The sequence below is a fragment of the Podarcis vaucheri genome, assembly GCF_965113315.1.
Source record: "Podarcis vaucheri genome assembly, chromosome: 8".
Taxonomy (NCBI): Eukaryota; Metazoa; Chordata; class Lepidosauria; order Squamata; family Lacertidae; genus Podarcis; species Podarcis vaucheri.
In genome coordinates, this window is record NC_138766.1 from 38,456,793 (window position 1) to 38,566,200 (window position 109,408).

General features: G+C 42.2%; 1 long non-coding RNA gene across 1 annotated transcript; it reads left to right on the top strand.

Moving 5' to 3' along the window:
• The first annotated feature begins 11,147 nt into the window (after positions 1 to 11,147).
• LOC309539187 lies at positions 11,148 to 75,355 on the top strand. The gene is made up of 3 exons (XR_014222755.1): positions 11,148 to 11,286; positions 20,331 to 20,429; positions 74,786 to 75,355. It is a non-coding gene; the product is annotated as an uncharacterized lncRNA (long non-coding RNA).
• The last annotated feature ends 34,053 nt before the right edge of the window (positions 75,356 to 109,408 follow it).

Genomic DNA, 109,408 nt, shown 5'->3' on the forward strand with positions numbered 1-109,408 from the left:
GGAAAGGGAAGTGGTAGGGCTCCCAGAGACTGGGAGAGAGTCAACAGCTAAAGCAGGGACCAGTAGGGGGAGCGCGGGGTCTCTGGAGGAGGATCTCAGTAATGCTGAGAGAGACGCAGCAGCTCAGGCAGGAAGCAGAAGGGGAGAGAAAGGGGTGAGAGACACTTCGAGCGAAAATAGCGGGGAGGTGTCAGAAGCAACTGCAGGGAGACCTATGCTTCGCCGGAAGCTGTCACGTCGTGAGTCCAGGAGACGCGTTTCCGTTAAGGAACTTCTTTGCTGGAAGCGCTTCCGCAGACAGCCACTGTCGGACTCTACAAGTGACTAGAGCAGACATGTCTGAGGAGCTCTGTCACACACAGAGGTTTGTGGGGTCGCACAAACTCTGAAGGGGCACTATTTTAAGCACAAGCAGCTAATCATCCCCTTGACAGCAGTCCGACAGTCTCTGTACGCTGCCTGTGCAGGAGAAGGCATCATGAGCGACCCAGCAGGAGCCGGAGCCGCAGGGGGTGGAGCTGGTCCAAGCTTGGAAGACAGATACCGAGCATTGGAGGTCCAACTTGCGCTGCAGACGGCGAGGCTCGAGGAGAGGAGGGCTCAAGATGCAGACAAGAAGGGGAGAACCACTCAGTTCCCCAGAAAGGTACCAGGATTAGTGCAGAAGTTTGGGGGGGACCCCAAGGATTACCATGCCTTTAGGACTGAAATGCAATATGCCCTGAATGTGCAGTTTGATGAGTTCCCTGATGAGGAATCCCGAGTTGCTTTCGTAATTGGGCATCTTGAGAAGGGGGCGCGGGACTGGGTTCGACCCCTGATGGCAACGCACAACGATATCCTGAAGGACGCTATGAAATTCTTTCGTGCAATGGATATCATGTTCTCCAGCGATATTGAGGAGGGGGGAGTGCGCAGACAGCTAATGGCTTGCAAGCAGGGAAGCAGATCTGTCCGTGAGTACTGGACTGAATTTACCATGCTGATTCACAGATTGGGGTGGGATTTATCGGCAGCACCCATTCAGATGCTATTTGAAGAAGGTCTTTCTTCAGCTGTGAAAGACGAGCTGGCCAGGAGCCCCAGGGCGGTGTCTATGGATCAGCTGACCAAATCTGCGCTGACCATTGGAGCGCGCCAGGAGGCAAGAGCCTTGGAGAGGCGGGAAGGGAGAGGGGAACGTTGGAAGGAGTTACGCATTCCAGACATTCCTGAGCCAGCTTTCCCGCCGGCAGAGCCGATGGAAATCGGAACAGCCCGCGCGCGCGCAGTTTCAAAGCCCAGTGAGGGGGCGAAGAAGGAGGGAAAGGGACCCCGGAAATGCTATCTCTGCCAACAGCCAGGCCACTTTGCCAGAGTCTGCCCCCAGAGGAAGGAATGGCAAGGGATGGTGGGAACTGTTGAGGGGGAAGAGCAGGGAGAAACGGAGCAGGTAAAAGCCAACGCCTGGTTGCCAGCAGGGCACTGCAGCCAGGCCAAAGAGCAGTGAAAGTGCCCCTTTCCCAAGTGCCAGTGCCAGAAGCTCCTCGACCTGCTCTAGTGATTGAAGTGTCGCTAGAGTTGCAAAATGGACACCCCCTAAAAATAAAGGCGCTGTTGGACTCAGGCAGCTCCTGCAATTTCATGAGCAAGGAGTTTGCGGCTGAACACCAGATACAGACTATCCCCTTAAGCAACCCCCTGCAGGTGACCACGATCGATGGCAGAGAACTGTTGGGAGGAGGCGTCAGCTTGCAGACCATCCCAATGATAATGAGGGTGGCAAGGCACACAGAACTGATAGCGTTTAATGTGGCCACCTTGGGAGGCGCTCCCATTATTTTGGGAATGAGCTGGCTAGCCCTACATGATCCGCTGGTGGGCTGGCATCAAAGAGTGGTTTCCTTCGGTTCCGCACATTGCTTAGAACACTGCAGGGGGGAAAAGGGGTCAGCAGGGGCCCAAGCCACCCTAGCAGGGACGGAAGTGATGGAGAAGGGGAAGGTGCCATCACAGTATGCTGATCTCAGCGACGTGTTCAGCGAGAAGGAAGCTGACCAACTACCCCCGCATAGGCCCTTTGATTGCCAGATCAATTTACTCCCTGGAGCACAGCTTCCTGTAGGCAGGTTGTATGCCATGTCAGACAGGGAGATGCAGGAGTTGCGAGCGTTCATTGACAAGAACCTGAAGAGAGGCTTCATCAGAGAGTCCAAGGCAGCGGGGGGTAGCCCAGTGTTTTTTGTGGATAAAAAGAACACGGACAAGCCGAGACTGGTATGTGACTTTCGGGCCCTAAATGCGGTGACAGAGCCGGTGGCTTTTCCTATGCCCAGGATTGATGATATTTTGACCAGGGTGCGAAAAGGAAAGATTTTTACAAAGCTGGACCTAAGGGGGGCGTACAACCTGATACGTATAAGGAAAGGGGATGAATGGAAGACCACCATGTTCACCCCTTTGGGGGCATTTGAATATCTCGTTATGCCTTTTGGATTACAAGCAGGCTCCGCGTGTTTTCAAGCCTTTATGAACCATGTACTGGGGCCTTTGCTCTACAAGAATTGCGTGGCCTTCTTAGATGACGTGTTGGTGTATTCGGAGAATGAGGAGCAACATGTGAGAGACGTCAGAGAAGTGTTGAGCAGGCTGCATGCCAACAGACTGTGGGTGAAACTGGAGAAGTGTCAGTTTCATACCAAGGAGGTGGAATTCCTGGGGTACCGCTTGTCAGACAAGGGGTTGGCCATGGACCCCGGCAAGGTTCAGGCGGTGCTGGAATGGAAAACCCCCAAGACTAAGAAGGATGTGCAGAGGTTCCTAGGGTTTGGAAACTTTTATCGTAAGTTCATCCGAAACTTCGCTCACCTGACGGCGCCCATCACGGACTGTCTCAGCAGCAAAAAGAAGTTTGTTTGGACGGGGGAGGTGGAGCGAGCGTTTGAGGAACTGAAAAAGGCCTTCGCCTCTGACGAACAACTTCTACATGTGGATTTACAAAAAAAGCTGAGGGTCGAAACAGACGCTTCTGACAGAGCCATAGGGGCGGTGCTTCTTCTGCAGCCAGGGAAGGAGGGGTCCGAGTGGCGACCGTGTGCCTTCTTTTCGCGAAAGCTGAACAAATCGGAGAGAAACTACACGGTGTATGACCGGGAACTTCTTGCGATTTATGAGGCCTTCCGGAGATGGAGGCACCTACTAATTGGTGCACAACAGAAGGTGCAAGTACGCACGGACCATAAGAATCTAGAGTATTGGAGAACTGCGCGAGTGCTCAACCAACGGCAGTTGAGATGGGCCCAGGAGTTCTCCAAATTTAACTTTGAGATTTGTTACGTACCAGGCCAGGAGAACGTTAGGGCGGACGCTCTATCACGCAAACCTGAATATTTGGAGGGAGAGGGTGCACCCGAAGAGACCCATGTCATTCCCGAGGATCGCTGGGTGTGTGGGGCGGCACTGGTGGGGCTAAGGGAACTGATAGAGGGAACGGTGCAGGATGAATATGCCCAGGACAAACTCAGGGGTCTCAGGAGGGAGGGAGACAAACCCGGGGGTTTTGAGGAGAGAAACGGGGCGTTGTACTACAAGGGAGCGTTATACGTACCTGAAGGAGAATTGAGGGAAAAGGTACTCAAGCAACTGCACGATAGCCCCACAGCAGGGCATTTTGGGCAACACAAAACCATGTGGCTGGTCACCAGGGAATTCTGGTGGCCCAAGGTCAGGGAAGATGTGCGGGAGTATGTGAGAGGGTGTGACCGATGTCAACGAGCCAAGGGGGAGAGGCGGGCACCGGCAGGTTTATTAGAACCACTACCCACGCCGGAAAGACCATGGGAGGCAGTGGCAATAGATTTTATGACTGATCTGCCCAGGTCCAAAGGGAAGACAGCCATTATGGTTGTGGTAGACCTGTTAACCAAGATGGCCCACTTTATAGCCTGCTCACATGCGGTCACAGCAGAAGAAACCGCTAAATTGTTTGTGGAAAATGTGTTTAGATTGCATGGTGCCCCCTTGAGGGTGGTTTCGGACCGAGGGAAACAATTTACTTCCAGGTTCTGGAGGAAGCTCATGAGCTTATTGCATGTAGAGGTGAATTTCTCAACTGCCCGTCATCCAGAAACCAACGGGCAGGCGGAAAGAGCTAATGGTGTCCTCCAGCAATATTTGAGGTGTTATGTGAATGACAGAGAGAATGATTGGGTGGAGAAGCTGGCGTTGGCAGAATTTGCCTATAACAATGCGGAGAACGTGTCCACGGGAATGAGCCCTTTTTTGGCCAATCACGGGTGTCATCCCCGAGCCTTCCCAGGGGGGGAGGGGGAGAACTGGAGCGTTCCAGCCGCAGAACAGTTCGTTGAAGAAATGGAAGCGATCCATCGCCAGCTCCAACTTAATTTAAACAGGGCGAAGGAGGAATATAAGAGGCAGGCAGACAAAACCAGAAGGGAAGGAGAAAGCATTAGGGTGGGGGATCAGGTGTGGTTGTCCACCCAAGGGTTACCATTTAAAGGAGGTTGTAAGAAGTTAAGACCCAAAAGACTGGGCCCATTTGAAGTCACGCAACAGGTCAACCCAGTGGCTTTCAGACTCCGGTTACCTAACCACATGAAGTTGCACCCAGTGTTCCACAGATCATTGCTGTCACCGTATATAGGGGACAGAGAGGGGAGGGTCAATAGGGGACCAGCTATGGAGGAAAAAGAACACAGCTACCATGTAGCGGAGATTCTCGATTCCAGGTGGAGGGGAGAGCAAGTAGAGTATTTGGTAATGTGGGAAGGGGAGCCGGAGTCGGAAAACACCTGGGTCAGGGCAGAGGATGTAGATGACGAGGTTTTGATTGAAACTTTTCATCAGAGATTCCCTCGGAAACCCCAGCCAGTGGCGAGGTTCCGGAGGGAATACTTCGCCACCACCGACGAAGAAGAAGAGTTGGAGGGGTTCGCTGATTCCGAGGTGGAGGAGGATTCAGCGAGTCGGAACGAAGACCGATGGAGGGAAATGTTCGAGACGTCGGAAGATGAGGAGGATTCTTTTAGGGGTTTCAGCTCCTCACCGCCCAGAGGAGAGAGTAGGGGCGGGGGAGAGGGGGGCCCTGGAGGGGAGGTGGATGTCAGGGAACTGACATCGGAGGAAAGGGAAGTGGTAGGGCTCCCAGAGACTGGGAGAGAGTCAACAGCTAAAGCAGGGACCAGTAGGGGGAGCGCGGGGTCTCTGGAGGAGGATCTCAGTAATGCTGAGAGAGACGCAGCAGCTCAGGCAGGAAGCAGAAGGGGAGAGAAAGGGGTGAGAGACACTTCGAGCGAAAATAGCGGGGAGGTGTCAGAAGCAACTGCAGGGAGACCTATGCTTCGCCGGAAGCTGTCACGTCGTGAGTCCAGGAGACGCGTTTCCGTTAAGGAACTTCTTTGCTGGAAGCGCTTCCGCAGACAGCCACTGTCGGACTCTACAAGTGACTAGAGCAGACATGTCTGAGGAGCTCTGTCACACACAGAGGTTTGTGGGGTCGCACAAACTCTGAAGGGGCACTATTTTAAGCACAAGCAGCTAATCATCCCCTTGACACTAGCTTAATAGGAACATTGATTTAGCACGTTTAATATTGTTTCTTTATTTTATGGGGAATAAACTATCTCCATAGCAAACAACCACACATATATATGCATTTGAAACTCCGCAATTCCATTATGGATATACTTGATAACGGCATAAGTTTCTAGGCTTGACAAGTTAGATTCACATGAGCCAGAAACTGCCTTAGAAACCAAAGTGGTTCTTTTGATTTTGCTATTATTATTTTTTAAAAAAATACTTTATACAAAAATATTCTCCAACCAGAATTATAGCTGAGTGTTCTTTTATTTGTTTTTCCCCCTCTTAAGGATATGAACAATTGTTCAATGACAATTACAAATAATTTTTAAAATGATTTGCTTGATAACTTAATAGCTGATTCACACATTAGAAAAGGGGAGGAAGCATTTGCCTTTGACATGCTGGCAGGCCTTGATATTTGTCCAATTATTTTTCCATTTTTTCCAATAATAAATTGTATATAAATTTAATTGTATATAGAAGAAGAAGAAGAAGAAGAAGAAGAAGAAGAAGAAGAAGCAGCAGCAGCAGCAGCTTTTTTCAGGGAGGACTCACAGGAACTCAGTTCTGGCACCTCTGAGATGGGCACTAATGCCATTCTAAGACAACAAAGGAGGTGTTCATGTTGAGTTCTGGCTCTTCTTTTTCTGGATAAATAACACTGTGCGCTGCCATCAGACTGAGTTGCCCCAGCCACTATGGGTGGCTCCCCTCCCCCCCAAAAAATTAAAACACAATAAAACACCAACCATTAAAAAATTTCCTGAACGGCGCTGCTTTCAGATGTCTTTAGAAAACAATCATTTTATTATATTAATAAAATATAATAAATTTTATAATAATAAGTAATTTCTCCCATGTGTTCTGAGGTGCCACACTGTCTTGAGAGGACTGTGCCACACAGTCTTTCTTCCACCCCTCTACACCAGATAACTGACTCTTTGTCTGTTTTAAGTAATCATAAGAAGCATCCATTTTATGAGCTACACTCCACATGAGTTTCAAAAATCCCAGCGGCAGTAACATTCATCATCTCCAAGCCTCAGACTCTTGAGATCATGAAAATGGCAGCAGATGAGATCTATAAAATACTAGCTCACCTACTATTTTTCTGTGATTGGGGCTGGACTGTTTGAAACTGGGATTTGAACTGTTAAATTCAGGATGATTTGTATGACTGAATATCATTAGTGGTCATATTTTTGACAAATCTGGCAATCACATTTGAGGTCCCCATACCACTGCATCAGAGAAGTAGATAGATATTTGTTCTAGGAGTGGCATAAGAAGAGCATGCTAGATCTAGCCAATAACCCACCACTCCAGCATTGTATTTTCACAGTGCCAACCAGATGGCTATGGGAAACCCTGAAGTAAAGAAGCAAAGATAGCCTTTTTGCAAGCATTGAATTGTAGAATGAGAAAATGGATAATAGGTCAATACTACAACATAGAGCTGTGCAAAAAATATATATATAAAAAATGGTATCACATTTTGTGGCATGTGGACTAGAGCTGCAAATAAGTGTAGAAGGTCGGAGTTCCTGACAAAGAGCAATTTATGCCAGTGAAATTTGCAGAGAATACTGCATTCTCTACAGTGGTACCTTGGTTTACAACCATAATCTGTTACGGAGGTCCGTTTGTAAACCAAAACAGGTTGTAAGCCAAGGTGTGCTTTCGCCAATGGCGCCTCCCAAAAAAATTTGTTTGTAATCCAAAAAAATAAAATAAAAATGGGTTGTAATCCAAAAAAAAAGGTTGCAAACCAGGACACGCACTTCTGGGTTTGACGTGTTTGTAATCCAAAACATATGCAAACCAAGACATATGCAAACCAAGGTACCACTGTATTGATAATATGCTGTATTGATAACAGCTTTTTGATAACTTGCAAAGAGCTTGTGCTTGAGAATGGGAAAAACTGAGCTTGGTTCTCCTGTTTTCTCTGAACATTTGAGGGTAGTTGTGGCATTTCCAGTTTGTGACTTCACATCAACAAATTCCACAACCCACAAATGTCTGGCATGTTTTGGATGTCATGACAGACACAGTCTCTTTGCCCATCATTCAGAGTGTCTCATCAACAAACATGGGAATGTTGGTTGGACTCTGGCTTGGATGTTCCAGGGAGCTGTTTGGGACTGTGCTTGTGCAGGATTGACCCCGAGGTGCCCTGCCCCCTGGATCAGCTGCAGAGGTGGGAACCTGGTCTGACTGGACTTTGGACTCTGGGCCTGTTTATGTGCCAGACTGCACATAGCATCTGCTATGGGATTGTTCCCTCCAGCGGGATTTACTGCCAGGTACCCTGTGGTTCAGGATATATGGTAAGATGAGAGTATGGGGTTTGGGTGGGTGTGTTTTTTACCACATCATATCTTACTTTTTGGAGAATTCCTGGTGCTAAAGTACTAAAGAGGAGAGCTGGAGAAATTTTCTTGTAGACATTTCCTCAGTAGCTTGCAGAAACTGAATTTCAAGTGTCAAGGGAAAGCTTTCTTTCATTTGGACCACAAACTACATGCATTCCGATGAATCCGTGGAGTTTTCTGATAATCTTTTGCAGGTGGCTAGATTAAAAAAAACAATAACATGTAATGGTACACTAAACAGGAAGACAAATATTTCCTCTGTTTGTATCTTATGCACTTGCTCATTTACCAAAGTAATATATCTTTTTTAAAATGTCACTTTTAAAGCAAAGCCCTTGAGTACAGATAAAATAAAATGCTTGACATGTAAATTTCCAAAATCCCTACTCTATAAGCCAATGGATCAGGGCCAGTTAGTGAAAATCAGCTCTTTATGACTCTAGCATGTGGTTATTCCTATACACAAAGGTATTCTGGGTCAATGCAGATTCAAAGCAATGTAATAGGATGTGGAATGAGTGCACCGAAAACTTGACTCTAGATTGATCTGGATAGGTTTTCAGGGTGATGGCCACAGTGATACATTTCCTCTAAAGCTCTTCATTTGAAAAATAAACCCTAGCCAGCTGGGGGAAAGGGAAGGAGAGGATGGTGTTACAGTTTTGTGACTGACAGCTCTACCTTCCAACTTGGATTTACAAGGTTTCTTCAACCACAGTCCTTTTGGGAGGGATATTGAAATGACATATCAGAAGTTGTTGCATGTTTTCAGAGCTCTTGGGGAACAGCGACACTAAAAGAGTTGTGGAGTATTTGGTGGCCGAGTTGATCTTATGTGATCTTTTTCTTGTAAGCCAGACCAATCCTTTCCTAAAATGTATTATGCCTCCCACCAATATAGGTAATGATCTGACATGATCTCTGCTATGGGAAATATATATATCCCAGAGCCCAGTGAATAATAATATTCTCTTGGAAAACATTATGAATAAAATAAATAATAATATTGTTGTTTGCTGCCACAGGTTATATGCTGGATCAAGTCGTGGGAATGTAGTTGTGGCTATAGTAGAATTATATTTGATTCAAAGCATCTCATTGGAAATGAAATAAAAAAAATCAGTGATGAAAATAACTTATGCCACATAATTTAATTTGAGTCATCCTGGCTCTTTTTACAACACTGAAATAAAGACAAAAGTAATTTTATATTTTCAGCTCAAACTAATAAGAAAATGATTTATTAGATTTTAAAGTATTTTAGGGTGGTTTGACATTTAGATAATATTGTTTTCTCTATCTATATACTTGCTTGCCGAAAGAACTTGTAGGTCATAAACCTTTGCATTAAGCCTTTCATATTGGTAGAACTGATGTTCTGAATGGGTGATGTTCAAATGTATAGTCAAATCTGAGAATGTGAGGGAGATTGTACCCCCCACCCCACCCCACTCCACCATGTGACAAGACACTTCTGAAGTTCTGGGGGTACGTGTTCCTTTTGTGACCGTGGAGAATATCAAACTCCATTGTTATTATTGGATATTTTATCGGAATATTGCCAGATATTGTTGGACTCTAAGTCCCATCAGCCAGGGCCAGCATGTCCCAGTGATAATAGATGATGGGAGTTGTAGTCTAACAATATCTGGAGTACCACAGTGGGTACTGAGAACCAATGTACATTTTATGCACTATGTGTGTAAGAAAAGCCCAGTGCCTTTTTCATTGCTAAAAAGCAGCATTAGGAAGGTATAATTTCCATCAATGAAGAATCAGAGATGATGGTGGAAGCTGGTTCTTCTTGCCCGTAGGTAGGCAAACTAAGGCCCGGGGGTCAGATCTGGCCCAATCGCCTTCTAAATCCGGCCCGCAGATGGTCCCGGAATCAACGTGTTTTTACATGAGTAGAATGTGCCCTTTTATATAAAATGCATCGTTGGGTTATTTGTGGGGCCTGCCTGGTGTTTTTACATGAGTAGAATGTGTGCTTTTATTTAAAATTCATCTTTGGGTTATTCGTGGGGCATAGGTATTCCTTCATATTTTTTTTCAAAATATAGTCTAGTCCTCCACAAGGTCTGAGGGACAGTGGACCAGTTCCCTGCTGTTCTTGCCTATCACTTTCCCGCTGCAGACTAGCATCCCACATCACCCCTAAATCTGATCTGGAGGGAACAGACTGAGAGGAGAGAGTTTGTAGGAGGGAAAAGGGGAAGAATGTTCTGTTGCTCTGAAAAAAAATCGTCGCACCGGCAGAACATTTTCCTTGCTGCTGTGTTGAATAATACCCAGTGTATTTTTACTTATGATTTAAAATACAGTGGTACCTCGAGTTAAGAACTTAATTTGTTATGGAGGTCTGTTCTTAACCTGAAACTATTCTTAACCTGAGGTACCACTTTAGCTAATGCGGCCTCCCGCTGGCGCTGTGTCGCCGCTGTGCGATTTCTGTTCTCATCCTGAAGCAAAGTTCTTAACCCGAGGTACTATTTCTGGGTTAGCGGAGTCTGTAACCTGAAGCATCTGTAACCTGAAGCGTCTGTAACCCAAGGTACGACTGTATGCTGTAAACTGATGGAGACCTTTTTGTTTTAACAAGCCACGAACAAGTTCAATAAATACCAATATTTTATTTATTGAATTTATATATCGCTCTTTACCCTGAGGCTTCAGGGCAGTTCACAGAATAACTGCAATAAGTGAGCTTGGGAAGGGGCCAGAACTGAGGGGCAAAGCACATTGAATTGCATGCAGAAGGCCTCAGGTTCAATCCCTGGCATCTCCAAGATGGTCTAGCCAATCTGAAACCCTGAAGAGTTGTTGCCAGGCAACGTGGTTATATGGAGCTAGCTGGACCACTGGTCTGACTCAGCAGCTTCCTATGTTCCTAAGAGAATAATAATGTGTGAAGTGTGCAGCCATAAACATCTAAATAAAGTAGGATTCTCTGTTGAATGTTTTGTTATACAAAACACCGTGGTGAGGCACATTTATAGTTACCATAACTTATATTTGCAGAGCAGGTAGGATTGTACAAGCTGTGCTCGACTTGTCATTATGATGGTTGTTTTTGTTTTTATTTTTGCATTACCTTATTTTTGTTCTTGGTGGTTTGCTTACTGTAAAACTAGAAAGGGGGGGGTTTAAGCTGGCAGTTTAGAATGTCAGACTGAGGGGCTTGGCTGAGCCATGAGGTTCAAAGAGATTAACCTGAACTCAGCTGTTTGCCTTACTGATCTCATACCAGCTGAATGTGTGACATTAAGATGTCAATAGCATAACAGAATTTATCTAACAGTTTCACCATTGACATCATCCTTTGAAGGTATGGGCAATTGCTTCTCTTGACACATCAAGATGTATTTCTTTATTGTAAATGGTCATAGGATGTAGAAAGAGTGGTTTGAACTTAAAATGAATCAGATAGTGTGTGTGTATTTAAAAATTATGGTTATATAGATATATTTCTACTTTGGGTTTTAATTTCAGTTCTGAGTCCCGTCCCATCCGCCTTCCCATACATTATTATCTAACTATTATTTATTATCTAACTATTATCTAAAATTTGCACCATTCAACAAGAGCGTAAGTATTCTCTTCAGGGCACGAGGCAGGTATACATCAGTCTGAAAACCAGCAAACTAGATAATTTACTCATTTATTTAATTCCAGTTATTAATTGCTTCCTCTGAAATTTCTTCAAGTGATTGCTAAATTCTCTTTCATTGTCCACAAAACATATCTTAATTCAATCTATAACATGAATATTCAGGCCCCTAGTTTATGTATATTTATCTACTTTCTGTGGAAGGCTTAAAAATATTTGATAAATAACAACAGACTCTTCATTCATCCAATGTGTGCCTGGAAGGAGATGTACAGGAAAGGGGAACAAAAAATTATCCTGTCATTAGCATTTGAGGTTCCACCAGAACAATTTCTGCATAACGTCATAAACGGCAATATTTGTCAAATTAAAATAGATAAATTTTATTCAGGAAACAAGTAACTCATGCCAATATTTTCCTTTGTGTCTTGTGGGTGTCATGATCCAGGAAGGGTTGTGACACAGTAACCACTACATATCACTGCTGTAGAAATCCAGCTCTGAATTTTCATTTTAGAGTTTCCAGACGTGATTTTTGCAGTGACAGTGTCATGCCCACACTGGAGGAATTCTCTTCCAAGGAGGATCTGGAGCTCCCCAAAGCTAAGATTGAGGAGGTGCAGCCCACATCAAGGGACTGTGAGGCAGAGCAAGGGGATCTGGGGTCTTCAGGGGTCATGGCTATCCAACTTGCTTCTCCTCCAGTGTGGTGTAGTGGTTAAGAATGGTGGATTTGTAATCTGGTGAACTGGGTTTGCTTCCCCGCTCCTCCACGTGCAGCTGCTGGGTGACCTTGGGCCAGTCACACTTCTCTGAAGTCTCTCAGCCTTACTCACCCTACAGAGTGTTTGTTGTGGGAGAGGAAGGGAAAGGAGATTGTTAGCCACTTTGAGACTCCTTAAGGGGAGTGAAAGGCAGGATATCAAGTCCAAACTACTCCTCCTCCTCTTCTCAAGGCACAAATAGCTCCACAGAATCAGGTGGAAGTTGAGAAGCCACCAGACACCAGAGCCTGCCAGACACCAGAGTGCCCACTTGAGGAACAAGGACTCCTCCGGGGTAAAGGGATATCCATGAGCAAGTTGGCAAAGGCATCTCAGGTCTGCAGCTGTTCTCAAGGCAGAGCTCTGACAACTCAGGCTTAAAAGTCTTTAGCTCCCGGTACAGAGTACTAGAACAATGCCTTTACAGGAGCTCTGTGGCCTGTCTTCCTTGTTAACTAGCTAGTCCCTGGACCCAACTTCTTGTTCTGTCCCTGCTTCTGGTTCTGCCCCTGTATTTGGGTTTCTGGAAGACTATGATTCCGGGACTGCCCCTATTCACTCTCAGGTGTTCTGCTATGTGCCACTTGGGACAGGGCAGACAGGCATTATTACAGGACTGAATTTCTCCACCACCAGCAAATGCCAGATTCCTTTGGAAGGGATGTAATTGGGTGGCAGAGCACATGATTGACACACCGAAAGTTGCTGTTCAATCCCTGAGGTCTTTTGATGGGGCAGGGACAGCTCCCTCTCTGAAACATTAGAGAGCTGCTTGCCTGTATGTTTAGACCAAGCACTAGGGAGTCTGTGGTCTCCTGAAGTTGTTGTAACTCAACTCCCATCAGCACCAGCTAGCAGATTCCATGGCCTGGGATGGTGGGAACGGCAGTCCAACAACATAGGAAGTGTCACAGACTCACAGACTCACCATCCCTGCAAAAAGGGAATCTTTATCTATACATATAGCTAATTGTATAACATTACTACCTGAAAGTGTATATTATCTGCAGGCCACAAATCAGTATTTTTATGACATGGTAGTTATTTAATAGATTTATTTCTCCCTTGGTCTGGGAACTCAAGGAGGCGTCCATTGTTCTCTTCTCTCCTCCCCCCCCCCCCGATTTTGTCACAACAATGTTGTAGCCTAAAATATAGTGACCCATCCAGGGCACTTAATGACTGTGTGGAGAGTAGAACTTGGCTCTTCTTGGCTGCAGTTTGTTTGTTTGTTTGTATTAGATTTATATACTGTCTTTCATCATAAGATTTCAGGGCGGTTCACAGAAATAAAGGATAAAAACAAGTAAAACAAAACAGCAAAACAATACCCCCCCTTTCCACAGACACATTTAAAAGGTTATACAATACAGTGGTACCTTGAGTTACACACACCTCAGGTTACAAATGCTTCAGGTTACAAATTCTGTTAACCTGGAAGAGTTACCTCGAGTTAAGAACTTTGCCCCATTAGCGAAAGCACGCCTCTAGTTAAGAACAGTTTCAGGTTAAGAATGGACCTGCAGAATGAATTAAGTTTGTAACTAGAGGTACCACTGTATTAATCAGCCAAATGCCCGGTTCTTGTCTTGTGCCTAAAATTATATAATGAAGGCACCAGCCAAGCCTCCCTGGGGAGAGCATTACACAAATGGGGAGCCACCACAGAGAAGGCTCATTCTCGTGTTACAGCCCTCTGGACCTCACATGGAGGAGGCACACAAAGAAGGGCCTCAAATGATGGACGCATTGTCCGGGACAGTTTATATGGGAGTGGCAGTCCTTCAGGTATTGTGGTCCTGAGCTGTTTAAGGCTTTATATAGATCAAAACCAGCACTTTGAATTGGGCCCAGAAATTAGATACAAATTAGTTTGCACCTCTAACTAGTACAAACAGTTCTGGAGCCTATTAAATAACTGGAGGGTTCAAGGCTGTCCCAAGAGGATTTCTGAAGCCAGCTTTGAGCCAGCTTTGAGCAGAGGTGGCAATGTCTCTTGCAAGGACAGCCAAGTAGAAATACCATAGTTGGGGTTTCTGATCTCTTTGGTATGACACTGGTATGAACATTCATCTGCCAAAGCAAATGAGGATTTAGAGTGGTAAATAACAGGGCAGAACTTGGATGTTAAACTGCCTCAGTTTAAAGCAAAGCAAAACACCAAACCCTAACTTAAGCATCCTCTTAAAAGCCCTTCTTCCCCTCACCACTTTGAAAGGCACCTCGGCACAATCCGTGAGTTCAGCACGTATTGTCCCTTAATGGCAGGCATTACGTTTGCACAATGCCATAAATCACAACTAAAGGCTGGTTTTAAATAGGACACAGATACATGCAGGCACCACAGCTTTCTTAAGTGATACTTAGAGAGAGAGAGAGAGAGAGAGAGAGAGAGAGAGAGAGTCAGAGAGAGAGAGAGAGAGAGTCAGAGAGAGAGAGAGAGTCAGAGAAAGAAAGAAAGAAAGAAAGAAAGAAAGAAAGAAAGAAAGAAAGGGCAGTGGGAGAGAGAGAGAGTAAATATCCTGGCCCATAGTCTCCAAATATACTAGACCTACCAGAGAATGTCCCATTTCAGTACTCACTGAGCTTGACTGAAGGATACTTTTATGAATACTTTTTTTTAAAAGAAAATGCTTGCGGACTGCAGCCCCTAGCCAGTTTAATTAGGATTTAAATACCTTGTGGATTCCTCCCTCCCTCCCTCCCCCACCCACCTCATGCCATTGTGAAAATCTGGGTGCACATCATATCATCTCTATCCCCTCACCATTGCCTACATAGGCACCCTTTCTTTCCTGTTATTTATTTAGGGTTGTTTAAAAAAACCAACCCACCCCCCCTGCACAAAAAACCCTTATTGGTGCATAAGCAGAAAGACAAGCAGGCTTACATGCAAAGACCTGCAATTACTGTCCCTGATTTCACTGTGAAAACTTTACAACGGGTCACACTGAAAAATCTTCCTCTACCCCTCCCACTCCTTCTAAGAGAACAAAAAAAAATCCATCAAATTAACACATCAATGAGTTGATTGTAATCTCCAGGGTTCAGTGTAGCACTTTCTAGCCTCTCAGACAGGAGGCCAGCATGATTTATCAATGCAAACCTAATAGCATCAATATGAATCTAACTAAAAATCAATATTTCATTACCAAATTGTTAGTGAGAATGAAGAAAAATTGCCAGAGTCAAAGCATTCTCTAGGGTAGGAGCATCTGGAGTTCAATGTGACAAGATGAGTGATGCATGACTCGGGGCCTGGGGAAGGACACTGGGAGGACAGGCCACTACGTAAGGCCGGAGACTCATGAAGAAAGCTCGCTTCCTCACTTTTTTTTATTTTTAAAAAACGCTTTCTCTAAGAGGCAAAGAAAATGTCTGGGAGAGGGAAATGGAAGATGCTAAGGTTATTTACTGAAACGAATGCAAAACAACAGATGCAATTAAATCCAGAGTGCTGAATAAAACGGAGTCTGCTTTCACGGTGTCATATACACACCCAACTTTCTTGCAGTCAGGGTGGTGCAAACACGAAGGGCAGCCATGGCAAAAAGCCATCAAGCTCTGGAACCAGATTCTGAATTTTAACTACCGTACAGCCCGATCTCATGAGTTGCTGGGCTGAGGATCATGTGACGAATCTTCAGCTGCAAGATATTGTCACGGCACGATGCTACAACTGATAAAGTGTTGTGCCGTTGACATGAACAATCGGGGGGATATGAGGCTGCTTTCCACCATTGGCCAAGCTAGCTCAGCACCTACTCTGATTAGCAGTGGCTCTGAAAGGTTTTGGAGAGGAGCCTTTCCCAGCCAGGGATTGAACCAAGAGCTTTCTTAATGCAAAACATGTGTTCTCCATGTGCTGCATGTGATCCTCTGATTAAATGTTCATGCAATACTCAAACACTTGGGCATCCAAATACTTGGGCAACCATGGTGCTACACCGGCCACAGGAAGACTCTCTCTTTCATGGTCTGGTAGCAAATAAGCAGCCACTGCAGATCTTTTAGGGCTGGTGAAATATGAACCCCATAGGGACGCAGGTGGTGCTGTGGGTTAAACCACAGAGCCTAGGGCTTGCCGATCAGAAGGTCGGTGGTTCGAATCCCCATGACAGGGTGAGCTCCCATTGCTCGGTCCCTACTCCTGCCCACCTAGCAGTTCAAAAGCACATCAAAGTGCAAGTAGATAAATAGGTACCGCTCTGGCGGGAAGGTAAATGGCGTTTCCGTGCGCTGCTCTGGTTCGCCAGAAGCGGCTTAGTCATGCTGGCCACATGACTCGGAAGCTGTACGCCGGCTCCCTTGGCCAATAAAGCGAGATGAGTGCCGTAACCCCAGAGTCGGTCACGACTGGACCTAATGGTCAGGGGTCCCTTTACCTTAATATGAACCCCATTTGATTGTCCCGCTCCCCACGCACGGCCACATTTTGCACAAGCTTTTGGGTCATCTTGACAAGGAGCTCTACATAGTGCAGTAATCCAAATAAGAGGATACTAGACAGTTAAGTATTATGCCTCTCTACCTTGGCCCAATAAAGGCCACAGATGATGAACCAGCTGAAGCTGGAAATAGGCATCCTTTGCCATTAAGCTAGTTGGGTCTCCAGTTACAGTATAGAATTAAGGAGTGTCCCCCGAATAGGGGTGGGGAAATCTGTCCATTCTGGTTTTCTAGGTTTGTCATTTTCCCAATCCTTAATTTGGTTCTCCACATGTCTGTGGTAATTCACTTAAAAAAAAATAATTCATGAAAATTCGTGAGCATTTTAATGCAAGCTTGTTTATAAGCAAGTTTTTTGATCCAGTTTTAACAAATATCTGTAAGCACTTCCCCCTAATTTAATGGAGTTTCTTATTTTGTTTTCATAAATATAAACACTTTTAATGTGCATTTCCCCCTAGTATATGCACTTGCTACACACTGTTTGGTTGGAGAACAGCACCACTAAATTCAGTAAAGTACAAATTTCAAAAGACAACTGTGTTTTGGTTTGCTTGTTGGTTCATGAAGTACGGGTTAGTTTCTCATTAAAATGAAAACAAAATCAAATTTCTCCTCCACTGCTACTTGCAAGCTACGCATCTGCTCCTTTGAAGAGTGAAACTCCATTCACAGCAGTTGAACATCCCGATCCTTTAGCCTCTCTCTTAGTGCTACTGAGGCAGAAATCTCACCACCAAACACAGAAACACAAGTGAGATGCCTGCTTCCTATAAGTGACTTATAACAACCATGTCTCAACAAAATCTTGAATCCTTGAGTTTAGAATAATTATAGCAGTTGGCAGTAATTTGCCCTTGCTTTCAGTCAGCAAGCTTGGAAACTTTGTGGACTGAATCCTGCTCACCAAACGCAGAAGGAGTGTGTATCTTCCTGCTGTGCTGAGCCTACAGCAGTGCAACAGGCCAGGACATGACAATTCATGCTTTTCTAATCCTCCATTAGAAAAGGTCCGTATAGTTAAAGCTATGGTTTTCCCAGTAGTGATGTACGGAAGTGAGAGCTGGACCATAAAGAAGGCTGATCGCCGAAGAATTGATGCTTTTGAATTCTGGTGCTGGAGGAGACCCTTGAGAGTCCCATGGACTGCAAGAAGATCAAACCTCTCCATTCTTAAGGAAATCAGCCCTGAGTGCTCACTGGAAGGACAGATCGTGAAGCTGAGACTCCAATACTTTGGCCACCTCATGAGAAGAGAAGACTCCCTGAAAAAGACCCTGATGTTGGGAAAGATTGAGGGCACAAGGAAAAGGGGACGACAGAGGACGAGATGGTTGGATAGTGTTCTCGAAGTTACCAGCATGAGTTTGACCAAACTGTGGGAGGCAGTGGAAGACAGGAGTGCCTGGCATGCTCCATGACTAAACGACTGAACAACAACAACAATCCTCCATTTGTTTGAGACATCCGGCATCCTGAGCCCAGCATATACAAAATGCTCATTCTTATGCCATAGATAACCGCAGGGGTCAGCAAACTTTTTCAGCAGGGGTCCGGTCCACTGTGCCTCAGACCTTGTGGGGGGCCGGACTATATTTTGGAGAGAAAAAAATGAACAAATTCCTATGCCCCACAAACAACCCAGAGATGCATTTTAAATAAAACCACACATTCTACTCATGTAAAAACAACGCTGATCCCGGACCGCCCACAGGCTGGATTTAGAAGGTGATTGGGCCGCATCCAGCCCCCGGGCCTTAGTTTGCCTACCCATGGATAAGAGTGTGGGCTTTTCACTTCCTTCTGAGGGTAGCAGAAGCCATGAAGCAAAGAGAAGAAGAAGAAGAAGAGTTTGGATTTGATATCCCGCTTTATCACTACCCTACGGAGTCTCAAAGCGGCCAACAATCTCTTTTCCCTTCCTCCCCCACAACAAGCACTCTGTGAGGTGAGTGGGGCTGAGAGACTTCAAAGAAGTGTGACTGGCCCAAGGTCACCCAGCAGCTGCATGTGGAGGAGCGGAGACGCGAACCCGGTTCCCCAGATTACAAGTCTACCACTCTTAACCACTGCACCAGAAGGGCAGTTCAGTCGATTCTTCCCTTCCCCTATCTCTGCTTGCTTCTCAGAAACTGCAGCCTGACTCTGAGGTCTCCCTCCACAAATGGGCTATTGTTATGGAGTAGCAAGCAAGACCAAGGAGTGGGCAGGAGTGGCTTGACTCATTCCCTTGCTTGCAATCTGCTCCTTATGCTACCATAACACCTGGCCTCTGTATGCAGAAAGCAGGATTTCACCCTTTCTTTTCAAATGCAAGATTATTTTTCCATTGTATTTCCAACCGGGGCTTTAAGAATACATTTCATGTCAAAATGTGTGACCAAATGGAGAGAATGACTAAACCTAGTTTGACTTAATGCTTAGGGAAAAATATCCTCCAGGTGCCTGTTTTCCAATTCTGGCAGGAAGTAACCCTTATTCTATAAAATTCCCATTTTATTAGTAGCTCTCTCGTTATTTAGTGTTCCTGCTCATGCAGAATGCCAGTTTTAGAATTGTAATCTTTTCATTACTTCAGTGTTTTTGTTGCCTTATGAGTTTGCTCCAATCTGTGGTGGAATTTTCCCTTCTCTTGAGGCCCATGCACTTTCTTTTAATTTTTTAAAAAGTTAAAATCCGAGAGTTCTTCCTTTTTATGAGGTATTTATAGTGTCCAGGCTTAAATGTGTCAGTTGAAATATATATATTTCTCTCTAGAGTTTTTCCTGGGGTTTGAGGGTAGAATGAATAAATGATTTTTTTTTACAGATTACATGGAGACTTTGGGATGCAAAGGATATATTCAATAAACTCCAGATAAACTGTAAAAAATAATCTAGAGCCAATGTGCTTATAAGTCCAACATATGGTAATTATAATTAAAAGGACATTTCCTCAAACTACAGCCTAATTGGTTTTTTAAAAAGCCAAAACAAGCTCCCCACCAGCAGAGGGAACATAAGAAATATTTCTTATACCTATGGGATTTCAAATTATTTACTAAACTTTAACTTCTATATCTCATTCCCTTCTAAGCCATTGCTTACTACTGCCTTACAGTTTAAGCATTACTTTTCTATTTTGAAGTTAAGTGCTCCACAGAATACTGCAAGATTCTTAATGTCTGTAAATTTTGATTTACAGACTTTAAATTTTGATTTACATCTGGGGGGAAAAACTGGCCTATAAGCTTAGGCCCAATGAACCAAGTGGGGTGCGTGCATGTGACAAAATATCTGTGATATGACTGCATATTTTCAGCAAAACTAGAGATAAATGGGAAATCAGGAAAAGTAAAAGGGGAATGCAAACAAAACTCTGTGCTGAATAGCTTTATTCGGCCCAGGAGGAAAACAAGATACTTGCATCTCTTGTGACAGGATTATTCTGTAGTGCAGGACTGGGGAAACTGGAAGTAAATGTGGCCATCCGGGTCTCTTTGTCTGATGCATGGGAATCTCTGCATTACACCCACCTCTATCACCAGCCTTGTTCTGTGCCCATTCTCAGGTGCTTTGTGTGGCTTGAATGTGACCTTGCCTTGCGGAAATGTTGCTTTCCTACATTGAGACAAATGCATCTGACTGGAATGTAGCCTACTATACAAAGGTATGAATTGCCACTGTTGCCCTGCCCACTTTTACCCCCGACCCTGCCTACCAACGACATGCAGCCCTGGAAGGTGGTCCATGGGGGAATGTGGCTGAAAAAGCTTCCTCACACCTGCTGCAGTGTAAGCTTTTGAGAGCCAGGTTTGTGAGCCCACGCGCTAAACCCTGACCCCACCACCCTGAAATGAGACATGACAACAATGTATGGGTTTAAAATTAGGCCACAACTTTATTGAATTCAGGTGTAGGAACCTTGGCTTAGGCCTTGGAAGGTATCCCTGTCATACCCAACAGGGGCTGAGGATGCACAGGGCAGTCAGGTGTTGTGGAAGGGGACTGTAAAGCGTGAACTTACACAGCGTGCCCTCCCACTTCACCAAAGCCGGGAGTTTGACCTATATGCCACCACTCTAGGGACAGTGACTCCTGCAATCAACCCTTTAACGGGCCCTGCAAAGGCCACCACATGGGGGTGCATCAATATGCCGCCCATAACTCACAGATAGACTATAGAATACTGACCAAGGCCTAAAACTACCAAAGTTGTGACGAATCACTACGGGGAAGGCGAAACCTGCCAATGCAGGGAAATTCCTTCCTGGTTCTGAATACAGCAACCATCATACGACCATAGCAGCACCCGCTGACCTAGGAAGCAAGAGGTTAACCTGCAAAAGAAGACCTTGTTATATTTTAGGGAGGGTTGGGTGGATGAACCTGGAAAGAAAACCAAGTGAGCCTGGGCCAAAGAGCATCGACTGAAGAGGGCCTTTTCTGGCCCTCACCCCACCCCCAGCTGGCAGCCCATTGGCTTGCTGAGATAGGGGCAGGACAACGGCCACCCTGTAGCAAGGTGGGTGGCACCTGGCCAGGTAAGCCTGCTCAGTGTCGCATACCCTGCCCACCTCTTGGAGGGGGTGAGCGGAAATCTATGTCAGTGTCGCCTCATATCCAAAGCAAACCATCTTGTCAGGGAGTTCCATTGCCACAAGATTTCCCCAGTTCTCCTTCCCCTGGGCACACTGCACATCCTCCCCAGGTCTGCTCTGGAGGGTTGGGGGAACTCTCAGAATAGATTTGGTGGGGCAACCAGGAGGGGGGTGAGGAGAAATGTTCCATTGCACAAGTGGACAAGCTTGCCTTGATGGGACCAACACTGCACTTGAAACAAGCCTTGGGATTTAAGCAGAGGTTGGAGAGCTATCTATCCAACAGGCGTGATGTGGTTGCTGTTAAGTTTAATTGTTTAGTTGCCCAAAGTGAAATGGAGAAATGCCTGTATTTATATTGCTAAGGGTTTAACACTGGAAAATTCCATTGGAATACTAAAGCTAGAAAGAGTTCTCTGAGCTTCATTTAGTTAATAACTAATTGTTGATATCCTCTGCTAGCATTCACGTGAGTAACCTTGATGTTTCTGTACCTGTTTTTAAGAAGTTCTGGTTAGTAAAGTTTTGAATCTCATTTATGGGTCTGGACAATTTTTATTCCAAAAGGAGTCCATTTTTATGCATCCGATTGCTTCATGCTGCAAAGTATTAATATCTACAATATTAAAATGCTGCAGCCCATTTTTCAGATCCAGGGAGTTAGACTAGATGTCTTCCAAGGTCTCTCCCACCGCTACAATTCTATTTTTTGTTTCAGTTGGACAAAACAAAATAATTCAAGAGTAGTGCTATTAAACACTCTGCTCCTTGATTCTCCTTTGTATTTGCATACAGAACTTTTGTTCAGATTCTTATCAGCAGATAGCATGGCCTTGGCTTGTAAGTAGAAGCCATCTCCTTTCCCATTGCTGTAACAAAGGCTGAAGAAATTGTGGGATGCACTTATGCAGAAATTAACCTATCAACTTTGTACAGACGGCGGCTTGGATACCTCTCATTCCTTTCATGCTATTTGTTTTTTTTGTTCCTTGGTTTGAAGATACAAAAAGCAAGTGCCTCCTGTGAACAATAAGTATATTTCTTTGTATTAATTTAGATTTTCTATCTCCAGTGTTCTAATCTTTTCCTTTCTTGTTTGATTGATGAGACTCAAGTTTAGGAGGTTTAAGCAGCTGCTGTAACAACCTTACAAACTTTGTTATTTAACTTCACTCTTTTTCTTTGTTTTGTTTGATCCATTCTTTTTACATGGTTGTGTTGATCACAACGGATGTGTTTTCATTCCTGCTGTAACTTTTATGTACAGCATGCATGTCATTTGGTTTTCAGTTTCTAGGTAAAATTTGATGTTTAAAAAGGTAAAGAGACATTTCAGTTCACTTCGATGATGATCACCAGTCAGGACATACAATGATGTCTAATGTTGTTTTACCTTTGCTTTGAATTTTTTGTGCTCGAATGAAGATGTGTAGTTCAAAAGCTTGCATACAATAGCAATGTAATCTTTTGAAGTAAAATGCACTATAGGATGACAAAATGCAAAGACGGATAGACCTCCAGTTTCTTTAAAAATCACACTGAACAGGAAATTTCAGGTGGTTTGGTGTGAATTTTCGCCTAGATTTAAAATGAAATAGAATTGCAAGTTATTGCATAGGCAGGACAGAATAAATTTATGGCTGAGCGAATGTAAAAATTATGCAGATCAGAAAGAGCACCCCATTTCTGAATCTTACTTTTAACTCCCTGTTACTGTCTATTTAAAAGTCACCCCTTTTGAGCTCAGTGGGACATTCTTTGATGAATAGGATTGCAGCCTAAAGAAAGTTTAAGATTTCAACAGTGTAGAGTACATCTGAAAAAGAGGCTATCTAGAAAATCATAATCTGCATGTATGGACCTAGATTATGGCTAATATTTTTTTACTGATTAGTTTGTAAGAATAAAATATCTATTTTGTTCCAAGCTTCCATTTTCTGTTTTCTTTTTACCTTCTTTCTCTCAGATTATGTTATATACTTGATTCCATTTTCTCTCTCTCTCTGTAACTAGCTGTTGATGGCTTATCCTATTGCTGACAGTAATGCAAACACCTAAAGTATTAGCCATAACTTTATTTTAAAATCCATATTTCATTCTGAACGTGTATATGATTTAAGGCCAATTTTCTTTCAAAACTATGGAGATAGCAAGAGGCATATTAAAAGTAACTGGTGTGTGTGTGTTTTATTTTAAAAAATCACGAAAGGCAATGTATTATGTGCACTTGGCATTATTTATTTATTTATATATTTGCCATTAAAATAGACATCTGTTAAAATGTGGCTGATGATATAAATGGATATTTTTTTCACAGATTTGCATTTTACAACTAGATAATCTTTTATGAATTTACCCCATTTTACATACTTCTGTGTAAATTGTTTCACACTAAATCTGCTTAACTTTATTTATGGAAAATGACAGGTGCATTTTTATGACACCTTATACTTTGGGTCTTTATTTTGACAAATGTTGTTTTATCCTACTCGTTTGTACTTGAAAGTTTGCAATATCTATTACGTTCTAAAGGAACTTTTGGCAAAGGCCATGAATGGTTGTAGTATCTCACTTTGAAAAACCACGAAAGGAAAGAATATAAAAACAAAATCTTTGAAAGTTGCAATACACAGCACAAGCTGGAAGTGTGGAAATAAACAAATGATGCTACTATTTGACCCTCAAGATGTAAAGTGGGCATTCAGCAGTATCACAGAGCACACATATTTCCCCAGTGGGGGAAGAATTAAACCTAACTTTGGAAGAACATGAAGCCCTCTCTTTGATGCTAACTTTGGTTTGGGCGACAACGAATTTTTTAACACGGTGAGAATGAATACTTCAAAGTGAACCAGGAAATCCCTTCAAAGTGAGACAAGTGATGACCCATTTCCAATGGCTGAATCTTGAGGACAAAATGAAATCACATGCACTCACACACTAGGAAAGTGCAAATAACAGCTTCAGAATTAACGAGGAAGATCCTTCTGAATTGTCCGGTTCATTTTCAAGACTGTTCTTCTTGTTCCCCGATGTGTGTGACTCTTGTATTTATCTGTAGTACTTGTCAATCACAGCTGTTTCCTCAAGGAAAACACCAAAATGTGGGAGCAGGCTCATTTCTCTCATGCCAATAAGTTAGAATGGTTTGCTTTGTGTACCTTGTTCAAGAAGAGCTAAAGACCACCTGGTTTGCGACTGGTACAGCAATACCCCATGCAGCCTGTCTAGGATAAGTAGTTGGTTAATTCATATACATGAATAAAATTGACACATTAGGTTGTATCTCTGGCTGAGCCAAGGTTAAGGGAGTTAACGCAGTGCAGCCCTGCCGCACCAGGCACCTCCCAGCACCCGGAGATCTGCTGGATCCTAATCTCATCCCAGTTTAGGCTTGCTCCTTAAAACAAATCATTCATAAAGGTATAACATCCTTTTGGTATCTGATGGAATATTCTGAAGCAAGACATAACATATGCGTAATCATGGCTTATTTTTGTAAATGCGTAACAAAAATGTGAATTAAGTCCCCCACCCCAATAATTGCATAATTATATTTTAGCTCAATTGCTAACTTATATTTAAAAAAGCATAATTAAAAATAATTGGAGAAATGCTTTAGCACAAAAATGGCATGAGGCTGGGCATATTTTCTAAACAGCACATTTTCACATGGATATATTGCAAAAAAATATGTCTCTCCTAATTATACTGAGACACCCAAAAGCTACTGCAAAAGGAACTTAATTCACATTCAGTTCACTCAGAAATTAAGGGAATTACTTTTGGGTGTGATGCAGATTAATTAATATATATATATATATATATATATATCCGTGAATTAGTTAATTTGAATTAGTTAATTCCAAGCCTTCCCCACCCATTTTTCTTATGGTGACTGGTAGGCAGCAACAATAAATGCATCTTCTCTTCCATGTAATTCCCATAGTAGCTTTAATTTCTTTAAATTATGAGTTATAATTCTTATTAATTCATAAAGACAGTATTTCCCCCCCCCAAGCTGTTTTGGCTAGTATTTAAAAAAGTCTGTAGCTGTAGCTGGTCATAGGTAAAGGTAAAGGTACCCCTGCCCGTACGGGCCAGTCGTGTCCGACTCTAGGGTTGTGCGCTCATCTCGCTCAAGAGGCCGGGAGCCGGCGCCGTCCAGAGACACTTCCGGGTCACGTGGCCAGCGTGACGAAGCTGCAACTGGCGAGCCAGCACCAGTTCCACACATGGAAACGCCGTTTACCTTCCCGCTATAAAGCGGTACCTATTTATCTACTTGCACTTAGGGGTGCTTTCGAACTGCTAGGTGGGCAGGAGCAGGGACTGAACGACGGGAGCTCACTCTGCCGCGGGGATTCGAACCGCCGACCTTACGATCAGCAAGTCCTAGGCACTGAAGTTTTACCCACAGCGCCACCCACGTGGATGAAATATATATATATCCATGTGAAAATAGCTGGTCATAATTACCATTTAAAAGAGCTTCCCATAGCTATATGGAAAGATCTTTTAAAAGGTAATTAGTTTCTTTATTTTCTTTATTTTCTAGATGATAACTTTTTGTAGAAGGAGTTTGTTTCCTTTTTACAATGACTGTCTGAAGAATGAGAGAGCTGTGAAGAATAGCATTCAGCCTCTGGGTGAAGAAGAAGAAGAGTTTGGATTTGATATCCCGCCTTTCACTCCCCTTCAGGAGTCTCAAAGCGGCTAACATTCTCCTTTCCCTTCCTCCCCCACAACAAACACTCTGTGAGGTGAGTGGGGCTGAGAGACTTCAAAGAAGTGTGACTGGCCCAAGGTCACCCAGCAGCTGCATGTGGAGGAGTGGAGACGCGAACCCGGTTACCCAGATTACGTGACTACCGCTCTTAACCACTACACCACACTGGCCAGCTTGGTGGGCTGAATGTCAAAAATGAAACATCTACTCTTCTTAGAGACCCTTAGTCAAATCTCATAAAGGTTGGCTCTAATTCTCCATTCATTGAAGTAAAGAGAGTTGTGTCACAGGGAAATCCTAACCCCCATCAAAGGCTGTGGGGGGCCAGGTTTAGGATGGGAGAGAAGTTTCCCAGTGGAAATCTGGTCTATTAGAGTGAATGAGGCACAACGCAACCAACCTCACTCTACCCTCAACCTGCCCCTACTTCCTGGCCTTCTTACTTACTTACTTACAACCTGTTAACAGGTACTCCACCTGTCATTGGCTCTGGAACCACCTATTGCTAGTCTCCCTGCCTTCCACCCCTCCAGTCCCACTTTTGGAATGTCCCATGCCTTTTGGAAAAGAACCAGAGGTCTAGGGTACTCCCATAGAAAGGCCTACAGACATATATCTACCACTGGTGATGTTACCACATCCTGTGCCAGGTGTTTCCCATCCCATGAGTGTCAACGGGAGGGGAAGCTGAGAGAAAGAGAGAGTCACTGGGTGGTTGGGAGTAAAAGTTGGTAGCCCAGCTCCTGTCATTGCCAGAGTGAGCCAGAAGAGTTGGTTCCACTCCAGGTCACTCCCCGCCCCCTTCCAACGCACATACACACTTACAATTGGAAGTGACTGTGTGTATTATGGAAACATGCAGTAAATGTAGCAAATGACACTCAACCCAATTGTTGGTTTGACTGGTCTGCGGCATGTCAAGAACTCAGTTATTGCCAACTATGTGTATGTTAGGATTAATTGGGTTGAATGAAAGATGTGGATGCGCATCGGTTATCTTGCACATTCTCACGCAGACAGAAGTGTTGCCCATACAATAGGTATAGTGTGCAGACAATGTTGGAGAATGTCAATGTATCTGAGGTATTTTGAATATTGCCTGGTCAATATGCACCTGCTTGGTCTGATATCTTCCAAGGTATTATTTTTGAAAACATAGCCTTATTTTTACTTAGTAGTACTACTACTAGTAGTAGTTAGTTTTTGTATATAATTTTAATGCACCGTTTTCTATTATCTTTGTATGTGGATTCTTTTAAAGTATTTGTTGTAATTCAGATTGTAGGTGAAATATTGTATGTGATAAGTGTTTTTTCTTATGAGGTGGAAATTCTTCCCCCTCCTTCTTTCCCCCCTGTATGTTTTAAAACTAATAAAAGTTTTAAAAGTAAAACAGACAATGGATAACACTTCCTGCTTATGATCTTTGCCATTTTGCACATTTCCTGTGTCATCAGGAAAATGTGTATTTTTGCCGGTGGTTATGCTCATCCAACTTACATTAGTGTTCAACTTCCGTTAACCACAACATATAAAAAAACTCCCTAAATGAATGAAAGCTGCTCTTAAATTTAGCTTGCAATCACTGTCTTTAAGTATGAACTGCACACAATATGTTTCTTTGTAGTATATAGGTTGCCATGAACCCAACGACATCATTACATATTGTAGCTAAGATGAGCAGCAATATTGGTCATTGCCATATGTATCACAAATGACAATCCACTTTCTTTCAACCTGCATTAAGCAATATCTGAGTCCACCCTGTTTTACACTTAAAAGATCAAACTGGTTCAATTTGGAACTGGGGATAAGTCAAATTCTTTATTAAGGTGACCTGCACTCTTCCAACACTGCAAGCCATATTTCGGATAAGGGGATGTTTACTCCTCTTGTCCTTGTGCTGTTCTGCTTTCTATTAGTTGCAAGGCTTTTGGAGCAGAATTAGCAAAAGGGGGAGAAAAGACATTAACCAAAGCAACAGAGATAATTAATCTTTGTTCACAGTTGATGTTTCCGTCTCTCTGCCCTGTCTTAGGCCCATGCCGCAGAGCTCTGAGAGAGGCTAGCTGGCTCGCTTTGCCTGGGAAGATAGGCAACCCATTTCTCTACTTGCCCCAATTCCATGAGCTGTCACTTGGACTTTTAGTGGCATAGACACAGTTGTCCTAGCTATGCTAATCTTGGCAGTCAGCTGAAGCCATCAAATTAACCATGTGCAGCTGTGCAGTGAGCGTAGAAAGATGTTGTACTTTTTTCGCTTCCCCCACTTTCATTTTTTACACTCTCTCCCCTCCCCCTCCCTGTTGTTTGTGTACGGCCTGCAATGTTACACCGGGGCAGATGTCCACACACACACACACACACACACACACACACACACGTCTCCCTCCTCCTCCTCCTCCTCCTCCTCCATTGTATTTGATGCTCTTTTCTTCCACTGAATGTTTCCTCCCCCACCCTCCCCATATCTAGCAAGAGCTCCGCTTAATTAGATATTTAAATGATTGGAGCAATGCTATTTCTTTAACTTCCCACCAACCACAAACACATACGAAACATACTGTTGGCGGCATTTAATCAACAGCAGTCAATTTATCATTTTCACAGTTTTAGTGAGTGGTTATGAATCACTAAAATCACAGGTATTGTAGACGCAAGCGTTGTGGCACTATCATTAACCAATACGCAGTGCACAGAGGGATGACTTGGTAATTGAGTGGGACTAATAAGAATACATCATTTAGCTGTGTGTGACAAACTGTGCCTCAAAACACAAGCATGGAAAATTCACATTTTGCTTAATAAATAAATTACACAGCCGATGTATTATACATAATTTGTGTCCTCGTGGATTTGAGTGATATATATAATGCATGGTCCAAGTCATTTATTTATTAAGACTAACTATATATATTGTAGGTTGGGAATTTTAAACTCCAGAGCAAGACCTGCCAAGGTAACTATTACAACTACTGAGTTTGATTGGGCAGCAAATGAGGCTGTGCGTTTGGGGACTTGCAAACACACCAAGTGTTTCTAATGTTACAAGCTCCAGTGTGTTTATAAACTTCAGTTCCCTACATTTATTTAGGAGCCAAAGAGGAGAAACTCCAAAGCCTTTCTGGGAAGGTGGGTATCGGGAGATATTTTTCGGGAAAGAAAATGCGGCAGCTCTCCGTTTATTCAAAATACAAAGCGGAGGGGGGGTGGAACACATAGTGAAAATAACACGCATAATAGATGTTTCTGCGGTCTAGTTCTCACTGCCGTCATTAACCTGTGTCTCTGTTCTTGGCTTCACAGCAGGGCGAGCATGACTGAATGCCCCGCCAAACAAAAGTAGTCCCTGCACATAGAAAAGCAGCACATCAGGGATGTGGCAGAACTTTTCTATCTCGATTCATTTTATTTTATGTGGAAGAATTCCCCACACCCTCAGTTAGGAGCAGCATTCATCTCATCTCATCTGCCGCCTTCCATCTGAAGTGCACTAGTCCATGTAACTGCCCAGAAGATATGGCTGTCAGTTGGTCCAACTATCCACTCTTTTCACAGGGTTAGTTATTAAAATAGCAATAGCTGCATGACTGCAGAAAAAAAATAGCATTGCTTAATAAGCATCTTAACAAGCATACCGAATGGTAGCTTTGAACATGGTCCTAAGGTAAAGGACCCAGCTACACAGCTGCAAATCAAATGTTCTAAATGTGTTGTAAAATGCAATATACAAATGTGACACTAGATGGCGACAGTGAGCTATGCCAAATTCAATGTATTTTTCTAAACTTTTTAAAAGCATTTTCACAGTGTTTTTTAAAAAATATGTGTGTAGATTCCACCAAAGCCTGAGGGCACATAAGGCAGCCATCTTGTTGAAGCTGAACAGTTCAGGGCCTGAATGGGAGGTGCTCTGAAGCCCCTGTACTTGTTAGAAATGTGGGCTATAATAAATGTACTAATTAAATGAAATAATAGAGACATGAAGCACAATCCTGGCCCAATGTGGCTTTCCCCCTGTGGACATAGGGGCTGTTGAAAACCGACAAGGGTGTGGGAAAAGAGTATAAGGGAGCTAAATGAGGCCTGCTAAGCAAACACACACAGGCTATGATAATATATTAATTGCTACACACCTTCTTTTCTTTTAATTTGTATAACAAATGAATGAGCACTAAGGAGTTTTTTGTATACTCTTGGGGATGAGGGGGGACACACACACACAAGATTTATGAATGCTGTGCTGCCATAAACATGTCCTTGCTATAATTTAAGTCATTTCCCTCAGCTATTCCCTCTTAAACCTGCAATATCTGCAATAGTTCAAGGATTTCTGTGCCCTTCCCTGCCTCAGTCTGTCACTCCTGATCTCCAAGCATTCAACTTAGGCTAACAGGAAGGTAAGGGTTTGTTTTTTTTTTAAAAAAAGAGCAGACGATGGGATGCATAAACCCCTTCAGTGCCTGAGATAAATTAAATACCGCATATTGGCCTCAGGGTCTCTGTGTAGAATATTCTGCCTGCTTAGGTGACCCAGGGATTTTAAAACTCATTTTCGAGTCTGTATCTAGTCAGTGTGAAAAGTGTTAATGTTCCTGTATCACAGTACACTGATTACACATCTTTTTTTACACCCAATAACCACACACAATGATTATATTATTCATAAGATATTTTACCTGAAGTAATAAAGCAAGCAGCTTTAGTTATTATTTCCTAATCTTTTTTTTTTAAAAAAAACCCCTCTTTTGCTAGCCCTAGGGATTACCCTGCTCTCCCTCCCTGTATATTCTTTAAACAGATATAATAGCATAAGCAGTGGACAGTGGATGCTGATTTGTGTACATTTAGATTTACTCTGGAAGATGGGGGCTGCAGAGGAGAGTGACATCCAGATGTGTCTAGAGTTGTTATCAATATGCTGATGACAACCAGTTCCTTGGTTTTGTGTCACCAGTCACCTGGGACCTGATACCTCCGAGGAAGTGCTCAGGTGGAATGAGGGCAAACAGGTTGAAACTGACTGAACCAGTGCTAGTCAGAATTAGGGTGACTATGTGTCCTACTGTACAGAGGGTCTCCTCTGTTTTGAAGGACTGACAGAGGACAGTCTTCCATTCGATGGCGCCCTCTGTTTGAGGGCTGCCCAGTCTAGGTCTGGTTTAAAGATGATGTCAGGGGCTGGACTGAGGAGGAGTGGTGGGAGCCGCCCCCCCTTCTCCTGAACCGTCCCGAGAAGAGGAGGGCAGTATAGATTTAGAACAGTGGTTTGCAGAAGGACATAGTTCAGAGACTGCAGAGGAGGAAAAGCTGGGAAATATCGGGAGAGGAAGAGCAGGAAGAAGAAACACCAGGGGGAGAGACAACTGACAGACTCAGTGTCTTTGGAGAGCATTCCTGAGTCCTCCTCTCTCAGGACTAGGCGTGCATTGAGAGTAGTAAAACAGAGAGCTCAGAGGCAGAAAGCCCAGATCAGCTACCACTGTACTATGGTGAGATGTATTATGTGCTCTCTTTCTAATATGTGCCTATGCATACAAAGTACCATATACAAATTTTATGCAAAATAGGATCCTCTTTTATCCTTGTTATTATTCATGCACATCTTTCTTTAAGCAATGTGTAGCTGGCCACCATCATTAGAGGGAATGCTTGTGGGCTGCCCTCATGTCTTGAAAGGGGTTGGAATGCCCGTGTTTCACCCTTACGATACCCTTGAGGTAGATTAGGCTGAGAGATAGTGATGGGCCAAAGGTCGGTCACTGAGCTTCATGGTTAAGTGAGGATTGAAACCTTGTCTCCCTAGTCCCATACTCTTTCTGGCCAGTGCTCTTTTGGACAAAAAATATTGAGTAAATTCTCCATTGCTGAAAAGTCTTGAGTAAATGCTCTTGAAGTAACTGGCATTCTTCCTTTATGGAGAACTTTCCATAGTGTTCAATTTCCAAGCAAGTGTGAGGCACACCAGATATGCTGTCAGCACCAGAGCTGAAAGGTAATATCATGTCCATTTGTTTCAGTAACCTGATCATATAAAACAGGGAATATTATTTTATTACTAAAAAAAAAAAAATCAATGCAATTTTCCAATGATGCTCATCAAAGACAAAAAGGCCTTGGCCTCATCTTCTGCAAGCTTAGCCCTGTGTGAGGTATTGTAGTTCTTCCCTTCTTTCACTTCTTCCCAGAGTTATAAATTAATATCTCAACCCTGACCATAATATGCCCTCTAACAGTGTTTATTATTACTGCATATTTTAGACAGGTGGTAAGTATTGGCACTTTTTATTATGCTGATAAACAGTGTTGGACTGCCAGGTAAAATGCGTTGTCAGGGGTGATTTCTCACTTTTTTCTCGCTTCCTCTGGATTTTATTTAGGCACATGCAGGATAAATCCCAATTGCTGAAGCATTTTGGCAGAGCTTCCTTTCCGTAATTGACAGTGTTGGGCCATAGGCAGTTGAGAATGTGTCTCAGCAGGTTTGGAGCTGAAATCTAACAATGCAGGCAAGTGAGGTGGTAGAATTACGTGGTAGCAGAAAGCAAAGTTCTAGTTGTGACTGCGAGGGGAGGTTTTTCTTAAATGCCACCTCCATTGAAAAGTTCAGTGCATTAGACAACAGCACACTGAGAGAGGAGTGGGAACACTCATAAATGGTATGTGTAGTGGAGCAAAGTGCACAGAGGGAGGCCTACTGAGAACCTCCTGGGAATCTGTGTAGAGGTTAGTGTTGGTCTAGGAGTAGAGAGAACCAGGTTCAAGTCCCCACCTAGCTATGAAGCTCATTGGCAGATTTTGGATCATTTGTTCTGTCTCTCTTAGCCTATCTTACCTCACAGAGTTGCTGTGAGGAGAAAGCCCCATTGAATTCAGCAGGACTTCAAGTAAACATGGTTGGGGTTGCAGAGTGGGTCAAAATTCAGTCTTACTTCAGGGAGCCTGGAAAAGGTTTGCAAGACAACAAGAAGCAGAGAAGTAAGCAGGTGGTCAAGGAAGGTATAAGAGGGAGAGAGAAATGGGCAGGTGGAGAGACCGGACCACAGGAACACAAGCCTGAGAGGCCACATAGTCGAGACCCTATTCTGGCTATCACCCAAGCAGACACCTGGTCCAGCTTGGAACTTTTACAGCCAGACCAAATTAATAAGAACAAAAGTCTCCACTGGGGCTCAAATCATGCTGGAGTCTAGGAAGACAGTACTGCCATTTTCCTCTCAGTCCTGTAGTCCTGTGTGTTCATCACAACAAGGGACATCTGTGACAACAAGGCTGTCTAAGTACCTTCTGATTTTTTTAATAATTAAAGTGCAGTGTTTTTAAACAATTCCTGTTATCCTTTCTGTTACTCGTCTATCCATATCCCTTGGAAAATCAGCAATGGTGTGTATGTTTGTGCACATGCAGGTGGATCACAAGGGTTTGAAGTAGGAGTAAGAACAAGGTAATGCAAGAGGCCCCTTCATGGATCACTGCCTTGCCGTGGCGAAGGGGCTTGAAGAACTCAGAGAAGCTATGAACTACGCCGAGCAGGGCACCCAAGATGAACAGGTCATAGTGGAGAGTTTTGACCAAACGTGATCCACCTGGAGTAGGAACCGGCAAGCCACTCCAGTATCCCTGCCAAGAAAACTCCATGGACAAAGACAACAGGCATATAAAAGTTATGACGCTGGAAGATGAGCCCCTCAGGTCGGAAGGTGTCCAACATGCTACTGGGGAAGAGCGGAGGACAAGTACAAGTAGATCCAGAGCTGATGAAGCGGCTGGGCCAAAGCCGAAAGGACGCTCAGTTGTGGATATGCATGGAAGCGAAAGGAAAGTCCAATGCTGTAAAGAAAAATATTGCATAGGAACCTGGAATGTAAGAACCATGAACCTGGGTAAGTTGGATGTGGTCAAAAATGAAATGGCAAGAATAAATATTGACATCCTGGGCATCAGTGAGCTAAAATGGACGGGAATGGGCGAATTCAGTTCGGATGACTATCATATCTACTACTGTGGGCAAGAAGCCCATAAGAGAAATGGAGTGGCCCTCATAGTCAACAAAAGAGTGGCGAAAGCTGTACTGGGATGCAGTCTCAAAAATGATAGAATGATCTCGATACGAATCCAAGGCAGACCTTTTAACATCACAGTAATCCAAGTTTATGCACCAACTACTGGTGCTGAAGAAACTGAAATTGACCAATTCTATGAAGACTTACAAGACCTTATAGAAGTGACACCAAAGAAGGATGTTCTGCTCATTATAGGGGATTGGAATGCTAAAGTAGGGAATCAAGAGATAAAAGGAACAACTGGCAAGTTTTGCCTTGGAGATCAAAACGAAGCAGGGCAAAGGCTAATAGAGTTCTGTCAAGAGAACAAGCTGGTCATCACAAACACGCTTTTCCAACAACACAAGAGACGACTCTACACATGGACATCCCCAGATGGGCAACATCGAAATCAGATTGATTATATTCTCTGCAGCCAAAGATGGAGAAGCTCTATACAGTCAGCAAAAACAAGACCTGGAGCTGACTGTGGCTCAGATCATCAGCTCCTTATAGCAAAATTCAAGCTTAAACTGAAGAAAGTAGGAAAAACCACTGGACAGGTAAGATACAATCTAAACCAAATCCCTTATGAATACACAGTGGAAGTGAGGAACAGGTTTAAGGATTTAGATTTGCTGGACAGAGTGCCTGAAGAACTATGGGTGGAGGCTCACAACATTATACAGGAGGCAGCAACTAAAACCATCCCAATGAAAAAGAAATGCAAGAAAGCAAAGTGGCTGTCCAACGAGGCCTTACAAATAGCGGGGGAGAGAAGGCAAGCAAAATGCGAGGGAGATGGTGAAAGATACAGGAAATTGAATGCAGATTTCCAAAGAATAGCAAGGAGAGACAAGAAGGCCTTCTTAAACGAGCAATGCAAAGAAATAGAGGAAAGCAACAGAATGGGAAGAACCAGAGATCTGTTCAAGAAAATCGGAAATATGAAAGGAACATTTCGTACAAAGATTACCATAATAAAGGACAAAAGTGGTAAAGATCTAACTGAAGCAGAAGACATCAAGAAGAGGTGGCAAGAATACACAGAGGAATTATACCAGAAAGATATGGATGTCTCATACACCCCAGGTAGTGTGGTTGCTGACCTTGAGCCAGACATCCTGGAGAGTGAAGTCAAATGGGCCTTAGAAAGCACTGCAAATAATAAGGCCAGTGGAAGTGATGGTATTCCAGCTGAACTGTTTAAAATTTTAAAAGATGATGCTGTTAAGGTGCTACACTCAATATGCCAGCAAGTTTGGAAAACTCAGCAGTGGCCAGAGGATTGGAGAAGATCAGTCTACATCCCAATCCCAAAGAAAGGCAGTGCCAAAGAATGCTCCAACTACCGCACAATTTCACTCATTTCACATGCTAGCAAGGTTATGCTTAAAATTCTACAAGGAAGGCTCAAGCAGTATGTGGACCGAGAACTCCCAGAAGTGCAAGCTGGATTTAGAAGAGGCAGAGGAACCAGAGACCAAATTGCAAACATGCGCTGGATTATGGAGAAAGCTAGAGAGTTCCAGAAAGACATCTACTTCTGCTTCATTGACTATGCAAAAGCCTTTGACTGTGTTGACCACAGCAAACTATGGCAAGTTCTTAAAGAAATGGGAGTGCCTGATCACCTCATCTGCCTCCTGCGAAATCTCTATGTGGGACAAGAAGCTACAGTTAGAACTGGATATGGAACAACTGATTGGTTCCAAATTGGGAAAGGAGTACGGCAAGGCTGTATATTGTCTCCCTGCTTATTTAACTTATATGCAGAATTCATCATGCGAAAGGCTGGGCTGGATGAATCCCAAACCGGAATTAAGATTGCCGGGAGAAACATCAACAACCTCAGATATGCAGATGACACAACCTTGATGGCAGAAAGTGAAGAGGAATTAAAGAACCTTTTAATGAGGGTGAAAGAGGAGAGCGCAAAATATGGTCTGAAGCTCAACATCAAAAAAACGAAGATCATGGCCACTGGGCCCATCACCTCCTGGCAAATAGACGGGGAAGAAATGGAGGCAGTGAGAGATTTTACTTTCTTGGGCTCCATGATCAGTGCAGATGGTGACAGCAGTCACGAAATTAAAAGACGCCTGCTCCTTGGGAGAAAGGCGATGGCAAACCTAGACAACATCTTAAAAAGCAGAAACATCACCTTGCCAACAAAGGTCCGTATAGTAAAAGCCATGGTTTTCCCAGTAGTGATGTATGGAAGTGAGAGCTGGACCATAAAGAAGGCTGATCGCCGAAGAATTGATGCTTTTGAATTCTGGTGCTGGAGGAGACTCTTGAGAGTCCCATGGACTGCAAGAAGATCAAACCTCTCCATTCTGAAGGAAATCAGCCCTGAGCGCTCACTGGAAGGACAGATCGTGAAGCTGAGGCTCCAATACTTTGGTCACCTCATGAGAAGAGAAGACTCCCTGGAAAAGACCCTGATGTTGGGAAAGATGGAGGGCACAAGGAGAAGGGGACGACAGAGAATGAGATGGTTGGATGGTGTTCTTGAAGCTACTAGTATGAGTTTGATCAAACTGCGGGAGGCAGTGGAGGACAGAAGTGCCTGGCGTGCTCTGGTCCATGGGGTCACGAAGAGTCGGACATGACTAAACGACTAAACAACAACAATGCAAGAGGGGCCGTGGACATTTGAGGGTTAAGAAGTTTAAATATATGTCCCTGAGACATACATTTAATTCTTAATACCCCATATTTCAAACAATTCATGTTTAGCCAGTATTTATCCAGGATGCACATGACTTAATTTCCACCTCAAACCGTTTTTAAAGAATTGACATTCAAAACTGAAAGGCAGCATGCAATGAGAAACCTTAAATATTAGCAGTCTCTCACTTAGTTCTAAACTAGGAGCTGCCAGATGGAGATGAGGGGGTGTGTGTGTTTGTATGTATCAGTAGCATGGAACTTGCTTGCCTCACACTTGCAATCCGTGCAGGAGGGCTGTGCTGATCTTCCCTCACCCTGATCCTTGCCAGTGCCAGTGGATTAGCAGGACTGGCAGAGGTGGCATATCAACTGTGGTGCAGAAGTGGCACCAACTCTCTGAGCCAGTTGGTAACTACACCTTCCATGAGCTTCTTTGCTCTCCTGTGCTATTCGATTCCAGCCCTCTGCCTCAAGGTTATGGCTCAGTGGTAAAGCACCTGCTTTGCATGCAGAAAGTTCCAAGTTCAATCCCTGGCATGGTCAGGAAGGGATGGAAGAGACTCCAGTGCAAAACCCTGGACCAATGTCTGCTGCTGCTGCTGTGGAAGCCCCTGTTGCAGCCACAGAAATCACAATGGAGGCAAAGCTACTACTTGACAAAGAATGAGAGCAGAACGGAGCATGACTGACCATGGCTTGTATCCAATACAATGCCACATAACCACCAGGGCAAGGATTATATTTGGGTGTAGGGTTTTCCCTTCTTCTACCCTGTGCAACCCTCCGGAGCAGATTTGGAGAGGGCCATGTGAGAGGGAAAGAGGGAGAAAATTCCCATTGCAGAAATCCTTGCACCGACAGGGCGGTTCCTTAGCACTGCATTGGGCACAAGCCTTTATCGTATGTCATAGCTGACATATTCAGTTTTGCTATATGAAAACAATTATTGCTATACCTGTCCACTCAGACATAAGCACCATCAGAATCAGGTAACGGGACATTATATTGCAGTCTGTGGTACAGGTATATCTGACATCTTCCACCCTGATGGAAATAATTGGTTAGGCTTCTCTTCAGATTCCTTCTAGGGCTCTCTAACTAATTTTAAGCCTGTGGTGTTATTGGCTTTTATTGCATATTTCAAATACAGTGGTACCTCAGTTTTCAAATGTAATCAATTCCGGAAGACCGTTCGAATTCTGAAACATTCGAAAACTGGAAAGTCAACAGCCAACAGCCAGGCCTCAGGATCTTCCACTCATTAGAAGCCACGTGGCACTTTCCACTTCTGAGGCGTGTTTGAAAACAGAAGCATTTACTTCCGGGTTCACAGTGCTCGTAAACCGAAATGTTTGTCAACGGACACATTTGAAAACCGAGGTACCACTGTAACAAAAAAAGGACCCATGGAGAGGGCACCAGTACAGTGGTGCCTCGCAAGATGGAATTAATCCGTTCCGCGGGTCTCTTCGTCTTGCGGTTTTTTCATCTTGCGAAGCACGGCTATTAGCGGCTTAGCGGCTATTAACGGCTATTAACGGCTTAGCGGCTTAGCGGCTATTAATGGCTTAGCGGCTTTAAGAAAAAGGAAACAAACTCGCAAGAACTCGCAAGACGTTTCATCTTGCGAAGCAAGCCCATAGGGAAATTCGTCTTGCGGAACGACTAAAAAAACGGAAAACTCTTTCATCTTGCGCGTTTTTCGTCTTGCGAGGCATTCGTCCTGCGAGGTACCACTGTATCAGCAGGTGCAACATTGAGGCTGCAACACACACACACACACACACAATACCTGCCAACCAAGAACCAAAATAAGGCATTCCTTTCTTTAAAAAATACTTTATTTAAGATTCAACAATAACAAAAAATCCACAATAACGACTACATCAATTAACCATCTTTAACAATAGTTGAAAAATTACAGAACATCACTTTAACTTACTCAAATTTTCATATTTAACTTTTATCTCTATTGTAATAATAAACATTGCCTGGCAAAACTAGAATGATTCTTGTAAAATAAGAAATATAATGTTTTTGGTATCTGATTAAAACAAACAAAGTAATATAGTAATCTGGAACTGTGTGTGAAAAAATAATAGAAATAATAATACAATGAGTCTAATTGGAAGTCAAATGTGTTTATTCTATTTTGTTTTTTCTTTCTCTCTTTTTCCTCCTTTTCTTTCTACCTTCTTTTTTTGGTCCTTTCCTTTTACTTTTTGATTTGCTAAGAAAGAGATAAAGAGCCAAAATAAGGCATTCCAAGGAGGGGGGCGTCTCGCTGTGAAGAGTAAGTCTGCAATCTGCTGTATCCTCAGTGGCCCTCACAACCAGGGCGGACTGGTATCGGGACCAATCCCTGTACCAGCCTGGAGCTCATGCAGTAATCAGCCCAATCTGCCTGTCTCCCCACTGCCACTTTCCACTGCTGGCTACCATGAGTGGCCAGGCTGCAGATGTGGCAGTGTCTCTACTTGTTTGCTCCGCTAGTTCTGCACTCTAACTCGGGTGCTGAACCGCTGCAAGGCAGCAACATACACTGATTGTTTAAACTCACTTTACTATTAAGATCAGGTCAGAGTGCCTAGAGCCAAAGAAGAACAGGGAGTTTATATGTTTTAACAGTTATGCAGAAGGGAGGGGGGGTGGATTTTAGCAGCTACCTAACTAACCCATAGTTTTCGATTAAGGTTTCATAAGCAACCAATTCTGAAAGATATGCAAAAGAATAAAGGGGTATGTTCACACCATTTTAGCTTGCCTGCTTCCATAATGAATGAGCCTAAACTATTATTTGTGACATGCTGAAATACTGTTTTAGGAAAGAAAATAATGACTCAAGAGAAGGACCTTGAGATAGTTAGATAGGAAGAAGGAGGGCTTTTGATTCAGCCAAAAGAGAACAATTTGAAGCATGTTTAACTAAAGTGTTACTGAGTGCAATGAGGCTCTCTCATTGGCAATATGCATGTGCATAGGAACGTAGGCGAAAACGGTTTAATCAATATATGTCTGAGAGTGTAATTATAACATTGTGAAACATATGGATCCAAAAGAAGTATAAAACAAAAATGCATTTTTGTACATATGACTTCCCCCCTTAATATACACAGAAGAAAATTATTTATTTTTTATCCTCTGCTAATCTGATGGAGTACAATTTTTGTTCACAGGACATTTTTACTGATTTATTTTGCCTTAGAGAAAGGAACAAGGCAATACTGCAGAATCAAATCCACCATATGTCGGTTGGGTAATCCCATGTACATGCAACCCCTGTGTGCTTCCATTTATTGGAACATCTGATTATCTGAATGTTTTGGATGCCCTCCAGTCCAATTGGATAAATGGGTTTGTACTGTATTACAGTGATGATTAATACAGATATTTTGCTAGGTCAGCATGCTAAAAAAGAACTGTGCTCCACAAACCACTTAATGCCCCAATTTACCTCAACTGTCTGGTTGGTGCCAGCACTGATATTCTGCATCTCAGGGAATCAAAAGGAAGAAGTGAAATAGAGGAACCAGGAACTTTGCATTGAAATCTTCCCAGTGTCATTGAGTCTGCTTCTTTTTAGATCAGTGATTTAGATCAGGGTTCCAGATCACATGGAATCCACTGGCTAGCCCTGAGTCTCATAGTTGCTGGGCCTGAGTTGCCCTGCCCTTGCATGAAGTCTTGGGTTTACAATTTTGGGAGAGGGGAGACTGCGGCACTGGGGAGTGGGCAGGCTGGCGAGGCCCCCTAGATTTAGAGGCCCTAGGCTTCAGCCTACTTAGTCCTGCTTCTCACTCCTTCTGAACAGGGCTACCAAAAGAAAGGAAGGGATTATTGATCTGTGTGATCTGGTTCCCTTGACTCATCTGTGTGGCATATGTGTGTCAACTGCAGATGTTAGCTTGAAAGGGTCAGACAACAGTCTAAGCCGACATTATTTCTTCAGAGAGTTTAAAAACGCTTGTTTTTGCTGAGCCAATAGATGTATCAGAATTTAATTCCAGTTATTACTCACTCTTTAGCTGTGAATCACATAATTAATGTCTACCATTTTTAGATATGCAATTTAGGTAGCAGCTTTTTCGCATTGTCACTTTTCACAGGTTTCAGTTTAGCAAGTGGGATCTGCAACAAAATGTGGATATTGCTGAATGTCCTGTTCAGTGTCTTAGCCAGCCAGTCCTCTCTTACTCTAAGATATTCCATTTTATTCCCTCTCCCTCCTGTTTTCTCCTCCCAAGAGTCAGTACTCAAAAGCTCATTCTGCAGTTTGTCTTTTTTGTCCTCCCCCCACTTTGGTTTCTTTCTGAATAGTTTTTTACTTATTAAAAACCAAGGTTCCCCCAGGCCCACCTGCACTTGTACTCATATCCTGTTTTTGGGATCCCACAGATCTCTCACATAGCCAGTGTGAGAACAGGAAGTTGCACTTAGATGGACCACTGGCCTGATCCAGTAGGCTCTCCTTATGTTTGGAAAGGTGGCTTTGCAAGTTTGCCAGAGTCAGGAGAAGCCAGTTACAGTGGCTGCTGGTGGTGGCAAAATATCAGATTAAAGGAAAACAGCATTCCAGGGCAGCTGTGCCCTTTTGCCTAGATCCTGAAAGAACTGTGATAAGGACAGAGATTATGACATTTCAAATAGCCAGAAAGGTGTTGGTGGGCATTCAGATGGGTGTCCAAAACGATGCAAGAATCCTGCAATCTTGAAAACTTTCCAGATAGGTATTGCAGTTCAGAGACAATTTACAATCAAGACTGTGACATATAATCAAAAGACTGAGTTGAAAGTATAAGAACTGTAGAGACCAGCCATCTTTGGGAGAAACCTTTGCAGCACCCCAAGGTGCTGTGACATATAATCAAAAGACTGAGTTGAAAGTATAAGAACTGTAGAGACCAGCCATCTTTGGGAGAAACCTTTGCAGCACCCCAAGGAACAGAGTGAAGCTTCATCATTGTCTTGCTTCATATATGGTGGGGACCACTTAAGCAGAGCAACAATCTTGGGTAACTATTCCTGCAGGACAGGTGTGCATGTGTTCTATGACTGAGATCTTTTGAGGAAGTGGAATGAATAAGCTTTTGAAAACTGGTAGCACTGCCTTGGTCTCTCCACCCCATCACCAAACCCAAGTTGCATTCATGACAGTACTGCTTCACCCATTTACACACACACACACACACACACACACACACACACACAGCCCACCCCAATCTGAGATGAAACTCCTCATTGGTAAAACCAGGGAATGTTGTGGCTGAATGCATAATGGATCAGTTGGCTCAGATGCACAGCATTCTTGCCCCATGAGAAATCTTGGAAATGGTGCATGTCTACAGCAACCTGGCCAGCTGTGAAATGATGAATACATTTGTGAACCAGATTGGTACACAAAACTAGTACTTGCTGACCTCTGCTGCTTGATAACAGCTTTCAGTCTGGTTTGAAGAAGCATCCATCTGAGAATGAACTTCTAAAGAAGCAAGAAGTTTGACCATATATGCAAGAATAAAAAGAAATCTTTTAGAAGCTTCTCTTTATAGGAATGATCTGGGTGAGTCAGCAATTTTGCCTTCCACCTTTTCCTTAGAAAGTTAAGTAACTCTGGCTTTGCTCAGTCTTGCATTAACACAATAAAGGATGGATTAGGAAGCAAAGGCGTAGCAAATCAAACAGGTAGATAGGAGTAATCTATTAAGCTGGAAAACTTTCTGTTAGCTATCATGCCTCATGCTGTTGTGTATAATTATTAGCTGCAAAATAGCACAGCTTGAACCTTATTATTGCACATTAAAGAACATTCCACTTATAATTATGGAACAAAAAAAAGAAGTGCTTACAAATCATCTGCCAAGAACTAACTTTGCGCACACAAGAATCTGAAATGTGCATCCTTTGTTAACTACTTAATAAATATGCAGCTTTCTTCCCAAACTTTTTTCTCACTATATATTGAATATATGTAACCTTTAAAATTAATGCCCTCCCTCCAAAAGAGAAAAAAAGGAGTAAAACTCATTTCCATGTTTATTATTTAAAATGTTTCTAAACTGCTCTTCATCAAATATTTCAGGGTAGTGTGTAAAAGTGTGATTTTAATTCATTTTTCACAACTTGTAAATGCAATTTAAAATTGTATTTTAAAAAGCAATACACAAGTACAGTGAAGTACAAGAAGACAAAAATAATAAAAACTGAACAGAAAATTCAAAAATAGGAGCTGATGTTTTCTGTAAGGAAGGCATACGCTGAGAACCACAGCTGATCTCAGAAGGCTCACTTGTGGTAGTAGTACTTTATTAATTTTAATTGATTAGTTCCAGAGCTTGGAAAATATGTTCCTGTTTCCAGATCATCCCTTTTTCTTTTCTTGTGTTCTGTCTATTATGCCAGGAACCTGGGACTATGTTGTTTTCTTCGGCTGTGTATGTACCATGCATTTAAAGCTCAAGACTGCCCAAAAGAATCTTGGGAACTGTAATTTGTCAAGGCGCCGAGAATTGTATTTCTGGTAGGCTACAGTTCCCAAGTTTATTGCAGGTATGCCATGTGCTTTAATTGTATGGTGTGTACAGCCTTAATTTTTATTTCAGTGCCTCTCACAGCATTAGGTGCTTTATAACAAATTAGTAACACATTCATTTTTCTACTGTAAAAGACACTTCTCATTGTTCTTCCAGACCTCCCTCTTTGTGCTTTATATACCGTATTTTTCCATGTATAACATGCCCCCATGTATAAGATGACCCCTATTTTTTTGGACCGCAACATAATGGGGGGGGGTGTTCAGCTTGGGGGGAGGGAGATTGCCCATAGTTGTCTGCACACTTGCCGCCAAAAGACCACCTGCACACTTGGCACAACCGCAGCCGATTGCACGCATGCCTTGCCGCTGCAGTAAATAGCCACCCAGTTGCCTCAGCTGCAGCCAATAGTCAGCAGGGCTTGCCGCTGCAACCAATCACATGCCCAATCACCGCTGCCAATCTCCTGCTGCCACCAATCGCCTATCTCCTCTGCTATCTGTGTATAAGACGACCCACAATTTTTGCCTATTATTTCTAAGGAAAATATATTGTTGAATACACAGAAAAATACAGTATTCTCTCTCTCTCTCTCTCTCTCTCTCTCTCTCTCTCTCTCTCTCTCCTTTACGTTAAGGTGCATTTCACCCTGTGATTTCACCATACTTGGTCCCCACTCACTTTTTTGGGGAGAAGTGTAACCACAGGGCTTGTGGGAAATGAAACAGCGGAAGGCCAGAGTATTCTGGTGCTGTGCTGAAACTGGTCCTTCTATTTCTCCAAAGTTTCATTCCCCTGTGAAAGAGACCTCCATACTTCTGCCACATTCTCAGGATATTTTAGAATTTCAGTACAGTCATACCTTGGTTCTGGAGCGCCTTGCGACTCAAACATTTTGGCTCCCAGATGCTGCAAACCCGGAAGTAAGTGTTCCTGTTTGCGAACGTTTTTTAGAACATCTGACGCAGCTTCCGCAGCTTCCGATTGAGTGCAGGAAGCTCCTGCAGCCAATCGGAAGCCATACCTTGGTTTCCAAATGTTTTCGGAAGTCGAACAGACTTCTGGAATGGATTCCGTTCGAGAACCAAGGTATGACTGTACATACATCTGTATATCTGATGGGGAGCTAGCTACAACATACTCTCCAATATTAGTCTGATAAAAAAGGGACATCTTATTCAATTATTATTATTATTATTATTATTATTATTATTATTATTATTATTGTTGTTGTTGTTGTTGTTGTTTTATTTATAACCACACCCATCTGACTGGGTTGTTGCAGCCACTTTGGGCGGCTTTCAACATACATAAAAACATAATAAAACATTAAACATTTCCCTATACAGGGCAGACTTCAGGTGTCCTTGAAAGGTTGTATAGTTACTTATCTCTTTGTCTTGGGTATCGCATAACTCCACACCCACTAACATTTATCTGATGAAAATAGAGACATCCTTAGGAGAAGTGGGAAATTCCAGGATCAGATCAGAAACCGGGACAGCTTCTGTAAATCTGGGGCTGTCCCTGGAAAATAGGAATACTTGGAAAGACTGCAAAATGTGCCTGAAATGGGTGCGTTCTCTTTTGTTTTTAATGGCAAGTTCTTTGACCTTAAAACAACAAAAGAAAAACCTCCTTTCCCCACTCATTTCTTTAAAACTAAAAAGACTTCACTTTAAAAAAAATAAAAATGACAAGGAACAGCTGTCAGGCACCCACCAGGCTGCCTTCCCACCTTCCTGTGCTTAGAGGGAAGTCCAGCCAAGGATGTCACAGGATTTTTGAGAAGGCTGCAGAGTACAGAACTCTGGAGAGATGATTTGTGGAACGAAAACAAGGACGTTCACAAACACCTCTCAGATACCCCAAAAGTGCAGCTAAAGCCTGTACCTCAGCCATGAAATTTTCCTGGGAAGAGAGAAAAATCTCCATAAAATAAAATCTAAATACAGTTTCTTTTCCCATTTATTAATGGGGAAAGGGTTGGGGGGAAATGGGAGAAATTCTTGGCCCAGCACTCATAAATTTACCACAAATATGGTGAACATCACAGTGACTGTTTTTATGTTGATGTACTTAAATACTTTTTAAAAACCCACCTTTAAGGTGCCAAAGTCAACACGACTAGGCAGCCTACCCTCTAGAAATGGATTGCTAGGGTTTGTGATTTCTTAAAACTCCTAAACGGGTCCGGAGATTTATCAGTGACTAAGGCCATGACTTGATTCAGTAAGTTTAGCAATCATTCCTCAGCTTTTCACATCTACCTGTTAGGCTGCAGCCACTGACCTGGTGTAAACCGGCTGCAAATCATTTTAGGAGCAATTCTGCAGGTGCCAGTAAAGTTATGTTTAACAAACAAGCGTTACTGAACATGTAGAGCATTTTCCAAATTGGTCAGCTGGCAAACAGCTTAGTTCAATTTGAAAACTGCAAACCTGCTAATGTTTGTAGGAAAATGAGCAGGACTAAGCAAGTAATCATGTTGATGAACCTGAGCCAAGGCGACTTGATGAAGGCCGCTCGCTTACATTTGAGCTCTAAACTACTTGGCCTTGCTTCATTTTCTGTGCAGAAAATATACGCTCCCAAGAATGGAGCCATGGATATTAAAGTTATTCCACCTGGCTTACATTTGGGGGGAGGGGGTGGGACTCTTGCCTTTCCAGGGCAATTAAATGTATTATTTATATGATGTTCTAATCCTGGAGGCTATTAGATGCTGCAGAAGAAGCCTGAGACTCACAGCTTGCCCAGCTATAGCAGCCACAGATATTGTCTGAAAAAAGGATTGTTAATGGTCTAAGATTTGAATGATACTCCACTGACAGAATCTGGGGTGAATAAAAGGGGTATTAGCACTCAGACTTTATTGATAGGCAAGATATTCTTTAAAAAAAGCATTGTATAATGAAGACATCTCCTCAAACTTCCTATTCATGTAATTGATTGTTTTTCCATAGGAAACCAAAAGTACAGTGGTACCTCGCAAGACGAATGCATCACAAGACAAAAAACTCACTAGACAAAAGGGATTTTTGGTTTTTTGAGCTGCTTCGCAAGATGATTTTCCCTATGGGCTTGCTTCGCAAGACGGAAACGTCTTGCAAGTTTGTTTCCTTTTTCTTAACACCGTTAATACAGTTGCGACTTGACTTCGAGGAGCAACTCATAGAACGCGGTGTGGTAGACTTTTTTGAGGTTTTTAAAGACTTTGGTGATTTTTGAAGCTTTTCCAAAACTTTCCCGACACCGTGCTTCGCAAGACGAAAAAAATCGCAAGACGACAAAACTCGCGGAACGAATTAATTTCGTCTTGCGAGGCGCCACTGTAGACAAATTTTACTAATATCATTATCATCAATAAGTATTTATATAGGGGTGTATTCATCAAGGTTCTATCAATGCAAAAATAATAATGATAATAAAATCCTTGTACAATGGAACATCTATCTTCCCTCACCCATTTTTCCTCGTCCTGGAAACAAAAATGTTTGCAAGGTGCCTTTACTCTCTGAGCAAAACAAAGCCTAGTTCATGCTTAGTCAGAAGTGAGCACTACCAATTTTTGACAGTTCTTAAAATGAACTAAGTGTATGTATGAGTTTTATGTTCCAGAAAACTATGTGTGATCCTGCTATGGCAGCTTTGAACAAACATTGCATTGTGCTGCATTTTGTTCCTCATGCATAGACTGTGCATTGCCAATACATGTGTCATTGGCACATTTCTTTTAATCTGCATCAGAGTGAAAAAAATCTCAGCAATTAATTTTTAGACTGTTTAATGAGTAAACATATTATAAGAAATTTTAAATTATTTACTTCAACACATTTATGTTGATTTGCTGTGGAAGGCTTTGAGAGCACACAATTTGAGCACTGTAACCTATGAGTTGTGCAGAAACCTTCACCATTTTTATGCACTGGATTAAAAAGTGGATCTCAAACTCCTGCTACACACTTCCTATATTAGCAAGGCTTGCACACTATGAACAAAGAAGAACTTCTGAGTAAACAAGCAACAGGGTAGAGAAGACAATTGATGTGCATTTGCTGAAATCAAGCACAAATTTAGTAGATTTCTGAATAATAATAAATTGCCTAGGGTGGTTTTTTTTTGTCTGAAAACTGGAAAGGAAGCCTTTTGATAAAATGTCCACTCTGTGTTCTGTAGCAAAAACAGATGTTCATTAATAAACAGACTGGCCATAAAACATTGGAACTGCCATCTGGTTGGGATGTTTCAAAGGAGATGTTTTGTCTCTAATATTTCCTTTGGTAAAGTTCTGGTGGGAATCAAGTGCTTTCTTTATGACTAGACAGAAATATGATTCCCACCATTACTACCTCCTCCAAATACATGGATACTGTAATAAAATAATTAGAAACTTCATTGTGTACCCAATACATTTATTTAAAATGACCTAACCGGCAAATGTAGCAAAATAGTAGCTTTCTGTTTTATAATATTGCTGGATATTCTGAAGATATGTGAGTATGGGGATAGAATTGGGCATGGGTTCAGGGATAAAATCCATGTGGGCTTTTAAGAGCAAATCTTTCTGTATCCTTAAAAATCTGCATAGAAGGAGGGGAAACCCACAAAGCTCTTAAAGGTAAAGATACCCCTGCCCGTACGGGCCAGTCTTGACAGACTCTAGGGTTGTGCGCCCATCTCACTCAAGAGGCCAGGGGCCAGCGCTGTCCGGAGACACTTCCGGGTCACATGGCCAGCGTGACATCGCTGCTCTGGCGAGCCAGAGCCGCACACGGAAACGCCGTTTACCTTCCCGCTAGTAAGCGGTACCTATTTATCTACTTGCACCCGAGGGTGCTTTCGAACTGCTAGGTTGGCAGGCGGTGGGACCGAACAACGGGAGCGCGCCCCGCCGCGGGGATTCGAACCGCCGACCTTTCGATTGGCAAGCCCTAGGCGCTGAGGCTTTTACCCACAGCGCCACCCGCGTCCCACAAAGCTCTTACTTGTAAGCAATTAGTTGTAAGTGCTTATGAGGTAGTCTGAGGGCTACCTGCCTGTCTCCCTTTGTTGTCTGGAAAAAATAAATTTCTGCTGCCTAAAAGCTGTTGCCACCCTGCATGTTGATGATAACACAGAAAGTCTTGATGGGTCTTGATTACATGCCGTTGCACTCAGGGGAAATTTAATGTATTTTTATATTTGATGTACTTTGCAGACAATTTTGCCCTTAAAGTGTGCTTGTACATGACATGTACATGAAATTGCCCCCTGAGAGTGATGGCGCATCATCATTGCTCCCAGTTGGGGCTTGCTTCCTTGACTTCTGTACACGCAGGGGCAGGAGCCCTGCACAGCAGCTAGTTGCTCTTAAGCAGCTGAAATACCATTATAAAAGAAAATAGGCAGCCCACAGACCACCTTGCATTCACCATGTATTCCTATGAGAGAATAGGAATCGACAATGCACAGGTTCTGGAGCGTCATAGGTAGTTACCCATACTGGGATAGCTCAGTCGGTAGAGCATGAGACTCTTATTCTCAGAGCCATGGATTTGAGCCCACGCTGGGCAAAATATTCCTGCATTGCAGGGACTTGGACTAGATGATCCCTGTGGTCCCTTCCAATTATATGATTCTACCCTGCCCAGACCCTCCACTTTGGTACAGGCCGATCAGACCATGTGTGTCTGCTTCAGGATCAAAACTCACTGGACTTTTACCCCCATCCCTAGATGAAACATGGCATAATAGTACTACAAGGTGTTTCGGACAATGCGCTGTTGATAGAAAATCACCAGCTACTTAGAAACATAGGAAGCTGCATTCTTAGACCATTTGTCCATCTATCTCCTACTGACTACCAGTGTGGTGTAGTGGTTAAGAGTGGTGGACTCGTAATCTGGTGAACCAGGTTCGATTCCCCGCTCCTCCACACGCAGCTGCTGGGTGACCTTGGGCTAGTCACAAAATATTCTAGTCACACACGAGTCACAGGTTTCTACACACACACACACACACACACACACACACACACACACAGCTCCATCTATTGCCCATCCAGAAAAACAAGAGACATTAACACAGTTCAATGGCATGTTTCAGTGAGGCAAAAGCACCAATCACTCATTTAATGGACACCTATTTACCCAAGATTTGGGCTGGACTTTCTCAAAGATGTCGGAGTTATCCATTCTCAACCAAGTGGCTTCTAGAATCTCACTAACCAACACTGCATTTCATTGATTCACCAAACAACAAAAGTGGGAAGAGCTATTTGCTGAATCATCTGTCAGATTATTTTGGCCACATGCAAGTATTCATGGAAGGTCAGACAAGAATCAGACTATCTGATTGACCTAGAGTTGCTTTATGATTTCAGATGCAATATGAGTTGGATTGATTCCCCCCCCCCTTTGAGTATTGGTGAGAAAACCCTTTAGTCCCGTCCTGTTCACTTCTTCCATGGCTACCCATGGAACATAGCACAGAAAACAAGAAATGGCTTTCTCAAGCTTCCCTATCCAGCAGCCACCACTGGTGGTCAGTAATTCACCATGAAACTGCTTATTAATTTGTTCCTCCGCTGCACTGTTTATCGATATTGCTTTTATTGTGGTACTTCGCCTCAGCTATGAAGGGAGAGGATACACACCTTCATCTAAAGCTAATGGTATCACTGCCTGCCGATGCTGCCGAGAAGCTGAGGAGCAATGCGACTAATAAAACATCACCAATAAAAATATGAAGGGGGGAAATGTAGGAAATGTATATTCCAACTACCTGCATGGGGCCTGGAGCCATTAATAGGACAGCCCTAAACAATAGTTGGGAAAGGATTATATGGCTCTTTGGGGGACTCAAGAGGGTGGCATTTGTTTGAGTGGCAGGATGATACTCCTTGATGGTGCCGCCTAACTAGCAGTAGTAGCAGCTGAAATGGGTGGATGAAGGATTTTATTCATATAGTGTGCTTGGAAACATCTCTTGTCCTTAAGGGTGAAATGAATTGACTGAAAGTCTAAGAGGGATGAGTTAATTATAAACAAAAGGCAGGCCACAAGAGAGAGGGCTTAATCTGAAGAGAAATTTGCAACTGGAAAAAAGCACTTCTTTATTTCAGACACGAAACCTGGGATCGATACACATTCAACACCAAACCATGGTTTAGCATTACATGGATGAGTTGTGGTCAGTCTTGGGCCCATGGTCTCCCTCCTCCTCCCTCCCACAGCATAGCCACAGAGAGGAGACTGGAAGCGCCAACATCCATTTTAGATTAGCATTTAGTATTTACTTTAGCATTATACAGTGGTACCTCGGGTTAAGTACTTAATTTGTTCTGGAGGTTCGTACTTAACCTGAAACTGTTCTTAACCTGAAGCACCACTTTAGCTAATGGAGTCTCCTGCTGGCGCCGCACCGCTGGAGCACGATTTCTGTTCTCATCCTGAAGCAAAGTTCTGAACCTGAAGCACTATTTCTGGGTTAGCGGAGTCTGTAACCAGAAGCATATGTAACCTGAAGCGTATGTAACCTGAGGTACCACTGTATTTCAACCATAAACTGTGGCTAGTATTCACTAAGGTTAGTGAAAACAAATCAGTCTCATAAACTCTGGATTCAAATAGGCTTTTCCTCACTAGTAATAGTTAAGTCTAATCATATTGTATCTAGATTTGAATGTCACAGTGAGTTGCGGCTGGTCAAAAACAGAGGCTTCTGAACTCGTCTTTTTAGCTGCACTGGAGGAGCAATGGGCACACAGTTACTTATATGGTATTTGTTAGGAAGTGTATGGGTGGCTTGCCAAATCTGTGCCTCCTCAGGCATTCTTCATTGTTAGCCTAGCCTAGTTACTATGATAGCAGGTGTGAACTGTTCTGAGCAATTAGATAAGTGTTATATAAATACTAATTGCCACTGGTTTCTTCAATCTAAACTACCCTGTGCTTTCCATAGTACGAATTTTATAGGAACCATCTATAAAGCTCCACACTCTCATTTCACCTGTTACACCACCCACTACCTTCTAACGGATGAAGAATTAATGATCAAACTATCTTTTTACCATATTTCCCCCCTGTATATCATTTGCTATGTAATATTGTTACTGTTATCGTGGAGGCATATGCCACTAGTGACTTAACTGGCACCACGAATTGTTTACTACAAAGTGCCATTGTTAGCTGGGCGCTCGCATTTCCAGTTGCTACATCTCTCTGCTTGCCTAGAGATGGGGAACGAACAACTGTAGGTCTGCTGTCAGATCTGCCTTCCACATGGCTGTCCAAAGCTCTCCCTATGTGGTGCTGACTTCGCTCCTATTCATCCCTTTGCATAAATGTTTTGAGAACTTTCATATAATCATCATCAGTCATTCATTATCAGCCTCTTCCAGCCCACTGCTGGGCAAAGACTTCCTATGATGCTCTGGGCCCTTGCATTGGAGGGGTTTTGCCAGAATTGTGCCAGGCCCAGTTGCCAGTGCCAGTTGGTGAAGCTCTGAAAGAGTTTGCCAGCTTATCCCTCCCCAGAGACTGCAGTACAATAGAAGAGCCTCCCAAAGACGGATGTCCCTTATGAAATTGGATGGGCGTTCATTTGCTCATGGGATAACCTTAGAGGAACAATGAATGAACTCTAGAAAGATGAGTGTACCACCTTGCCCAGTGTCTGAATATGAAATAAAGGCATCCTTATACAGGGAGAAATATGGTGCCATGTTCTGTCTCTGTCTCCTCCCCTCACTTTATGTTACAAAGGAAGAGGAAGACAAAACACAGGGAGTCTGTGCTGTTTCCCATTCTTCTATTTGAGACGACCATTTCTGCTACTGACAGCACATTCCTACGAACGTCTACTCAGAAGTAAGTACTATTGAGTCATAATGAAACGTCAGCATGTATAGGATAGTAGCCTGGGTACAGTTGTACCTTGGTTGTTGAACTTAATGCATCCTGGGAGTCCGTTCAACTCCTGAGACAGTTTGAAAACCAAGGTGTGGCTTCTGATTGGCTGCAGGAGCTTCCTGCACTAAATCGGAAGCCGCGTCGGACATTCGGCTTCCGAAAAATATTCACAAACAGGAACACTCACTTCCGGGTTTGCGGCGTTTGGGAGCCAAAACGTGCAAGTATCAAGGCGTTCAACAACCAAGATACAACTGTATACATTATCTACAGCAGTGTTTCCCAAACTTTTTTGGGCAACGGCACACCTGTTTAAGGAAAAAAATCTCGCGGCACACCACCGCGGCACAGCCCCGTGACGTCAGCGTGCAGCGTCACGCCGGGAGGGACGCACGAAAGTGAAAGTTTTTTCCCTCCCCCTTGCCGGGGAACCTCCAAGCTTTGGGGGTGGGAGGAGGCAGCAGAGCGAGGGACTGAGGGACGGCGGCAACTGAGGCGGCGGCGGCTGTTGTGGTGGTGGCGGCGATAGCGGGCGGAGGAGGGGGCGGCGGCGGGGCTTGAGGAGCCGTCGCCAGGAGTTGCTGCTGCTGTTGTTGCTGCTGCTGCCCGGACATGCCAGCCTCCTCCTCCTCCGCTGTCTCGCGCTCCTCCCTTTTGCACGCGCTGCCCCGCCGCTTGGCACCACCACCGCGGAGCCGCCCCCGGCTCGACGCGGATCCTCGGCGCCGCCGCCTCTCACCGCCCGACTCGCCCGCCTCCCTCCCACGGCACACCAGCCAATGTCTCACGGCACAGTAGTGTGCCGCGGAACACCGGTTGGGAAACACTGATCTACAGCATAGATTAGCACAGGGCAAGGAGAGGGGAGCAGCATAGTTACTGAGAGAGAATGAGAGGCTGGGACATAAGATACCTATGCTACTTGTGCTGTTTTCTCTCACAACACATTTTGAAAACAAATAGTGAATATTCTTAACATGGCACATAATACCCAAACCAGCTTTTTCCAAATTCAGCTGGCAAGCGTTAGAAATGTGACTGATCTGAATGCTTCTGGTGGAAATGTATGTCCTGTTTTGGATCCTGCTACCATTTTGGGTGGGTTGTCCTTCCACCATTTGGTTTGTCTCCATGTAGTCTGCAAAGAGTTTTGGCTATAGCTTGCACAGGACAGGGATGTTTCTGGGATGCGTGTGATGAGACAGCACACACCAGTGGCTGACAGCATGGTTTGGCTACTTTCAAGAGGCACATCAGATTTCTTGTGAGAAGCAGCCTTTAGTCTCACTCTCAACTCAAGAGCCTCCCGCATTTATAACTTACAGAACTTTCCTGATAGCTCTTTTTAACAAAGTAAGGCCACCTTTATTTTATTTTTTTAAAGCCCACTTTTCTAGTTAGACAAATTGCCTCCAGGAGAGCTGCAAATGAAATCTGAGTCCCATAATGGATGGTGACTTTTTCAGAACAGTATTTATTCTTTCTTTTCTTTCTCTCCCACCCCCTTTTGCCATTGCTGGCCTTCAGAAGTCAACTTTTCCATTCCTACTATATGAAAGGATCTCCCATGACACCTATAGACCTTTCATAATGGATAGATTCTTTCAATGATACAGACAAAATGAGTTTTCCTAGATGGTACTACCCCACTCTGAGCTGATAACATAAGACTCCAGAACTATGGGCATTGCTGTGATTACTACTTTTGCACACTGTGGTGTTTCAGAAACTTGTGCATCTCCTGCTTTATGAGATATACTTGGCCTAGGGGACCAAAGTGGAAGGATGAGGGAGAAAAGGAAGTGCATAATGGTATGGCCTCCAGCACTATTATTTATGACAGTATCCTTCCAGCAATCGGTGCTTGCATAGGGTGAAAGCCTGGTTTCAATTCTGCCCTTGAAACATGGATTAAGCAATGTTGCTAATACATATTTGTCCCTGCGGCTGTCAAACATTTCACTGATACTAGACTCTGTAGACAGCTTAATAGCTAGGTCTTCCGTCAATGTTACTGCAGCAGTGTCTCCTTTGCTTTAAGATGCCGTTCAGATTTATTCAAGCAATAGGTGTAGCCTGATGCTTGGTAAATAACAGCACCTGCCTGTATATTTTCACCACCATTCACTGCCTTTCCAAATGGTGGCCTGAGTTCCAAGAAGAAGAAGAAGAAGGTAGGCAAAATTGTGAAGGTGATTGATCTGTTTCCTGTTTCGCGCTTCATGACCGATTGACTCTGCTTTTGTACTATGAACATGTGCAACACTAAGTAATGCCGTAAGGACCTTCAAATTTGGCATATGCACAGTAGTTGGACAATGCTTTCTGAGTGCTGCCAGGACAGAGATTTACAACTGTTCGATAAACAGCCAAAAGGTATCTGGGTTTTACATATTGCATTGGGGTTTGCTACTATGTATGTGCACACATGTGTACAAGCATATGGATGCTTAAAGGAAAGTGGACGTAGAACTAGATGGCATGGAATCAATTTTATTGGGCTACACCAAACTGAAACCCAGCATGAAGCTGCCAGCTTACATGATAATATTTAATTGCTATAATATGTTCTCTGGAATGTTGAAGTCCCACCAGAAAAAGACTCTATATGTAATGGAAACAGTTTGTTTACTTCTGGGGGGTGAGAACAGGGAACAACAGGTTTATTTGAAATCTGAGAAGTGTTGTATTTTTCAAAGGAGGCCTTGTCCAAAATGGATGAAGCATATAACTCCTATGGAGAGCAGTGGGGTGTTTTTTTTCTGATGCATGGGTAAAATGTTGACCTCAGCATGCATTTTATTGGCTTGAGCATGGAAAATGGATCTTTAAGCCCCTATTGATCAATGGAGGATGTAGGATGTTTATGATTAAGCATATTGCCTATATGTATATTTCAGAAGTAAGAAACAATTCTGTGGCGATTTTTCAGACAAACTGGTTTCCATTTGTGCAATTTTGAAATGGATATACCTATAGTTCTGTAGAATTATCGCTTATGGACATCTTGACAATTTGATGTTGGGTAACTGATTGAAATAATGTGTTTAGGACCTTCTCTTTTTTGTTAATTGTTCTCTCTCTCTCTCTCTCTCTCTGTGTGTGTGTGTGTAATAAACAGAATTGGCCAATGTGATAGAAAGCCAAGAAATGTAAATCTTTGCAAAGCTCTGTTAAATTAGAACTCTAATGTTGTTCCTGGTGAAAGTTATTTGATACATTGTTTTCTATCTCATAGTATGAAAAAAGTGCTCCTACCCATGAGATATATCGATTTTCTTATTTCTTCAGAGAAAGTCAATAGGTGTCAGGAACAGGGGAAAGCACAGGTCATTCAGGCTTCCTTTCATTTTCTGACATACTCTCACTCTTCTGAAGTAAGTTTGATGGCAATGCAGCAAATGTCCTTTTCCTGTTGTGGTGCCCTGGCTGTAGAATGCTCTCTCCTGCAAGTCCTACCTGGTGGTGGTGCTGACTCGGATGTCTTTTTGGCAGCAGGTTTAAATGTTAATTGATTTGTTGTTGTTGATTGAAAAATACTAGCATTTCATTTCATTTCCTTGAAGAATTTACTGATGTTGATGTTTGTGTGTGCTCAGGGACTGTGTACACAGTCTAGTAAACTTGCATGGGTCAAAAGTGGCAAAATCCATCTTAACCCTATGCTCATTCCGACTATCCTCTTGGAATGCCTGGGATGTTCTCTGGCCTTCCACACACTGTTTTTTGTTAACGGGAGCAGCTTTCCTCCAAGAGAATGCTTAAACCTCAAGGGCTGTCAACAGAGGCCAAATAATTGCCCCCCCCTCTTTCTTTTTTTTAAGGAGAGCACGTTTTCCATAGTGGGTAGCGATTGATTTTGAGAGGAATGCTGGCAAGATGGCAGTATGTTATAACACAATAATAGATGAGGATTTTATTGTTCACACACATCTCTATGGCTGTTAATCTTGTGGAGAACATTGGAGGGGACTCTCCAACGGCAAGCAAAACTAATTGAGAAGTACAGCAGACAGAAGATTTAGGGTGAGGTGGGATACAAAGTGTCACCCAAAGAAGCTTGAGAGAAGTTCTGTAAAGTGGTACCTCAGTTTACCTACATATGCTTCAGATTACGTACGCTTCAGGTTACAGACTCCGCTAACCCAGAATTAGTGCTTCAGGTTAAGAACTTTGCTTCAGGATGAGAACAGAAATTGTGCTATGGCGGCACGGTGGCAGCAGGAGGCCCCATTTGCTAAAGTGGTGCTTCAGGTTAAGAACAGTTTCAGGTTAAGTACGGACCTCCGGAACGAATTAAGTACTTAACCTGAGGTACCACTGTACGCAGATTCCCTACACAGCTTGGCAAGCACTACAGAACAGAGGTGGAAGACACGTGAAATTGGCAGTCGCTGGCCTTGAAGCACTGCTAGAAGGTTGAATATGGTTCAAATGGCATGCCAAACTGTTGCTTTTCTGCATGCTAGCTCACGTTTTTGTTCATTTTCTATGGAATGGACATTTCTACCAGATGCTTATTTATTTATTGCATTTGTATCCCACCTTTGTCCAAGGAGCTCAAGGTGACATACAAGGCCCGCCCCCTCCTCATTTAATCTTCACAACAACCCTGCTACCTAGGCAGTGACTGGCTGGTCACCCCATGAGCTTCATGGCCAGGTGGGGATGCAAACCATAGAATCATAGAATTGTAGAGTTAGAAGTGACCCCGAGGATCGTCCAGCCCCTTGCAATGCAGGAATATGCAGCTGTCCCATATGAGGATCGATCCTGCAAACTTGGCATTATCAGCACCACACTTTAACTGACCGACCCTGGTCCTCCAGGTCCTAGTCTGACATTCTAACCACTGCACCATACTGGCTCTCATTTACATGGCTCTCTGTTTACATCTGCCCCTTTCAGTTTATTTTCATGTTGGTATCCTATCCAGCCTGTGCCTCCTCTGCAGATGCCTAGTTGTGGCTTCTTCCTTCTGACAACCTCCTTCTTTTACTCCTTGTTATATAATCTTCAGTGAGAACTTTCAAATGATGGACACTCTGAAACGTCATTGTGTTTCCCACTAGGCATCAAACTGAAATAGCTTCTTTTTTATTTACTTCTATTACACAATTAAAAATCAACAACCCCATACTATTGAGAAATGATAGCAATACATTTTTATTCAAAATAGCATTTAGGAATCTTGTCAGATTAGTTTTTGCAATAATGCAATACTATGTGTGTGTGCTCAAAAGTAAAACTGAAGATAAGATGTGAATGTTTGCATATAGAAGTTGTTTTATCTGATGGGTGAAACGCCCAATTTTTATCCTGTGTAAAACACTTTGTTTAGGTGAGTAATACATGTGATAAGATATGAATACAACCAACCACTAAAGATTTGCTAGGTGAAAATTGAGATATTTTATAACATTGAGGATGCTTCTGTAACTGACCAGACAGGAGAACTCAAGTCCTAGAATTTCTCTTGAGTTATCCCCTTATTTTTTATAATGGCTCTACTCTTGTGCCTTTAACCTGACAGACAGAAGACAATAATTTTTTTTCATACAGCCACAGCCTTGGTAGAAATAAATTAAAATGCAAAAATTGTACAATTCCTAACCTACATAGTTAACTAAAGAGGAACACAAACCAAGATCCATTCACATAAGCAAACTTCCTTTACAGGTTGTTTCCGCAGAAAAGATAAATCTTAGCAAGTGGGGAAATCTAGCAGTGGAAGCAGAAGATAGTGCTGTTGTCAAGTTGGTAGGATTTCCATGTACATCACTTTTATAGAGTCATAGAGCTCTATAACCACAAGGATCATCTAGTCCAACCCCCTGCAATGCAGGAATCTTTTGCCCAGCGTGGGACTCGAACCCATAACCCTGAGATTAAGAGTCTCACTCTCCAGTGCTCTCTCTCTCTTTTCCCAGTATAATAAACCACACCTATGTTGACTTGAGTATCTTGTCAGTGAAGACAATGCAGAGCAGATGTGTGTTACAATGCAGATGAGGCAGGTATGCATTTTAGGTACTGAAGTCACAACTAGGCTACATAAGATGGTGAGCCTACGTGTGCCCTTAGCTGACGGAAGCTGATAATATGAATTTCTACTGTATTTAACATGTTTGAGAATTCAGAGTTTATTTTCTCATAGCTGTTTCCCACTCATAATGATTTACCAAGTCATGGGAAAGCAATTTTGAATCCCACTCTAAATCCACAGTTTACATAACAAGCCTCCCTGAGACATCTACTTATTATTTATCGAGATTTATTCCTTCTGGACTGGAGTATGTTCCGTGAGCCAGGTGGCTTCCTTCGCGCCACAACAGCACGCAGCACAATAGCCAGAGAAGCAGCATGAAAATGGTTTCTTTAGGTCTGCTTGCTTATCATTCAGCCCTCATCGACTCACGTTGTATGAAAGTAAATGAACAACTAAACAGAATTCAGGTTTGGATCACGTTTATTTTGCTACTGTTTGAATGTCAAAGGCATACACATTTTAAAATATTTTCCCATTCTGTTGCAAAACATTACAGAACTGGATATTCATACTGAGTTGGCGATTTGCTTTGCTCAACCTTGTGGTATATGAATAGGAAAATTACAAAGAAGGCATTGGTTTAACTTTAATATAGGATTCTTACTATTACTTTAGATATGTGTGGTAAGTAGTATACCGCCTCTCCTGGTATGTCCCACGGAGGACCTTATGGTCTTCAAATAAAAACATCTTGGAGATCCCAGGCCACAGGGAGGTTAGGCTGGCCTCAACCAGAACCAGGGCTTTTTTGGCCGTGGCCCCAATCTGGTGGAAAGCTCTGTCACAAGAGACTAGGGCCTTGCGGGACTTGACATCTTTCTGCAGGGTCTGCAAGACAGAGCTGTTCCACCAGGCCTTTGGTCAAGGCACAGTCTGACCCCCTCCTTCTGTAATCCTCATAGAACTCTAGCCCAATGGTTGCCATTAATTTGACTCTGAATTGATTTTAGAATGCATTGATTTTAGAATGTATTTCAATTAATTGATTGTGATTTTATGTAAACTGTGTTATTTTTACTGTTGTTAGCCGCTCTAAGCCTGGCTTTGGCTGGAGAGGGCGGGATATAAATAAAATTTTATTATTATTGTTGCTATTGTTTTATTATTATTATTATTATTATTATTATTATTATTATTATTATTATTACTGGTTTTTGGTCTTCATTATAAAGTCCAGTCCCCCCCCCCTCCCCAGGATCTTTTTTAATCAACAAAGGGAAAACGCCTTTCACTTTACCATCATGGTGTTTTGGGTCTTGAGCATTGCTTCTGTGCATATTAGATCCGTCAGGGTACAATTTGCACCAGGAAAGTTGTGGGTGAACGAGAGTGCTTAACCCCTCTCCACTTGTCAGTTTCCTCTCACAAAGCTCTTCACAGACATTTTCTCACTGCCTGGGTTCCAGACCCGCGGTTCTATTTCGAACAGGACTATGAAACCTTGAGTGGAGGAAAAGAAACAGATAAAGGAGTTGGAGGAACAACCACAAGAAGGAGAAGTGTCAAGTGCTCTCTTTCCATATGATAGTACTATGATGCAAACTGAGCCCCGTTGGCCCCATTGCATAGGAAAATGACTAGCCAACTCTTGAAAGCAAGAGATTGATGCAGGGTAAGCAGTGTGGCCCTAAATTAGCCTTACCTTCTCGTTCTTTTTTTATAGCTTGTTATGTTAATTGAGGGACCTGGGTGGCGCTGTGGGTTAAACCACAGAGCCTAGGACTTGCCGATCAGAAGGTTGGCGGTTTGAATCCCCGTGACGGGATGAGTTCCCATTGCTTGGTCCCAGCTCCTGCCCACCTAGGAGTTCGAAAGCACGTCAAAAGTGCAAGTAGATAAATAGGTACCGCTCCGGCAGTAAGGTAAACGGCGTTTCCGTGCACTACTCTGGTTCGCCATGCTGGCCACATGACCCAGAAGCTATATGCTGGCTCCCTCAGCCAATAAAGCAAGATGAGCGCCACAACCCCAGAGTCGGCTATGACTGGGCCTAATGGTCAGGGGTCCCTTTACCTTTACTTTATGTTAACTGAAGGGCATGATGCTGAGAAAAACAATACCGTTATTTTATCTACCAGTTACAAGGTTAACACTCAGATATTGAACATGTTGAGTGAGGAAGAAAAACAGGAGTTGACTTATGCTCAATGCATACAAAACCCAGCAACTCCTCACAAGGCGCATGTCCAAAATGATCCTTGATCTATCAGCTCCTATGTCTAATTGTTTTGCAGAAAATGGTTTGCCTTGGTAGGTGTTCCATAAACAACCATAGCTAATGTTGCTTCCGATGAGAAGCACCCTGTTGTTCCTGAATGAAATATGTTTGGGAATGCATTGAAAAAAACTGTAGCTGAATTTGCTAACATTGGATATAAAACAAATTTCTCAGCTTGCACGGTCATTGTGGGAATCATATTCAGCTTATGAGATGAAATATAATGCATTTTAATACATCTAAAATGTTTCTGAAAAATGTACTTTCATAATTAATTACATTAGCCATCACATTTCTCATTGGTGGTCATATTCTATTCATGCTTTAATATTTTGGATGGATAGCTCTGTTGAGATCTTGGTAGCCCAGATTATAGTTCCATTTTTCCTCATTCTTACCTGTTATTTTAGTGCAAGGCTGGCTAACTTGTGGCCTTCTAGATGTTGCTGGACTACAGGTCCCATCATTCCTTACCCAGGCTGGCTGGGGGTGATGGGTACTGTATTCAGTGACATTTGGAGGGCCAGAAGTTCCCCAGCCCTTTTTTAGCCTGTAAAGACATATCCTGCTCAAATTGTTAGGAGAGATTGCTAATCTTTATTGTTGGTAAAGTGGAACATTTTATTGTTAGCGAGTTAAGGTGTGTATTATGTTTCTTGAATTATGATTTCAAGCTCTCTTTTTGAGAATAATATTCTGCTCTTAATCTATTTTACAAAAATAAAATAAAAGAGAGCAATGTTTGTGAGTGCCACTGACAAAGATTTCTCAGAAATTGGAAGTTCTTTGCTTGTATGCAGTAGAGGACACAATGTTGTTCGCAGCTTGTAACTTTAAATATGTTTATCTGAAGTACAACGTTGCAGCTCTGATAGGAGATTTATTGTCATATATACTAAGCCATCTGTTCGCAAGGACTGTGCTTCACATTCCAGGGCTAGCTAATGTCTGACTCTGTGGAGCTTACTTCTGAATCACTGAACTCTTCCAGGAGGTCTGCTCAAAGGAATAGCAATCCTGATTCACATTGTTCATTTGAAGAGCATACTTTTAATAGTTTGTGCTCTCCACAGGTAGTAATAAGTAATCTGAAATTGCAGAATTTAGTTTTGACATGTGGATTAATATGGATGGTTAATCAAGGCTTGTCAACTAGAGTGAACTTCACTGATTTGCTTCTTCAGACCAACTCTCGTATATAAGCACTTTTGGCTCTGTAATTTTGTTTCCATGTGTTGTATATTATGTATTCCTTTTAATTGTCCTTTTGTGCTTTAAATTTTATAGTTAGGTCCTGTTTCAGTCCGACAATAATAATGTTAGGTGTATTGTGACTTAGTTGCAAGTGGGCAGAGTAATGGATATGATTTACCTTTGTGCCGGAGACTGTATTCTTGTCACAAAATATTCTAGTCACACACGAGTCACAGGTTTCTACACACACACACACACACACACACACACACAGCTCCATCTATTGCCCATCCAGAAGAACAAGAGACATTATCACAGTTCAATGGCATGTTTCAGTGAGGCAAAAGCACCAATCACTCATGTAATGGACACTTATTTACCCAAGATTTGGGCTGGACTTTCTCAAAGGTGTCGGAGTTATCCATTCTCAACCAAGTGGCTTCTAGAATCTCACTAACCAGCACTGCATTTCATTGATTCACCAAACAACAAAAGTGGGAAGAGCTATTTGCTGAATCATCTGTCAGATTATTTTGGCCACATGCAAGTATTCATGGAAGGTCAGACAAGAATCAGACTATCTGATTGACCTAGAGTTGCTTTATGATTTCAGATGCAATATGAGTTGGATTGATTCCCACCCCCCTTGAGTATTGGTGAGAAAATAAGTAGCAAATACAGACCTTTTTTTAAAAAAAAAAATCATAAAAACACCAATGCACTTAGAGAAAACATCACATTTCCACATTATTCATGCTAATTAAACAATTAGATTTTGCTATAAACTCACTACGTCTCATGACAGCATATACTAACTGTCTTTTGCATGCTCCTCCATGTTAGACACAGAGTAGTTTTTCATTCTCTGAAAAACTCTCATCTTTGATAATTACAGGGAGAGAGTGTCAAGCAGGACTCTCTTCAAAATGACGGAGAGATCCTGAGAGCATCTCCAAGATTTCCCAGGGTAACTTCTTGACAACTATATGTCTGTGTAGGCGAATTGGGTCCATTTGTACTGCTTAAAGGAATAATGCCCTTTGGTATCCTCGCTGTTATTTAAAGCCATTTGAACGCTTTATGCATTACCATGACTACTAGCTTTAGCTCTAGACAAAATAGCTTGTTTACTTTTATTTTCCCCTCTTAGCATGCAAAACAAATATTATACATGCAATTATTAGATAATTTATGGAAAGTGGACTTCAAACATGCAATCAGAGCAAAAACAAAAAAACAAAAACCCAGAGCTATTCATAAACAGATGTTTGGTACATTCTTTCTTTTTCTGCTGCTTTGGGTCTGGTGGTTGGTTAATCCTCCTCCTCCTCCTCCATTTTTGTGCTGATTATTATACAAGGTACCTTCAGTAAAGCCAGGGTTGATATTTTTCATTAACTTAAGTTAAAAGACTATCACCTTCAATAGTACTAGAGAGTGCAGTCAATTGTAGAGTTACATTACACCCTCCTGAAAGTTAGTTTTGCCATGTAAAAATATTTCATTTACATGTTCTGGTTTAAAGGGTAGCAATCCTGAGTGATGAAAACATGTGCTGAAACCTCTCAGTATAATATCCAGAATATTGCCATTTAGGGAATAAACCAGGAACCAAGACTTCCACCTGAACATTATCCCTTATTTATGGTGCACTCTTTTATTATCAGTATCACTTCTCTAGAAAAAAATATACCCAACAATGTTCTAGCTGATTATCCCAGCCAGGGGGATTTGTTTTCTGAGCCGTCTTTAAATTTTGGATTTTTAAAAATCCTGTGTGGTCACCAATTTTTTTCAAAAAAATTTTTACACGAACTCGACTACTTCAAATATATCTGTATCTCTCTCTTCCCTCACTGCCATCCCAGCTTTAAAGCATTTCTTACATTATTTCATGAATGATTGTTGCTTACTCTATGTGATATTGTGATTTTTTTTAGGAAAGCGCTCATGTAACAGCTGCCTTGGCAAGCCTGTTTTGCCACACACAACAGCTGTCATTAGAATTCTGCATTGCTATTTCCCCACAAAAACAAAGCTAAGGAATTCTCATAAAGGTAAATTCAGCCAACATGAGAGGACCCAATGGACACACAGTGCAGCTGGTCATGTGACAATGCTGTTCTTGATTGCTTTGCTGTTTGCCGAGTTGGCCATTCAGCATGTGGTGAATGAGTACATTTTTTTCCACTCATTTCATTAATGCATTGAATGGAGATTTGTGCAAGTGCTGAAGCAATCGAATGATTGCCCAGCTGCAATGCATGCCCATTAGATTCTTATGTTGGCAAGCACTGAAAGGTATATGAATAAGTATCCTTAAAATGGAAGCTATTACAAGTGTTTGAATGAACCGAAAAACAATGATTTCCAGGATAAAATATTCAGATAAGAGCTCATATTGTAAATTCAGTGCAGTACTCCAGGTTACGTCTATGAGATACATATAGATGAGAAGAGCTGCAGCCTTGCAAAGCCCTGTTTAGGAAGTTGCCACATAGGGGTAATAATGGTAATTTCAGTTGTCCTCCTTGATTAATCACTGAACTGCTTTCCACATTATAGATAACTGAGGCTAGGAATCTTTGCCATGTCACAAAAAGCATGGATGTTTCTTATTTTCAGTATATATTCCAAGGAGCAGACCACAGAAGGCAGTTCCATGTTGTTCAGACAAGGTGGTTGAATCTTAAGACATATTTTCCAGTGAATTATGCTACAGCACATTTCTAATTTTAGCCACATGTTTGTTTGTCAAGGAGGACTTGCTCACACATCATGAGTGAAGTAATATTGAGCCTCATGATCACAATCCAGGAGACCCCGTGGGGCTCCCTTTGTGGGCTGTGGTATGGCAAAGCCCTCAAAGTACACACAGGTCTTTCTTTTTCCATAGCCAGTGATGGAAGAACTTCAGTGGCCTGTGTGTTACTCTACACTGGATGACGGACTGGTCAGTTAACCCAGACAAGAGCTCTGATAGACAAACAGGAGCTCACACTCTGTGTGAGGAAATACTTGCGGATATGCAGCCATTCATGGGGCTGAAAGTAGGAGGTGCGGAATATAAGTATAAATAAAGCACCACGTGCAGATCCCCAGAGTACCTGAGCCCAAGGAGGCTCACTAGAGCAACTATATCACCACCAAGTTCCATAAACAGCAACCAAAAAAAGGTAGCTTCATATGGATTCTAAAGAATGCACAGCAGTTAGGCCGTTTATTAACCCACAGAAACCCCTGGCTGCATGAAGCCAGTCATAAGGGCACACAAGGCATGCAAGACAAAAAAACCCAAAACCCCACTTTAAAAGTCAGGATGATCTACTGCAATTTCCTAACAAAATGAAGCAATTCACTAAACATTTACAGGTGCTTTTAAAGAACTGAAAAGGTGTCAAGTGTTATAAAGCACCCACAATAGAGAGACAATAGATTAGAAAAAAGTTCCCTGATGTAGCCAAAAATCTGTGCAAAAGTCACTCCTAACGTTATACTTTGTTCCTTGTTATTTGAATATAGATAATTAAGCTTTCTTTTTCTCTCTCCCCCCTCTTTTTTGAGGGTGCAAGAAAGAAATTGCTGCTTTGAAAATCTCACTCACATTTCACATCCCCTTCTTGGAAATGGCACAAAAGTCACCCCCAAACGCCAAACAACTCCCAAGTAAAAGTGAACACTAACCTAATTTATATAAATAGACAACACAGAATAGTCCATCATTGTTACATAAAAAACACCAATTTCCTCTGTAAAATCATTTATAATTGTTTGCTAGAAACAATAACAATTGCCCACATGGGTATATAGATACATGCGTAAATTGTACTTGAGAATGATTTTTTGTTTTTCCCAATCACACACATATGCTATTAATGACATTTTGGGGCCAAGTAGGACATGCACCATTCTTGAATGGTGGAATTCCCAGGAGATATAATTATTTTAAAACCTATTTATAGAAGTACCAATTCTACACTGTTCGTAGGGCCACTCACACATGACATATGCACCTCTATAAATGCATGGCAGTAGTGACATGAAAACTAAACCATTGGGAAGACGTCACTCCATGTGGCAGACTCTTTGTATGAGACTCTTCACATGGATCCATAAATCGTTCCTGCTGAAAAGAAAAACATGCATGCTGGAACTCCATGGGGAGGTGCTCCACACAAACAGACCATCATTTAAGGCCTATTCAGCATACAGGGCTCATCTTGACCCCAGTGCCACCACACGGGCTTGTCGCATCCCCAGTTGACATGTGAATAGCATCAGTTTGAAGGGGCCACGCCCGCATACATTGGGTTAACAAGATGGGGATGAGAACCTTGGCCAAACAGTATGTGACCACCATTAAGAAGTGGGCACTCCCTGCAACTTCCCACTGGCCCCTTTGCACATTTGGTACTCATGGGCTTCGGAGTCAAACAGGATTTCAGAGATGTCTCTGTATGGCTGACAATCAAATGTGCAATAATCATAGACAAATTGAGATAAGAGAGATCTGAAATGCCTATTGAAGCATAACAGGGGTTAGCATCTTGCAACTGGGCAAGCATGGGCCACAGAGATATTAACCCACCAATGATTTAGGCATTCAGCATTGACTTTGACCTTCCAACACCTAAGGGATACTATCTATGTTGTGTTCAGTTAACCTTAGGGGGATTTCTCCTTGACTTAGGGAGGCTAACTAGGGCACATTTTAAGAACTGGACCATGGACAGCAGACTGAGCAGGTTCACAGGTCACTTTACCATACTCTTCCCAATTATGGCGAGATATACAGTGGTACCTCGGGTTACAGACGCTTCAGGTTACAGACTCCTCTAACCCAGAAATAGTACCTTGGGTTAAGAACTTTGCTTCAGGATGAGAACAGAAATCATGCTCCGGCGGCGCAGTGGCAGCAGGAGGCCCCATTAGCTAAAGTGGTGCTTCAGGTTAAAAACAGTTTCAGGTTAAGAACAGACCTCCGGAATGAATTAAGTACTTAACCCAAGGTACCACTCTATTTCGGTTTTTGCATCTATGCACATAAATCAGCACATGCAAATGATGTGCAGATCTATGTCCTTTCCCTTCTGTTCTTGATAATATTTGCTTCTTCTTTTTTTGATAATACATAAGTGGTCACCCTACCAAAGGTCCATCTATTATTTATTAATTAAAATTTTACCCTGCCCTTCCCCCCACCACAAAGTCCAGCACCTGCTTCCTAGAGTGGCCAATCAGTTGCCTCCTGGAAGGAGGGTGTGGAGACAACAGGTTTCCTCTGATGTTTCTTTCTGAGGACTAGTATTTAGTAGCATATTGGCTCTGAAAGTGGGATTCCATATAGCCACCATGAATAATAAAATCACTGGTCTATTAAATGTCTAGAGAGCTTGGAGTTTTGGCCAGAGTTTATATCTCTCTTAACTGTGTGGGTTTCTTTTAGTCTTTTAGCAGATGGGGCATTCAGATGTCGCATAAAAATTAAGTTTCCTTGAAATCAATGCAGCCAACATTTCTATCAGTTTATATGGATTTTTCCTCTGGGCATATAGGATATCTGTGTCACAACCAGGATGATCACTCTTAGATTTCTCTGCTGAGTCCATATTTATTCCTTTGTTGCCACTGTTTCACATTTTTGACAATGAAAAGCCATCAAAGTCACTTCTGACACCTGCAATGTGAAATAATAGCACAAGCAAAGAAAGATGTAGTCTTACACCTAATGACCTCATATTGATGTAAGAATAGAAATGGCTGATTAGAGTGATTTAATGCACTATCCTTGAAAACTAAATCAAAATAATCTATAGTGCAGAATTTAAATATCACATAACTTGGAAGAAGACTGTTGCTTTTGCCACTTTAAAGAGCTGCAAATCTGAAATACGTTGCAGACTGGTGAAGCTCCTAAAAGGGCAAATAGGAATGAAGGATCAGGCATAACAACCACTGTGTCAGTGAGAGGCAACTGTTGTGTTATTGCTGAGATAGGGTGTGGGTGGCGCTGTGGTCTAAACCACTGAGCCTCTTCAGCTTGCCAATCAGAAGGTTGACGATTCGAATCCGTGCAACAGGGAGAGCTCCCATTGCTCTGTCCCAGCTTCTGCCAGCCTAGCAGTTCAAAAGCACGCCAGTGCAAGTAGATATATACCCAGTGTAAATGGGTATTGCTGCAACAGGAAGGTAAATGCCGTTTCTGTGCGCTTTAGCTTCCATCATGGTGTTCCGTTGCACCAGTAGCGGTTTTGTCATGCTGACCACATCACCCGGAAAGCTGTCTGTGGACAAACGCCGGCTCCCTCGGCCTGAAAAGTGAGTTGAGTGCTGCACCCCATAGTCACCTTTGACTGTACTTAACCGTCCAGGGTCCTTTACCTTTACCTTTTTTATCTCAATGCTGAGGCATTAACTCCATGTGGACTGGAGACAACTCAGCTTTGGCCAATTCAGATTCCCTTTAGCTACCATGCAGGCTGCTACATCAGGATTCTGTTGGATCTAATTTAGATCTTCCAGTGTTTGACAGCATTCTCCTTCACTTAGAAAAGTTGGGTGGGTATATATTCTTCCGCAGTGACTGATGATACCACCAAACATGATGTGATACATAAAGTAGTAAGCATAGCTTATGGTATAGGTCAAGCCATTGCTTTATCCAAATTGCTGAAGGTTTAAAAAAATATCAACACAGAAATATGTATTTACTTCCAATATAAATTACAGTAGTACCTCGGGTTAAGCACTTAATTCGTTCCGGAGGTCCGTACTTAACCTGAAACTGTTCTTAACCTGAAGCACCACTTTAGCTAATGGGGCCTCCTGGTGCCGCTACGCCGCCGGAGCATGATTTCTGTTCTCATCCTGAAGCAAAGTTCTTAACCTGAAGCAATATTTCTGGGTTAGAGGAGCCTGTAACCTGAAGCGTATGTAACTTGAAGCGTATGCAACCCGAGGTACCACTGTATTGTATTGTCATCTTCTTCTCCTGAGGAGGAGCCCACAGAAGAAGTCAGCCAGGCAAGTTGTTTTGCAGTGCAACACCATAAAAGAGATCCTCTTGAGCAACATGCTACAACATAGGCTGAAAGTGAACTGAGGCCTTGTGAGCATCTCCTTCCACTCCACCTATTTTGGAGAACTAGTGTCTCTCCGGTAGCCAACCCTGATCTGGCTGGAAGATGGGGACTTCGAAGGCCTTTTGTATGGCATGCTTCCTACAACATTGGACTGATGAGGTCATATTGGAGGCACTTGGTTCCTGGGCTCATGGAAAATGCCTGTGAGGGTATTGGATCTGGAGGATCTGGTTTAGTGGGTTCCTGCTTCCAGTCCCCTGCTCACTTACCTCAGGATCCAAGCCAGGAACTTGCTGTGGATCCTTGTCTGGTGACATTGTTGCATCTGACTCAGTGTCCCAGCCACTGATGAACACTTGGGTCATGACCTGTATACCATCATTTCTTAAAATTGCAGTATGCTTTTAAGCAAATCTTTTCTAGATTAGACAAACAATGAAGTAAAAACCAACTCTTTCCATACTCCAGTGCAGCTGTTCAAAAATCTGCAAAGTGAAATAAAAGGGGCAATATTGCTAGGTAATGGATTTGCAGGTCGATACATATACTATGTCACTTAAAAGTCTGTCCATTCACAGCCATAGCGTAAGACTATGTGATAATTTGAGAAGACAACAAATATGGCTGAACTGAAATGTTACAGTTCTGCTGCATGTTCTGTCTCCAGGAAAGCTTCACCGAGTTGACTTCAGATAAATTCTACCTTGGTCAAAATATCTGCATTGATTTTTTTCAAAGGGAAAAAGTACCTTCAGAAGTTGGAAAAGTTATATTTGAAAGTCATTTAAACAGAATTCTGACATCTGTAGCAGTAGGATGGCCAATTTGTTTGTTCTAATCTTCACTTTCCACACAGTCTTTATTTATATCCACCCAGTTACTCACAACCTCAGATGAGCAGAGAGTGTTGACTTTCAAACACCCCCTCACCTTGCTTGTTCTATAGCTTAGCATTCTAGGTATACAGAAAGCCTTTTAAAAAATATACCTTAGATATTTATTCTGCTGTAGTTCAATGTCTCAAGCATCACCTCCCTCTGCCCTCTTATTTTATTCTCACAACAATCTGTAGGGTAGGGGAGAAAGGAAATGAGCATTTCACCCAGGGAGCTCCATGTCTCAGGATGCATTTGTGTCTTGTCAGCCCAACACCAATGCTCTAACCAAGGGATGGGGAACTTGGGTGCCTTCAGAGATTGTTGGACAAGAAGACCCATCACTCCTGGTCACTGGCCATGCTGACTCGGGCTGATGGGAATCCAACAACATATAAAGAGTTGCAGCTTCCCCATCCCTGGTTCAGCAGTCCACCCTGGTCCTCATATTTAGTGAATCCAATTCCACAGTATTTCAAGAATTAAAGTGGGGGCTCAAATATTTCCTGAATGCTCTCCTCACAATATAATCACACTACATTATTATAGCATACTCTTACCTTAATTTGTTAACGTGATGATAGATTTTAACACTTTCAATCAGACAGGAACACATTGATATTCTCATAAGCTGCTCATCTTGCTGCTGAGCTTCTGTCCAATGCTATGAGACTTCTCATACTATAATCACAACTCTGATCAAATCATGAGTGGCGCCTTCAGAAAAGGCTCAAGTCTAACCTACAAAATGACAGAGTGCTAAATTTTCATTTATTTTTGTGTTATAAATCATACTGGCATTCATGTCTCCTACTTCACAAAGCATATTAAATGAAGTTCAGTATGATCCCACACCTAGTGCATTTAATGGATGAGAACCAAGGAGAGATCCTATTGCATGTGAATGCTACAAAGTTGCAGAGCCTATAAATGTGTAAAGCAATGCAACAAATGAAGGAAAAAGGAGCTGAATTTGTGCACTTGGGTCCCAATGGAATCAGTTGGAATAGTTCTACTGATTTCAATGGGAACTAAATACAGCTAACAGTGCAAGTCTAACAATGGCTTATAAGAAGTAAATCCTATTGAATGCAATGGGGCTTATTTCCAGGTAAGTGGGGTTAGCCATGCTTAGTCTGGATCTAGCCCAAGGTTTTATTTTCAAAAATGTAGATTTCTTTATTAAAACAAGAACCATTTAGGAGAAGTCAACATTCTTCTTTTGCTGTAACCAGATGAGGGCACTGAAATTCCGATACTTCAGTCTTGTCTAAATAAAGAAATAATGTACCTTTTTTTTCATGCCAGGGCAAAACCTTCCCCTTTGTCCTCAACTGCCTACCAATGAGGTTTTTCTTTAGTTCAACACTTTGATCAAATCCCAACCTTAAACCTCTAGTTTATTTGTTTTCTGTTCCATTAATATTCTGCCCAGTGAAATAGCAAATATTTTCCCAGCAATATAAACACTGATAAAAGTTAGATGAATAGCCCAGTGCTTTCCTCCACAGAGGAGTTGTTGTGGAGCATAAGGTTGGATGCAAGAACTGAGTGAAATAGCTTAATACATGCCCTTGCTACAGGCCCTTTTCAGTGCAGGCAGCTTCTCAAGAAAGAGGTGAATACACCACAGGCTGTACAAGCAGTCCTCTTCCTCATGAACACAAATGCAATGGGCAGAAATGGGGGTGGGTGCAAAGGAGACATCTGCTTGGTTCAATTGCCCTCGAAATTTTGGGCAAGAGCTGTAGGACAGTGGGAGAAGACACATTTTGTACAAAATGTTTCAGGTTGGGTCCCCACATCTCCAGATAGTACAGGGATCAAAACCTGCATGAACCTCTGGAGAGTCACTGTAAGTCAGACAGCAGAGGGCGAGGTGGATAATGGTGTGACTTGATATATAATATGGCTTTCTACTTTTCTAATAAAAATACGTTCTGCTCTTTTGTAATGCTTTTAATGTTGTAGTGCAGTGCATTTTTCCATATTGCTATATGAGCAAACTCCCTACATATCAATTATATGTTTTTAGACAAAACATTCACGTAGTTTCTGATACTATGTATAAAAAAACTAAGCCAATTTTATTCTCTGGTATGTGAAGACTTCAAGGACTTATTTGTAGTCAGTACATGACACAAAACCAAAAGCCTTCGATTTCAAACTGATAATCCAGATTTCCTTGCTGTTAATTTACAAATGATTGCTTTGTTGAAACAAAGATAATACATAGGAACTATCCATGAGCTAAGTCAAAAATACACAGCCCTGGGGATGAGACTGGTTTCAATATACAGTACATACCAAATTGGCTGTAAGAACTGTGGTGAATCATGCTCAAGTTAATAAGGGTCAAAATCCATATATGAATTATAATTTGAACAAGCTTTCAGACTAGTAACCACCAAACACACACACACACACACACACACACGGTGGGTATAAGTGAGATAGACAAATAAAGACCTCAGTTTCCTTCATGTAATCGGTCAGCCAGCTTGTTTGGTATTGTGGCCAATGGACAAAAATGGAAACAGTAGAAATTCAGGTACAAAAGAACAGAGTATAGAAACACGGCAAATCAAAATTACCAAAGCAACCCATAATAACCCCCACAAGGGCAGTTTTCAGGATGGAAGAAAATGAGCCATGATCAACATCATTTCAGCATCTGTTTCTTGGTCTTTTCTACTTCCAACAGGAATTTCCCCACCACCAAGGAATCTCCAGGAATTTTGTCAGTTAATAGGTAAACAACACAAAATTCACCCTTCTACTTATCAAAACTGATTGGTGACTGAATGCAGAAGTTAATTTGGATATAGTATGTGTGTAGCTCTAGCCTTCTTCATTTCTGCCACATGGAAGATGTCTTTCTGTAGCAGGGAGCTTTTTGTATTTGTGGAAACTCCCTGCATATTTCAGAAATTCGGTAAATCATTAGGTGGAAGGTGCTGGAAATGGTGATGGAGGGGGTGGAGCTAGTGCAGTCGTACCTGCTCCCTTCTTGTGTGTTGACGCTGGCCTCTTCATAATGCCTCGAGAGGATTTGTTTGTATCAATTTGCACAGTGAATCAGTGCAGCCTTTCATATGAGTGAACTGGAGATCCCATTGAAATGACGACCCTGAAGAACTATTCACTGGACTGGACTGTGCCTTTATCATTTAAAATATTATTTTCACAGATATAATTTTAAGATTTATTTTGTACAAGCAGAGTTTCAGATTTCTTTGAGGAATAACCAAATCCCACACCAGAAATGGCGAGGGCAGGTGGCTCTGGCAATGTGGTCACTATGTTTTCTATGCGGCTGAATTCCATATTCAGTATACTGTGCTGAAGTTCTGTGTCACTGAGTCACAAACCTTAAGTAATGGTTAATAGTTTAAGTTTTCCACTTGAATGATGTTCTCATGGAAGGTCATGCTAACAAAAAGAGAAAAAACTGCTTCTGGGTGAGGCAAGGCCAATCTCACACAACGTTTGGGAAATTGGAACTGAACTCTTGTGCGGTGGGAAATGAATGCTCCAGTGACAGACCAAAGGGATGAGTTCCTGGTGCTCTATGTAGTTAAAGGAAGATACTACTTATAGAAGTCTATTTAGGAGGGAAACAAATGCAAAGGTCCTGCAGCAAAGAGGGAACCATCCAATGCCTCATTCATCAAGCCTTTCCTGTGGTTCTACTTCCCTTGGAGCTAAGGGGATTTTTCAAAAGTCTTAATGCCAAGTGTCTCTGAATGGATTTTCTCTAATTTCTGCCTCCTTAATCTTGACAAAAAGCAAGGCCCCCCCCCACCCCAGGTTCTACTAACAGAACAATTATGACACATTATACACATTATTATGCATACACACACACACACACACACACACACCGTATCTTTCGCACCATAAGACGCACCTGATCATAAGACGCACCTAGTTTTTAGAAGAGGAAAACAAGGGGAAAAAATCTAAATGAAATAGTGGATGTATGATTTTTGTGGTTCATGCTGTGGCCATGGACATGATATGTGATTTGGCAGTGAGTTTGGGGTACCCCAATGCAAAAATCCTGAGGACCCATGCTTTGTAACCATGTTTTTGCGCCATTGTGGCACCACGAAACAGTAGGTGCGTGTGAGTTTTGGGTGCAGGTTGTAGCCATAGATATGCTATGTGATCTGATGGTGAATTTGGGGTGACCCAATGCAAAAATCCTGAGGATCCATGTGTGTTTACCTCCCCCCTCCCAGGCAGCCTCCTTTATCTCTAGAGTCCCTTATCTCCCTCCCGATCCCCTGCCGATCAGCTGCAAAGCGGCTTTGTTTCAATACCCCCTTCCCTCTTGTTTGCCTTAGTGTCTTTTCCTTAGCTGCAGCAGTTTTTTGCTCCTCCTTTTCTTCTAATTTCTCTCCTCATTGCTTTAGTCTTTCTGTCTCCTCTCCTTGCAAGTTCACTGTCTTTACCTCCCCCCTCCCAGGCAGCCTCCTTTATCGCTAGAGTCCCTTATCTCCCCTCCCAGTCACTTACTGATCAGCTGCTCAGTGGCTTTGTTTCAACACCCCCTTTCATCTTTCTTAAAAAAAAAAGGGTGATCTACTTTTTGCCCCTGGGCAATTCAAATCCAGGGACCACGCATTTGCTCCATAAGACACACAGACATTTCCCCTTACTTTTTAGGAGAAAAAAGTGTGTCTTATGGAGCGAAAAATATGGTATATACTCCAGATTTCCTAAAGTAAGCAGTGCATACATACAACAATGCACATCATTGTATAAAAATATATATGTCTTAATACCTACAGAATTATGCCGCAGAAATATTGGACATAATGGGGCCTGGCCATTTTATGCTTATTATACTTTAAAAAATGAAAATAAAAAGGTTCCCGGCCCCTGGCATACAGTTTGTGTGACCATCTGTATTTGGTTCCCAACAGAGGCTCAATTCCCCACCCCACTCCTTGTCTAGAACTGCAAAAATGGTGGGATCATTGAACATCTCATGGGCCACAATATAAGCATGCCTTAGGAGCATCCCTGGCTCCAGGTGTAAGAGATGCATTATTTGGTACAACCTTCTGGCTGGTAATAAATGACTTTGGTATGTTTTTGTTTTTATTATTTGTTTGACTACTGTTCCAGCTGCAGTCTCCAACTTCTGTTTTCAACCAATGAGCATGCAGGTTTCTAAACCTGGATTTTTTTGCATGGATCGTGGATCTAATCTATGTTCAGGCGCAAGAAGCATGCAAAGGACCCCACTGTGATTTACTCTGGGAATGAGGCATGTGTAGAACTTTAACGGAAGACTCATTCATTGACCCGCCATGCTAACTTACTCTGTTTTGCTCATTATGTCTGTTGCTTCAACTGTTTGTTAAATTAATTTGCTATATAATCATAACCAGCCTTCAGTTTGGTATAAATTACAAGTAAGCTCTTTTTGACAGGTGAAATGATTTTGCAGGCTATGTTATCAAAATTTTCTCTTGCAAGGATAGTGTTTTATGCATCCCTTGAGTGTCCTATAAACTTCCATTATTAATGGTGTGTTAGTGGTTATACTGATGCGTGATAGCATTGATACGGCATGCACAGTTATGGTATTTTAGGGCTGTAAACCATTTTAAGCAATGTGCTTTGTAGGACTAAGTCTAGATAGCATAACATAGCACTGCTAATTATATTGATCTAATTAATCTAATTAAATGGCTGCTAGATATGTTGTACATGTCATTTATCTACACTAACACAGTGTAAACCTATTCTGCTTGTCCGTGCATTTTATATATAGTGCAGTATTTTCCTTAAAAGCATCTTTTAGCATTTGGCTGCTGTCTGAGTGTGCATTATGACAGGTGTAAGACGTTTTGAGGAATAGTGATGGTTTAAAACAAAACCATGTAATTATTTGTTAAAGCCCTATTAAAAATAATAGCATTGCCACTGATTTTCAGTTTTATTGCATTGAACATTTTTCTATTATTTCATTATTTTAATGTAGTTAAATATCGAAGGCATTCTGTGTGTCCTCCTTTACATCCCAGTCCCCACAACAAACATAGCTGCAATAACACACAAGACCACTGGAGCTGAGATAATTCCACCTGAATTCTGTGTTAGGAAAATGTGATAATGCGGAGGCACAAAGCTATGTACTAGCCTCATTCCAACATTTCACTTACATATCAAGGGCATTGCTTTGCAGCACCATTGTTTCCAGACACACTGCAGTTACAACTTCTATTTTGCTGGTATGTAATGCTGTCCTAGGGACGCAGGTGGCGCTGTGGGTAAAAGCCTCAGTGCCTAGGGCTTGCCGATCGAAAGGTCGGCGGTTCGAATCCCTGCGGCGGGGTGCGCTCCCGTCGTTCGGTCCCAGCGCCTGCCAACCTAGCAGTTCGAAAGCACCTCCGGGTGCAAGTAGATAAATAGGGACCGCTTACCAGCGGGAAGGTAAACGGCGTTTCCGTGTGCGGCTCTGGTTCGCCAGAGCAGCGATGTCACGCTGGCCACGTGACCCGGAAGTGTCTTCGGACAGCGCTGGCCCACGGCCTCTTGAGTGAGATGGGCGCACAACCCTAGAATCTGGCAAGACTGGCCCGTATGGGCAGGGGTACCTTTACTTTACCTTTAATGCTGTCCTAATGTCTAGGTGATTTATATTACGTTGGTAGCTCTTTCCAGTCCAGATAATGCTGTTGTCACATTTTGGCTCTGATTATAACACCGTCTCAGTGTCACATATTGTGAGGAGATACAAATATGAGTGCTCAAGTCCTAAGGCTGAAGCAGCATCAATCCAACAAAAGCCTACTTTTTGCCAGGTTTTTTTCTCCTTCTTTGGCTAGACACAAAGCTGTCTATCTTATTTGTTCAGGCCCATCCAGACTAGCAAGGAATGATACCACACCAGGAGTCGCTGTCGAGTGCCAGACTGTTTAAAAACACCTAAGAAGAGAGATAACCAAGACCTTCATGTCTACATTACTACTTTTGCCTCCTTGGAATAGAAGAGCACTTCCTTCAATCTAATGTCCATTGCTGATGATGCAAGAATAAGGGATTAGGCATTTATCAACCAAGCCATCCTCAGGGTGTCCTGCTGACACTTAGTGAACTGGTTTTCATTATCACAAGACTTCATGGTTTGGGAAGCATTTTAAAATGCTAAATATTAAATTTTAATAATTAATATTAAGTAGATGTGAATATGATGTGGTGTGAGGAACAATGATTAAAAATATGTTGGGAAAACTTGTTGGCATTCTTCCTAAAGTGTCATGGAAGTTTGCTTGTATGTTTATTATGCACTTCATAAAGCAGCTATCTGATTTCCCAAGCTTAATGAAAAGTTTCCGGATCCATATTTCACATGAGCCATGTAAAGGCACATACTGTAGTTTATAAGCTTTTAAACAACCTTCCACTCTCCAGACAAAACTCTGGCCCATTCCATCTTATCAGTGTCTTATTCTTTGTACAGGTGTCAGGATTGCTGCATTTCCAGCTGAGGGACTGAGCCAATCAAAAACAAGCAGGCCGCAAAGGCCACAAGACACTCTATTCCCATTTTCAAAAGCCAGGCGCAGCATTCACTTCTGTTACAAGCAAAAGTAGGAGTGGCCACCAGGACATTAAATGGTTAGGATGAGTGAATCAAATTAAAATGCTCAGGAAATGACTTTGCCATAAACTTTACCTCAGACTCTACTATTGTGGGGAATCAAGGTGCATGTTATAGATGAAATCTTCCATCACCTCCTTTCGCTCTTTTTGGTGATTAGCATGTATAGGTATATGTCTGTTCATGTCTGGATCGAGTGCGGCAGTCATTCTTCCTAATGAACCCTTTTGATTTGTTGAGAGGCAACTACAGAGCTCGTAACCAAGGTACCGGTGCAATGAGACTTCCAATCTGTGTGTATAAGAAAGGATTGGTCCCATGGGCTGCCGTGCAGTGTGCTTGTAACAGTTAATTGGGCCTGTTAGGGTCAGCAATTAGCTCTGAGCTATTCAGAACTTTTGACAGTGCCACCTTTAGCTGTAAACCACCACTTCTTCATACAACGGTGCCTTAGATAATATGAGAGTTCACCTAGCGCTACGTAAAAGCGAGTCAGGCTTCCCAGGGAAAGGTTGCCGTGCATGGAATTGGATCACTATCAGTCTGTACGCTGAATAAGATATTGTCACCTTTATGGCATAGAGCAAGCACACTCATACTCACACAAGCCGCCACTAGCAAACATTTCCCCAAATTCCTTCACCTTGTAACTGCAGCACCCTTGATTTTCTTTTCAAAGGCTTACTCATCATTGCAATTTGCAAGACAACAACTGCAGCGGAAAAAACACAACGATCTTACTTTGATATGAGGGCAGTTAATTGGTTCTTCACTCACGGCTGCCTTTTGATTTCATTCGACAGTATCAGTGTATTTCAATGCCCTTTAGCCCTTAGGATGTCAAGAGGCACTTGCACCACACCCTTGCGCCTGTAGAATTTGGGAAGGTGTGGCTTGTTGTACAAGTTTATGAAAAGCTACGCACCCTGAAATTCCCTCTTGCACAAGAGCATGAAAGGAAAAGAAACCTCTCCTCCCCTCCGCCAAGGGGGATTAAAATTCTCAAGGTACTCTCTAAGCACATGCATTTTGTTATGTACCTTGTCCAAGACATCCTGTTTACATTTTTCGCCCAGCTCCCTCAAAATCCAGGAAATGAAATCTGCCTCATATCAGTATCCAGCAGTTCAGCACAGAGCAAGACAAGGCACAGATGGGACGGGAAACTTAACTGTCAGAATTCTTTTCCCTTTTCACACGAGTCCTACTCTCACCTTTATGTCTCTGTGTTCACTCATTACATGAAGAGCAGAATTGTGCCTTCTGTAGCCAGCCATGCGCTCTCCACTGGGTCTGGCTGTGACTTCTGGCCATTCAGCAGACAGTGCTAATGTGACTCTATCTGCATGTGTCTTATACTACTTTAACTGTCATGGCTCCTGGGATCTTAGTTTGCTAAGCATTCTGATAATTGTTAGGAAAACTAACACAGAACTACAGTTCCCAGCAGTCTCAACAAACTTCATTCATATATATATATATATATATATATATATATATATATGGGGGGTACTACAGTTAAAGTGGTATAAGAGTGCTTTAATTGTATAGTGTGGAAATAACCTTAGTCTCCAGTCTGGATGAAATTGCCAGGAATGCATAGATTGGGGCAGACTGCAAACTTTATGTGATTTAGGGTTGTGTGTGTGTGTGTTTGTGTATCCACTTTGGGGGTTTTCTTAAAATGAAACTGCGGTACATAAGTATTTTTCATGAATAAATAACATGAATACACTTTCTACTTTTTTAGAAACATGCAGTTTGCCAGACAAAGGATTCATAGTTTAGGATTTCTAGTACAGTATAGAGAGAGGCAGCTAAAACTCACAACCCATATGCAGTAGAATTAAGTGGAATTAATTTGGTGGAATTAATTATGATTAACATTCTTTTGATTTGATTTATTTTATCTTGCATAAATCCTCAAATTCAAAGAAGTGAACAGCCTGCATGACGGAGAGCTGTCCTAGCAGACAGGACTTCATTTGATGTTTTCCCTTTCCACTGCTGAAAAGACATGCTCCTTTTTAAAGTGAAAAGAGACTTGTCTCTTCAGCACTGGGAATTATTGCAGGGAGAATAATGAACCAAAAAAGCTGCATGCAAAGTGTATTCAACAAAGCTTTACGCAGAGGAAGCCTACTGAAATTATTTGGCCTAACTTAGTCATGTTCATGCATTTCAGTGGGTCTACTCTGAGTAAGACTTATTTGCCTGCCACTCAGTATTCTTTCCTATATATAAACTTCTTCAGTTACGTAGAATCGTAGACTTGGAAGGGACCCTGAGGATCATCTAGTGCAACCCTCTGGAAAGCAGGAATCCTTTGCCCAATGTGGGGCTCAAACTCACAACCCTCAGATTAAGAGTCTCATGTCCTTCCCTGAGACTCATTCCTCTATCCCTGAGATTCTAACCTCCCATTTTTATTTTATGGTTACTAAATACACTGATTAACCTGGCAGTCTGGCTGAAGAAGACTCTTGGATCTTCCTTGTGGAGCGTTCTCGTTTTCCTGTTCCTTCCTAAAGGGCATTTGATGACGATTGGCCCTGAGGATAGCAGGGTAGAGGCCAGTTCAGATGGATCAGGCTCTGGGTTTCATCAGTATGTGATGGGGGAGAAGGTATAAATAGAAGAGATTATATGCAGCATCAGACTCTACCTTGAATGTTCCCTCCCAGAAAAGATGTCGTTATCTGTCGTTAGGGTATATTAGCCTACTGCCTTGTCAGTTGAAGCCAAGTGTTGCCAAATTACTGAAATCTTTATAGCTACATTCGTGCCTCAGATGCATATGTTATCTAACTTTATCTCTTGGGAGTAGTGTTCACACATTTTTGGCATATCTGTTGCTTGCTACTGGATTAGTTCTCCACCCCCACCCCCCTTTCCTGAGGGCTCTTGAATAATTTTATAAGACCACAAATGTAAAAAGAAAGGTGATGCCCCAGGTGAATAATATGGCTTTTCTGTCCAAAATGACTGGAATGTCAAATTTGCTAAACCTTCCAAGAGAAATGCTAAATCGCAATGTGATAAGAAAGGCACCCTCGACAGGTCTGCAAATGACAGCTCTATAATTTCAGCATTATTTTAATACAATGTAGAAGTGCCTTATATGTTTAAGCTTCCTTTTACCTCTCTCTCTCTCTCTTTTAGAATAATTGATTCATACTTGTCTGCACAGGTTTCAATAGTTTTCTTTTCTTTCATTCTTTCATTGTCTATCTTTCATTTTACTTTTACTTTTTGACTCCCCTGAAAGTTTTTTGTTTTGTTTTTCTATACTGTAGAAATAAATTGCACTTCCTTGCCTCTTTAATTTACCAACCACCTTTATTGGAAGAGGCAGGGTTTTCTTTCTTTACTGTTTAGAGGAAGGGCTGATCCTATTTATATTGGTCAAAAGAGTAATTTAACTGTGTGTGTGTTCCACACAAGTTGTTTGTCATGGTGTAGTGTTGACTGGTTGACCACTTTTGGAGACAGGGTAGTGGGCTAAGGTAGGGTAGGCAGAGAAGGAATGGTAAATCTGTCACTTTTGAGTTTTCTCAGTTTCTCTTTTTTTTTCTAATCTCAAGTTCAGCCCTCCACATTTCCACATCAGCTTGCTTAAAAAAAAAAAAGCCACCATGATGTAAAAGGAAAGGGCACTGAGGAGGGAAGAGGAAAGCAAATAGCTGGTCCTTCTCTGGCCTTTCAGTGGGTTCATATTGCTATTTCCCTTACAATGTTTTAGTAGCCCCAGTCTCCTGGCCAACTGCAAAGTGTGTTTCACTTAAGTTCTTCAGTCATAGGGCACAGCTATGCAAGGCTATACATGTTTACTCAGGAGAAAGCCCCACTGAATTCAGTTCAACTTTTTCCTCAGGTAAATATGTAAGATTGTAGCCTAAGCTACCAGTATTAGATCAGGATGAGTGACAACAACTGTAGTATAAAGAAAGTCTTCCATTGTGCTACACATATCCTGGCACACCTTGAAAGTACTGTATTTTTCTGTGTATAAGACTAAGTTTCCCCCCTAATAAATCATGTCACAAATTAGGGGGTGTCTTATATATGGATAGTGCCAAGTCCATTTTCTTAAATCTGTCCCCCCAAAAAGGGGGCATCTTATACATGGGGGCATCTTATAGATGGAAAAATGTGGTATATGTTTGGCAGAAGCCCACAGAACATGTGTCTGAAGCGCCACTATTTCCAAGTACTCCCTATCTCAGTCTTTATTATTATTATTTTTAAAAAGTAATAAAAAGTAATAAGAAGCAGCTGTGACATTTCCCTGGTTAACATGAGGCGAAAGCAAGCAAAGTGACTATTTTTTTATGATTTTATATATATAAAAAAAGGCTCTCCAGATGTTCCAAACTACAAATCCCACCACCCACAGCAAGCATGGTCAATGGCCAGGAAGGATGGGAGTTATAGTTCAGCAATATCTGGAGGGCCAACAACTCCCCATACCTGGAGTATGCTGAGTAACACTATAAATTTTCTTAAAATGCTGTTTAATAGACATATGTATGAGCATTCTAGTGTTAAACAGTATAACCTATGCATGTTTACTAAGAAGCAAGTCCTATTGAGTTTACTGGGACTTGATGCCAGGGAAGAGTTCATAGAATTGAGGCCTGGGATGCAAATTCCTATTGGTTGGTGGTATCTTTTTTTTAAACAAACAAACAAACAAACAAACAAACAAACAAACATGGAAGGTTTCTTTCACTGGAAAATAGTGAGTTTAAACTTCACTTTTCTTTCCTTTTTAAAAAAAGTTCTTCCACTTTCACTTGGGCATTTTTGCACCACTGAGCTGACAGCTGAAATCCTGTCCCACTTCGTCTGTGCTGGATGTCAGATGCAGGCTAGCTTGGCAGCTGGCAAAAGGGTAAAGGAAGCCATAGAGGCGTGGGGGAAAATGAAACATTTTGCAGTGTGACTGGCCCTGCTGAAACTGTGTGTCATATGTCAGAAAACTGTGAGACCTGGCAGATCTCTGTGGATGCAGCAATGCCTCTCATGACACATCTGAGGAAATTGTGTCTTGCTGGTTTGATTCCAAGCTGCAGTTGTAACTTTCACAGATGACATGCTACCCAGATCATTTACTAAAACAGAATAAGGGGCTGAGCTTTGAATGAGGGGCTGAACATGAATGCTGAACAAAACGAGAGCTTTCCCTTTGTTTGCAGAACTGGGAAACCCTCTCTTTCAAAAGCCAGGCCACAAATTTGAACAGCAAGCAGGAAAGCAAACAGCCAAGATAATAAGCCCCCATTCCCAATCCCTACACCCAACTCCTTGTGCCTTCTCTGCTTCAAAGAAACTGGGGGGGGGGTGTCAAAAGAATTTAGGCAAATTGACAAATGCTCCTGGGAAGGCAATAGCTTCAGTTTCTATTCCCTGCTTGAGGAGTCTGGGTTAATACTTACTTCATAGCCACATCTACTGCTGGGTGGGTTATGGTTTCCTATCATGAAAATCTATGTATTAGAGTCACTGATAAAGTTCTCACCAGACAGAGAACTTTAGCTAGAGAAGCAGATTTAGCTCTCCCAAGCCACACTGGGGGGGGGGGACTTTGGGGGGGAATCATTAAAGCCTACCTCAAAAGAAAGTTAACATTTCTTATTTCAAGTTCCTGGGGAAAAAAATCAAGCTTGATTGCAACTGGATCTGGAGAATAATTTCTGACTTGTTCTATGCAACATGATGGTCCTGGAGTAATAGAATCGGAGAGTTGGTCATCTAGTTCAGGAATCACAGCTAAAAAATTCCTGGCAGATGGCCATCCAACCTCTGTTGAAAAACTTCCAATGAAGGACAGTCCATCACCTTCCAAGGAAGTCTGGTTCACTGTTGAACAGCTCTTAGTCATAACGTTATTCCTAATGTTTAGTCAGAAACTCCTTTCATGGAATTTGGATCTATTTGGTTTCATTGGATCCATTCTTGTCCTATCCTTTGAAAAATATCACTGCTTCTCCAGCAACTTCCTTTTCCTCTATGTAATGATTATATAGTGGAAATGTGAGAGGTTGCAGGAGCCCAATGTGAACAACTCCAGTTGAAAACCAGTGGTGGTAGACCTCCATTACCTACCCATGAATTAGGTCATAGCAAGCATCCTCTTTTAATATAAGCTTCCTCCACTTTTTAGCTCAATTAAAGGTAAAGGTAAAGGTACCCCTGCCCGAACGGGCCAGTCTTGACAGACTGTGGGGTTTGTGCGCCCATCTCACATCTATTGGCCGGGGGCCAGCGCTGTCCGGGGACACTTCCGGGTCACGTGGCCAGCGTGACATCGCTGCTCTGGCGAGCCAGAGCCGCACACGGAACGCCGTTTACCTTCCCGCTGGTAAGCGGTACCTATTTATCTACTTGCCCCCGGGGGTGCTTTCGAACTGCTAGGTGGGCAGGCGCTGGGACCGAGCAGCGGGAGCGCACCCCGCCGCGGGGATTCGAACCGCCGACCTTTCGATCGGCAAGCCCTAGGCGTTGAGGCTTTAGCCCACAGCGCCACCCGCGTCCCTTTAGCTCAATTACTCGCATCCAAATAATTTTCTTGAGTTGCCTCAACTTGGCTCAGAAAAATTACCGAATATGTTCTTTCTGATTTTCAGAAAAAGGTCACAGGTAACTTTCAGGTTAATTCAAGGTGTGCTTCTGAGATATTATTAAGCTGCAGATAATGTATCTGAACTCCCTTGCGAGGAAGGGCAGGATATAAATTCAACAAAATAAACAGCTGCTTCTATGGGTCTTTCCCAACTTAGCATTTTTTCCCTCCTTGGGAATTGATTGATTTGCCAACCAACTTCTTTGGAGCCTTTAAAGCAACTTCACTGAATTTAATACAGAATTTTCAGGAGTCTGATGAAGTGTAAGGTTCAAGGTCGGAAGAATCTCAAGTGGGAGAAAATCTGAGAGAAGCTCAATTAAATTGAGATGCTTGAAGAATTAGACTTCTGTGAATTCTGATGTGAATTGACCAGATCATCACCTTCCGGACTAATATAGATAGATAGATAGATAGATTCTTTATTGTCATTACACAAGTGCAACATTGCACAAAGTGCAACGAAATTGGATGCCATCCCTTAAAACAACAAAAGCAAGACAACAACAACAACCAAACAAACAAACCACATTCCAGCCACACCCACACCACACCCATCAAACTCCCAGGTCACACTAACGAGTTACAGCATTCAAAAGGGCCACAGCTCTTGGATAGAAACTGTTTTTCAGTCTATTTGTCTTTGACTTGATGTTTCTATATCTTCTGCCAGAAGGCAGTAGTGCAAACAGACAGTGTCCCGGGTGAGATGAATCCTGCAGGATGTTATTTGCTTTCCTAAGACAACGGGAACCGTACAGTTCTTCCAAAGATGGGAGAGGATGACCAATAATCCTTTGGGCTGTGGTTATGACCTTCTGGAGCACCTTCCTCTCCCTAGCTGTACAACTGGAGAACCAAGCACAAATACAGTATGTAAGAATGCTCTCTATGGAGCCTCGGTAGAAGGACACCAGCAGTCTCTCACTCAGATTGTTCTTCTTTAAAAGTCTGAGGAAATAAATTCTCTGCTGGGCCTTCTTCACCAGAGCAGTGGTATGTGCGCTCCAAGTCATGCCCTGATCGATAGCTACTCCCAAAAACCTGAATTCCGCCACCCTCTCCACCCGTTCCCCGTTGATATACAAGGGCTGAATGTCCGCCTTTTTTTTCCTGTAATCCACCACCAATTCCTTGGTCTTAGCCGTATTAAGAGCCAGATTGTTCTCTCCACACCAAACACAGAGCCGCTCCACCTCGTCCCGATAGGCGGACTCATCCCCTCCTGAAATGAGCCCTACCACCATAGTGTCATCAGCAAACTTGATGATTTTGTTGCTGGAATCGATGGCTGTACAGTCATACGTATAGATAGTGTAGAGCAGGGGACTCAACACACAACCCTGTGGTGAGCCGGTGTTAAGGCTAAGGGCTGTGGACATGTGTGACCCTACTCTAACCCTCTGGGAACGTTCTGACAAAAAATCCAAAACCCAGAGACAGGTGGAGTTGGAGAGTCCAATCGCCTCTAGCTTGGACACCAGTCTATGGGGGAGGATAGTGTTGAAAGCAGAGCTAAAATCCACAAACAGCAGCCTCACATAACTCCCCGGCTGCTCCAGATGGGACAGAGCAGCATGGAGAGTGGTATTGATGGCGTCCTCTGTGGATCTATTTGCTCTGTATGCAAACTGGTAGTTGTCAAAAGTTGATGGAAGACAGGAGATAATGTGACGGCGCACCAGTTTCTCAAAACACTTCATGATGATTGGAGTCAGTGCAACTGGTCTATAGTCATTCAAACTACTGATTGTGGATTTTTTAGGCAGAGGGACAATAGTTGACGACTTCAGGCAGGGTGGGACAATAGACTGGTGTAAGGACTTATTGAAGATCTTAGTAAAGACCCTCACCAGCTGATCCGCACAGCCCTTCAACACCTTTCCAGTGATGCCATCAGGTCCAGCCGCCTTCCTCGGATTCGCCATCCTCAAAACCTGTCTCACCTCATGTTCCTCTACCGTGGATATAATATAATATAACATACATCTCTAAAAATTTCAGTACAGTCTTCAGCTGAAAAATATGCACCAAAGTGTGTTGGTGTGCATTTTAGAAGATCATGCACAGAGATGAAATATGAAAAAATATGCATTTAAATAAAAGTTGTCATGTAGAATTTTAAAAAATCTAATGAAGAAACAGGAGGAAACTGACTGATGAATGAACGCATGGAATGAACACAGACTGCAAATAGACCTGTCCCATGCATTACTATGATTTCACAAGGTTGATTCACTATTAGCCATTTTGAAGTTTTTTATTTTCATTTTTTAAAAACAGTGAAAAAGATGCCCCTATGACATTTAGTGGGCAATTTGTGCGAACAGTGCTGTATTGCCAATACCTGTTTTAATAGTGGAAGTTTTGCTTTCTGAAGTATGCTTTGTCACCAAAGTGTATTTATTCTCTGCAGTTCTACATTTTGGGTCTTGGATTGAAAGTCCAGTTCAGTTTCATCAACGTCAAATTTTCCTCACACTACCAGTTTTCGATCCATATTTATTCCAAATGAGAGCAAAACTAGGAAACAAGTGGAGTGATTTCCAGCAGTAAACCCACCAAATTTTCACATGCTGGTCCAAGAATTTATTTCACTCCCTGTCCCCTGATTAACTTATTGGCGTGTAAAAATTCAAGGAATTATTTCTGTTGCCTAGCAAAAAGCATCAATGTGTGATTGCAGATAGTTGATGCTATGGACCTATGTAACTCTTGCCCCTTCTGTATGCAAAATGTCAGTCACTTGTTTATATCTGTAAAATCAATGCTGAAGAGGAGTCTCTTCCATCTAATTTATCCACTGCTGGCATTTTGCTACTGCCAAACTCTTCTTATGCTCACCTCCCCTGTTTATAAGAGACTTGCCAGATGTTTTGTTGACTGTGTCCCTCTATAGACCACCACAGAGAAATTACCAGGCTAAAAGAGCCATCATTGTTAAATGTAAGCAATAAACCAGTTTCAAGTAAAATTTAAGCAGACTGAACTCACAAATAAATAATAACTATTGTGTGGATTTTTCTCTACAGATGTTAATGTTTATTTAACTTTAAATCCACAAAAAGTAGTAACAGAGATGATGAGTTACTGAACAATCTAAATCTGAACATTTCTGCTGTTGAAATCATTTTGGAGTATATTGACTCTTTAATGGCAGGGAGAAGTAGAACAGACACAATGGGTTGGGTAACCATCCACACTGAAATTACTGCTCCTAAGTTAGTCCAGTCCATTGATTTCAGTGGGTCTATTCTAACTTAGATACAGCCCAATATCTACTGTCACCAAACTGGAATGACTGGAGAAAATGCAATTGCTAAATCTCTTCTGGGTGTGCATGTGCATTACACTTGTACTTTTTTTCAGTCTAGCAGCTGATATTCCTATGAATACTGCCATGATCCAGAGTGGTCTGTGGCCAACCATTTAAAAGGTTTAAAGATAATTTAGGGCCATTTTGAAAAACGAATATTCAGCAATGGCAAATGTGAAGAATAGTAATCATTTCAGGTCTAAAATAGTGTTCACTTAACAAATGTATAGGCACAGCTTGGTAAGGATAATGACTTTCAGTAACTTTCAATAAAGAACAATGAAATCACATAGTCAAAAGAGCACTCTGACAATAACACTATTATTGTTTGCTTGAAAAAGGATATATAGTCTACGTAAATCTACCAAAGGATAACAGTGTAACACTGTTAAAATATATATACTATAATTGGATCCAATTAGTGTGTGAAAGAGTGATCCAAAACGATAAACTCCAAAAGTTTCACCTGGTTTTTCACTAGACTTGTTTTCAAAACACAAAATAGGTAAAACTGCACAGCTTATGAAACCAAGTAATCAACACAAGTATTTTTATTCATCATGCAAACTCCATTTAATTTTTGCTTTGAGCATTTATTCAGGGCAAAACAATTTGAGTTCATTTCAGTAGCCCAGTAACAGTCATAATTCTACCTATTCTGTGTACCTCAAGTATCAGATCAACCTGGTAGAATTATTGGTCACGCTATGCCTTTTCTGTCTTGGCCTATTTTAACAATGTTTCAGCTGAAGTTCTGTTTTCCCCAGCATGTTGCCCTTCACATGTTTTTGAGACATTTACTTATTTATTCATTTTGTATACCACCCTTCATCCAAAGGTATTGGGGGGTGCACAGCATAAAAATACAGAATAAAACCACAAAGCACATAATAAAGGCCAGAACAAAACAAAACAATAGCCCCCCTCTCCTACAAACACCTTTAAAAGGACAAAGACTGTCATCAGCCAAAGACCTTTGCCTTGCACTTAAAAGTGTATAAGGAAGGCACAGACGAACCTCCCCAGGGAGAGCATTACACAAATGGGGAGCCACTACGAAAAAGGCCCGTTCTCGTGTTAAGGGGCAGATCTACTATGAAACTAATGAAGCTTAAGCTTCAGGGGCCCTAATCTCAGAGGAAGTTTGGTCCACATTGATTACAATTTTGGGGTCTAGTTTGAGAGTCAGTAGCACAGATGCTGCAAAGGTGTGGAACAACTCCATTGAAGGTAACAGTAGAGACCCAGACCTCACTGCAGTTCTGAACAGGCTCCATGAAATTTGAAGCTTCAGGGCCCCCAAAATGTAGGTCCACCACTGCTCATATTATCACCCTCCGAACCTCTTGTGGAGGAGGCACATGAAGAAGGGCCTCAGATGATGGTAGCAGAGGCTGGGATGTTGGGAGTTGTAGTCCAATTACATATATGTTTCTCGACCTGGTGCCCTCCACAAGAGGTTCGGAGGGTGATAATATGAGCAGTGGTGGACCTACATTTTGGGGTCCTGTCTGCTCTTTCTGGAAGCAACTGAAGACATTTTTGTTCTGGTGGGAGCTTCCCAACACCCTCACACAGAACAAAAATGTCTTCAGTTGCTTCCAGAAAGAGTAGACAGTGGGCATCTGTTACATCTCAATAGGACTGCTGTTCTCCAGGACAAGTGCAGCCACACTGAAAGCCCTGATCAGGGCTACTGATATCTTTGGAACTTGTAGGAGAAGCTCTCTAGCAAACCACAGTGACCTAATGGGTATGTAAGGGATAAAGCGGTCTTTATAAATTCTGTCTGCTCTCATGTTAAACAGGGTGGGGGGTGGGAATTAAAGGTGCCTATGCATATATATATATATATATATATATATTTGCTTTCGTAGATTTTCACGGGTACAGGAATGCAGGTTTTGGTGTCTTCGGGTGTCTTCCCGTGTAAGAGTCGGGGTGTCTGTGCGACGTTTCGACGAGGTCTCACTCGTCATCTTCAGGCTGGTGCTTTCGGCTTCTTGTTACTGGAACAGAGCAGAGTCTGGTGTTTGAGTTCCTATAAATACTGTTGAGGGGTGTGGTGTATAGCCTCCAACGTTCTGGGCAGAGAGGAAGTTCCTAGATTAGTGTGCCTTTTCTTCTTTTGTTCCTTAATTACTTGAGGGATATCTTGGGTGATTTCATGAGTGATATTCTGAATATCACTGGGTGGGTCATTAAGTGTAGATTAGTTGCTAAAGCTTTCGTGTCTTGACCTCTTGAGCTTGTGAAGAGTTTTTCTGAGAAGATGGCTGTGCTGCATTTAGTTGTGCTCTGGCTTGGCTTCGTGTATAGGGGCGAGCTGTGGTTTTGTGCCTTGTGCCAGCCAGATCTGTGTAGGGATTGCAGGGGGGTGCAGCATCCGGAGGTGCCACTATAGTTTGGCTACTGGATGGAGTCTGTAATATGTCTGTGGAGAGGGTCTGGGTTTGGGTCTGGTGTGGTTGATTGGTGACGGCGTTCTGTGTGCCTCTGGTTCTGGTGTCGGTTTTTGTGGGGAGGGCTAATTTCCAGATGTCTGGTAGGCGGGACGTGTCGTCACGCTTGTTCATGTTGTGAGGGTGTTTCTCTATCTCGATGGCTTCCATGATTATTCTCTTGTGGTGATGTTCCATGTTAAAGAGCAATTTGGAATCTGCAAAATTAATTTCGTGTCCTGTTTCTTTCATGTGTTGGAAAAGAGAGGAAGTTTTTTCTTCTTTTTTGACGGCATTCTTGTGTTCTGCGATACGTGCATTTATTCGTCTGTTTGTTTGTCCAATGTACGTGGCTGGGCAGACTTTGCAGGGTATTTCATAGACCCCTTGGTTTTCCAGCTGGATTTTGTCTTTTGGGTTTCTGAGGATATTGGCTATTTTTTGGTTGGTGCAGAAGGCTGTTTTGATATTGTGTTTATGGAGGATTTTGCTGATTTTGTCTGTAGTGCCCTTGATATAAGGAAGGAGGGCCATGCCATTGTTTTCTTCTGTGTCTTGGTTTTTGGGGGGTGTTTCTTTTTGGATTAGCTTCGTAACCCTGTTTTTCTGGTATCCATTGGCGATTAACACATTTGAGAGATTCTGTAACTCAGTTGTCAAGTGGTCTTTGTCAGCCAGGCGTTTGGTTCTGGAGATGAGAGTCTTGGCTACGGAGTTTATTTGTGCAGGGTGGTGGTGTGATTGTGCATGTAAGTAGCGGTTGGTGTGTGTTTTTTTCCGGTAGATAGTGTGTCCTAGGGAGCCATCAGGTTTTTTGTAGATTAGGACGTCAAGAAAGGGGAGTTGGTTGTTGTCTTCTATTTCCATAGTGAATTGTATTTTGGGGTGTAGGCTGTTGAGATGTGTGAGGAAGCTATCTAGTTTTTCTTTCCCGTGTGGCCAAATTACAAAGGTGTCGTCAACATATCTGAGCCAAAGTTTGGGTTTGTGTTCTGACTTGTCTAAAGCATTGGTTTCAAAGTGTTCCATGTACAAATTTGCGATGACCGGTGAGAGGGGTGATCCCATAGGTGCTCCTTCTATCTGTTTGTATCTTTGTCCATTGTGGATGAAGTACGTGTTGGTTAGGCAGTGGTTGGTCAGGTCCAGGATGTATTTGGGGGGGTTGTATTTGTTTTGAATGGCTGTCAAGGCTTCATTAATGGGCACTTGAGTGAAGAGAGATACAACATCGAAGCTCACAAGTAGGTCATCGGGATGTAGGTATTGTTTCTTTATTGTTTCTATGAACTGGAAGGAGTTAGTAACGTGTGAAGCGATGGATTCTGCATAGGGCTGAAGTTGCTTAGCGAGAAATTTAGCGAGATTTTGTAGAGGTGAGCCTATGGAGCTGACTATTGGTCTGAGTGGTGTTCCTTCTTTGTGTATCTTGGGGAGACCGTAGAGTTTGGGGCATCTGGATGATTTTTCTCTGGGGATGATTCTTAGCTGGATTTCTTCACTGATAGGAGAGGCTTTTATTTTGGATTTGGTGGTTTTTTCCAGATAGGTGGTGGGATCTGTTTTTATAGGTTGGTAGGTAGGGTCTTGGAGTAGATTTGATAGTTTTGCTTGGTAGTCCGATGTGTTCATCACAACAGTGGCGTTGCCTTTGTCTGCTGGGAGAATGATTATGTTGTTGTCTTTCCTCAGGTTGGTGAGTGCTTTCTGTTCTTCTTTGTGTAAATTGCTTCTGGGTGGTTTGCTGGAGCAGAGGATGTTGGTGACTTCAAGTCTGATTTTATTGGCTTCATCTGGGTCGATTTTGGTCAGGCTAGCTTCGACTCCGCATATGATGTTTTCCGTGGGGATGCGTCTCGGGGCGACTGCAAAGTTGAAACCTTTGGAGAGTACTTTGGTTTCAGTTGGGGTGAGGATCCTGTCTGATATGTTATGTACTGTTTGTTTCATGGGTTGTTGTGGAGGGTGGCTGGGCTTCTGGCGTTTCTCTAGTTTGTAGAGTTTGTTGGTGTGTCTGTCTGTCTTATGTGAGGTCTCAGTTTCAGCTCTCCAGACGGCTAGTTGTTTGCATTTGTCCCAGAGTGCAGGGTGGATTTTGTTACATAGTTTGAGGTGAAGAGTGAGCAGATCTTTGTTGGTTTGGTTTAGTAGGTATCTTTTCTTATGTATTTCGTTTCTGATTAGGGATAGTTCAGTTCGTTTCAGGATCCTTTCGGTAGCTGGGGTTTTAGAGTGGAATTTAAGTTGGAAGCATGTGGGAGTTAAGTTGTTGTCTCGGCAGTTGCGTAGGAACAGGAGATCACATAAGATGGTGGCTCTTCGGATTTCTAGTTTCTCGTAGGTTCTTGTCAGCTGGAAGGTTTCCTCCCCGTAGAGGTGAGATATTTGCTTTCGTAGATTTTCACGGGTACAGGAATGCAGGTTTTGGTGTCTTCGGGTGTCTTCCCGTGTAAGAGTCGGGGTGTCTGTGCGACGTTTCGACGAGGTCTCACTCGTCATCTTCAGGCTGGTGCTTTCGGCTTCTTGTTACTGGAACAGAGCAGAGTCTGGTGTTTGAGTTCCTATAAATACTGTTGAGGGGTGTGGTGTATAGCCTCCAACGTTCTGGGCAGAGAGGAAGTTCCTAGATTAGTGTGCCTTTTCTTCTTTTGTTCCTTAATTACTTGAGGGATATCTTGGGTGATTTCATGAGTGATATTCTGAATATCACTGGGTGGGTCATTAAGTGTAGATTAGTTGCTAAAGCTTTCGTGTCTTGACCTCTTGAGCTTGTGAAGAGTTTTTCTGAGAAGATGGCTGTGCTGCATTTAGTTGTGCTCTGGCTTGGCTTCGTGTATAGGGGCGAGCTGTGGTTTTGTGCCTTGTGCCAGCCAGATCTGTGTAGGGATTGCAGGGGGGTGCAGCATCCGGAGGTGCCACTATAGTTTGGCTACTGGATGGAGTCTGTAATATGTCTGTGGAGAGGGTCTGGGTTTGGGTCTGGTGTGGTTGATTGGTGACGGCGTTCTGTGTGCCTCTGGTTCTGGTGTCGGTTTTTGTGGGGAGGGCTAATTTCCAGATGTCTGGTAGGCGGGATTTTGTCTGTAGTGCCCTTGATATAAGGAAGGAGGGCCATGCCATTGTTTTCTTCTGTGCCCTGTTTTTCTGGTATCCATTGGCGATTAACACATTTGAGAGATTCTGTAACTCAGTTGTCAAGTGGTCTTTGTCAGCCAGGCGTTTGGTTCTGGAGATGAGAGTCTTGGCTACGGAGTTTATTTGTGCAGGGTTTCTTGACGTCCTAATCTACAAAAAACCTGATGGCTCCCTAGGACACACTATCTACCGGAAAAAAACACACACCAACCGCTACTTACATGCACAATCACACCACCACCCTGCACAAATAAACTCCGTAGCCAAGACTCTCATCTCCAGAACCAAACGCCTGGCTGACAAAGACCACTTGACAACTGAGTTACAGAATCTCTCAAATGTGTTAATCGCCAATGGATACCAGAAAAACAGGGTTACGAAGCTAATCCAAAAAGAAACACCCCCCAAAAACCAAGACACAGAAGAAAACAATGGCATGGCCCTCCTTCCTTATATCAAGGGCACTACAGACAAAATCAGCAAAATCCTCCATAAACACAATATCAAAACAGCCTTCTGCACCAACCAAAAAATAGCCAATATCCTCAGAAACCCAAAAGACAAAATCCAGCTGGAAAACCAAGGGGTCTATGAAATACCCTGCAAAGTCTGCCCAGCCACGTACATTGGACAAACAAACAGACGAATAAATGCACGTATCGCAGAACACAAGAATGCCGTCAAAAAAGAAGAAAAAACTTCCTCTCTTTTCCAACACATGAAAGAAACAGGACACGAAATTAATTTTGCAGATTCCAAATTGCTCTTTAACATGGAACATCACCACAAGAGAATAATCATGGAAGCCATCGAGATAGAGAAACACCCTCACAACATGAACAAGCGTGACGACACGTCCCGCCTACCAGACATCTGGAAATTAGCCCTCCCCACAAAAACCGACACCAGAACCAGAGGCACACAGAACGCCGTCACCAATCAACCACACCAGACCCAAACCCAGACCCTCTCCACAGACATATTACAGACTCCATCCAGTAGCCAAACTATAGTGGCACCTCCGGATGCTGCACCCCCCTGCAATCCCTACACAGATCTGGCTGGCACAAGGCACAAAACCACAGCTCGCCCCTATACACGAAGCCAAGCCAGAGCACAACTAAATGCAGCACAGCCATCTTCTCAGAAAAACTCTTCACAAGCTCAAGAGGTCAAGACACGAAAGCTTTAGCAACTAATCTACACTTAATGACCCACCCAGTGATATTCAGAATATCACTCATGAAATCACCCAAGATATCCCTCAAGTAATTAAGGAACAAAAGAAGAAAAGGCACACTAATCTAGGAACTTCCTCTCTGCCCAGAACGTTGGAGGCTATACACCACACCCCTCAACAGTATTTATAGGAACTCAAACACCAGACTCTGCTCTGTTCCAGTAACAAGAAGCCGAAAGCACCAGCCTGAAGATGACGAGTGAGACCTCGTCGAAACGTCGCACAGACACCCCGACTCTTACACGGGAAGACACCCGAAGACACCAAAACCTGCATATATATATATATATATATATATATATATGCGTACCAAAGTGGATCTGTCATTTGCTTGTAGCATGACTCTGTATCTGGGGCTTGACACAGATTGCACAATAAAATGGAAGCTCTGATTGCAGGGTGCCAAATGTTCATTTCAGGAGCTTTGGGGCAAGTTTTAACTCTGGAGGGTCACACTATAACCTGATGCTTTAACCCAGTTAGAATGCCCTGAATTAATCCTGCTACTTAATGATAGCAAACTCAGTTTAACCTTGGTTTAAATTATGTATTTATACATATCAATGAGAGAAATAAAACAGGTTATTGATTTTACATCCACTTTCACAGTGGTAATTAAAATGTACCTTTGCAGCCTGCAGATCAGTAGACTGTGTATTTCAGACCAAATAACAGGCCTTCAGTAATTTTCCTGAGGTGATGTTCACTGAAATCTCAGTGTCTAGGGTAGTGCTTTTCAACCTGCAGTACTTCACAGTGTGTCAGGCAGTATGAGTACCACCGAGCGAAAAACACTGGTATAGAGTTTCAACGTGGGTTTTGTAATTCATGGGACACAAAATGTGGGGAGGGAAATCACAGCCATCCAACCCAACCATTTCTGACAGCGACATTCCCTAGAATTAACTCAGCCTTGCTGTCTACCACTTGCCTACCCAAGCAGGACAAATAATTTCTTCCAGGTGACTAACTTGCCAGACAACATTGGTCAAGCTATAACTAGGGTGGTTGGTGTGATTTTTTTATTTTATTTTATTGTTGTATTATAATCCGTGAGTGCAATCCTATGCATATCTCCTCAGATGTTAGCTCTATCAAATTCAATGGGACTTAGTCTTAGGAAAACATATTTAGATTGCAGCCTGAATTATTTGTGCATGCTCGATTTAAATGATTTAACAGATGCTGAATTGACAGAGGAAATTTAGAAATCTCACAATTTTAAAAGGCAAAGTGCGCCACTGCTTTTCCCATTTCCTGATAGAATCTAAACCCCCTTCACTTCACTTGAACCCATAATTTCTTCTTTCCCCCTAGGACACAAGGCTGGTGTGGGCAATGCAGTCCTGCCTGCCTGATGCCTAAAAACTACTGTTAAGTGTGGTATATTTTGGTCACTAGCAATGGACACTAATTTATAGGCTGTCAAGCAGGAGAGCAGATGAAAAAGAGAACAGGTCTCCTGCGCCATTAACAGTTGTGTAGAAAAGAAAATTTCAGGAGGTATAACCTGCAGGTCCAGCAACACCTGCTGAAATTCCATCTTCTACACAACTACCAAAGGTGAAAGAACTCGACCGTTGTTTCCATTTGGCCACTTTACAACCAAGGAAACAGGTCATGTCAACAGTCTGCTCAGTCTTAATGTGAGGGTCAAGATACTAGGAAATGAAGCAACTTGAATTTGTTTAGAGAAACAGAAATCAGGATTCTTCTAGAATATGAATTGTTGAGGATCAGAAGTGTGAAGGTTGCTTTTGCACATGTTCTACTTGTGGGCTTCCCATAGGTATCTGGTTGATCTCAGTAAAAATACAGTGCTAGACTTTTGTTGTTGCTGCTGCTGTTTAGTCGTTTAGTTGTGTCCAACTCTTTGTGACCCCATGGACCAGAGCATGCCAGGCACTCCTGTCTTCCACTGCCTCCCGCAGTTTGGTCAAACTCATGTTAGTAGCTTCAAGAACACTGCCCAACCATCTCGTCCTCTGTCATCCCCTTCTCCTTGTGCCCTCCATCTTTCCCAACATCAGGGTCTTTTCTAGGGAGTCTTCTCTTCACATGAGGTGGCCAAAGTATTGGAGCCTCAGCTTCATGATCTGTCCTTCCAGTCAGCACTCAGGGTTGATTTCCTTAAGAATGGATAGGTTTGATCTTCTTGCAGTCCATGGGACTCTCAAGAGTCTTCTCCAGCACCATTTCAAAAGCATCAATTCTTCAGCGATCAGCCTTCTTTATGGTTCAGCTCTCACTTCCATACAACACTACTGGGAAAACCATAGCGTTAACTATACAGTCATTTGTCGGCAAGGTGATGTCTCTGCTTTTTAAGATGCTGTCTAGGTTTGCCATTGCTTTTCTCCCAAGCAGCAGGCATCTTTTAATTTTGTGACTACAGTCACCATCTGCAGTGCTCATGGAACCCAAGAAAGTAAAATCTCTCACTGCCTCCATTTCCCACCCTTCTATTTGCCAGGATGTGATGGGACCAGTGGTCATGATCTTAGTTTTTTTGATGTTGAGCTTCAGGCCATATTTTTCACTCTCCTCTTTCACCCTCATTAAAAGGTTCTAGACTACTACTACTAGTTCTAGACTAGATGGACCTTTGGTCGGATCTAGCAGGGCTCTTATTATGCTCAGGTGTTTTTGGAGGGGGAGGCAGTTGGAAGTGGGTCTGTGGGGGGGGGGTGTTGAAATGCAACCATCCCAACTTCTGAAAACTTGAGAACTTCTTCCAGTAGATATAGCAGAGGCTGTCATGATATGCCCTTAAGTGAGGACAATCAAGGACCATATAACTTCGAAGCTATGGTTACCTTCATGACACTGACTTCTCCTGCTTTCCATTGAGCATTCTTTGCATTTCTTAACCAACAAGCACACCAGTGCAAGCAGTTGTTCTGGCATCCACTAGATGCTAGCTGCATTGCCAGCTCACAGGCATTTCAATGGATGTTTTCCAGCTGCTATAGCTTCACGGCTGTATTGACTTATAATTCACTTCTGGAGTTTGAGTGGAGCTAAGATTTGAGAACGGCAGCACACTTAATTGCTTCCTCTCACTTTTCTTTTTTTATCATGAGGTAAGAACTTGATTGTGATTATATGGAATAAGTCCAATATGAAACCTGCATGCCGTTCTATAAACAGTCAATTAGAAGCATATAGGTGGAATAAACCACATGATACATTGATTAATACAATGTGCATATTACATGAAGACACATACCGACATTCGGGTCATTCACAAGTACACATTCTTCTCTGTCTTTATAACTATATAAACCTTGCTACTACACTCTAGTGAGAAACACATTTCAAAACTGTGGCTTGAAAAAGGGGGAGAAGAGAACACAATTGAGATTAATAGTGTTCATTACCTAGTCAGACTTCTGACCTACCCAAATTTGAAAGTATTTATTTTTCTCATAGAAAAAATAAGAGGTAAAAATATGAGGGTGGTGGAGAGAGCTGGTTTATGTCTAAATTTTGCTTAAAAGCTATTATTTAGGTTACTCCAAGGTGCTTTTCTATTGGTTTTACAGTACATGCCACTGAGCAGACATACAGTAACTGAATTGTTTCAACTTACCCAAATAACATTGAAATAGACTTAATTGTTGAGCTGGAGGAAAACCCATGTGTCTCCTGAGACTATTAGTGTCATTTAAAAGGCTAAATGTATCATAAAACCTGTCTGTAAGTGAATAAAATTGTACAGACCAACACAATTTTAGCTAATGTTTTCCACATTTCTTGGGGGTGGGGAGTGGGGGAGGGAAAAGGGTGAGGTTAAAAAGTGGCTGTAAAGCAAAGCTGATGCTATTTAATTCTGAAAGTTCTCTGAAGAGAAGTGTTCTCTAAATACTTCTTGCTCCTGCCATGAAGCACTTTTCTTCATAAATAGCTAGGCTAGAAATGGTTGGGCTGAGGGTTGCCATTGTGTATGTCTCTGAGGTAGCGGGAGAGGATGCAGCACTTCCTGCAACATGGCTTGAGCTGTACTTACCTGCTATCTGCTCTCTCTGTGGAATAATAATAGTAATAATAATAAATAAATTATTATTTATACCCTGCCCATCTGGCTGGGTTTCCCCAGCCACTCTGGGTGGCTTCCAACAAAAGATTAAAAATACTTTAAAACATCAGTCATTAAAAACTTCCCTTCAGGTGTCTTCTAAAAGTCAAATAGTTGTTTATTTCCTTGACATCTGATGGGAGGGCATTCCACAGGGCAGGCGTCACTACTGAGAAGGCCCTCTGCTTGGTTCCCCGCAACCTCACTTCTTGCAGTAAGGGAACCACCAGAAGACCCTCGGAGCTGGACCTCAGTTTCCGGGTTGAACAATGGGGGTGGAGACTTACTGCAACAGGTCAAAGGGGAAATATGATGAAAGGGCTGGAGAGGAATGAGGTGGCAGAAGCCATAGCAACATCTTCTCTACTGCTTTGGAACTTTGAAAGATATCAGGCCTCCTTTTTAGTTCCCTGATCCCCAATTCTAACATACCAAGAGGATGCTTCTTGATTCAAGTCCCCTAACAGTTTCTTCTAACAGTTTCATATATAGATGTTACACAGCATTGGGGACATAACAGGGCACAGTGTCACCTCACAGCCCCCAAACCAAGGAATCAGTAAGGCGTTACCCAAACCCACTGCCTGGTGTCAGCCCTGTAGGTATGAGCAGAACCACTGCGATAGCTTGCTGTCAACTCCCCACCAATAGAGCTGCTCCAGAAGGATACCATGACTGGTGGCATCAAAAGCTGTAGAGAGATCAGCCCCACAGGATCACACTCTTTCTGTCCCTCTCCTGATAAAGAATGTCTGTCAGGGTGACCAAGGCTTGCACAGTTTGACATGAATTCTTAAAGCAGCATCTAAGAACTTAATCATGATTGGAATCAAAGTCAGAGCTAATTATCACAGAAGGTTGTTGCAGCATCTGAAAACTGAAAGGACCATCTAGTCCACATCATGTTCTCTCAGTGGCCAACCAGAAGCCAATTGTGCTTGTTTTAAGCAATACTTTATTTGGATTTCTAGCCCTACTTATTCTGAAAACTCAAGGCAGGTTGTAATTTAAAAATAACAAAACAACTCTACTTAACTATTAGGCAAAACAAGAATGCACACTGAAACCTCTATTCCATTAAACCTTAACCTTGGCCATCAAAATTCAGCCTAAGTAGAAAGATCTTGTAACACATCTGAAAGATTTAATTGCTGTTGTTGGTTTCTCAATGAAGATGTTCTATATTTTGTGTTTTTTATTCTTTTCAGTTCCCCTGTTCTCAGTCCATATGTTATCCTGAATAAAAGAAATAATGGCAGTGCTATTTCAAAGTAGTGGGGGGGGAGAGGAGTTTAAGTATTCCTTTTATACTGTCAAGAGAGACAAAAGGTTGTACCTTTATTCCAAAGAAGTTTAAAATATAGTGGAGAAATATCACGAGGAGAGACAAACAGTGGATCAAAACGCATAGAAGGAACAAATCTTTCTATTTATCTGTCTTTGACTTTCACTGGAATTGTATTTCAACTATCATGGAAGCTATTTTGAAGAACTTCTGCTAACATAATTGTTATTTTTACAAGTTTGGTTGCTATGGAAATACATGATGTAATCCTTTATTTTCCACCACAATTGTTACTGTTTCTTCCATGTAGCCAGCTTCATTTTTGATTTTCCTTCTCTGTTAGTCCAGTTAGTTTTTTGGAAACCTTCAAACTTTTGGATATAATTACCCATTTGAATAAGCACTGGTGCCTTTCCTGAAAAAGTTACGTTCCCTTGTAACTACAATCTTTGTCAAGCTTTTCCCATTACAGTCATGTGTGTGAATGGAAACAATTGTAATTTCCTCATGGCCAGCCATTAAAATGAAGTTGAATCCTGTAAATCTTTGGGAGGGAAGACATTACAGTGGCTTATATTATTGTTTATGTCTAGCTCTGGCTTGATGTCTTTGGTTGTGGCTTAGTAAAATGAAAAGAGCACAAAGCTAAAACAGGATGTGTCATTTGGAATGAAATTTGCTAAACAAGGGTTGGCCCTGTGTAGGTGTTTTTTAAAAGCTCATTTTTTCACAATATGGATGACTTCTGTATGTTTTAAAACTTGAGTACCAAATGATCCTGTGTCCTACAGAGGTTCAAAATGATGAGATGTGTGTAGTTTTCCATGTGTCTTTCATAAAAGCCCTTCCACAGAAGAAATATCCCCTACTCACTAGTGTGAGTTTTGATTGGTTCAATTTCTATGTCATTCACAGACCCTCTGAAATATCAAGTTAAATATCACTCAGTCTCCATAAAGGCCAAAAGAATCTGGCATAATTAGAGAATAAGGGTGGTATGTAACTGAGTCATTTGTCAGTACAGTGGTACCTTGGTTTGCAACTGCTTTGGATTACAACCGTTTTGGATTAAAACCATGTCAAACCCAGAAGAACGTGTTCCTTTTTTTTTGGATTACAACCCAATTTATTTGGATTACAACCAATTTTTTGGGGGGAGGCCCCATTGGTGAACACGCACCTTGGGTTACAACCTGTTTTGGTTTACAACCGGACCTCTGGAACGGATTATGGTTGTACAACCAAGGTACCACTGTACAGGGATTTTCACTTGCAAAACTGAATCCCACCCACCCCTCTCCCCATGCCCTTCCCAAATCTGCACTGCAGAGTTGTGGGGGAAAACCAGAACAGGTTTAGAGGGGGTGCAGAGGGACAATAAGCGGGGAACACTTATTGCGTAAGCAGAAATCATTGTGCAATGGAACAAGTTGGTTGGCTACTGCTGTAACCATCCAATGCTATGCAGGTTTGCTGAGAACAGAGAACCTCAGACTACAACACTCCATAGAACTGAAGCCTAATTGGGTTTATTTGATGATGACTTTCATAGCAAAGCCGTGGACAGCTTCTGTGCCATTGGCTACAATGCACTGTAGTAGGTTATGGACAGGCTGTTTATAATTTATTGCAAGAATTTCTACTCTACTTTTCCAAGATCAACAATATAACAATATATGTTTGAAACTATTAAAATACAGCATTTTCATGGTTGCAGAAAGGTCCCATAAATAGTAATTTATGATATTAGGAGTTGCACAGATATTTGTGGTTAAATGAATTTTTAAATCATTTTAAGTCCTTAGATTTTCAAACATTAACTACATTTGTTAAAATTCTAAGATAAACCAGGAATCTGGCCCATTTTTGTTTATTTATGCAGACAGAAGCAAACACATCTACTCTAGCGTATTTGTAAATGCATATATGATATTCGCAATTGAAACCCAAATATATTTGATACTACAACAGCTAAATAAGATTTATTAGTAAATGGTTGGAGATGATAGTTACCAGGAGCTAGGTATGTGGTAGATAAAGCCATTAATACAGATGTATTAGCTTTAAAAAGAAGATTGAAATTATTACTGCTTATTTTGTCCTTAAATCCCAAGGTTCTTTTTTCTTGGTTTCTTAGGGCAATACAGAAAACACACTCAGTTTTAACTAATATTGTATTAAGTGCAACCAAAATTCTGTCTCTGCCTCTAACTTCTAGCATCATGTATTTTTTTAACATGACAGAATGCTCTTTCTTGTTTCTGAATATGAATTTGCTATAATGAAGAATTGATGTGACCCAACTGTAAGGGAACAAATCACAAAGGTTTGCTCAGCTGGAATTGATTGAAATGTGTACACTGTTAACTTTTGAGGCATGAGCGAAAGAAATCTGAAATATTTTGTAACGTTCACATTTAGGAAAAAATTCAGAATATTGATACTTAATACATTCAATCTTTTTTTTAAAAAAAGAAAAACTTAATGGATTTTCTTATTACTGGAACAAATATTGTTTAATCTTGGAACAGTAAATGCAATACATAATATTAAAATGTTAGTAATAAAAATATAATTAAAAAATAAAACGTACATTGATAAAGTAAGCACTATGCAGAGAGCCAAAGAGAACAGTCAGAAGTGTTATAATACCAGGGTACACGACCCTTGCCTTTCCTCATTATTCAAAAGACAGTTGCTAGGTGATATAGGCCTCAATATGCCCTGCCGTTTTGATCTCTTATTGTAAGAGGTTTCAGATTAAATGTGCAGGCTTCATTTGAAAGCTACCACTTTGCCACTGACAGACTTTTTAAAAATATATGCACGGGGGGGGGGATTCTTTCCAGCACATCAAGCTTTTGGGGGGGGCTGCTGTTTGAGCCACAACAACCAACAACCTTCCACCCCTTTGGTCACTATCTAGAAGGATAGAAATTGGATGAAAAAACCTTGCAGAACCTTCCAGTTACATCACATTGTCCAAGCACTAAATCATCACCTTGATCCTCTGGCCTGAGCTGATTAGTGCAAATTAATAAACAACCCAGGGTGAATGAAATATGAAATGGATGCCCTTGAAAAACAGAAGTAGAAAAACATAGCTGATAACATTGTTTATTTGACATCAGTGGTTGTGTTGCTGCCTGAGAGGCACTTTTGTACAGTGGTACCTCCAGTTGCGGATGGGATCCGTTCTGGAGCTCCGGTCGGATCCTGAGGTTTTCGCAACCAGAGAGGCCTGTTCTGTGCATGCATACGGTGCAACAGAGTGCTTCTGCGCATGCACGCATGATGAAACCCGGTAAATTACTTCTGGGATTGCCATGTGCGTATCCCGAAGGATATGTAACCAGAGATGCTCGTAAGTAGAGGTACCACTGCATTTTGAACCAGGTGAGAAGAGTGATGAAAGTTCAATACGACACATCGGATTACTTTCTTTACCATTATGGCCAATACGAAAAAGCAAGACTGGGGTGCCACTTAAAACAACCAGGCTAATATCCTCAAAAGTGGAAGGATGAATTCCATGATATGAAGAAATAAATACTTAAGTCTAACTGAATAGCATCATTGAGGTATAAGGGAAGAATCCATTTATTTTATACCTAAAGAAGTATATTACATGGATATGTCAATTTGCACTGTACAGAATGTTTCTCCTGTGTATGTGTATGTATTACCATTCTGCATTAATTAATAAGAAAAGAAATTGCATTCAAAAATTATCAAAGGGGACAGATAATATCCGTGAAATTCTCATGGGTCGGATCAATGGTTTTCTGCTAAGTTTATTTTGAAGATGGCTAAGGAGTGTTTGTAAGTGTCCTTTCTTTCATTGTACAAATAATTTTTTTGGTGGTCTGTGGCTGTTGCAGAAGGGCACACTTTCTGAAAACCCATAACATTCTCAGTTGGAGAGATACTGCCTACTAAGTGTCTCACAGCTATTTTTTTTAAAGAAAAGAAAGTCCTTGTAATTCTAAAAAAATATAAATAAAAGGGAGGACTTAACTACAAAATCTCAGGCGCATCGTAGGAAGCTTCCATTCCTTCTTATGCTTCATTTTCTGGGGAAGATGTCATGAGGTAACTCCTTAGAGGATGTTTTCAGATCCAGAAGGATGGATAGCCAAGGAGGCTGCTGGGAAAATGTTGTGCAGAAAGAAAGAGCACCCACAAAGCACTCATGGCCACCTCACAATGAATATAAACTCCAGCTTAAGGTAAAGGTAAAGGTACCCCTGCCCGTACGGGCCAATTCTAAAGAAATCTTAAAATACCCCGAGAACAAGGCAGACAAGAATAAATGAGAACCTGGAGAACAGGTTTAGCACAGTACTAGTGTGAATTGTGTTTAAATATTAGCCAAGCAATAGAATGCTTCTTTTGATTTATAAACTTTATGCAGCTTAGGGCTAGACTATATGAAGGGCAGCTTTCTAGATTCTCTAATATCTTAACCAGATGCCCTGTTCAGGGCTGGATCTATACACAGGGGAGAAACCCCAATAAATAAGTGATAAATTAGATCGTTAGAACAAAAGAAAAAAAAAGCCTATGTAAAATCGCATAGACAAATTTTGTACTCTACAGCGCCATCTGGTGTAACAACAGAGTTACAACAATATAACTGTCTGAGTGTAGTTGAGTCTCGAGTATTTCTTCCTTCTAAGATTAGGTTCAGGTTACAACCTTCATGGTGGTAGCTCCCTATTTGTGGAATGCCCTTTTCAGGGACACTTATAATTGTTGCTAGCTTTTAGGCGATGGATAATAACAATCCTATTTTTCAGTTTTACTGTTGCTTTGTTGTCTGTTTCTTTTATTGCTGTTCTCTGCTGTCATTTTTGTTGTGTTTTTTCTGTTTTATTGTGCTCATAGCTTATTGCTTTTATATTTTGTTGATAAAAAAGTTGTGAAATAAAGCGACAAATAAATAATTGAGAACCAAACACAAGTATTTTGTATGTCCTGAAGTGTTTGAGATTCCTAGAATTTGGAAGATCTTGTATCTTTTTTCTGGCCCTTTCATATAAATGGTATACCAACAAGGACACATTCATTTTGTTGCGCCAATTCCTTTTACTTGAGAACCCTATTCCTTTCAAACAAAATTATATTCAAAGCAAACAAAAAACTATGGAGTATCTCAAGAAACAATAACATTTTGAAATTTGAAATGAATCCCATCTTCTCTTGCTCCTGAATCATGGACTTAGGACTTCCCAATTCGACATGTGCTCCTTTGAAGAACTTCAGTGTGGTGTGTCTTTTGTCAACGCTCCTTTCCCCCAGACCATTCTAAAATTAACATGAGCTTTGGGAATCACTATTGAGCTGTCACTTGATGTAACATGTGGGCTTCAAGTAGCAATGTGTAGATGTCAGTTCAGATAAAGCTATGGGGATATCATATTCATCGCTCACCGATGGAGGAACAGCTTTCTACCTACAGTAGATGTGTAGGGTTATATGGGAATTCTAAAACAATCTGGGTGATGTTCCTGCAAGTAGTCTTGCCACTCATTCACATTTTTAATGAATTGCTCATTTTTCTTTATCTAAGTTTCTCCATATTTGTGCAGAGGCAGAATGGCGCACCAGAACACACTTCAATCAATCGTTCCTCCAGATTTTTGTTTTCGGTTTAAACGTTGGTGTGGTGTGTGTTTGTGTGTAGCTCCTGGAAGCAGCATAGAGCAAAAGCTTTTAAAAAAACAAACCCAAAACAAATTATATGCTTTGGAGAAATGTAAGATGTTGCATTGTTTTATTTGTCACAACTACTTTTTTAAAATGGAATTCATCTGTAGGCTTATATTGATTTATAAAATTATTTAGACATGAACAACTTGATTTCCAACACTGTGTTGAACACTTAAAATTATGTTGTTGTGGCTGTAATCCTCTACACACTTACCTGGGAGTAAGCCCCATTGAACTACCGCTTAGCAGACCTACATAGGGTTTCACTGCATATTGGTCTTGTTTATAGTGTTGTCTCAATTAATCCCTTGAGACTCTGCTCCCTTGGTTCTCTGAATGACTGGATTGTATGTTACTTCCCAAAATGGGCAACTCTGACATCATAAAGATTGCCTTCAGCAGAAAATTAAAAACAACTGAACTAGACTATGGATCGCTAGTGAGCATCTAGTTTTCACCATTATGACAGCACTGGCGGACTAAAGACAAACAGGTGCGCATAAGGCTTAGGCGTCATTTTAGAGAGCCCTTCCCACAATCCCATCCCATATATCAAATCTCATGAATGAAAAGCTCATTTCTGAAATTACACTGTGGACCATTCTAGGCCTTTTCCAGCAAGTCCTTTATTTCCTTCTACTTCTCTTTGCTTAACCTTCCTAGGTTTCTGGCTGCCTGGTTTGTATTTCTAGGCAGACATGCCAGAATGGTGTGTTTCTTTCTGTGTAAGCATGTGGAGCAGATATTTACTTGCCTATACTTTCTGGATTCGTAGATCCTCCCAGCAGAACCCCCTTCCTCTAATCTCTGGAATCAATGAGGTTGTATCTGCTGAAGTCCTTATGCAAGTGGACTGACTTCCACTCATGCAGTGGAACATCTCCTTCCCCCTCATGCCCCATGCACCTCCACAAATCTGCTCAAAGTCCCACCACCTCCAACCCATATGGGGTGGGATGCAGCAGCATGTGAGCAGGAGAGGAAGGGGAGTGGAAGTTCTGCTGCATGTGCAGAAGTCATTCTACCTGCACAATACCTTTGTGGGATCCAACCCCAATGTCCATGACCATCATAGTGCTTCATCCCTTTCACTGACTGTTGCTCAGATGCCATCTACAGTCATAATGCTGTAGTGAAGCCGAGATGAGGACAGCCATTCCCCCTGCTTGCAAGCTGCTACATAAATTGGGCTTGTTGCGAAAGACCCTTGTTTGAGACCCTTGACATCTTGCACATTATTCCCCAAGTACTGATACAATCCACTGTTATGATACTCTCATGTTCATCATTGCTTGCCATCTCTCAAAGACAAATTGAAAATATGATTTTTAGTGAGCACATTCCTGATGTTTCTGTTGTACCCTCATTATACGCTCCCCTTCAGTATCACCACGATTAAATTCTTTTTTTATTTTAAAAAAGCCATTCTATATTTCTTCAAGCTTGGCCCTTGACTCTTCTGAATCATTGCAAGGTACTCATGGTGCTATAATATCCTCTAGAAATGAATTGAGGAGTAGATTTAAGTTAATGCTGGGACCCATCACAAGAGCTCTTTTTTCTGCTTCTGACTTTTTAGGAATTTTCTAGCATCCTTTATGCATCACAAAACTACATATAACAAAAACAAAACAAAAACCACACCTCCCAACCTCCTTTTGCCCTAATAGTACTTGCCTTGCAATACCATAAGTATAAATGATGCATGGTAATGCCCCCTTTTGTAATTGCTTTAAATTAAAAATCAATTAGAAGCTTGCTAATTACAGGCTAGTGACTTTGGGTCAGGATTGAGATCACTGGTTGAACAGATAGAGGGCATGCATTACACATCTTCAGTTTCATGGAGGCCACATTTCTACTAGAGGTGGGTTTGTAATTACTACTACTGACAGGGCTTAAAAAAGAAAGAAGGAAAGAAGGAAAGAAAGAAAGAAAGAAAGAAAGAAAGAAAGAAAGAAAGAAAGAAAGAAAGACTCTGAACAGGACAAATATGTTTGTTTATTTCCCAGTTTAGTGCTAATACCAGGTGTGGCAGTGCATGACTACATCACTCTTGTATGCTGGCTTGGCTCTTTCTTGTACCTCCCCTGGGTGATCATATTAACTTCATGCTGCTATAGTGCTTAGGTACCGAAATCATCTGATGGAGGGCATCAAAAACAGTTTGACATTGAGCTGGTCAAACCATTTCCTCCCTTTATGTCAAATCCAGCTTGCACACATTGTTCTTTGATTTACTGTGTTCAAACCATTGATTAAGATCAACGTCTGCTTCTCTCTCAAAATTTGGAGGGAATCTTTCCATGATGCTTTATTGTCATTCTATGAAATATTGATTTTTTAAAAAAATTCTAAACATTTATGCCCCTGCATTTCCGTTTCAGCTTGTTCCAAGTTTATATTCACAACATGAGATCCACAAAATTTTTAAGTGAAAGCGGGGATTCTCAGGAAGGAATGATTATTGCCCATATTTTAGTGGTTCTGTGTGCCAGGCTTGCCAGCTGTGGCTTGGCAACCACAGCATCCATGAAAATCATGTTGTAATATTAATTAGATGTAAAACATAGATACATGATTTTTCCACATTGTAACAGCATCATGAAATGTTTCAATGGTAACTCTTGACACCAATGAAACCATCACACACACACACACACAAACACACACTGCATCCCACCTCAGTATCAAATTTCCATCAATCACTTCTGGTTGCATTATTTGGGGTATTGTCTCCTTGCCTTTCTTAATCGTCTTGGCATGGATTCTAGCATCGATTATTTTTTAGAGCTATGAAACTCTTCCCTAAAATGCCCTTCTTCTGCCTTCTGGCTGAAATGTGTGACCAATGTATTATCTTCCCTAGTGAAGTTGGTACATCTGTGTACAATGCAGAGGGACTGGGCAACAGGCTGTGATGATGGGTTTCCTTCTTGGTCTGCATCAACTCAGAATAAGAACATAAGAATAGCCTGCTGGATCAGTCCAGTGACTCATCTAGTCCAGAATCCTATTTTCTCAGTGGTCAACCAGATACTTGTGGGAAAGCCATAAGCGAGGCCCAAGCACAACTCTCCCCACTCCTTGTGGCTTCCAGCAACTGGTGTTCAGAACCATACGGAGTCCAACTGTGGAAGCAGAGCAGAGCCATCAAGGCTAGTAACCATTAAACTATGCTACCAGCTCTGTTGCACACCAGAGGCAGAAATTTCATTTCATTATGGGAGGGAAATGTTTTTGTTAGGTCAGAATAGGTCTACTGCTTTATCTGTTTCTGCTTCCTTCCACCTAGACCCAACCCCACCTGAGACAAACAGGTTGATGAGCACATTTGCTCCAATTCCCTTCGTTTCCTAGATCAAAGAAACTAAACTCTCTGCTTCTTTAATTTAACAGCTTCTGCTCCATTGGGAATTAAAACTTAATTTTATGGGCAACGGATCTCTCTAAATTGTGACTCCTGAACAGTCACAGTTTTACCAGATACTAGATGTATAGGATGATTTCTCAATAAATCAGAGCAAGTACTTTTGGCTTTTCAAATGCCTGGATTTCTTTAAACTGTTGGAAGGGACCCCAAGCTTCTTTTGAAACATTTTAGTACAATTATATCATTGACTGAAATCTGAGGCATGCAAATCCATGAATTGCCCGGGACAATGAGTATTTAAATACATATATTAATATGCACAATATCCAGAAATTAGAGGTGCATTGTTAAAACTAATTGAGGGACTTCTAGTCCAATCCGTTGCAATGCAGTAATCACAACTAAAGAATCCATGGCAGATGGCCACCCAACCTTTATTTTAAAGCATCGAATGAAGAAGAGTTCACCATCTTTCTAGACAGTTTGTTCCCCCATCAAAGAGCTCTTACTGCCAGAAAATTCTTCCCAATGTTTAGCTGGAATCTCCTTTCTTGTAACTTGAATCCATTGGTTTGGGCCGTACCCTCTGGAGCAGCAGAAAACAAGCTTGTTCCATCTTCCATATAACAGCCATTCAGCTATTTCAAGATGGCTCTCATCTCACTTCTCTGGCTTAGCCACATTCCTGTTTGCCTTGTGATTTTGTCCAAGAGGTTTCTTTTTTTGTCCTATTGCTTACCCTGCTTTCCCAGGGAAAAGTCACTGTTTGCTGCTGAATCCCCACAGAAAACCTGACTGGCATTTGTTCCAATTCACAGGACAAACGGAAGTGCTGCAGGCCTCCAGCCTTCTCTTTTCCTTGCTAAACATATCCAACAACTTCAACAGAAGGTTTGGTTTCCAGAGCCTTGATCATCTTGGTCGCCCTCCTCT